Consider the following 144,179-nt stretch of genomic DNA (forward strand, 5'->3'; position numbering starts at 1 on the left):
TCTTCCAATAATCTTCCTGCTCCTTTCTCTCTCTTCTCTTTTTGTTTGACTCCTGTAATCCATGTGTTGGTTCACTTGATGGTGTCTTATAGGTCTCTTAGGCCTATTCCTTTTCTTCATTCTTTTTTTTTTTTTTTTCTGTTCCCCATACTGGATTTTGAGGGCATTGTGTATCACATTTGACTATACTGCTTAGACCCATTTACTGTACGGTATCCCATCAGTCTGCTAGTTCTGAGTGGATACAAGAGTAAGAGAAGGATCTGCAACAAGTCCAGGATGCGGTGCAGGCTGCATTGCCCTTTACGGATATAGTGATATTTGAGGTGCGTATAGCACATAGGAATGCTGTATGGAGCCTCTGTCAAGTTCCGGTAGGAGAGCACAATCCAGAACCCTAGTATTCTGGAGCAAAGCAAGGCTCTCTTCTCCAGACTACCATTCTCCCTTTGAGAAACAGCTTCGGGCTTGCTATTAAACCCTGGTCAAGATGGACCATAGATATCAAGAATTCATGCAAGCCAAGGCACCCGTATTGAACTGGGAGTTATCTGACTTACCAAGCTGTCAGGTTGGGCGTGTCCAGCACAATTCATCTTCAAGTGGAATGGTGTTGGGATGGGGCTTGAGCACTAGAAGGGTTCCTAAGGCTCTAGAAAGATGCATGAGCAGGTGTTTCAGATCCCTTTGACACCCATTTCTGCTGCATTGCCTTAGCTCTCCTTTAGCCTGCTGAGGAATTCCTTATAACAGGTTAACAGAGGAGGACAAATATTGGCCTATGAGGAGAAATATTCCCAAGTATCAAGAGATATTTGCCCACTTTTCTGGTATAGAGGTGGCCAGAAGTACAGATCTACATGTATTCATGGTCAGTGTCTAATGGTTTGGCTGGTTCACCAGGGGGATTGTAAAGAACAAGATTGAAAAATCAGTGTCAAGGAAATCTGGGGAACAAGTATTTAACTAGACCTCTGAGAATAGGCACAGAATAGGAGGATATTATTGTCCCATGTGAATGTTCACCAAAGGGCATCCACTGCAGAGGATGTTTCAATAATCAGGTGGGCAAATTGACACATTCTGTGGATCATAGAACTTATGGATTGGTTGGCCTTTTTCTTCAGGCATCCTTGTTCTTAATGGAAATAGATATAAAGCAGCCATGGTGTCGGAGGGAGGCTTCGCATAGACTCAGCAACATGGACTTACTCTGATCAGTTGGGCACCACCACTCTGACTTCCTAACATATCAAGAACAAAATCTTATGCAGACCTCTTGGTATGACACCCTTCTCTGGGCAGCCCAGCCTGCCACCTGGTAACAGGTCGATTACATTGTACCTCTTTTATAAGGAAGGGGAAACAATTTGTCATCACTCAAATAGACATATATTCTGTATATAGATTTGCCTTCCTTGCCTGTAAATGTTTCTGGCTATCTCTGGATATAATGTGTTATTTACTCTCATGGTGTTGGTTATGTGTTGAACTGTGTTCCCCTCAAAATTCTCTTGAAGTCCTAACCCCCAAAATATGATCTTATTTGGTAATAGGGTTATTGCAGATGTAATTAGGTAAGCTAAGATGAGGTCATTAGGGTGGGACCTGACCCAGTATGACTGGTGTCCTTATAAAAGGGGAAATTTGGACTCAGGCGTGCATACACATGCTTCTCATCCCCAAAACTTTGAGATCTGCTCGTTAGAGATCTTATTTACCAAAGGAGGAGTATGCCCCCAAAGGACATAGCAATAGTTTCACTGATTTGGAAATTAAGGCTTCCACCTGCCCATCCTGGGCTTCTCATGCCACTAAACAGGCAAAGTGTTTTGCTCTTTGGTTGAAATGACTGGTCTTGATTACCAAGGTAAAATTGGATTGTTATTATACAGTGAGAGCAGAAAGGATTATGCCTGCAGACCAGGGAATTCTCTGGGCTATCTCTTATTCTGACCACATTCACTATTAAAACTTATTGAAAATTAGGGACTTCCCTGGCACCCTAGTGGTTAAGACTCTGTGCTTCCAATGCAGGGGGCGCAGGTTCTATCCCTGGTCAGGGAAGTGAGATCCCACATGCTGCACACGGCCAAAAAAAAAAAAAAAATTAAAAATTAACAACAACAACAAAAAGGCAACAGATCTTCAGCTAAAGAACCCAATAGGTTGATGTTTGGATTGAAGGTTAAGGTAACATGAAATTGGTTGTGGAAGAAGGAATTATAAATACCAACTGCAAACTCATGATCAGTTACAAAAGTAACAACTATAGCAAGTATGCATATTTTCTTCATTGATGTCTGTGTGTTCTCTCTCTTTCTGTCTTCTCCTTTCACCTTATTAGTCTAAACTGTTTATAGTAGTTAAAGTTTCAATTTCAGGTTTCAGGTCAGACTGTACTTAATTTTAAGGATAATTAATATTTCCTAGTAATGAATATCATGAGTGTTGCCCAGAGAGGGATACAATGAATATACAGTGATTTTCTGTCTCACCATTTTAGGTAGAAGCTAACAGCATCTTTGCTTGTTTGAAGAATAGCTATATATTGTTAGATGAAAGCATAAAGTTGTTATTGCTGAATGGAAGGTCGACTACGTCTAGAAGGATGGACACAGATGCAGAATAGCCAAGGGTGGGCTGTGCTAGTTTATAAGATACTTCAGCTTCTAACCCCCTTGTGTTAGTCAGGTTTATCTGGAGAAACAAAAACAATATTTGTAAAGCGATTTATCATAAGAACTTGGTTCACATGATTATAGAAGCTGAGAAGTCCTATGCTCTGTTGTCTGTAAGCTGGAGGCCCAAGAAGGCTGGGGGGTAGTTCCAGTCTCAGTCTGAAGGCCTGAGAATGAAGAGAGCTGATGGTGTAAGTCTCAGCCTGAGGCCAGGAGAAGACACATGTCTAAGCTCAAGAGGTCAGGCAGAGAGAGTGAATTCTCCCTTTCTTCACCTTTTTGTTCCAGTTAGGCCCTCAACAGATTGGATGATGTCCACCCATATTAGGGAGGGCCATCTGCTTTCCTCAGTCTGTCGACTCAAATACAGTCTCATCTGGAAACACCCTCACAGGCACACCCAGAAATAATGTTTAACCAAGCATCTGAGCACCCCGTGGCCTTGTCAAGGTGACTTTTGAAAGTAACTATCAGTCACGCACACCCTTATATATTCTGCTTTGTGATATTGGAGATGAAACTCTTCAAGCCATGTTTCTGTTGATGGACAGTTGAGTTGTTTCCATCTTTTGGCTATTGTGAATAATACTGCAGTGAACATTGGTGTGGAAGTATCTCAGTCCCGGCTTTCAGTTCTCTTGGATATATACCTAGGAGTTATCAACCAGGCCATGTGATACCCTTTATTAAACTTTTGAGCAACCCCCAAACCATTTTCCACAGCACCATCTTACGTTCCAACTACAAGTGCACTGGGGTTTCAGTTTCTTCACACCTGTGCTAACACTTATCTTCCTTTTCTGTTTGTTTCTGTTTTTTACTATAGCCATCCTAACTGGATGTGAAGTGGTATTTCATTGTGGTCATAATTTGCATTTCTTTAATAACTAATGATTTTGAAAGTCTTTTCATGTACTTATTGACAATCTGTATATCTTCTTTGCAAAATTGTCTATTCAAGCCCTTTGTCCATATTTGAATTGGGTTGTTTTCTGTTGTTGAGTTGTAGGAGTTCTTTATATATTCTGAATTTTGAACACTTATCAGATATATGATTTCAAACATTTTTCCCATTCTGTGGATTGTCTTTTCATTCTCTTGATAGTGTCTTTTTTTTTTTTTTTGGCTGTGTTGGGTCTTCGTTTCTGTGCGAGGACTTTCTCCAGTTGCGGCGAGCGGGAGCCACTCTTCATCGCGGTGCACGGGCCTCTCACTGTCGCTGCCTCTACCGTTGCAGAGAACAGGCTCCAGATGCACAGGCTCAGTAGTTGTGGCTCACGAGCCTAGTTGCTTCGCGGCATGTGGGATCTTCCCAGACCAGGGCTCGAACCCATGTCCCCTGCATTGGCAGGTAGATTCTTAACCACTGTGCCACCACAGAAGCCCTGATAGTGTCTTTTGATACACAAAGGTTTTTAATTTTGATGAAGTCAAATTTATCGAGTTTTTCTTTTGTTGCCTGTTCTTTTGGTGTGATATCCAAGAAATTATTGCCAAGTTGAATGTTATTAAGATTTTGCAGAGTTATCTTCTATGAGTTTTAAAGTTTTAGCTCTTAACTCTGGATTTGATTTATCAAAGATTGAACTTTTGGGCTTCCCTGGTGGTGCAGTGGTTGAGAGTCTGCCTGCTAATGCAGGGGACACGGGTTCGAGCCCTGGTCCGTGAAAGATCCCACATGCCGCGGAGCAAGTAAGCCCGTGCGCCACAACTACTGAGCCTGTGCATCTGGAGCTTGTGCTCCGCAACAAGAGAGGCCGCGATAGTGAGAGGCCCGCGCATTGCGATGAAGAGTGGCCCCTGCTTGCCGCAACTGGAGAAAGCCCTCGCACAGAAACGAAGACCCAACACAGCCAAAAATAAATAAATAAATAAATTTATAAACAAAAAAAAAAGATTGAACTTTTGTGTGTTGTGTAAGAGAATGGTCAGATTTATTCTTTTGCATGTGGATATTCAGGTTTTGTTCCACCATTTTTTGAAAAGAATATCCTTTCCTCCCACTGAATGGTCTTGGTATCATTGTAAAAAATCATTTGCCCATACATACAAGAATTTATTTCTGGGCTCTGTATTTGATTCAGTTTGTCTGTATTTTTGTCTTTAAGCCACAAAAATACTCTGGCGATTACTATAGCTTTGGGATAATTTTTAAAATGTGGAAGTGTGCGTCCTCCAACTTTGTTCTTCTTTTTCAAGATTGTTTTGACTATTTCAGGTCCCTTGACATTCCGTATGATTTTTAGGATGGAGTTTTCTATTTCTGCAAAAAGTTGCCATTTGGATTTTGATAGGATTATCTTGAATCTGTTGATAGATTTTCATCTTAACAGTATTAAGTCTTCCAGCAAGTGGGATATCTTTCTATTTATTTATATCTTCTTTAATTTCTTTCATCAGTGTTGTATAGTTATCAGTGTAAAAATCTTTAGCCTCCTTGGTTAAATTTATTTCTAAGTATTTTTTCATTTTTATGCCATCGTAAATGGAATTGTTTTATTAAATTCCTTTCCAATTGTTCATTGCCAATGTATAGAAATGCAACTAATTTTTGTGTGTTGAATTTGTATCCTGTAACTTTGCTGAATTCTTTTATTAGCTCTAACAGTCTTTTTGTTTAACCTTTAGAATTTCTACATATAAGATCATGTCATCTGCAAACAGAGATCATTTTACTTCTTCCCTTCCAATCTGGATGCCTCTTATTTATTTGCTTACCTAATTGCAATGCTAGAATTTCCAGTAAAATGTTGAATACCAGTGGTTAAAGTGAGCATCCTTGTCTTGTTCCTGATATTAGAGAGAAATCTTTCAGTCTTTCAATCTTAAGTATGAAATTAGGTATTGATTTTTCATTAAGAGGGCATTGAGGAACTGCTGTCTATTCCTAATTTGTTGAATGTTTTTTATCATGAAATTGTGTTGGATTTTGTCAGATGTCTTTGCTGTGTCAATTGAGATGATCGTGTGGTGTTTTCCCTTTTTTCTCTTGGTGTGATGTACTACACTGATTTTTTTATGCTGAGCCACCCTTGCATTCCTGGGATAAATCCCACTTAGTCATGATGTATAATCCTTTTAATATGCCATTGGATTCAGTTTTTTAGTATTTTTGCATCTATATACATAGGGAATCTGTAATTTTACTTTCTCATTATAACTTTGTCTGGCTTGGTTTTCAGGGTAATGCTGACCTCATAAAATGTGTTAGGAAGTGGCCCTTTCTCTTCTACTTTTTGGAAGAGTTTGGAAGGGATTGGTATTAATTCTTTAAATGTTTGGAAGAATCCAACAGTGAAGCCATCTGCTTTAATGTGCAGATCCCTATTGACATATGATTTTGTGCATCTTTTCATATTCTTATTTTGCATCCGTATATTGTCTTTAGTGTAGTGTCTGTACAGATGTTTTCCTCATTTTTATTTGTGTTATTTTCTCATTTCTGAGTTTTAAGAGTTCTTTGTATACTTTGGATAAATTCCTTTTTCAGATATATCTTTAAAAAAATTTTTATTGGAGTATAGTTGATTTACAATGTTGTGTTAGTTTCAGGTGTACAGCAAAGTGAATCAGTTATACGTATATCCACCTTTTTTCTGATTCTTTTCCTATATAGGCCATAACAGACTACTGAGTAGAGTTCCCTGTGCTATACAGCAGGTTCTTATTAGTTATCTATTTTATATATAGTAGTGTGTATATGTCAATCCCAATATCCCAATTTTATCCCTCTCTTCCTTTATCCCCTGGTAACCATAAGTTTGTTTTCTACATCTGTGACTCTGCCTCTATTTTGTAAATAAGTTCATTTGTACTATCAGATATATCTTTTGAAAATAATTCCTCCCCATCTGTGGCTTGTATTCTCATTTTCCTGACAATATATTTTGCACAGCAGAAGTTTTTGATTTTAATGAATTCCAGCTTATCAATCGTTTCTCTCATAGATCATGCCTTTGGTGTTGTAACTAAATTGTCACCCCCATATTCAAGTTTATCTAGGGTTTCTCCAGTGTATAGGTCTTTTACATCCTTGGTTAAGTTTTTTCCTAGTATTTTAGTTCTTTTTTTTTAATGTGATTTTATTTTATTAAAAAAATTTTTTAAATACATCTTTATTGGAGTATAATTGCCTCACAATACTGTGTTAGTTTCTGTTGTACAACAAAGTGAATCAGCCATGTGCATACATATATCCCCATATCCCCTCCCTCTTGTGGGATTGGTTTTTACTTTCTGTTTCTGATATGTTATTGTTAGTGTAAGAAAATGCAACAGATTACTGTATATTAATCTTGTATCTTGCTACATTTCTGGATTCATTTCCTAGTTCTAATAGTTTTTGTGAGATGTTAGGGTTCTCCATATAGAGTATCATGTCATCTGCAGATAGTTACAGTTTTACCTCTTCCCTTCCAATTTGGATACATTTTATTTCTTTTTCTTGACTGATTTCTGTGATTAGGACTTCCAATACTATGTTGAATAAACATGGTGAGAGTGGGCATCCTTGTCCTGTTCCTGATTTAGTGGGATTTTCAGATTTTCACCACTGAGTATTCATTTGGCTGGAGGTTTGCAGTAAATAACTTGTATTATGTTGAGATATTTCCCCCCTATACCCACTTTGGTGAGAGTTTTTATCATGAATGGATGTTAAATTTTGTCAAATGCTTTTTGTGCATCTGTTGAGAGGATCATGTGTTTTTATATCTTTCCTTTTGTTAATGTGGTGTATCACATTGATTGATTTGCATATGTTGAATCATCCTTGTGCCCCTGGAATGAATCCACCTTGATCATGGTGTATGATCCTTTTTATGTATTGTTAGATTAAGTTAGCTAATAGTTTGTTGAGGATTTTGCATCTATATTCATCAAAGATATTGGCCTGTAATTTTCTTTTTTGGTAGTGTCTTTGTCTGATTTTGGTATCAGGCTGATGGTGGCTTCACAGAATGAATTTGGGAGTGTTCCCTCCTCTTCAATTTTTGTAATAATTTGAGAAGGATAGGTTTAAGTTCTGCTTTGTATCTTTGGTAGAATTCCCTAGTGAAACCTTTCAGTCCTGGACTTCTGTTTGGAGGGAGTTTTTTAAAATTACAGATTGTATTTCACTTCCAGTGATCTGTCTATTCATATTATATGTTTCATCTTGACTCAGTTTTGGCAGGCTGTATATTTCTAGAAACTTCTCCATTTCTTCCAAGTTGTCCAATTTGTTGGCATATAACTGTTCATAGTATTCTCTTTTGATTTTATGTACTTCTGTGGTACTCATTGTTGTTTCTCCTCTTTCATTTCTTATTTTATTTGAGTCCTCCCTCTTTTCTTCTGGGTGAGCCTGGCTAGAGGTTTGTCAATTTTGTTTACCTTTTCAAAAAGCCAGCTCTTTGTTTTACTGATCTTTTCTATTGTTTTTCTGGAACTGTATTTAATTTAATTCCTCTCTGATCTTTATTATTTCCTCCCTTCTGCTGACTTTGGGTTTTGTTTTTCTTTTTCTATTCTTTCAGGTGGTAAATTAGGTTGCTTATTTCGGGTTTTTCTTGCTTAGCGAGGAAGGCCGGTATTGCTGTGAACTTCCCTCATTGAACTTCTTTTGCTGCATCCCATAGATTTTGTAAGGTTATATTTCCTTTTTTTTTTGTCTTGAGGTATTTTCTGATTTATTCTTTGATTTCATCATTGACCCATAGGTTTTTTAGTAGCATGTTTTTTGCTCTCCATGTTCCTTCTTTTCTCATTTTTCTTTCTGTGATCGATTTCTAGTTTCATACTGTTGTAGTCAAAAAAGATAATAATCTTGAAATAATCTTGAAATAATTTCTATCCTCTTAAATTTGTTGAGGTTTGTTTTGTGGCCTAGTATGTGGTCTATGCTAAAGAACATTCCATGCAGACTTGAAAAACATGCATATTCTGTTTTTTCTCTGTGGTTTTTTTTTTAATTGGATGTAGTGTCCTGTAGATATCAATTAAGTCCAACTGTATTGTATCATTTAGGACCTCTGTTGCCTTTTTGATTTTCTATCTAGATGATCTATACATTGATGTCAGTGGGGTGCTAATTGGTCTCCTAATATTACTATATTCCTGACAATATCTCCCTTTCTCTGATAATATTTGTTTTATATATTTAAGTCCTCCCATGTTGGGTGCATGTATGTTAACAAGTATAATAATATTCTCTTCTTGTATTGATCCCATATCATTACATAATATTCTTCTTTTTTCTTTTTTTGTTTTGTTTTTTTAATTGATTTTTATTGGAATGTAGTTCTTTTTTTCTTTATGACCTTTTCTTAAAGTCTGTCTTGTCTGATATGAGTATTGCTACCACTGCTTTCTTGTTTCCATTTGCATGAAATAAGTTTTTCCATTCCTCACTTTCCATCTGTGTGTGTCTTTTGCCCTGAAGTTAGTCTCTTGTAGGCAGCCTATTGTAGGCTCTTGTTTTGTTATCCAACCTGCCACTTTAAGTCTTTTGATCAGAGCATTTAGCCTTTTGACATTTAAAGTAATTATTGGTAGGTATGTATTTATTGCCATTTTAATCTTTGTTATCCAGTTGTTTTTGTAGTTCTTTTTTGTTCATTCCTTCCTCTTTTTGTTTTTCCTTTTGTGGTTTAATGATTTTCTTTTGTACTATGCTTGAGTTCTTTTCTTTTTGGTTTTTATGAATCTTTTGTATCTTTTTGATTTGAGGTTATGATGGAGTTCAAGTATGTTGACCCATAATTATATCTACTTGCTTTAAACTGATAGTCATATATGTTCAAACACATTCTAGAAGATCTACATTATTATACTTCCCTCCCCCATATTTTGTGATTTTGATGTCCTATTTTATATCTTCACACTTATCCTTTTGCTGTTAATTGTGGTTATAATCACATTTACAAAATATTTTTGATCTTCATTCCTTTTATATATTTACCTTTCCTGTTGTGTTTTTCTCTTTCCTATAGATTGTTCTTTTCAATTTAGAGAAAACCCTTCAATATTTCTTTTAGGGTAGATATAGTATTGCTGAATTATTTTATTTTTTGCTTGTCTGAGAAATTCTTTATCTCTACTTCTATTCTAAATGATAAATCTTGCTGGGTAGAGTATCCTAGGCTTCAGATTTTTTCCCTTTCAGGACTTTGAATATATCATGCCACTCCCTTCTGGCCTGCAGACTTTCTGCAGAGAAACAGCTGATAGCCATATGAAGGTTCCCTTGTAATTGACTCTTTATCTCTTGCTGACTTTAGAATTCTCTCTTTATCTTAAACTTTTGCCATTTTAATTATGACATGTCTTGATGTGGGTGTGTTTAGGTTCATCTTTTGGGACCCTCTCTGCTTCCTGTATTTGGACATGTTTCCTTCTTTTGGTTTGGGAAGTTTTAAGCCATAATTTCTTCAAATATATTTTCAATCCCCTTCTCTCTGTCCTACTTCTGGAACTCCTATTATGCTTTGTATTATTCCATAGATCTTATATGTTACTTTTTTTTTTTATTGGTCTTTCTGTCTGCTCTTCTGATTGGGTGTTTTCCATTATTCTATCTTCCAGATTACTTATTTGTTCTTCTGTGTCATTTAGTTTGCTTTTTATTGCTTCTAGGTTGGTTTTTATCTCGGAAATTGAACTAATTTTGCTTGGTTCATCTTTGTAGTTTTTAGTTTCTTGTCACTGTGATCCGCATTTCTATCAATAATCTTTCTTAAATCCTTTAGCATTTTTACTACCTCCTTTTTAATTTGGGATCTAGTAGACTGATGAGGTCTTTTTCATTATTCTTTCAGGGATTTCTCTTGTTCTTTCAATTGCAAGTAGTTCCTCTGCTTTTTCATTTAACTTAAATTTCCCTTTCTCTATGAATTTAGGAGAAATAGTTATGTCCTGTGGACTCAAAAGGGTGTTTTTATGTTGGAGCATTCACGTGTAGAATGTGTGTGTCCAGTATCATTGGTGCGAGGGCTGGTTTTGATTTGGATGCCAGCTGCATCTTTCCTCAGAGTGTGCTAGCCATTATACCCTTGATGGGGGTGTGATTGCTGTTGTGGTGTGTAGAGCCTGTGTTGGATGTGATACAGGGCTTCCTCTTTGCTCTTTCATTGTCACTGCTCTGCCCTGGTTCTGCCTGGATCACACCTCAGGTGCCCCAGTCTGTCTCTGCATAGCTAGATCAAATCTTTGCACTGATCTCGTTTGAAGCTGTGGTGTGGATTGAATGGAGATGGGGTGTTCACCCCTTCAGATTGGGAATTGTGGTGAGGCAGCAGCTGCCAATGCAGGGCTCTCTCTGCCCTGATTGTTAGCAAACCAGTGTGCGTGCACTCCTTGTGAGTAGAGCCTAGGCTTCTCCAGCCCTTCTGTCTGTCTTAGCAGATTTCCCAGAAGGCTAGGGGGCTTTTCTCTTCTGTGCAGGACTCTAGGTCTGGGATGCCCAGGTTGTGAGTCCAACTGCTCCCTCCCCATGGCAAGTGTCCACTGTGTAGACCTTCTCTTCCTTACAGATTTCTCCCAGGGGCACCAGTCCCAAACTGATGCCCGTTTTTTTTTCCCTTCCAACTAGGTTATGTGGAGATCTTTCTTGCAGCTTTAGTTGTATAGGAGATCTTCTGCCAGTTACCAGTTACTTTTTTTTTTTTTTAATTTATTTATTTTATTTACTTATTTTTGGCTGCATTGGGTCTTCATTGCTGCGCGCGGGCTTTCTCTAGTTGTGGCGAGCGGGGGCCACTCTTCTTTGCGGTGCGTGGCCTTCTCATTGCTGTGGCTTCTCCCGTTGCAGAGCATGGGATCCAGGGTGCACGGGCTTCAGTAGTTGCAGCACGCAGGCTCAGTAGTTGTGGCTCGCAGACTCCAGAGCGCAGACTCAGTAGTTGTGGCACACGAGCCCAGTTGCTCCGCGGCATGTGGGATCCTCCCGGACCAGGGCTCGAACCCGTGTCCCCTGCACTGGCACGCAGATTCCCAACCACTGTGCCACCAGGGAAGCCCGCCAGTTACTTTTTTGTGAAAATTGTTCCACATGTAGATGTTTCTTTGATGTGTTTGTGGGAGGAGGTGAGCTTCATGTCCTCTTTCTCTGCCATTGTGATCCCCCTCTTAATGGTATTATGATTTTTTTTTCTTATAGGAAATGTATTTAGTAGAGGTTTTTTTCTGTATAATATAAAAGGATTTTGATTAACTTAGTGCTTTAATTATATTAGAATGCATTTTGAAATTTTTATCTCTGAAAGGCCATAACAGATACAACTTTATGGAATTCATGTATAATTTTTAATATTCATGATAACACTATATATTCTGGTTGCAACTAGTACCACTATTCCTTTTTTTTTTTTCACACACACACACACACACACACTGTATTTTATTTTTACAAGAGATAAATAAACTGACACCAAGCATTGTAAATGGATGACCACAACAAAAGCAACAATGATTGCAATTACCAAGCACGAAACACACTCATACTATGTCATAATATTGACATTCAGTCCAGTAATCCTCCACTGTAACAGCTCCCTTTACTTTGCAATGAAAATTGATTTGTATATTTTTTTGCCTCTGAGTCCTTCTGGGATTTTTTTTTTTTATTCAAACAGAAAGTTACAAAAATTATAATCATATTCATCAGTTCACTCAGTCCCATGTAATTAATTTTTTTTTCATCTTGATCTTTTGTTAGCACTTTTATGAATTCATTATTCATTCATTCATGCACGTTCTTATTAGTCATCAATTTTATACACATCAGTGTATACATGTCAATCCCAATCGCCCAATTCAGCACACCACCATCCCCACCCCACCGCGGTTTTCCCCCCTTGCTGTCCCTACGTTTTTTCTCTACATCTGTGTCTCAACTTCTGCCCTGCAAACCGGCTCATCTGTACCATTTTTCTAGGTACCACATGCATGCGTTAATATACGATATTTGTTTTTCTCTTTCTGACTTACTTCACTCTGTATGACAGTCTCTAGATCCATCCACGTCTCAACAAATGACTCAATTTCGTTCCTTTTTATGGCTGAGTAATATTCCATTGTATATATGTACCACAACTTCTTTATCCATTCATCTGTCGATGGGCATTTAGGTTGCTTCCATGACCTGGCTATTGTAAATAGTGCTGCAATGAACATTCGGGTGCATGTGTCTTTTTGAATTATGGTTTTCTCTGCATATATGCCTAATAGTGGGATTGCTAGATCATATGGTAATTCTATTTTTAGTTTTTTAAGGAACCTCCATACTGTTCTCCATAGTGGCTGTATCAGTTTACATTCCCACCACCACCGCAAGAGGGTTCCCTTTTCTCCACACCCTCTCCAGCATTTGTTGTTTGCAGATTTTCTGATGATGCCCATTCTAACTGGTGTGAGGTGATACCTCATTGTAGTTTTGATTTGCATTTCTCTAATAGAGATGTTGAGCAGCTTTTCATGTGCTTCTTGGCCATCTGTATGTCTTCTTTGGAGAAATGTCTATTTAGGTCTTCTGCCCACTTTTGGATTGGGTTGTTTGTTTCTTTAATATTGAGCTGCATGAGCTGTTTATATATTTGGGAGATTAATCCTTTGTCCGTTGGTTCGTTTGCAAATATTTTCTCCCATTCTGAGGGTTGTCTTTTCGTCTTGTTTATGGTTTCCTTTGCTGTGCAAAAGCTTTGAAGTTTCATTAGGTCCCATTTGTTTATTTTTGTTTTTATTTCCATTACTCTAGAAGGTGGATCAAAAAAGATCTTGCTGTGATTTATGTCAAAGAGTGTTCTTCCTGTGTTTTCCTCTAAGAGTTTTATAGTGTCCGGTCTTACATTTAGTTCGCGAATCCATTTTGAGTTTATTTTTGTGTATGGTGTTAGGGAGTGCTCTAATTTCATTCTTTTACATGTAGCTGTCCAGTTTTCCCAGCACCACTCATTGAAGAGACTGTCTTTTCTCCATTGTATATCTTTGCCTCCTTTGTTATAGGTTAGTTGACCATAGGTGCATGGGTTTATCTCTGGGCTTTCTATCTTGTTCCATTGATCTGTGTTTCTGTTTTTGTGCCAGTACCATATTGTCTTGATTACTGTAGCTTTGTAGTATAGTCTGAAGTCAGGGAGTCTGATTCCTCCAGCTCCTTTTTTTTTCCCTCAAGACTGCTTTGGCTATTCGGGGTCTTTTGTGTCTCCATACAAATTTTAAGATGATTTGTTCTAGCTCCGTAAAAAATGCCATTGGTAATTTGATAGGGATTGCATTGAATCTGTAGATTGCTTTGGGGAGTATACTCATTTTCACAATATCGATTCTTCCAATCCAAGAACATGGTATATCTCTCCATTTGTTGGTATCATCTTTAATTTCTTTCATCAGTGTCTTATAGTTTTCTGCATACAGGGAGGGCTTTTGGCAGCCTAGGTAGGTTTATTCCTAGGTATTTTATTCTTTTTGTTGCAGTGGTAAATGGGAGTGTTTCCTTAATTTCTCTTTCAGATTTGTCATCATTAGTGTATAGGAATGCAAGAGATTTCTGTGCATTAATTTTGTATCCTGCAATTTTACCAAATTCATTGATTAGGTCTAGTAGTTTTCTGGTGGCATTTTTAAGATTCTCTATGTATAGTATCATGTCATCTGCAAACAGTGACAGTTTTACTTCCTCTTTTCCAATTTGTATTCCTTTTATTTCTTTTTCTTCTCTGATTGCCGTGGCTCGGACTTCCAAAACTATGTTGAATTATAGTGGTGACAGTGGACATCCTTGTCTCGTTACTCATCTTAGAGGAAATGCTTTCAGTTTTTCACACTTGAGAATGATGTTTGCTCTGGGTTTGTCGTATATAGCCTTTATTATGTTGAGGTAGGTTCCCTCTATGCCCACTTTCTGGAGAGTTTTTATCATAAATGGGTGTTGAATTTTGTCAAAAGCTTTTTCTGCATCTATTGAGATGATCATATGGTTTTTCTCCTTCAGTTTGTTAAAATGGTGTATCACATTGATTGATTTGCGTATGTTGAAGAATCCTTGCATTCCTGGAACAAACCCCACTTGATCGTGGTGTATGATCCTTTCAGTGTGTTGTTGGATTCTGTTTGCTAGTATTTTGTTGAGGTTTTTTGCATCTATATTCATCAGTGATATTGGTCTGTAATTTTCTTTTTTTGTAGTATCTTTGTCTGGTTTTGGTATCAGGGTGATGGTGGCCTCATAGAAAGAATTTGGGAGTTTCCTTCTTCTGCAACTTTTTGGAAGAGTTTGAGAAGGATGGATGTTAGCTCTTCTCTAAATGTTTGATAGAATTCCCCTGTGAAGCCATCTGGTCCTGGACTTTTGTTTGTTGGAAGATTTTTAATCACAGTTTCAATTTCATTACTTGTGATTGGTCTGTTCATATTTTCTATTTCTTCCTGGTTCAGTCTTGGAAGGTTATACCTTTCTAAGAATTTGTCCATTTCTTCCAGGTTGTCCATTTTATTGGCATAGAGTTGCTTGTAGTAGTAGTCTCTTAGGATGCTTTGTATTTCTGCAGTGTCTGTTGTAACTTCTCCTTTTTCATTTCTCATTTTATTGATTTGAGTCCTCTCCCTCTTTTTCTTGATGCGTCTGATTAATGGTTTATCAATTTTGTTTATCTTGTAAAAGAACCAGCTTTTAGTTTTATTGATCTTTGCTATTGTTTTCTTTGTTTCTATTTCATTTATTTCCGCTCTGATCTTTATGATTTCTTTCCTTCTGCTAACTTTGGGTTTTGTTTGTTCTTCTTTCTCTAGTTACTTTAGGTGTAAGGTTAGATTGTTCACTTGAGATTTTTCTTGTTTCTTGAGGTAGGCTTGTATAGCTATAAACGTCCCTCTTAGAACTGCTTTTGCTGCATCCCATAGGTTTTGGATCGTCGTGTTTTCATTGTCTTTTGTCTCTAGGTATTTTTTGATTTCCTCTTTGATTTCTCCAGTGATCTCTTGGTTATTTAGTAACATATTGTTTAGCCTCCCTGTGTTTGTGTTTTTTACGTTTTTTCCCCTGTAATTCATTTCTAATCTCATAGTGTTGTAGTCAGAAAAGATGCTTGATATGATTTCAATTTTCTTAAATTTACCGAGGCTTGATTTGTGACCCAAGATGTGATCTATCCTGGAGAATGTTCTGTGCGCACTTGAGAAGAAAGTGTGATCTGCTGTTTTTGGGTGGAATGTCCTATAAATATCAATTAAATCCATCTGGTCCATTGTGTCATTTAAAACTTCTGTTTCCTTATTTATTTTCATTTTGGATGATCTGTCCATTGGTGTAAGTGAGGTGTTAAAGTCCCCCACTATTATTGTGTTACTGTCGATTTCGTCTTTTATAGCTGTTAGCAGTTGCCTTATGTATTGAGGTGCTCCTGTGTTGGGTGCATATAGATTTATAATTGTTATATCTTCTTCTTGGATTGATCCTTTGATCATTATGTAGTGTCCTTCCTTGTCTCTTGTAACATTCTTTATTTTACAGTCTATTTTTTCTGATATGAGTATAGCTATTCCAGCTTTCTTTTGATTTCCATTTGCATGGAATATCTTTTTCCATCCCCTCACTTTCAGTCTGTATGTGTCCCTAGGTCTGAAGTGGGTCTCTTGTAGACAGCATATATATGGGTCTTGTTTTTATATCCATTCAGCAAGCCTGTGTCTTTTGGTTGGAGCATTTAATCCATTCATGTTTAAGGTAATTATCGATATGTATGTTCCTATGACCATTTTCTTAATTGTTTTGGGTTCGTTTTTGTAGATCCTTTTCTTCTCTTGTGTTTCCCACTTAGAGAAGTTCCTTTAGCATTTGTTGTAGAGCTGGTTTGGTGGTGCTGAATTCTCTTAGCTTTTGCTTGTCTGTAAAGCTTTTGATTTCTCCATCGAATCTGAATGAGATCCTTGCTGGGTAGAGTAATCTTGGTTGTAGGTTCTTCCCTTTCATTTCTTTAAGTGTATCATGCCACTCCCTTCTGGCTTGTAGAGTTTCTGCTGAGAAACCAGCTGTTAACCTTATGGGAGTTCCCTTGTAGGTTATTTTTCGTTTTTCCCTTGCTGCTTTCAGTAATTTTTCTTTGTCTTTAATTTTTGCCACTTTGATTACTATGTGTCTCGGCGTGTTTCTCCTTGGGTTTATCCTGTATGGAACTCGCTGCGCTTCCTGGACTTGGGTGGCTATTTCCTTTCCCATATTAGGGAAGTTATCAACTATAATCTCTTCAAATATTTTCTCAGGTCCTTTCTCTCTCTCTTCTCCTTCTGGGACCCCTATAATGAGAATGTTGTTGCATTTAATGTTGTCCCAGAGGTCTCTTAGGCTGTCTTCATTTCTTTTCATTCTTTTTTCTTTATTCTGTTCTGCAGCAGTGAATTCCACCATTCTGTCTTCCAGGTCACTTATCCGTTCTTCTTCCTCAGTTATTCTGCTATTGATTCCTTCTAGTGTAGTTTTCAGTTACTGTATTGTTCATCTCTGTTTGTTCTTTAATTCTTCTAGGTCTTTGTTAAACATTTCTTACATCTTCTCGATCTTTGCCTCCATTGTTTTTCCGAGGTCCTGGATCATCTACACTATCATTATTCTGAATTCTTTTTCTGGAAGGTTGCCTATCTCCACTTCATTTAGTTGTTTTTCTGAGGTTTTATCTTGTTCCTTCATCTGGTATATAGCCCTCTGCCTTTTCATCTTTTCTGTCTTTCTGTGAATGTGGTTTTTGTTCCACATGCTGCAGGATTGTAGTTCTTCTTGCTTCTGCTCTCTGCCCTCTGGAGCACTATTCCTTCTTTAACAATGTTTCTTAAACTATGTTGACATATATATTTATTTATATGTGTGTGTGCACACATATTTCAAAGGCTCTGAAATATCATAATTGAGCTCTCCAGGACGAGCAGAGCTGTGTTGAGCAAGTCCAAAATGGCATGAGAGAACCGGTATTATGATTTTTAATTTCAAATTCCACTTGTACATTGGTGGTATGTAGGAAAATGATTGACTTTTGTATATCAACCTTGTCTCTTGCAACCTTGCTATAATAATCATAAGTTCCAGATTTTTTGTTGCTGTCAGTTCTTATGTTCTGCATGGATTATCATGTCAGCTGCAAACTAAGACAGTTTTATTTCTTTCTTCTTAGTCTGTATGCCTCTTATTTCATTTTCTTACCTTACTGCATTAGCTAGGACTCCTAATATGATGTTGAAAAGTAGTGGTTTGTGGGGACATCCGTGTCTTGTTCCTGATCTTTGTGGGAAACCTTCCAGTGTTTCACCAACAAGTGTGATGTTAGCTGTAGGCTTTTAGTAGATGTTCGTTCTTGTCTAAGTTTGTTGAGAGTTTTTATCATGAATCAGAGTTCATTTTTGTCAAATACTTTTTCTGAATCTACTAATATAATTATGTGATTTTTCTTCTTCAGCCTGTTGATGTCATGAATTACGTTAACTTTCAAATGTTGAACCAATCTTGTGTACCCAAGGCATCATGGGTTTTTAAATTTCTTTTCTTTGAAATTTTAGAATTAAAAATATGTTTCTTTTTTCTGCCATTACCTGCCTTTCATTGGAAATTTTAATCTCTTTGTATATAAAGTAATTACTGATAGGACTTCTGCCATTTTCCAATTTGTTTTCTGTATATCTTGTAGGTTTTTGTCCCTCATTTCCTCCATTACTGCTTTCTATTGTGTTTAGTTCATAATTTGGAGTGACACCTTTTGATTTCCTTTGCATATCCTCATTTCCTTTTCTACAGATATTTTCTTTGTGGTTACTGTGTGCATTACATAGAGCAACCCAACGTTATAACATTCTAATTTGAATTGATATTAACTTAAATAGCATACAAAAACTCTACTCCTATGCAGTTCTATCCCCCATCCTTTACTGATGTCACAAATTATATCTTTATACACTGTATTCCCAATAATATAGCTTTATAATTATTTTTATACCTTTGTTTTTTAAATCCTGTAGAAAATAAAAAGTGGAGATACAAACCAAAATTACAATAATATTGATTTTTGTATTTGCCCATTTTTTACACTTAACAAAGATATTTATTTCTTCATATGGATTTAAGTTATTGTCTAACGTTCTTTCATTTCACCATGAATGTCTTCCTTCACTATTTCTTGTAGACCAGGTCTAGTGGTAACAAGCTCCCTGAGTTTTTTTTTAAATCTGGGTATATCATAATTTTTGGATCACAGTTTTTCTGAATATACAAATCTCAGTTGACAAGTTTTTTTCTTTCAGCATTACAAATGTATCATCCCACTGCCTTCTAGCCTCCCTGGATTCTGATGAGAGATCAGTTGATAATCTCATTGAGGGTTCCTTGCATGTGTTGATTTTCTCACTGCTTTTAAGATTCCCTCATTGTGACTTTCAGTAGTTTGAATATAGTGTCTTTCAGTGAAGATCTCTCTGAATTTAAAGTACTTGGATGTTTTTAAGTTTTTTGGATTTGTAGATACATTGTCTTTCTTCAAATTTGGGAAGTTTTCAGCCCTTAATTTTTCCTATAATCTTTCTTCTCCTTTCTGTTTGACTCCCATAATCTATATGTTGGTCCACTTGATGGTGTCTCAGGTCTCTTGGGCCTATTCACTTTTCTTCATTCTTTTTCTTTCTGTTCCTCAGACTGGATAATTTAAATTTTCTTGTCTTCATCTTTGCAGATTCTTTCCTCTGCCTGATCAGATAATTTGTTGAACACTTCTAGTTAATTTTTCGTTTCACTTGTTGTGCTTTTCAGCTCCAAAATTTCTGTTTGGTTCCTTTTTATAATTTCTTTTTGTTGGTATTTGCATTTTGATCATACATTTTCATGATTTCCATTATTTCTTTGTCCATGTTTTTCTTCAGCTCTTTAAGCCTATTAAAAACAGTTATTTTAGTCTTTTTCTAGTATATCCAATGTCTGGAATTTCTCAGGGATAGTTACTTTCAATTAATGTTGTTCCTTTCAGTGGGTCATACTTCCTGTTTCTTTGTATGTCCTGTGATTTTTTTGTTGTTATCAAAAACTTGATACTTGAATATTATAGTGTGGTATCACTGGAGATTAGATTCTTGCCTTTCTCCAGGGTTTGCTAGGGGCTTTATGTTTGTTTTATTATAATTATTGAAGGCTGTAGTAGTCCATTTGTTTAGTTACTTTTCCAATCTGTTTTTGAGAAGATGTATTCCTTGTCACGTGTTGTCACTGAGGTCTGTGTTCCTTTAGCTCACGTTCACCTAATGTTTTGACAGAGATTTCTTTGAATGCCAGAAGCTTTAAAAAATAACTAAAAACAAGCAAACCAAAAAGAAAAAAAACCTCTTCCAATCTTTGCAGATCCAGTTCTATGTTGGGGCCCTCCTTCAATACCATTCTTGCCCTGAACCTAGGGATAACTGTGAAGTGAAAATTTGGGGTCTCCTCAGCACTTTTCTAAATACGTGTCTTAATCTAGGCATGCACATAGCCTAGATTACCTAAATTACCCCGTATATATGTTTTTGTTTTTGTTTTTGTTTTGGCTGCTTTGGGTCTTTGTTGCTGTGTGCAGGCTTTCTTTAGTTGCAGCGAGCGGGGGCTACTCTTCTTTTGCGGTGTGCGTGCTTCTCATTGTGGTGGCTTCTCTTGTTGTGGAGCGCGGGCTCTAGGCACATGGGCTTCAGTAGTTGTGGCTTGTGGGCTCTAGAGCGCAGGCTCAGTAGTTGTGGTGCACGGGCTTAGTTGCTCCATGGCATGTGGGACCTTCCCGGAACAGGGCTCAAACCCGTGTCCCCTGCATTGGCAGGCAGATACTTAACCACTGCGCCACCAGGGAAGGCCTACATGAGTTTTTTGAATGTCTTAATCTCCCAAAGAATGTCCCCCAGCTTTTCCTCCCATGCTTTAGGTATCCTGACTGTTATATATTTTGACTGTAACATTTTCCCCCAGGTGTTTGTGGGTTGTTAGTTCTCCTTGCAGTATTTTCAGTCAAAGCCAACTACTTTTCCAGCCTGAGTTCTGAGTTAGGTAAAACAGAGATGAATGCCTTCTGTAAGTCCTTCAGGTATCCCTTAGACAGGTTACAACAGACATAAGCAATACTTTGTGACTAGAGTCTGCTCTCCTCCCTCAGAACCAGACAGGAGGTGCCCATAACACAGGCTAGCACTGTTTCAAGACTGCCCTATGCTGGAAAGGGGGTGGGACAACAGCAAGTAAAAATGCCACAAATATTTCCTAAAGTTTTCAACTTGCCTTTTTTTTTTTTTTTTTAATTCAGCATGTTCTTGGTTGCTGTAAATCTTTGACTGTTTTCCAGAGTTCTGACAAACTTGGTTTTGCAGTTTGTTTCTTGATGTTTCTGTGTGGGCATAAGAAGTTGGATCTGCCTACTCTTATCAATTTGCTGATGTCACCCTATATGCTTTTTCAATGGTTTACTTTTTCCTGAACATTACAGTAGTTTAAAAATATTTAAAAATCATAAATTGGTTTATTAAATTCACAGTATTACTTTATTATAAAAATTTATTATCTTAATCATTTTTAACTGTACTGTTCAGTATTGTTAAGTATATTCACAACAATATATTTCCCCCTCCCCCAGCCTCTGGCAACCACCATTCTACTTTCTATTGCTACAAATGTGACTACTTTAGATACCTTATGTAAGTGAAATCGTACAGTATTTGTCTTTTTGTGACTGGTTTATTTCATTTAGCCTAATGTCAAAGTTCATTCGTGTTGTAGCAAGTGACAGGATTTCCTTCTTTTTAAAGACTAAATAATATTCCATTGTATGGATAGAGCACATTTTCTTTATTCATTCATCTACTGCTGGATATTCGTGTTGTTTCCACCTCTTGGTTATTACGAATATTGCTGCAATGAACATGGGTGTGCAAATATGTCTTAGAGATCTTGTTTTCAATTTGTGTATATACCCAGAAGTAGGATTGCTCAATCATAAGGTAATTTTATTTGTAATTTTTTTTTAAATTTTTATTTATTATTTATTTTTGGCTGTGTTGGGTCTTCGTTTCTGTGCGAGGGCTTTCTCCAGTTGTGGCAAGCGGGGGCCACTCTTCATCGCGATGCGCGGGCCTCTCACTATCGCGGCCTCTCTTGTTGTGGCGCACAGGCTCCAGATGCGTAGGCTCAGTAGTTGTGACTCACGGACTTAGTTGCTCCACGGCATGTGGGATCTTCCCAGACCAGGGCTCGAACCTGTGTCCCCCTGCATTGGCAGGCAGATTCTCAACCACTGCGCCACCAGGGAAGCCCTATTTGTAATTTTTTTTTTTAATTTTAAATTCTTGAGGAACTGTCATACTGTTTTCCATAGTGGCCCCACCATTTTACTTCCCCAGCAGTTGGACATAAGGGTTCCAGTTTCTCCACATCCTCAAACTTGTTATTTTTTGTTTTTCCTACAATGGCCATCATAATGGGTATGAGATGATACCTCATTGTGGTTTTGATTTGTATTTCTCTAATGACTAGTGATGTTGAGTATCATTTCAGCCTTGTTAGCAGCCAAAACAAAAACAAATGTTGAGTATCGTAACAGCCTTGTTAGCCATTTGTACATCTTCTTTGGAGAAATATCTATTCAGGTCCCTTGCCCATATTTTAATCTCATGATTGGTTTTTTGTTCGTTTTTGAATTGTAGGCGTTCTTTATATATTCTGGCTCTTAATCCCTTTTTAAATATATGATTTGCAAATATTTTCTCCCATGTATATTGTCAATTAACTCTTTTGATTATTTCCTTTGATGTGTAGAAGTTTCTAGTCCAATTTGTGTATTTTTGCTTTTGTTGCCTGTGCTTTTGGTGTCATATTCAAGAAATCATTGCCAAATCTAACGTCATCAAGCTTTTCGCATGTTTTCTTCTAGGAGTTTTATTGTTTTAGGTCTTATGTTAAAATCTTTAATCCTTTCTGAATTGATTTTTTTGTATATGATATAAGGTAATTGTCCAACTTCATTCTTTGTCATGTGGGTATCTAGTTTCCTAGGACGACTTTTTGAAGAGACTGTCCTTTCCCCATTATGTGTTCATGGCACCCTTCTTGAAGATCATTTGAAAACATACACAAGGGTTTATTTTTGGACTCTCTCTTCTGTTCCATTGTTCTCTCTCTTCTGTTCTCTCTCTTCTGTTTCATCTGTTCTTTATGTCTGTGTTTATGCAAGCACTACACTGTTTTGATTACTGTGGCTTTGTAATATATTGAATCCTGACTGGTACACCATTCCTGTTTCTTAACATTTCTGAGTCACTTTGTTTTAAATCTGTCTGTTGTATGCAGCCAAGTTGGGTTTTGCTTTATAAGTCAACTTGAATATCTTTTCTTTAAATATTAATAGATGAATCAAGCCCACTCATTTATTGATATGTCTAATGTTTGATTTTAATTGTCATTGTTTTCTTATATTTACTGTGTGCATTGTTATATTTACTGTATTTATTTATCTTGTTCCTTTGGAGTTCGTATTTCCTTGGGTATGAAAAGATTGGAATTTTTTCCGAGAGATAGCACCATAATACTGTTTATACAGGTGGCCATAGATACCTTTATCCTAACTTTTTACAATTTGATTTGTTAGGTTTAAATATCTTTGACTACTATTATTTAAATGACAATCAATGAGCTTATTCTTTCTCCGTTTTTTTTCTCTTATTTAAAAAAATTGCAGTTTCTACCTTGTCAAAGTACATAAATTCTACATATTCTGCCATCACTGTCTCTACCTTTGTCATAGTCTTGGATCTACAGTTACAATATATTTACAGCTGTAGTCTATAGTTTTCCATCATCTCTTACTTGGATAAAACTCATTCTTCCACGGATTTCTCAGGAAGCACTCTTAACTGCCATATTCCCTGAGTTCTCGCATGCTTAAAAACTTTTTCAATAGCTTTGCTTCTAAAAGTACAGGTTAGCTGAATATAAAATCCTTGGGGTTATGCTTTTTCTTTCCATTTCTTGAAAATGCTGTTCTCCTTGTCTTACTTTGTATGTTGCTGTTGAGAATTCTAATGGCAACCCGATGGTTTTTAACATCTTTATTTGAGTATAATTGCTTTACAATATTGTGTTAGTTTCTGCTGTATAACAAAGTGAATCAGCTATGTGTATACATATATCCCTATATGCCCTCCCTCTTGTGTCTCCTTCCCACCCTCCCTATCCCACCCCTCTAGGTGGTCACAAAGCACTGAGCTGATCTCCCCATGTGATGCAGCTGCTTCCCACTAGCTCTTTTACATTTGGTAGTGTATGTATGTCAGTTCTACTCTCACTTCATCCTAGCTTACCCTTCCCCTTCCCCATGTCCACAAGTCCATTCTCTATGTCTGCATCTTTATTCCTGTCCTGCCCCTAGGTTCATCAGAACCTTTTTTTTTTTAGATTCCATATATATGCATTAGCATATGGTGTTTTTCTCTTTCTGACTTACTTCACTCTGTATGACAGACTCTGTGTCCATCCACCTCACTACAAATAACTCCATTTCGTTTCTTTTTATGGCAAAGTAATATTCCACTGTATATATGTGCCACATCTTCTTTATCCATTCACCTGTCAATGGACACTTAGGTTGCTTCCATGTCCTAGCTATTTAAAGAGTGCTGCAGTGAACATTGTGGTACATGACTCTTTTTGAATTATGGTTTTCTTAGGGTATATGCCCAGTAGTGGGATTGCTGGGTCATATGATAGTTCTATTTTTAGTTTTTTTTGTTTTTTGTTTTTTAAATTATTTATTTATTTATTTATGGCTGTGTTGGGTCTTCATTTCTGTGTGAGGGCTTTCTCTAGTTGTGGCAGGCGGGGGCCACTCTTCATCACGGTGTGCGGGCCTCTCACTATCGCAGCCTCTCTTGTTGCGGAGCACAGGCTCCAGACACGCAGGCTCAGTAATTGTGGCTCATGGGCCTAGCTGCTCTGCGGCATGTGGGATCTTCCCAGACCAGGGCTCAAACCCATTTCCCCTGCATTAGCAGGCAGATTCTCAACCACTGCGCCACCAGGGAAGCCCTATTTTTAGTTTTTTAAGGAACCTCCATAGTGACTATATCAATTTACATTCCCACCAACAGTGCAAGAGGGTTCCCTTTTCTCCAAACCCTCTCCAGCATTTATTGTTTGTAGAGTTTTTGATGATGGCCATTCTGACCAGTGTGAGGTGAAACCTCGTTGTAGTTTTGATTTGCGTTTCTCTAATGATGAGTGATGTTGAGCATCCTTTCATGTGTTTGTTGGCAATCTGTACATCTCCTTTGGAGAAATGTCTATTTAGATCTTCTGCCCATTTTTGGATTGGGTTGTTTGTTTATTGATATTGAGCTGCACGAGCTGCTTGTATATTTTGGAGATTAATCCTTTGTCAGTTGCTTCGTTTGCAAATATTTTCTCCCATCCTGAGGGTTGTCTTTTTATCTTGTTTATGGTTTCCTTTGCTGTGCAAAAGCTTTTTAAGTTTCATTAGGTTCCATTTGTTTATTTTTGTTTTTATTTCCCTTTCTCTAGGAGGTGGGTCAGAAAGGATCTTGCTGTCGTTTATGTCAAAGAGTGTTCTTCCTATGTTTCCACTAAGAGTTTTTTTTTTTTTTTTTTTTTTTTTTTATTTACTTTTGGGTGTGTTGGGTCTTCGTTTCTGTGCGAGGGCTTTCTCCAGTTGTGGCAAGCGGGGGCCACTCTTCATCGCGGTGCGCGGGTCTCTCACTATCGCGGCCTCTCCTGTTGTGGAGCACAGGCTCCAGACGCGCAGGCTCAGCAATTGTGGCTCACGGGCCCAGTTGCTCTGCGGTATGTGGGATCTTCCCAGACCAGGGCTCGAACCCGTGTCCCCTGCATTGGCAGGCAGATTCTCAACCACTGCGCCACCAGGGAAGCCCCCACTAAGAGTTTTATAGTGTCTGGGCTTACATTTAGGTCTTTAATCCAATTTGAGTTTATTTTTGTGTATGGTGTTAGTTAGTGTTCTAATTTCATTCTTTTACATGTAGCTGTCTAGTTTTCCCAGCACCACTTACTGAAGAGGCTGTCTTTTCTCCGCTGTATATTTTTGCCTCCTTTATCAAAGATAAGGTGACCATATGTACGTGAGTTTACCTCTGGGCTTTCTATCCTGTTCCATTGACCTATGTTTCTGTTTTTGTGCCAGTAGCATACTGTCTTGATTACTGTAGCTTTGTAGTATAGTCTGAAGTCAGGGAGCCTGATTCCTCCAGCTCTGTTTTTCTTTCTCAGGATTGCTTTGGCTATTTGGGGTTTTTTGTGTGTCCATACAAATTGTGAAATTTTTTGCTCTAGTCTGTGAAAAATGCCATTGGTAGTTTCATAGGGATTGCATTGAATATGTAGATTTCTTTGGGTAGTATAGTCCTTTTCACAATGTTGATTCTTCCAATCCAAGAACATGGTATATCTTTCCATCTGTTGGTATCATCTTTAATTTCTTTCATCAGTGTCTTATAGTTTTCTGCATACAGGTCTTTTGTCTCCCTTGGTAGGTTTATTCCTAGGTATTTTACTCTTTGTGTTGCAGTGGTAAATGGGACTGTTTCCTTAATTTCTCTTTCAGATTTTTCCTCATTAGTGTATAGGAATGCAAGAGATTTCTGTACATTAATTTTGTATCCCACTACTTTACCAGATTCATTGATTAGCTCTAGTAGTTTTCTGGTAGCTTCTTTAGGATTCTCTATGTATAGTATCATGTCATCTGCAAACAGTGACAGTTTTACTTCTTTTCTGATTTGGATTCCTTTTATTTCTTTTTCTTCTCTGATTGCTGTGGCTAAAACTTCCAAAACTGTGTTGAATAATTGTGGTGAGAGTAGGCATCCTTGTCTTGTTCCTGATTTTAGAGGAAATGGTTTCAGTTTTTCACCATTGAGAATGAGGTTGGCTGTGGGTTTGTCATATATGGCCTTTATTATGTTGAGGTAGGTTCCCTCTATGCTTACTTTCTGGAGAGTTTTTATCGTACATGGGTGTTGAATTTTATCAAAAGCTTTATCTGCATCTATTGAGATTATCATGTGTTTTTTTTCCTTCACTTTGTTAATATGGCGTTTCTCATTGATTGATTTGCATATATTGAGGAATCCTTGCAATCCTGGGATAAAGCCTACTTGATCATGTTGTATGATCCTTTTAATGTGCTGTTGGATTCTGTTTGCTAATATTTTGTTGAGGATTTTTGCATCTATGTTCATCAGTGAAATTGGCCTGTAGTTTTTTTGTGTGACATCTTTGTCTGGTTTTGGTATCAGGGTGATGGTGGCCTTGTAGAATGAATTTGGGAGTGTTCCTCTGCTATATTTTGGAAAAGTTTGAGAAGGATAGGTGTTAGCTATTCTCTAAATGTTTGATAGAATTTGCCTGTGAAGCCATCCGGTCCTGGGCTTTTGTTTGTTGGAAGATTTTTAATCAGTTTCCATTTCAGTGCTTGTGATTGGTCAGTTAATATTTTCTATTTCTTCCTGTTTCAGTCTCGGAAGGTTGTGCTTTTCTAAGAATTTGTCCATTTCTTCCAGGTTGTCCATTTTATAGGCATATAGTTGCTCGTAGTAATCCCTCATGATTCTTTGTATTTCTCCATTGTCAGTTGTTACTTCTCCTTTTTCATTGCTAATTCTGTTGATTTTAGTCGTCTCCCTTTTTTTCTTGATGAGTCTGGCTAGTGGTTTATCAATTTTGTTTATCTTCTAAAAGAACCAGCTTTTAGTTTTATTGATCTTTGCTATTGTTTCCTTCTTTCTCATTTATTTCTGCTCTGATCTTTATGATTTCTTTCCTTCTGCTAACTTTGGGGTTTTATTGTTCTTCTTTCTCTAATTGCTTTAGGTGTAAGGTTAGGTTGTTTGAGATTTTTCTTGTTCCTTGAGGTAGGATTATATTGCTATAAACTTCCCTCTTAGAACTGCTTTTGCTGCATCCCATAGGTTTTGGGTCATCGTGTTTTCCTTGTCATTTGTTTCTAGGTATTTTTGATTTCCCTTTGATTTCTTCAGTGATCTCTTGGTTATTTAGTAGTGTATTGTTTAGCCTCCATGTGTTTGTATTTTTTACACTTTTTTCCCTGTAATTGATAGTCTCAGAGCGTTGTGGTCAGAAAAGATACATGATACGATTTCAATTTTCTTAAATTTACCAAGGCTTGATTTGTAACCCAAGATACAATCTGTCCTGGAGAATGTTCCATGAGCACTTGAGAAGAAAGTGCTTTCTGTTGTTTTTGAATGGAATGTCCTATAAATATCAATTAAGTCCATCTTGTTTAATGTGTCATTTAAAGCTTGGGTTTCCTTATTTATTTTCAGTTTCGATGATCTGTCCATTGGTGAAAGTGGGGTGTTAAAGTCCCCTACTATGATTGTGTTACTGTCGATTTCCCCTTTTATGGCTGTTACTATTTGCCTTATGTATTGAGGTGCTCCTATGTTGGGTGCATAAATATTTATAATTGTTATATCTTCTTCGTGGATTGACCCCTTGATCATTATGTAGTGTCCTTCTTTGTCTCTTGTAATAGTCTTTATTTTAAAGTCTATTTTGTCTGATATGAGAATTGCTACTCCAGCTTTCTTTTGATTTCCATTGCATGGAATCTTTTTCCATCCCCTCACTTTCAGTCTGTATGTGTCCCTAGGTCTGTAGTGGGTCTCTTGTAGACAGCATATATACAGGTCTTATTTTTGTATTCATTCAGGCAGTCTATGTCTTTTGGTTGGAGCATTTAACCCATTTACATTTAAGGTAATTATTGATATGTATGTTCCTATTACCGTTTTCTTAATTGTTTTGGGTTTTTGTAGGTCTTTTCCTTCTCTTGTGTTTCCTGCCTAGAGAACTTCCTTTAGCGTTTGTTGTAAAGCTAGCTTGGTGTTGCTGAATTCTCTTAACTTTTGCTTGTCTGTAAAGGTTTTTATTTCTCTGTCAAGTCTGAATGAGATCCTTGCTGGGCAGAGTAATCTTGGTTGTAGGTTTTTCCCTTTCATCACTTTAAATTATGTCCTGCCATTCCCTTCTGGCTTGCAGAGTTTCTGCTGAAAGATCAGCTGTTAAGCTTATGGGGATTCCCTTGTATGTTATTTGTTGCTTTTCTCTTGCTGCTTTTAATATTCTTTCTTTATATTTAATTTTTGATAGTTTGATTAATATGTGTCTTGTTTTGTTTCTCCTTGGATTTATCCTCTATGGGACTCTCTATGCTTCCTGGATTTGATTGACTGTTTCCTTTCCCATGTTAGGGAAGTTTTCAACTATAATCTCTTCAAATATTTTCTCAGACCCTTTCTTTTTCTTTTCTTCTTCTGGGATCCCTATAATTGGAATGAGGGTGCGTTTCATGTTGTCCCAGAGGCCTCTGAGACTGTCCTCAATTCTTTTCATTCTTTTTTATCCTGCTCTGTGGTAGTTATTTCCACTATTTTATCTTCCAGGTCACTTATCCATTCTTCTGCCTCAGTTATTCTGCTATTGATTCCTTCTAGAGAATTTTTAATTTCATTTATTGTGTTGTCATCATTGTTTGTTTGCTCTTTAGTTCTTCTAGGTCCTTGTTAAACATTTCTTGTATTTTCTCCATTCTATTTCCAAGATTTTGGATCATCTTTACTGTCATTACTCTGAATTCTTTTTCACGTTGACTGCCTATTTCCTCTTCATTTGTTTGGTCTGGTGGGTTTTTACCTTGCTCCTTCATCTGCTGCAACCCGATTTTAAATGACTCTCTTTGCCTAGAGGCCCTGGGGATTTTTACCCCCTCTTCATATTTAAAGTCTAATGGTTTTGCTAGGATATGTCTTGAAACTGACCAATCTGGATCCAAGTCTACTCAGACTTTATTTCTGGAAACAGTTCTTGGATTATAGGTTTAAATATTTGTCCTGTTCCATTATTTTGTTTTTCTTCTTCAGGGACTACAGTTATTCATATATTGGCTCTTCTCTGAGTGTCCTCTATGTCCATCGCTTTCTCTCTCATCCTTTTTGCTTACTATTTTTATTTTCACTCTTGGCCTTTCATGCTTTTCTTCAACGTTTTTAAATAAATCTTCAGTTGAACCTATTCTCCCTTGAGTAATTTCACCTTCAAGATGACTCTGTCTTTATTCCTCAAATTCTTTCCTGAGTTCATTTAACTCTTGTTTTCTACCTTCCTGTTTCATTTTTGGTTATTTCTGTTGTGAGTTTCCTGCTTTCTCATTTGAGGTTTTTTTCCATATCATATACAGAAATTTTGTTTAAAGGTATTTATTCCTTTTGGAATGTGTGTTAGTTTTATTTTGCTTAATGTTTCATTTATTGGGGGATAATTTTCATCAGCTGAAATATTTTTATCCTCATTTTAATTTTATAGCTTTGCATAAATACTGTCTATTTTCTGTTCACTTTGTGCTTTTAAATTTTTTAAAAATAATTTTAAACTTACAAATACGTTTTCAGTCTTTCCTTTTCCTCTATAAGCTCCATAATTTACAAGAATACAGACTTGTTTGGTAGAATGTCCCTTAATTTAAAGGTTGCCTGATGCTTCCTCATAATTAGATTCAGGTTGTGCTTTTTGTTTTTTGCAAAAAATGCCATAAAAGTGATGCTGTGTTCTCAGTGGATCCTATCAGAAGGCACATGATGTTGATTTATTCCATTACTAGTGACGTTAATTATGTTTGGATTAGGTGGTATCTACCAGGTTCCTTCACTGTAAAGTTACTGTTTTCCTCTTTATAACTGGTAAGTATTTTATGGAAAGATACTTTGAGACTATATGCTTTTGCTCACAAACTTTCACCTGCTAGTTTTAGCATCCACTGACAATGATTCCCTAGATCAGTTATTACTAGTGACTAAACAGTGATTTTCTAATGTCATCATTCTTTCTACATTTCATAGTTGGCATTCTACCCGAAGGAAGAGCTTTGCCTTTTCCTTCATTGATTTATTCATATCAATACATACTGAATAAATAGTATGTGTAATATATACTCCTAATTCTTGGGAGATATAGGTGGAAAGTGTTTAGGTGGAAAGGTCATGATGTCTACAGCTTACCCTCAAATGTTTCAGCAAAATAATAGCAATCATACATACACTCAAGGGTGTTAAAGCAAATGTGAAAAAATGTTATACTGTTCACCTAGATTGAATATTTAAGGAATATCACTGTACTATTTTGCAACTTTTTTGCAGATCTGAATTTTTTCAAAATATAAGGTCCAAATATATATATAGCAATTTTAATCAAGACACTGCCAAAGCCTTCACAAATATTTGAAAAAGTCAGCCTGTAGATTTAATTTACTGCATTTGAATGTATTCAAAGTTTATTACCATTGTCTATAGATATTTAACACTAGCATCTGTGCAACAGTCCTCTGAGGCAGAGGGAGAACATGACACATAAATCTTATACACTAAGAGAACAGTACCATGTTCGACACGTTTGTTTCTTGATTCAGTAAACCAAGCTTGACAGAGCAGCCAACTCAAGATAAATGATTCCAGTCTTAGGACATAAGTGAACTTACCACTTAAGGGAACATTACAAATAATATTAAAATGTTATGCAGACTTAACAGAAGTTCAGGATTTCCCCTATATGCTGACAGGTTCATCATACAGAAACCTGTACATTACAGCACTGAGGTTTTAGCAAAGCATACATTACAGACACATTTGCTATACAGTGCAGTTTTATTGTGTAAGACATGAATAATAGTGCACTTAAATCCAAGAGTCACATTCAAATATATCAAGAGTCACAATTCAAATACATGGCTACTGAAGAAATACATACTTTTTTTTTAATTTATTTTTTAAAATAACTAAGTTGTGCAAGTACAGCACTTTCAGTGTAGATGATAATAGATCTATAAGGATTCTAAAAAGCAAAACTCAGGGTGTATTTGTGTAGAATAATCCACCTCTCCAAAAATACATGCATTTGAAAAAGTGAAGCAAATGTCTTGGGCAGACAGACACAGGCAGTGTTGCACAACTTGTTTTTATTACAAATCACAAATATATTTAATCTGTATACTCACAGATAAACAGAATGGCCCAGAAGACAGTAAGCTCTCATCGTGAAGTATCTTGCACGACAATGCAGCGTCTGCAGTGAGCCCCGTTATTTTTCATTAATTAAGCAGAAACTACAGTTCTGCACTGTAGTCCAAAAATAGGACATTAGTTTATTTTAAAGGGAATTCAGATTAGAAGTTCAGACTTTCTAAAACCTAGCCCTAAAGTTTCAGAAGGTCTCTTCTGGGCTTTTGGTTTAAAGGAAGAAAATGCTGTGGACACTAGATGATAAGGACTGAGTGAAGGCAGAAGTCGTTTTATTCAAGAAAACAAAAATTAGCATTTCATACCATCTGAGAATAAATATTAATGTAGAAACCAGTCTTTTACTGTTTTTTGTTAAGATGGTGAATTACACAAAAATACTACCTATAATAACTTATTGTACCAGCTCTGGAGAGGGAAGATCTGAGCCATGTTAAAGAATAAGAAATAATTAATCTGTGTTGTCCTGAGGTATAGGATAAACCTGTATCAGAGGTACTGAATGAATGACTTCATTCTCTCATAAATTTCAAAGCTTCCAGAACCAGGGGACTAACTGTTCTAAATACTGCCCAGTTTTTGTCCAGGAAATACCTCTCTGATAAAGAGTGCTCCTAATAGGCTCATGTCGTTTTAATTCATTATATCTGGATATGGGTAAATACCAAAACTGTGTCTCAGGTTAAGGTCTGATAGTAAGTGAACCTGATGACTTAGTTAAGACTGACAATTAAAACAGCTAATCTTGAAACCAGATAACTTTAAGCGTTACATCTTTAAGCAGATTATTTTTAAATGCAGCAAAATGTTCCTATTTTTCACTTCAAGAGACAATTACTGGTCAAATCTTTTCCATGATATTGACTTTTTTATTTAACATAAATACTGACTGAATCAAAGAATAAAATCTCACTAAATTTTCATCCTTTAAAATGAAAAGCAGTGACATATCACCTCTACAAAATCAGGCTTTAGAATTCAAAGAAAAGTTTTAAAATTCTCCATACGGATCTTAAATGACTATCTATCGTCTTCCAAATTTAAAAACTTGCTTCAAAGGCCTAATTTTTCTTAGAAATAAAACAAATTTATAGGTGTCTTAAACCTATAAGGTTTTATAATTTCTGCTTGTTTTCTTCCCATTTAATAAAATCAAAATGGAAAATTTCAGCTACTGAAAAGTCTTAGACCACCCAAAACGTTTCAGCATTTTTATATAACCAACAAACTATGTTCTTCTGATTTTTAAAAAATTATTAATTTAAATCTAAGGATCCCTGTACTATAGCAATATTTTTAAAATATTCTTTGTGGAGCTTATTTTTAAAATAATTAATTATTTATTTATTTATTTATTTTATTTATGGCTGTGTTGGGTCTTTGTGCGAGGGCTTTCTCTAGTTGCGGCAAGTGGGGGCCACTCTTCATCGCGGTGCGCGGACCTCTCACTATCGCAGCCTCTCTTGTTGCGGAGCACAGGCTCCAGACACGCAGGCTCAGCAATTGTGGCTCACGGGCCTAGTCGCTCTGCGGCATGTGGAATCTTCCCAGACCAGGGCTCGAACCCGTGTCCCCTGCATTGGCAGGCAGATTCTCAACCACTGTGCCACCAGGGAAGCCCCGGGGCTTACTTTTTTCATTCCAAAAATGTAAACCAGCCTTCACAATAATGTACACGAACTTGATTATATCTCACTTTATTTTTGGCTTGTAATGGCGCAATCTGCATGCTCACTAATTCGGCCATCATTCTCTTCATTAAAGTTTTTAAAGCCACATTTATCAAAGACAATTCTCCAAACTTAACCTTTAATAAGTAGCTTCTCATAAGTATATCCACTGTAATTCTTTTTATCCAAGGGATGAGTAACTTTAATAGTATTACTAAAAACCCTCTGCAAATTATATTGAGAAAGCACTTGTCTTTGACAGAGTTCTCAGGTTTGGGGAAACCTTAGTATTTGCCTTATTAGATGACCCCTTTGAAAGTGCATTGATACCAAAGTTTGTTTTTACACCCTGTAAACAGAACTGAGGTTTGGACAGTCCCTAATTATAAATTAACACTAAAACACACACTTGTCCAAACAGCTTATGAATGCTGTCTCAATAAAAGAAAGAAAAATTGAAACACTATGCTATTATTGTACTCTGGCTCACATGTAAAATGTTCATCAGGAAGACAGGTATAAGTTGATGGCATACAATTTCTCCATGACCAAGCCTAATAAAAAATCCCTCCGAAGTTTCCACCCACAGAAGCCTTATGGCCAATTAATATTACCAGTGAGAGTCACTTCTAAAGAATCACTAAAAAAAAAAATCTCTATATGGTTTTCCTTATGGGTCCATTAACTGAGGAGAAAAAGGCTCCTTCTTCAATTTTGAGGATCCATAAAATGCTAGGGTGTTTCCTCTTTTAAAAAATTAATAGACATTTCACACAACACACAGATATCTACAGCAAGAAAGTACATCTTCTTTGCTCCTTGCCTTATTAGCCTTTAGGTGAGGCCTTTAATGCCCCAAGATTCATAACTATAGCCAAGAAAACAGGTCACGAATAAAACTGGGCTTGGCTTAGAGGAGAAAGCAGACAAATTTACCAAAAGAGAGCTCCAGCTGTGGATTGCTGTCTAGCCTTTTGCTACAAGTCTGAGGGAACAGAAAAAAAAAAGCTTGGGCAACTGGAGATAGAAAGTATTTGCCACTTTCTAAGGCTTCTGAACGTGGCCATTAGATTTTGCTACAGTCGATTTTGAAGAATTAAAATTTTAACTCAATACATAGCCCTAAAGCAGGGTTCAGTTTTGTTGTGTTTTACAATGAAATGGTTATATACAGATGGGATGGAAACAGTATTGATTGCCCTTCAACTATCCTTTTAAAGGAAAACTAGAATTGACAGTATCTGTTAAAACGACCTGTGCCACAAAACAAAAATGTACGAGGAAAGCACCAAACCACAAACTTTTAGAATTGCAGGCATAAACCAGCATAGCATATAAATATAGTCATCATTGTTTCTGTAACATTGAAACATTTCAAATTGGCTTCTGAAGTTTAAAACATAGCTGTATCATGTTCATAAACTTTCACCTCCACTTAAATTATTATTTGCCTAACATATAATGGACAAATCAGCAGAGTCAAGATAAATTTTCAAAAGGCTCAAGACAATAAGAAAATTTTAACCTTAGTATTAGTAAACTCTTAGAATATTTAAAAATAAAACAAAACACAAACACATATCTGTACATAAACCAGTGCAATAAGAACTTCAGACAAAGGCAGTGCATCTCTGGTTTAAGGAAACCGTATTTGTAGCTTAATCATAACAAATTAACATCTATTCTAAATGACGGTTTAAGGTTACATCCAGCATTTGACACACATTTAACATGTGTGTCAAAACCCTGAAAAACCAATTCAACACTAATAATACCTTATCAGTAACAAATTCCTACTTTATTTCTATATTGTACATACTTTAGTGTCTACTGTTACAATAAATTTACTTCTTCTTAATGTAAATATCAGGACTATATCTGTTGCCCTTGTAAAAATAATTGACCTTGAATAAATATTCAGCTTTTGCTTTCTTGACAAATCAGAATGAGGATGAATTCAGCTCTGTCAGTCCAAAACTATTTTAAAGAGAATGGCTTATTTATGTGGCAAAGATATTGGAAACGGCATGTTAAACACAAAATTCTTGGTTTACCAACCATTTCAGGTTTGAAAAATATTTCTATATTTGGAGTGCTTCAAAGTCTAAGCCTTTTTTTAAACTAACAGATATTCCCTAAGAGATTAATCATATCCTTGACTGGTCTGGAGCACTGTTTGGAAAGTGGATGCAGAGAAAAGCTTAGGGTGAAATGGCGTGTAACACAAATGGCATTAAATAGGTCACTTGTTTCATGTAAAATAAAATGACTAGCACCTCCTTCCTGCTCCCAAAGTGAAGAGGCCTAACAGGCCACATGAAACGTGAATAATTATAGTAAGTTCCATTCATAAAGTTTTGAAGAGTCCATTATATTAGAAGGTTCTCACACCTAAAGCCTTAAGTTTAAGGCTACTGTGTGAAAGTGAACTGAAGGGCAAGGGAGAGAGAGATGGGATACCAGTCTGGACGGTCCTCCAAGGGCTGCAGGGGATCTGGAATTCAGGGGCTCTCCTGCATCCCATCCTCAGTCTCCAGTTCTGCCAACTGCCGCCTAAGGATATTTACTTTTGCTTGTAATTCCTTGTTATATTCAATGATGTTAACCATTTCTTCATATGCTTCATCCAAATACTTGGAGGATCTGTTCCAACGTAGAAAAATACCTATTGAATGCACGAAAGAAAAACAGAAGGGTAAAGATACACACAATAGATTAGCATTATAATCCCATGCACTATAATCCTTCTCATTTTTTCACAATTCACATCTGTGTTTTATTATACTCTAAAATATACAGCAATCTTGAGGTATTGAAAGAGTACAATTGAATACAGTATTCAAGAAGTCACTATGAGGGAACCCCCATAAGGTTAACAGCTGATTTCTCAGCAGAAGCTCTACAAGCCAGAAGGGAGTGGCATGATATATTGAAAGTGATGAAAGGGAAGAACCTACAACCAAGATTACTCTATCCAGCAAGGATCTCATTCAGATTCAATGGAGAAATCAAAAGCTTCACAGACAAAAGCTAAGAGAATTCAGCACCAAACCACCTCTACAACAAATGCTAAAGGAACTTCTCTAAGAGGGAAACACAGGAGAAGAAAAGGACCTACAAAAACAAACCCATAACAATTAAGAAAATGGTAATAGGAACATACATATCAATAATTATCGATAATTACCCTAAACGTGAATGGATTAAATGCTCCAACCAAAAGACACGGGCTTGCTGAATGGATACAAGAACAAGACCCATATATATGCTGTCTACAAGAGACCCACTTCAGACCTAGGGACACACAAAGACTGAAAGTGAGGGGATGGAAAAAGATATTCCATGCAAATGGAAATCAAAAGAAAGCTGGAGTAGCAATACTCATATCAGACAAAACAGACTTTAAAATAAAGGATATTACAAGAGACAAGGAAGGACACTACATAACAATCAAGGGATCTATCCAAGAGGAAGATATAACAATTATAAATCTATATACACCCAACATAGGAGCACCTCAATACATAAGGCAACTGCTAACAGCTATAAAAGAGGAAATTGACAGTAACACAATAATAGTGGGGGACTTTAACACCTCACACCAATGGACAGATCATCCAAACAGAAAATTAATAAGGAAACACAAGCTTTAAATGACACAATAGACCAGATAGATTTAATGGATATTTATAGGACATTCCATACAAAAACAGCAGATTACACTTTCTTCTCAAGTGCACATGGAACATTCTCCAGGACAGATCACATCTTGGGTCACAAATCAAGCCTAAGTAAATTTAAGAAAACTGAAATCATATCAAGCATCTTTTCTGACCACAATGCTATGAGATTAGAAATCAATTACAGGGAAAAAAACATAAAAAACACAAACACGTGGAGGATAAACAATACGTTACTAAATAGCCAAGAGATCACTGAAGAAATCAAAACATACCTAGAGACAAATTACAACGAAAAAACTACAATCCAAAACCTCTGTGAGGCAGCAAAAGCAGTTCTAAGAGGGAAGTTTATAGCAATACAAGCCTACCTCAAAAAACAAGAAAAATCTCAAATAAACAATCTAACCTTACACCTAAAGAAACTAGAGAAAGAAGAACAAACAAAACCCAAAGTTAGCAGAAGGAAAGGAATCATAAAGATCAGAGCAGAAATAAATGAAATAGAAACAAAGAAAACAATAGCAAAGATCAATAAAACTAAAAGCTAGTTCTTTGAGAAGATACACAAAATTGATAAACCATTAGCCAGACTCATCAAGAAAAAGAGGGAGAGGACAAATCAATAAAATTAGAAATGAAAAAGAAGTTACAACAGACACTGCAGAAATACAAAGCATCCTAAGAGACTACTACAAGCGATTCTATGCCAATAAAATGGACAACTGGAAGAAATGGACAAATTCTTAGAAAGGTATAACCTTCCAAGACTGAACCAGGAAGAAAGAGAAAATATGAACAGACCAATCACAAGTAATGAAATTGAAACTGTGATTAAAAATCTTCCAACAAACAGAAGTCCAGGACCAGATGGCTTCACAGGTGAATTCTATCAAACATTTAGAGAAGAGCTAACACCCATCCTTCTCAAACTCTTCCAAAAAATTGCAGAGGAAGGAACACTCCCAAACTCATTTTCTATGAGGCCACCATCACCCTGATACCAAAACCAGACAAAGATACTACAAAAAAAGAAAATTACAGACCAACATCACTGATGAATAAAGATGCGAAAATCCTCAACAAAATACTAGCAAACAGAATCCAGCAACACATTAAAAGGATCATACACCCTGATCAAGTGGGATTTATCCCAGGGACGCAAGGATTCTTCAATATACGCAAATCAATCAATGTGATACACCATATTAACAAATTGAAGAATAAACACCATATGATCATCTCAATAGATGCAGGAAAAGCTTTTGACAAAATTCAACACCCATTTATGATAAAAACTCTCCAGAAAGCGGGCATAGAGGGAACCTACCTCAACATAATAAAGGCCATATATGACAAACCCACAGCAAACATCATTCTCAATGGTGAAAAACTGAAAGCATTTCCTCTAAGATCAGGAACAAGGCAAGGATGTCCACTCTCACCACTATTACTCAACTTAGTTTTGGAAGTCCTAGCCACAGCAATCAGAGAAGAAAAAGAAATAAAAGGAATACAAACTGGAAAAGAAGAAACTGTCACTGTTTGCAGATGACATGATACTAAACATAGAGAATCCTAAAGATGCTACCAGAAAACAACTAGAGCTAATCAATGAATTTGGTAAAGTTACAGGATAACAAAATTAATGCACAGAAATCTCTTGCATTCCTATACACTAATGATGAAAAACCTGAAAGAGAAATTAAGGAAACACTCCCAAGGAAACACTCCCATTTACCACTGCAACAAAAAGAATAAAATACCTAGGAATAAACCTACCAAGGGCGACAAAAGACCTGTTTGCTGAAAACTATAAGACACTGATGAAAGAAATTAAAGATGATACCAACAGATGGAGAGATATACCATGTTCTTGGATTGGAAGAATCAATATTGTGAACATGACTCTACTACCCAAAGCACTCTACAGATTCAATGCAATCCCTATCAAATTACCAATGGCATTTTTTACAGAACTAGAACAAAAAATCTTAAAATATGTATGGAGACACAAAAGACCCCGAATAGCCAAAGCAGTCTTGAGGGAAAAACATGGAGCTGGAGGAATCAGACTCCCTGACTTCAGACTATACTCCAAAGCTACAGTAATCAAGACAATATGGTACTGGCACAAAAACAGAAATATAGATCAATGGAACAGGATAGAAAGCCCAGAGATAAACCCACGCACCTATGGTCAACTAATCTATGACAGAGGAGGCAAGGATATACAATGGAGAAAAGACAGTCTCTTCAATACGTGGTGCTGGGAAAACTGGACACCTACATGTAAAAGAATGAAGTTAGAACAATCCCTAACACCATACACAAAAATAAACTCAAAATGGATTAGAGACCTAAATGTAAGACTGGACACTATAAAACTCTTAGAGGAAAACACAGGAAGAACACTCTCTGACATAAATCACAGCAAGACCTTTTTTGATCCACCTCCTAGAGTAATGGAAATAAAAATAAAAATAAACAAATGGGACTAATGAAACTTCAAAGCTTTTGCACAGCAAAGGAAACTACAAACAAGACGAAAAGACAACCCTCTGAATGGGAGAAAATATTTGCAAACAAATCAGTGGACATAGGATTTATCTCCAAAATATACAAACAGCTCATGCAGCTCAATATTAAAAAAACAAACAACCCACTCAAAAAATGGGCAGAAGACCTAAATAGACATTTCTCTAAAGAAGATGTACAGATAGCCAAGAAGCCCATGAAAAGCTGCTCAACATCACTAATTATTAGAGAAATGCAAATCAAAACTACAATGAGACATCACCTCACACCAGTCAGAATGGGTATCATCAGAAAATCTACGAACAACAAATGCTGGAGAGGGTGTGGAGAAAAGGGAACCCTCTTGCAGTGTTGGTGAGAATGTAAATTGATACAGCCACTATGGAGAACAGTATGGAGGTTCCTTATAAAACTAAAAATAGAATTACCATATGACCCAGTAATCCCACTACTGGGCATATACCCTGAGAAAACCATAATTCAAAAAGACACATGCACCCCAATGTTCACTGCAACACTATTTACAATAGCCAGGACATGGAAGCAACCTAAATGCCCATCAACAGATGAACGGATAAAGAAGATGTGGCACATATATACAATGGAATGTTACTCAGCCATAAAAAGGAACGAAACTGGGTCATTTGTAACAACGTGGATGGATCTAGAGACTGTCATACAGAGTGAAGTAAGTCAGAAAGAGAAAAAACAAATATCATATATTAACGCATATATGTGGAACCTAGAAAAATGGTACAGATGAACCAGTTTGCAGGGCAGAAATAGAGACACAGATGTAGAGAACAAACGTATGGACACCAAGGGGGGAAAGCTGCCTGGGGGTGGGGGTGGGATGAATTGGGAGATTGGGATTGACATGTATACACTAATATGTATAAAATGGATAACTAATAACCTGCTGTATAAAAAAATAAAATTCAAAAATTCAAAAAAAAAGTCACTATGTACATGCTCATTAATTCTTCAAAAACCCCTCAAAATTATGAAATAGATCAAAATCCCGTTCTCTGATATATTCAGGAATACAAACTGATCATTTACAATGCGATAAACTTTATAGTTTCACAATACAAATCTTTCTTTCTTTCTTTAAACAATTACAGAACTTTATCCAGACCTGTAAGACCTACATGTGTGAAATCACTTTCACTGGAAAAGTGGCAGTTACAGCAAAAGCAGAACTACACAAACTGTTATTTAAAAGCCTAAACTTCAGCACTCTCTCTCCCTCTGTGTTACTTACGAGACAGTCTTCCAATTCTGTAGGCAACTGCTTCTTTCCCCAAATAACAATAATTATCCTTTTATTATGGAGTAAAAGACATTTTCTCCTGTACACAGATGTACGTTAACATATCAGCCCAAAGTAACGGCTTAAAGATACTCAAGTCAGGAGGCACAAACACCTTCCAGGCTGCAACAAGTCAGCAGCTGGCAAGTTCACAAAGGTTTTATGATTAGAATACTTTGTATTAGAATACTTTCCATAAACCAAACTGCCATGCACCCTAGAGAGTCCTTCTGTAATGTGTCCAAATGTTAGATAGAAGAAGAAGATAGAAACAAAGACTAAAGACTGACCTGTGTTGATTTTTCTATTAAATGAGCTTATTTTTAAAATCCTGTTCTTCAATACAGGGATCACTTAATGGTTGACTACGATGACTACAATGTAATTATAAACAGCAGAGAGACATTTTAAGGCCAGAGTAGTGTCATTATACAATCCATATACTTACCAGGAGAATATTATACCTAACATAGGATTTCTTCCAGTTCTAAGTTGAGGAGGTACTAAACATACAGAGAAACCCCTTTCTTAATGGAGTAGCAGGAACTCATTCATATAACAACAAAATTTTCTTCTATCAGTCACATAATCCCTAAACTGTCAATGAGGTTTGGTAAAAACAAGTTAAATTGTCCTTTAGGCCATCGGACTCCCAATTTTGGCTTTCCTCCCAACTAACTAGATTCTCGTTTCAGTTATTAAACATGACAGTAGCTTTTAGGTAAATTGTCCCAGAAGTCTTAAACAAGTAGTGCAGCTGTAATCTCTCATTTAAGAGATCACCTGTCCTGCATATGTGACTATCTAAACACTCAATAAGCAAGGAGAAGTTCTGAGCAGCCCCAGATCCCCAAAGCACTAAAGCTCAGACTCAGAGACCCTGGAGACTGAGGCCACCTTCCCACAATTCTAACTAGGGGACACCTCAACTGATAAGATTAGAAGCATGAACTGAGGGGGAGGAAGCAGCTAATGACAGATATGCCAAGTGGAACAAGCCGTGAGAACTGACAGCCGGAGAAGTGACAGAAACAGGCTCGGGCTCAAAACAAGGAAGCAAAGCAACCTGAGACCCTTTTACACACAATGGGCAGTTTCCACAAAAGAACTGCCCTTGAGAGCATAACATATTAGAACACAGTATACTAACTGACATTTATAGTACTTCAGTTTACCAAACAACTATCATTCCTGTGTGTATGCCTTATATTGTCTAATATAAAGATGAATAAAAATGTACTTACTACCTTCAAATTGGTTAAAAAGAAATTAAATGGTATTTTATAGTCTTTTGTTTAATGAACGGATAATATGTTTTAGATAGGTTTTGGTTATTTTTTAAAAAACAAGCTTTAGTATTTAAGGAGATAAGCTTCAGGAATCTGAAAAATTAATGCAGGTAAAACACGTTCTGGAGAATAGACGTGAAAATTAAGCCTGGATTACTGTTCCACACAAACAGGACATCTGTCTTACTGCATTGATGGACGGCATTTATGTACGTTTCATGGAATCTGACTAGAATGACTAGCTCGTTACCCCTTCAACAGCCTTCAACAGAAGAATCTACCTAAGGACTACTTAATAAAGCAAACAGAAACCATCTCCTAGGAGCTTCCAGTTTATTCCTGTCCCAACCACCTATCACTTTTCTACACAAAAAGTAATATACTTTTCCTCACACCCATTAGGATGGCCTATCAAAGGGGGGAAAAAGCAGAAAATAACAAGCATTGATGAAGATGTGGAGAAACTGGAACCCTTGTTCGTTGCTGGTGGGGTGTAAAATGATGCAGTCGTTACGGAAAACAGAATTTCTGTTCCTCAAAATACTGAACGTAGAATTACCATATGATCCAGCAATTCCACTTCTGGGTACATACCCCAAAGAATGGAAAGCAGGGCCTCACAGAGATGTTTGCATGCCTATGTGCCAAAACGTGGAGGCAACTCAAGTGCCCACTGACGGATGGATAAATAAAACGTCACGCACACACACACAATGGAAAATTACTCAGCCTTAAAGAGGAAGGAGATCCTGTCCCATGGTACCACATGGATGAGCCTTGAGCACATTAATTATGCTAAGTGAAATAAGCCAGTCACAAAAGGACAAATACTGTATGGTTCCACTTATATGAGGTACCTGGAGTAGTCAGATCCAGAGACAGAAAGAAGAATGGTGGTTGCCTGGGGCTGGAGAGGGGCCCTGAGAAGTTGTTTATGGGTACAGAGTTTTAGATTTACAAGATGAAGAGTTCTGGAGACCTGTTTCACAGCAACATGATATACTTAACCATACTGAATTGCACACTCAAAGATGGTTAAGTTGGTAAATTTTGTGTTTTTGTCACAATAAAAAAAAAAGTAATGTACCTTCTTATCTTGAGAAAATATCCAATATAAACAGCAGTATCCATGTACTCATGTACCCACAGGCAGTCAAGAGAACATCCTAGACTATATTAATGAAAGGTTTGCAAAGGATGCATGGCTTACCCTCCCACAGCTGAAGACTCTGTGGAGCAACCGAAGGCCAGATGACAAGATTGTTGGCTTCAAAGAGAGGGTTGGCGAACTTACTCAGTTCACTGGGCCGGTTCACCCAGGACCATAGAGACATCGTTTTCTGCTGTAGCTTCAACTTACATCTGATCAAGAAAGAAAACTGCCATTAAAGCAATTAATTTATGACAACCACTATTAAATGCTCCTTCTAATAGGACAATTTCTTTTCTCTGTATGTTAGAAAGCAGAACACAAGACTTGTAGCAGAGGAACAAAATGTTGTAAAATTAAAATATTTGTCAGCATTTTTACGTGTTAACAACATCAAAACAAAGACTGTTTTGCAGGCTTCCAAAGCTGGCAACAAAGAGTTAATCCACCAAGAAAATATAATAATTATAAATATATATGTATGTTGCACCCGAGCCACAAAACATATGAAGCAAAAACTGACGTAATGGAACAGAGAAACAGACAATTCTCTAATATAGTTGAGGATTTCACCATCCCAACAACTAGACAGAAGATAAATAAGGAAATGTAGGACTTGAACAAAATGTAAGACAAATATAGAAAACTCTACCCAACAGCAGAACACACATTCTTCTCAAGTGGACATGAAGCATTCTCAGACCACGTGGTAGGCCACAAAACAAAGCTCAGTAAATTTTAAAAGACTGAGATCATACAAAGCATCTTCTTCAACCACAAGGGAATGAAGTTAGAAACTGATAACAGAAGAAAAACTGGAAAATTCATAAATATGTGGAATTATATAACACAATTTCAAACAACCAATGGTTTAAAGAAGACATCACAAGAGAAGTTAGAAAATACTTACAGATGAATGAGAACAAAAACACAACATGCTAACACAACTCCAGTGAAAGTAATGCTCAGAGGGAAATTTATAGCAAGAACCTATGTTAAAAAAGAAAGATCTCAAATCAATAATCTAACTTTACACCTTAAGGAACTAGACAAAGGAGAGCAAACTAAGCCAATGCTTGCAGAAGGAAGGAAAAAATAAGATTACAGAGGAGACAGGCAAAAAAACTTTTTTAAAGAATAACATCAATGAGGCCAAAAGTTGGTTCTCTGAAAAGATCAACAAAATTGTTCCTCTGGATAGAATGACAAAGAAAAAGGAAGATGCAAATAACTAAAATCAAAAATGAAAATGGGACATTACTACTGACCTTACAGAAATAAAAAAGATTTTAAGAAAATACTATTAACAACTGCACACCAACAACTTAGATAATCTGGATGAAATGGACAAATTCCTATAAACACAAAAATTACCTAAACTGACTGAAGAAATAAAAAATCTCAACAGACCTATAACAAATAAGGAAATTGACTCAGTAACAAATACTCTCTCCACAAAGAAAAGTCTAGGACCAGATGGTTTCACTGGTAAATTCTATCAAATATAAAAGAAAAATGAACACCAATCCTTCTCAAACTCCCCAACAAATAGAAAAGGAAAGAATATTTCCTAACTCATTTTATGAAGCTGTTATCACCCTGATGCCAAAGCCAGACAATGATACAAGAAAACTGTAATAGGCCAATGTCCCTTACCAATATAGATGCAAAAATTCTCAGCAAACTACTAGCAAACCAAATACAACAGCATATTAAAAGGATTATATACCATGACCAAGCAAGATTTATCCTAAGTATACGAGAATGGTTCAACATAAGAAAATCAATGTAATAAACCACATTAATAGAACAAAGGGAAAAAAACCACATGATCATTGCAATTAATGCAGAAAAAGCAGATGACAAAACCGAACATCTTTTCATGATAAAAACACTCAATAAATTAGGAATAGAAGGGAACTTCCTCAACATGGTAAAGGGTACTTACGAAAAAAAACACAGCTAACATCATACTCAACATCACACTCATGTGAAAGACTGAAAGCTTTCTCTCTAAGATCAGGAATAAAACAAGAGTGCCTGCTTTCACCACTGCCATTCAACACTGTACTGGAAATTCATTAGACATGAAAAAGAAAGAAAACACATCCAAAGTAGAAAGGAAGAAGTACAATGATCTCTACTTGCAAATAACATGATCCTATGCATAGAAAATCCCAAAGAATTCACACACACACACAAACTACTAGAGCTAATACATAAATTTGGCAAAACTGCAGGGTACAAGATAGACACACAAAAACAGTCACGTTTCTATATGCCAGCAGTGAATACTCCAAAAAAAAAAAAAATTCCATTTACAACAGCATTCAAAATATTAACATACCAAGAATAAATTTAACCGAAGAGGTAAAATATTTGTATACTGAAAACTATAAAATATTGCTGAAAGGAATTAAAGACCTAAATAAATGGAAAGACATCCCACGTTCATAGACTGGAAGACAACATTGTTAAGGCAGTAATAACTACCCAAAGTGATCCACAGATTCCAATGCAATCTCTATCAAAATTTTCTTACAACTCAACAATAAAAAGACAAATAACCGAATGAAAAAATTGGCAAAAAATATCCAAATAGATATTTTTCCAAAGAAGTGATACACAAATGCCCAACAAACACATGCAAGTTGATCAACACCACTGGTCCATTAAGGAAATGCAAATCACTATAATGAGATTTACACCACTTTACACCCACTAGGATGACTAAATCAAAAGGGCAGACAATAAAAAATGGTGGAGATGTGGAGAAACTGGAGCCCTCATACATTGCTGGTGGGAATGTAAAATGGTGCTGCCACTTTCTTTCACAGCTCCTCAAAATGTCAGTTACCATATGACCCACAATTCCACTCCTAGGTTTATATCTAAGATAAATGGATATATGTCCACACAAAAACTTGTATACAAATGTTTAATGCAGCATTATTTATGGTAGCCAAATGATGGAAACAACCCATTCTACAACATGGATGAACCTTGGAAATATACTTAGTGAAAGAAGCCAATCATAAAAGACCACATACTGTATGATTCCATTTATATGAAATATTCAAACAGGTAAATTTATAGACTAAGAGCAGATTTGTGGTTACCAGGGGCTAGGGGGTGGAGGGAGGGAAAATGGATAGTGACTGGCAATGGATATGGGGTTTGTTTTGGGGGCGATGAAAATGTTCTAAAATTAGGTGCAGTGCTGGCTGCACAACTCTGAATATACCATTAAAAAAATCACAATAGGGCTTCCCTGGTGGCACAGTGGTTGAGAATCTGCCTGCCAATGCAGGGGACACAGGTTCGAGCCCTGGTCTGGGAAGATCCCACATGCCGCGGAGCAACTAGGCCCGTGAGCCACAATTGCTGAGCCTGCGCGTCTGGAGCCTGTGCTCCACAACAAGAGAGGCCGCGACAGTGAGAGGCCCACGCACCGCGATGAAGAGTGGCCCCCACTTGCCGCAACTAGAGAAAGCCCTCACACAGAAACGAAGACCCAACACGGCCATAAATAAATAAATAAATAAAAATCACAATAAGTACACTTTAAATGGCTGAATATTATGGTAAATGCATTATATCTCAATAAAGCTGTTTTTAAAAAATGTTACATCTTCCCTTTTAACTGAAGTCATCTTTTACCAAGAAGTTTCAGTGGTTTTTAAAGATTTTTAAAAAATCTTATTAGGCTAGTTAATACTCCAATCTCCCAAAGTCACAGGGTTCAAGTAATCTCAGACTTTGTATTCATAACAAATCTTAAAAGTTCTTGTATTCATAACAAATCTTAAAAGTTCTTATTCTTTAGTATGTAATATTTAAAAGGGAAAAAAGGGCTTCCCTGGTGGCGCAGTGGTTGAGAATCTGCCTGCCAAGGCAGGGGACACGGGTTCGAGCCCTGGTCTGGGAAGATCCCACATGCCGCGGAGCAACTAGGCCCGTGAGCCACAACTACTGAGCCTGCGCGTCTGGAGCCTGTGCTCCGCAACAAGAGAGGCCGCGACAGTGAGAGGCCCGCGCATCGCGATGAAGAGTGGCCCCCGCTTGCCACAACTGGAGAAAGCCCTCGCACAGCAACGAAGACCCAACACAGCCAAAAATAAATAAATAAATTTATTTTAAAAAAAAAAAAAAAAGGGAAAAAAAAGGATGGTCATTGCTTTCTCTTAGGTCATCTCTTCTAATTAAACTCTATTCTGACTAGCAGAATTCTAGAACAGAGATGAATAGAACCCTGAAGTCAGGAAGCATTAAACTTTTCATCTATTGTTAATAAGGAAAAAAAATAGGAAAAAATTAATAATTTATGTTCTATTTGGGTTAACTACAGTGTTACAGAATAGTTTCTGGGGTGGGAAGGGAAATATTAATGGCATCTCCATCACAAATCAATCCTAATCCTACTTTTTGGAAGTAGGCCTGTTCTTTTGGCATAAGTAATGAATTCAAGTATAATAATATAAGTATAATCATTTCTAGAAAGTCAACTTAAAATGATACTAAAATACCCAAAGTAAATTTCATTAATTGAAAAAACTGAGGTATGATGTTGAAAGATTCATTTTGCAATGCCAACATAATGTAATAGGGAAGAACAAATCTGGCCCTATACTGGATCTGTTTCTTTTACTTTAACCTTTGTATTCTACTGCTTTTGCTACAAGTTAATCACTAAAAGGAATGTTGCTTTTAGCTTAAAGAATACATAATGGCCCATCTGGGGAACCCTGTCTCCCATCCTGAGCACTAAGCTAAAACACCTGTGTTTAGCTCCCAGGAAACATCCTGACCAGGCCCACCTGTGAAGGACTGCAGGGAGAAAGAAATGAATGCATCCCCTCCAGAGTCTGGCAGGAACCAGGAAGCATTTGCAACAACTTATCACCTTGTTTCTTTTCTTTTTCTTTTTTAATTTTACCTCCTTACCTCCCCCTCTTTGTTTTATAAAAGAAACTAGCACCCAAACCCAGGCAAGATGGTTCTTTGAGACACTAGTCCACCATCTTCCCAGTCTGCTGGCTTTCTGAATAAAGTTGCTATTCCTTGCCCCAACATCTCGTTTCTTGATTTACTGGCTTGTCGTGCAGCAAGCAGTACAAGCTTGAACTTGGTACCAATAAGACATTTTATCTTGAGCAAGTTAGTCCTGTCCCAACTCCATATATTATCAGAGAAAACACTTAGAGCAAATACCCTTGGGATACAGAAGAAACAGTGCAAATTATAAACACACCCATTAAATCACTCAAACTGATCATATGAATCACGTGTGGCTGCAGTAACTATAGCCAAAGCACAGTGAGAAAACTGTGGTGACACAGAACTTTCTAGAGCAAATAGTTTTTTCCCTACTTCTGAAGACAAGAATCTGTAAGAAACTCTAAAGTTGAAATACTTGCCAATTCAGCTTTAAGTAAAAAAACATGTATTGCTCTATGTGCTTGAATTTCAAACAGGTAAAGATGCAATAATTCTATTTTTATGAAAACTGTTAATTGTTTAAGTTTATTATTCAACTAGATGATGCCAGGTACCAGCCAAGGGACAAACCCTGCCTCCCACCCAGAGGAAGCCTTTAGATTGTACCCAAATGAGAAGATTACCAGTTAAGCATCTTTAATGATCATTCTGATATGAATCTTCTAATTAAACCTATAAACGTGATGGTGTCTGGGTTATGAAGTAAGATTGTCACTCTGGGCCTGAGGACAGTTTCTCGGTGTAAGAGAGAAAAATCTAGAGCAAGAGTAGGAAGACCTATACTACAGCCATACTTTTGGTGACCAACAGGCTGTGTGTCCCTGGACAAGTCATTCACTTCTCTGGATATTACCTTCCTAATATATAAAATTGGATGGAGGGGAGAATTGAATTATATGTTAAAGCTTCTTCCAGATGTAAGATACTATGCTCCTATATAAGGAAAGTAACATTTTAATGGCTGCTCAATTATTCAAAGCTTTTTAATCAGTGTATGGACTAATTTTAATCAAATAGAACAAAATCCAGGATGTGCTCTCACCTAGCATGTGATAGGCTCACAATAAATTACGTAATTTAATTTATACTAACTGTAACCTCTACCATCTTATAAATAACATTAATGTAGAACCAAATCCTGGTCTCTTTTAGGAAATGACCAAAACAGCTAAAAATAAAATGGCCCCCACGTGAGCAGTGTACCCACCTTTCACTTTCATTGTTGCCCAGAAATGTTCCAAACTGTGAGGCATATGCATGCTCAAAGAGCATGATGAGGAGATTCTCATTAAATTCAAACGAACAAGGGAACTGACGAAGTATCTGCCACACACAGTCCAAGAAGAGAAGAAATACAGGCGACTCCCACTTCTGCTTACTATTACAATAGGCCGACTGTGCACAGCGCTGTTGGAATGGGTGACCAGCCTAAGAGAAAAGATGGAAATGCAGCAATCATATCCTAGTGAGATCACACTGTAGCGCATTATTAACAAATTTCACACAGTTGCAACAAAACTATTAAATGGAACATCATATAATTTGGGTGGCTGCTCTTTAATGATTTCTTGGTTTAAGACAATCTTCAGCAACTAAGGAAAAAGACAAGATTTCCAAATACTTAACAAGGGTATATATACAGTTAGCCATAACGTCTGCAGTTGGTCTTGGAATACCAAATAGAAGAATAATGAACTTCAGTAATAATAAGCATAAAATAAATCTTTCTAGGCCTGTAAAATCTGGAGCAAAGTCAAAGAACATAAGCTCTTCAGGTATAAAACAAAGGACAGCTATCCCCTTCTATCCATCCAAAGCACTGTAGACTACTGTAAGCTACAGAAGCCTCACCACTAAATGCAGATAGATATGGGCTTCTCATAGACAAATTTTATCAGGTTACTCCTGATAGTAAGTCTTTAATAACATACAAAAAAAAGTTACTGTCTTGAAAACATCTGTATGAATACTTTTCTATTAGAGACAAAGCTGTCTTTAGTCTCCCCCTCCCCCAAAAAGAACTAGAAGAGTCTGTCATCTACTGACCAAAGGAAATTTAAGAATCATCTGGCTCTCTGGCCCACCCAGAACCTGAGTACTGACCTTATCCCCCAAAATCACACCCTTCTAGGTATTTCATAGACATGCTTTATCTTTGGGTCCTCGTGCTACTTTATCTGACAAAGATAATGCCAGGAACATGAATGGGATTTTGATGCCCATGAAAATGGTAATATATAAATAAATCAGTCATACTCATTTGTTTGTTTGCTATGCATCACAAGGAATGTCATTGAATAAGATCTGCACCAAATATTTAGGATGGTCTGACTTAAACAGAGATAAAGGTCAGCTGTCAGGGTGGGTAGACATGGTCAACATAACAGCGTTAACACCTAAATAAATCTGAATTGTAACTAGAAGGGCCAGAAGTGATTTTTCTCCGGAGATACTTCCTTTCAAGATATATCTAAACATTTGTTTTCAATCACAATTATCTACTAAGTTACACAGTGTATATATATTTAAATTAACCTCTGGCCTGAAGGATTTCCATCTATTTTATGAGACCTTTATTTTAGCTGTCCTTCAGCATTATATAGGACAGCACTGTGTTGTGTCCTAGGGATGAACAGCTGAATTGGGCAAGGTTCCCTGAACTCAAAGAAGTCACGGTATCTGAGTCTAGTTCAGGAAACAAGGTGTGAGGAAAATGGATCAATTTTATCTGTGAAGGAAGTTAAGGTCCCAGAGTCTTCATGAAAGTAGAGATGTTTAGCTGGATCTTACAGGATGAGAAGGATTTCACCTGGCTGGGGAAGACGACAGGACAGAGCCAGAGGAGCAGAAGGTAGAAAGCACTAAAGCACATGCCTTGTACTTACAAGTCCCCACTCCTCCTGCCCCCCTTGTTTATGTCTTTTTTCTCTAGCAAGACTAAGTTCTGTGAGACAAGACCACGTTTTACACATTCTGTGTCTCCCCTATAGGTAACAAGGTACAACTAATAACGTTTATTAGGGGAATGAAGTGCCAATGAGCAATATAAGCAAAGAGGGAGACAGAAATTGAGAGGCAGTGAAGATTACAGGCATTTATTAAGAGGAAGAGAGATTAACTGTCCCCCAGAAAATTAAACATCTGAATCAATCAAAATTTCATATATTATATCCATTCCCACAAACCAGGATCAAACATCAATTAGGAGCAGTTCCTCTGTGGACAAAATAGCTTTTCTCACCTGAAGCCATTCTCTCTCTATCAAGGCCTCAAAGCCCTGGATGGTCCTGCTTCTTGGTTCCAAGATGATCTGGGCCAGGGAGGTAACCTGGAGTGTGGAATCAGTTCCTTCTGTTCCATGAATCAGTATGGATGCTCCTTCCCTGGTAGGAAAATTCAGAGGACAAATGGGACACTCCTGACATGGTCAACCAACTCTGTTAATAATAAACATTTCTTGAGTATAACAGTTTAAAGTCTTTTGCATTCTGCTCTGTCCAGTAGGTTTTGAGTCTAAATGAGGTACATGAAGACAGCTTCCCTTGGGGAAAATATAAAACTATAAGTCCCAAATTTCATAGGGCAAGAACCCATTTACATTATAACAAATTTCATAAAACCGTTTCCTGAATGTTTTCTTCCTTTACAAAACTAGAAAGCAGACCTCATCAAATTGACTAGATGCTGACCTTTTCTGCTTTAATAGTTAACTAAAGCCTTTTCTCATCAAGCCGAGAAACACACACTTAAAGTTATTTTTCTGTATCTCTCTAACCTTGATTCTACCTTTCCACCATCAGTTTACTGTAAGGATGCCTTCATAAACCATAATGAATCTGGGAAACAAGTCCTAAACCACACTTTGAGAAACATGAAAACAGGAAGAAAATTTTTTAAAAATATATATATAAAAGTGTCAATCTAGGGACTGTCCTGGTGGCACAGTGGTTAAGACTCCATGCTCCCAATGCAGGGGGCCCAGGTTCGATCCCTGGTCAGGGAACTAGATCCCACATGCATGCCACAACTAAGAGTTTGCATGCCACAACTAAGAGTTCACATGCCACAACTAAGGAGCCCACGTGCTGCAACTAAGGAGCCAGCAACCCGCAATTAAGGAGCCCACGTGCTGCAACTAAGGAGCCGGCAAGCCATAACTAAGGAGCCCACAAGCCACAACTAAGGAGTCCGCCTGCCACAAATAAGACCTGACGCAACCAAACAGACCCAGTGCAACCAAATAAAATAAATAAATTCCTTAGGGGGAAAAAAAAGTGTCAATCTAGAAAGTCAGTGGCAATGATACCACTATACACTCTGTAGGTGGTGCCTAGGACCCCATTATTCTAAAGAGTGGGAGGAAACACCAGAAACTAAACTACATTTTCTCCCCTCCCATTCTTCTACCTCTTTTTATTGAAATGACAGTGAAGGAAATTGTGGAAAAAAGGAAAATGAGCTCACCACTTTCCCATAAAAGTTTTATGTTTGGCTACTGTTAATTCTTTCCTCATGTACAGATATACTTTACATAGCTGTAACAAAAGGTAACATTATTTCTACTTTTATTATAAACATTTTCCCATGTTTCTATGTCATCTGTAGAAGTATTATATTAATGGTTACATAATATTCTATTAAGTGATGAACTACAATTTACTTAATCCTATAGTTGGACATTCAGGTCACTGCCAATTTTTGTTACACTTTAGATGGTGTACTTAGCTTTTTGTCTTTTGCTGAATTATTCTAGAGTTCTTAATTTGAAAATAAGACTCCCTGATGTTCACCTATGATTAGGTTAACAACCCCATTCTCAGGATGAAATCTAATGACTAGACTGAGGTATGAGCAAATGTTTTCAGGCTTTTGATATATATTAGATATATATCCTAGTTATCTGTGGTATACTCTAAATTTAATTCAATTAACTTAAGGTCTATTTTTATATTTTGAGTGTTGTAAGGGCAGATTTTTATGGAGGTATAACTAATGAGCCAATATACATCAAAAAAGGGAACTCAAACATGGCAAAATAAACCAAAACCTTCAATTCTCCTAGGAGTGTGGAAGTTCCTGTTTGTTTAAGGTAGCCCAAAATAAACAAAGGTGGAGATAGCAAACACTGTTCTGCCCCTAGGATTACTTTCACCTGCATCACCTCTTATTATGGCTGAAAACTTAGACAACATGGTTGTAAGGGTTTATGATAATTCATGTTTCATAAGCAAACAAAGCCTCTGTACTCATCATGTAAGGGGAAATATTTTTAACGTAGGTTAAAAAAACCCAAACCCTTAATATATACATCTCATCATTCTGTATTATTTATTTCTCTACCACAGAACCTTGGTCTTTAACTCCCATATTTTATAATATAAATGGGCTTCCCGGTTTTTTTTTTATTTATTTTTTTGGCTGCATCGGGTCTTGGTTGCGGCATGCAGGATCTTTTCGTTGCGCTGCGGGCTTCTCTCTAGTTGTGGCATGTTGGTTTTCTCTCTCTAGTTGTGGCGCGCGGGCTCCAGAGTGTGTGGACTCTGTAGTTCGCGGCACATGGGCTCTCTCATTGAGGTGCGCGAGTTCAGTAGTTGTGGCGTGTGGGCTTAGTTGCCCCGCAGCAAGTGGGATCTTAGTTCCTCGACCAGGGATCAAAACCGTATCCCCTGCGTAGGAAGGTGGATTCTTTACCACTGGACCACCAGGAAAGTCCCTACACCAGGAATCCCGGGGAATCCTGATTCATGGCACTTGGTGACCCTGTGGTAAGTTGCTAACTCACCACATTATCTTAAGCAACCTGTTCTATTATCAATTTCTCATTAATTTTGAAAATTACATATATATTTCCATAATTTGGAAGCATCAATAAAACAAAGTCTCAAAGAAAAGTGCCATCCAACTATGTGGTGAGAACACTTCTACCTACCTACTGTTTCAGTGGGAATCCCCTTCTTAAAAAGGGTATTCTAACAGAGGGCAGACAGCAGAAGCAAGAAAAACTACAATCCTGCAGCCTGTGGAACAAAAACCACATTCACAGAAAGATAGACTAGATGAAAAGGCAGAGGGCTATGTACCAGATGAAGGAACAAGAAAAAACCCCAGAAAAACAACTAAATGAAGTGGAGATAGGCAACCTTCCAGAAAAAGAATTCAGAATAATGATAGTGAAGATGATCCAGGACCTCGGAATAAGAATGGAGGCAAAGACTGAGAAGATGCAAGAAATGATTAACAAAGAACTAGAAGAATTAAAGAACAAACAAACAGAGATGACCAATACAATAACTGAAATGAAAACTACACTAGAAGGAATCAATAGCAGAATAACTGAGGCAGAAGAACGGATAAGTGACCTGAAGACAGAATGGTGGAATTCACTGCTGCGGAACAGACTAAAGAAAAAAGAATGAAAAGAAATGAAGACAGCCTAAGAGACCTCTGGGACAACATTAAACGCAACAACATTCGCATTATAGGGGTCCCAGAAGGAGAAAAGAGAGAGAAAGGACCTGAGAAAATATTTGAAGAGATTATGGTCGAAAACTTCCCTAACATGGGAAAGGAAATAGCCACCCAAGTCCAGGAAGTGCAGCGAGTCCCATACAGGATAAAGCCAAGGAGAAACACGCCGAGACACATAGTAATCAAAGTGGCAAAAATTAAAGACAAAGAAAAATTATTAAAAGCAGCAAGGGAAAAACGACAAATAACATACAAGGGAACTCCCATAAGGTTAACAGCTGATTTCTCAGCAGAAACTCTACAAGCCAGAAGGGAGTGGCATGATATACTTAAAGTGATGAAAGGGAAGAACCTACAACCAAGATTACTCTACCCAGCAAGGATCTCATTTAGATTTGATGGAGAAATCAAAAGCTTTACAGAGAAGCAAAAGCTACGAGAATTCAGCACCACCAAACCAGCTCTACAACAAATGCTAAAGGAACTTCTCTAAGTGGGAAACACAAGAAAAGAAAAGGACCTACAAAAAGAACCCAAAACAATTAGGAAAATGGTCATAGGAACATACATATCGATAATTACCTTAAACGTGAATGGATTAAATGCTCCAACCAAAAGACACAGGCTTGCTGAATGGATACAAAAACAAGACCCATATATATGCTGTCTACAAGAGACCCACTTCAGACCTAGGGACACATACAGACTGAAAGTGAGGGGATGAAAAAAGATATTCCATGCAAACGGAAATCAAAAGAAAGCTGGAGTAGCTATACTCATATCAGATAAAATAGACTTTAAAATAAAGAATGTTACAAGAGACAAGGAAGGACACTACATAATGATCAAGGGGTCAATCCAAGAAGAAGATATAACAATTATAAATCTATATGCACCCAAGATAGGAGCACCTCAATACATAAGGCAACTGCTAACAGCTATAAAAGAGGAAATCGACAGTAACACAATAATAGTGGGGGACTTTAACACCTCACTTACACCAATGGACAGATCATCCAAAATGAAAATAAATAAGGAAACAGAAGCTTTAAATGACACAATGGACCAGATAGATTTAATTGATATTTATAGGACATTCCATCCAAAAACAGCAGATCACACTTTCTTCTGAAGTGCGCACGAAACATTCTCCAGGATAGATCACATCTTGGGTCACAAATCAAGCCTCAGTAAATTTAAGAAAACTGCAATCATATCAAGCATCTTTTCTGACCACAACGCTATGAGATTAGAAATGAATTACAGGGAAAAAAACGTAAAAAACACAAACACATGGAGGCTAAACAATACGTTACTAAATAACCAAGAGATCACTGAAGAAATCAAAGAGGAAATCAAAAAAAATACCTAGAGACAAATGACAATGAAAACACGACCATCCAAAACCTACGAGATGCAACAAAAGCAGTTCTAAGAACTGCAAAACTTCCATGAGGCCACCATCACCCTGATACCAAAACCAGACAAAGACACTACAAAAAAAGAAAATTACAGACCAATATCACTGATGAATATAGATGCAAAAATCCTCAACAAAATACTAACAAACAGAATCCAACAACACATGAAAAGGATCATACACCATGATCAAGTGGGATTTATCCCAGGGATGCAAGGATTCTTCAATATACGCAATCAATCAATGTGATACACCATATTAACAAATTGAAGAATAAAAACCATATGATCATCTCAATAGATGCAGAAAAAGCTTTTGACAAAATTCAACACCCATTTATGATAAAAACTCTACAGAAAGTGGGCACAGAGGGAACCTACCTCAACATAATAAAGGCCATATATGACAAACCCACAGCAAACATCATTCTCAATGGTGAAAAACTGAAAGCATTTCCTCTAAGATCAGGAACGAGACAAGGATGTCCACTCTCACCACTATTATTCAACATAGTTCTGGAAGTCCTAGCCATGGCAATCAGAGAAGAAAAAGAAATAAAAGGAATACAAATTGGAAAAGAAGAAGTGAAACTGTCACTGTTTGCAGATGACATGATACAATACATAGAGAATCCTAAAGATGCTACCAGAAAACTACTAGAGCTAATCAATGAATTTGGTAAAGTTACAGGATACAAAATGCACAGAAATCTCTTGCATTCCTATACACTAATGATGAAAAATCTGAAAGAGAAATTAAGGAAACACTCCCAAGGAAACACTCCCATTTACCACTGCAACAAACAGAATAAAATACCTAGGAATAAACCTACCAAGGGAGACAAAAGACCTGTATGCTGAAAACTATAAGACACTGATGAAAGAAATTAAAGATGATACCAAAGATGCAGAGATATACCATGTTCTTGGATTGGAAGAATCAATATTGTGAACATGACTATACTACCCAAAGCAATCTACAGATTCAATGCAATCCCTATCAAATTACCAATGGCATTTTTTACAGAACTAGAACAAATAATTTTAAAATTTGTATGGAGACACAAAAGGCCCCAAATAGCCAAAGCAGTCTTGAGGGAAAAAAACGGAGCTGGAGGAATCAGAATCCCTGACTTCAGACTGTACTACAAAGCTACAGTAATCAAGACAATATGGTACTGGCACAAAAACAGAAACATAGATCATTGGAACAAGATAGAAAGCCCAGAGATAAACCCACGCACCTATGGTCAACTAATCTATGACAAAGGAGGCAAAGATATACAGTGGAGAAAAGACAGCCTCTTCAATGAGTGGTGCTGGGAAAACTGGACAGCTACATGTAAAATAATGAAATTAGAACACTCCCTAACACCATACACAAAAATAAACTCAAAATAGATTTGAGACCTAAATGTAAGACTGGACACTATAAAACTCTTAGAGGAAAACACAGGAAGAACACTCTCTGACATAAATCACAGCAAGACCTTTTTTGATCCACCTCCTAGAGTAATGGAAATAAAAACAAAAATAAACAAATGGGACCTAATGAAACTTCAAAGCTTTTGCACAGCAAAGGAAACCATAAACAAGACGAAAAGACAACCCTCAGAATAGGAGAAAATATTTGCAAACAAATCATCGGACAAAGGATTAATCTCCAAAATACATAAACAGCTCATGCAGCTCAATATTAAAGAAACAAACAACTGAATCCAAAAATGGGCAGAAGACCTAAATAGACATTTCTCCAAAGAAGACATACAGATGGACAGGAAGCACATGAAAAGCTGCTCAACATCACTAATTATTAGAGAAATGCAAATCAAAACTACAATGAGGTATCACCTCACAGCGGTCAGAATGGGTATCATCAGAAAATCTATGAACAACAAATGCTGGAGAGGGTGTGGAGAAAAGGGAACCCTCCTGCACTGTTGGTGGGAATGTAAACTGATATAGCCACTATGAAGAACAGTATGGAGGTTCCTTAAAAAACTAAAAATAGAATTACCATATGATCCAGCAATCCCACTACTGGGCATATACGCAGAGAAAACCATAATTCAAAAAGACACATGCACCCCAATATTCATTGCAGCACTATTTACAATAGCCAGGTCATGGAAGCAACCTAAATGCCCATCGACAGACAAATGGATAAAGAAGTTGTGGTACATATATACAATGGAATATTACTCGGCCATAAAAAGGAATGAAATTGAGTCATTTGTTGAGATCTGGATTTATCTAGAGACTGTCATACAGAGTGAAGTAAGTCAGAAAGGGAAAAACAAATATCGTGATTAACCAAGATGGCGGAGTAGACGGACGTGCTCTCACTCCCTCTTGCGAGAGCACCAGAATCACAACTGGCTGCTGGACAATCATTGACAGGAAGACCCTGGACTTCACCAAGGAGGATACCCCACGTCCAAGGACAGAGGAGAAGCCACAGTGAGACGGTAGGAGGGGCGCAATCAGAGCAAAATCAAATCCCATAACTGCTGGGTGGGTGACTCACAGACTAGCGAACACTTATACCACAGAAGTCCACCCACTGGAGTGAAGGTTCTGAGCCCCACGTCAGGCTTCCCAACCTGGGGGTCCTGCAACGGGAGGAGGAATTCCTAGAGAATCAGACTTTGAAGCCTAGTGGGAATTGATTGCAGGACTTCTACAGGACTAGGGGAAACAGAGACCCCACTCTTGGAGGGCACACACAAAGTAGTGTGCGCATCGGGACCCAGGGGAAGGAGCAGTGACCCTGGGGGAGACTGAACCAGACATACCTGCTGGTGTTGGGGGGTCTCCTGCAGAGGCAGGGGGTGGCTCTGTTTCACCGTGGGGACAAGGACACTGGCAGCGGAGGTTCTGGGAAGTGCTCCTTGGCGTGAGCCCTCCCAGAGTCTGCCATTAACCCCACCAAAGAGCCCAGGTAGGCTCCAGTGTTGGGTTGCCTCAGGCAAAACAACCAACAGGGAGGGAACCCAGCCCCACCCATCAACAGTCAAGTGGATTGAAGTTTTACTGAGCTCTGACTGCCACAGCAACAGTCAGCTTTACCCACCACCAGAGCCTCCCATCAAGCCTCTTAGATAGCCTCAACCACCAGAGGGCAGACAGCAGAAGCAAGAAAAACTACAATCCTGCAGCCTGGGGACCAAAAACCACAGTTACAGAAAGATAGACAAGATGAAAAGGCAGAGGGCTATGTACCAGATGAAGGAACAAGAAAAAACCCCAGAAAAACAACTAAATGAAGTGGAGATAGGCAACCTTCCAGAAAAAGAATTCAGAATAATGATAGTGAAGATGATCCAGGACCTCGGAATAAGAATGGAGGCAAAGACTGAGAAGATGCAAGAAATGATTAACAAAGACCTAGAAGAATTAAAGAACAAACAAACAGAGATGACCAATACAATAACTGAAATGAAAACTACACTAGAAGGAATCAATAGCAGAATAACTGAGGCAGAAGAACGGATAAGTGACCTGGAAGACAGAATGGTGGAATTCACTGCTGCGGAACAGACTAAAGAAAAAAGAATGAAAAGAAATGAAGACAGCCTAAGAGACCTCTGGGACAACATTAAACGCAACAACATTCGCATTATAGGGGTCCCAGAAGGAGAAGAGAGAGAGAAAGGACCAGAGAAAATATTTGAAGAGATTATAGTCGAAAACTTCCCTAACATGGGAAAGGAAATAGCCACCCAAGTCCAGGAAGCGCAGAGAGTCCCATACAGGATAAACCCAAGGAGAAACACGCCGAGACACATAGTAATCAAAGTGGCAAAAATTAAAGACAAAGAAAAATTATTGAAAGCAGCGAGGGGAAAACGACACATAACATACAAGGGAACTCCCATAAGGTTAACAGCTGATTTCTCAGCAGAAACTCTACAAGCCAGAAGGGAGTGGCATGATATACTTAAAGTGATGAAAGGGAAGAACCTACAACCAAGATTACTCTACCCAGCAAGGATCTCATTTAGATTTGATGGAGAAATCAAAAGCTTTACAGAGAAGCAAAAGCTACGAGAATTCAGCACCACCAAACCAGCTCTACAACAAATGCTAAAGGAACTTCTCTAAGTGGGAAACACAAGAAAAGAAAAGGACCTACAAAAAGAACCCAAAACAATTAGGAAAATGGTCATAGGAACATACATATCGATAATTACCTTAAACGTGAATGGATTAAATGCCCCAACCAAAAGACATAGACTGGCTGAATGGATACAAAAACAAGACCCATATATATGCTGTCTACAAGAGACCCACTTTAGACCTAGGGACACATACAGACGGAAAGTGAGGGGATGGAAAAAGATATTCCATGCAAATGGAAATCAAAAGAAAGCTGGAGTAGCTATACTCATATCAGATAAAATAGACTTTAAAATAAAGAATGTTACAAGAGACAAGGAAGGACACTACATAATGATCAAGGGATCAATCCAAGAAGAAGATATAACAATTATAAATATATATGCACCCAACATAGGAGCACCTCAATACATAAGGCAACTGCTAACAGCTATAAAAGAGGAAATCGACAGTAACACAATAATAGTGGGGGACTTTAACACCCCACTTACACCAATGGACAGATCATCGAAAATGAAAATGAATAAGGAAACAGAAGCTTTAAATGACACAATAGACCAGTCAGATTTAATTGATATATATAGGACATTCCACCCCAAAACAGCAGATTACACGTTCTTCTCAAGTGCGCACGGAACATTCTCCAGGATAGATTACATCTTGGGTCACAAATCAAGCCTCAGTAAATTTAAGAAAATTGAAATATCAAGCATCTTTTCTGACCACAACGTTATGAGATTAGAAATGAATTACAGGGAAAAAAAACGTAAAAAAGACAAACACATGGAGGCTACACAATACGTTACTAAATAACCAAGAGATCACTGAAGAAATCAGAGAGGGAATCAAAAAATACCTAGAGACAAAAGACAATGAAAACACGACGACCCAAAACCTATGGGATGCAGCGAAAGCAGTTCTCAGAGGGAAGTTTATAGCTATACAAGCCTATCTCAAGAAACAAGAAAAATCTCAAGTAAACAATCTAAACTTACACCTAAAGAAACTAGAGAAAGAAGAACAAACAAAACCCAAAGTTAGCAGAAGGAAAGAAATCATAAAGATCAGAGCAGAAATAAATGAAATAGAAACAATGAAAACAATAGCATAGATCAATAAAACTAAAAGTTGGTTCTTTGAGAAGATAAAGAAAATTGATAAGCCGTTAGCCAGACTCATCAAGAAAAAGAGGGAGAGGACTCAAATCAATAAAATCAGAAATGAAAAAGGAGAAGTTACAACAGACACTGCAGAAATACAAAGCATCCTAAGAGACTACTACAAGCAACTTTATGCCAATAAAATGGACAACCTGGAAGAAATGGACAAATTTTTAGAAAGGTATAACCTTCCAAGACTGAACCAGGAAGAAAGAGAAAATATGAACAGACCAATCACAAGTAATGAAATTGAAACTGTGATTAAAAATCTTCCAACAAACAAAAGTCCAGGACCAGATGGCTTCACAGGTGAATTCTATCAAACATTTAGAGAAGAGCTAACACCTCTCCTTCTCAAACTCTTCCAAAAAATTGCAGAGGAAGGAACACTCCCAAACTCATTCAAAGCCCAGAGATTAACCCACGCACCTATGGTCAACTAATCTATGACAAAGGAGGCAAAGATATACAGTGGAGAAAAGACAGTCTCTTCAATAAGTGGTGCTGGGAAAACTGGACAGCTACATGTAAAAGAATGAAATTAGAATACTCCCTAACACCATACACAAAAATAAACTCAAAATGGATTAGAGACCTAAATATAAGACTGGACACTATAAAACTCTTAGAGGAAAACATAGGAAGAACACTCTTTGACATAAATCACAGCAAGATCTTTTTTGATCCACCTCCTAGAGTAATGGAAATAAAAACAAAAATAAACAAATGGGACCTAATGAAACTTCAAAGCTTTTGCACAGCAAAGGAAACCATAACAAGACGAAAAGACAATCCTCAGAATGGGAGAAAATATTTGCAAACGAATCAACGGACAAAGGATTAATCTCCAAAATATATAAACAGCTCATTCAGCTCAATATTAAAGAAACAAACACCCCAATCCAAAAATTGGCAGAAGACCTAAATAGACATTTCTCCAAAGAAGACATACAGACGGCCACGAAGCACATGAAAAGATGCTCAACATCACTAATTATTAGAGAAATGCAAATCAAAACTACAATGAGGTATCACCTCACTCCTGTTAGAATGGGCATCATCAGAAAATCTACGAACAACAAATGCTGGAGAGGGTGTGGAGAAAAGGGAACCCTCTTGCACTGTTGGTGGGAATGTAAATTGATACAGCCACTATGGAGAACAATATGGAGGTTCCTTAAAAAACTAAAAATAGAATTACCATATGACCCAGCAATCCCACTACTGAGCATATACCCAGAGAAAACCGTAATTCAAAAAGACACATGCACCCGAATGTTCATTGCAGCACTATTTACAATAGCCAGGTCATGGAAGCAACCTAAATGCCCATCAACAGACGAACGGATAAAGAAGTTGTGGTACATATATACAATGGAATATTACTCAGCCATAAAAAGGAACGAAATTGAGTCATTTGTTGAGACGTGGATGGATCTAGAGACTGTCATACAGAGTGAAGTAAGTCAGAAAGAGAAAAACAAATATCGTATATTAATGCATGTATGTGGAACCTAGAAAAATGGTACAGATGAGCCGGTTTGCAGGGCAGAAGTTGAGACACAGATGTAGAGAACGGACATATGGACACCAAGGGGGGAAAACTGCGGTGGAGTGGGGATGGTGGTGTGCTAAATTGGGCGATTGGGATTGACATGTATACACTGATGTGTATAAAATTGATGCCTAATAAGAACCTGCAGTATAAAAAAACAAACAAACAAAACAACTAATACTAAACTTTCATTGGGTTATTTGTATGGAAATATGTTAAATGTTTCAGACATTACATGAAATTTCTAAAAATCTTATATTTGTGTTTGTATGGAAATATGTTAATATAAATGTTTCAGACATTAAAAAAAAAAAACAAATATCGTATATTAACGCATGTAAGTGGAACCTAGAAAAATGGTACAGATGAGCCGGTTTGCAGGGCAGAAGTTGAGACACCGATGTAGAGAACAAACGTATGGACACCAAGGGGGGGAAACCGCGGGGGGTTGGGGATGGTGGTGTGCTGAATTGGGCGATTGGGATTGACATGTATACACTAATGTGTATAAAACTGATGACTAATAAGAACGTGCTGTATAAAAAAAACAAAACAAAACAAAATACTAATACTAAACTTCCTCTGGGTTATTTGTATGGAAATATGTTAATATAAATGCTTCAGACATTACATGAAATTCCTAAAAATCTTATATGTTCTGGTATAATGTTATAAGTCATAATTCTAGTTATTACTTTAAAATGTATATCTCAGAAATAACTAAATTTCCTTGTCAATTGCATTGTTATGAACTTTCATCAAATCTTTAACCGTGGTCATTTTTATGTCTTTTGTCATTTACAGGCAGTTCTGGGTGTACTCTGATGCTCTTGCAAAAATGTTCCTATAAAAGGGTTTCATCTTCAAGGAATTCATGGAAAAGACTCTGACAAGTACAGGTTTCTGGTAACTGACTATACTGCTGAATTGAATGAATAAGCATTTTCAGAACTCTAATGGAAAACTGATGAATCCACAAAAGTGCTAACAAAAGATCAAGATAAAAAAAATTAATTACACGGGACTGAGTGAACTGATGAGGATGATTATAATTTTTGTGACTTTGTTTGAATAAAAAAAATGTTAATAAAAAAACAGGTAAATGATCTGTAATGTGCTTGGAAGCATCAAAAAGTAAGACGAATTAATGGACAGATCGGATGAATAAATGGAAAGAGACGTCATAAAAAAAAAAACAAAGAACAATGCATGTATGAAAACGGAATCCTAACATCATCGATTAAATTGTTCCATCATATCTAAGAATGCATGCTACTGTCTATGTAAATTTTTTGTAGTCAATATCCTTTTTTCAAAGCTGAGAGCAACTGAATCTTCTTAATGACTTAGGAAAAAACAAAAGTAGGCATTTTCTTTTCAGGTTTGATAATTTAGCCAATTCTCTCACCAGTATCTGTGTATGTGTGGCTGACACATTAACAATTGCTGTCCTGATTATACTGTCTGATTATACTGTCTAATTAATGTTGAATCTAAAATTTTTACTTAATCACAGAGCTTCATATAGTACTAAAACGTCTACCTCAAGCCCAAGTCACAGCTTCTGGCTTGTCACTTATGACCTGTCTTTGTGGAAATATTAGAATTAACCCCTCAGTGTGCTGGGAAAACTGGACAGCTACATGTAAAAGAATGAAATTAGAACATTCTCTAACACCATACACAAAAATAAATTCAAAGTGGATTAAAGAACTAAATGTAAGACCAGATACTATAAAACTCTTGGAGGAAAACATAGGCAGAACACTCTTTGACATAAATCACAGCAATATCTTTTTCAATCCACCTCCTAGAGTAATGAAGATAAAAACAAACTGACACAGCAGTGTAAAGCAACTATATTCCAATAAAAAAAAAAGAAAAACAAAAATAAACAAATGGGACCAAATAAACTTAAAAGTGGGACTTCCCTGGTGGCACAGTTGTTAGGGATCTGCCTGCCAATGCAGGGGACACGGGTTCGATCCCTGGTCCGGGAAGAGCCCACATGCCGCGGAGCAACAAAGCCCATGTGCAACAACTACTGAGCCTGCACTCTAGAGCCTGCGAGCCACAACTACTGAAGCCCGTGCACCTAGAGCCCGTGCTCCACAACAAGAGAAGCCACCGCAATGAGAAGCCTGCACACTGCAATGAAGAGTAGCCCGTGCTCGCCACAACTAGAGAAAGCCTGTGTGCAGCAACAAAGACCCAACGCAGCCAGAAAAAAAAAAACTTAAAAGCTTTTGCACAGCAAAGGAAGCCATAAACAAAATGAAAAGAAAACCCACAGAATGGAGAAAATATTGGCAAACGAAGCAACTGACAAGGGATTAATCTCCAAAATATACAAACAGATGATGCAGAAAACAAATAACCCAATCAAAAAATGGGCAGAAGATATAAATAGACATTTCTCCAAAGAAGACATACAGATGGCCAAAAAGCACATGAAAAGATGCTCAACATCACTAATTATTAGAGAAATGCAAATCAAAACTACTGAGGTATCCCCTCACACCGGTCAGAATGGCCATCATCAAAAAGTCTACAAACAATAAATGCTGGAGAGGGTGTGGAGAAAAGGGAACCTTCCTACACTATTGGTGGGAATGTAAATTGATATAGCCACTATGGAAAACAGTACGGAGGTTCCTCAAAAAACTAAAAATAGAGCTACCATATGATCCAGCAATCCCACTCCTGGGCATATATCTGGAGAAAACCATACTTCGAAAAGATACATGCACCTCAGTGTTCATTGCAGCACTGTTTACAATAGCCAAGACATGGAAGCAACCTAAAGGTCCATCGATAGATGAATGGATAAAGATGTGGCACATATGCACAATGGAATACTACTTGGCCATGAAAAGGAACAAAACTGGGTCATTTGTAGAGACGTGGATGGATCTAGAGACTGTCATACAGAGTGAAGTAAGGCAGAAAGAGAAAAACAAATATAGTATATTAACGCATATATGTGGATCCTAGAAAAATGGTACAGATGAACTGGTTTGCAGGGTAGAAACTGAGACACAGATGTAGAGAACAAATGTATGGACGCCAAGGGGGGAAAGTGGCGGGGGTGGGGGTGTGATGAGAGTTGGGAAATTGGGATTGACATGTATACACTGATGTGTATAAAATGAATGAAAAAAGAATGAAATAATGCCTTTTGAAGCAACATGGATGGACCTAGAGATGATCATACTAAGTGAAGTCAGACAGAGAAAGACAAATATCAAATCATATCACTTATATGTGGAATCTAAAAAAATGATACAAATGAACTTATTTACAAAACAGAAACTGACTCACAGACTTAGAAAACAGACTTATGGTTACCAAAGGGAAAGGAGGGGAAGGGATAAATTAGGAGGTTGGGATTAACATATACACACTACTATATATAAAATAGATAATCAGCAAGCACCTACTGTGGAGCACAGGGAACTCTACTCAATACTCTGTAATAATCTATATGGGAAAAGAATCTGAAAAAGAATAGATACATGTATATGTATAACTAAATCACTTTGCTGTACACCTGAAACTAATACAACACTGTAAATCAAATATACTTCAATTAATTAAAAAAAGGAATTAACCACTTAGGAGTATAAAATAATTTTATGACTCTAGGAAGTTTTATTTTGTAATTATTTTCATATTTCTTTTTTAAGTTGTTTAGAAATGAATAACAAAATATGTTTTCCCCCTCCAAAGGTCTAGCTTTAATATGATATCAATATGTTTTTTCTGGCAGACAAATAGATTATTTTAAATAACTCAGTTGATAGGAAGATATCTTTGGAAGCTTTCCTTGTGTACATATACTAGCCCCTGGGAATTAAATACTGGTGTCAGGGCTAGGTTTAGAATTTGACCCAAAATAAGCATGCAAGATGCTTGTACAAAAAGAAAAATCCCTCTGATAAACTGAAAAACATTATAAAATCAGTAACTACCAGTGAAATTATCTGTTGTTCTTCTTGGTTATAAGTATTTCTCATTTTATTCAGAGATGTATGTTTTTGTTGATGAAATTGCTGGTGTGCAAACATTTAAAAATTAACCCCCCAAAAGGCAACTGGGGTCACATCTGCCCTATTTTAAAACAGCAGCCTTGATTTTTCTTTTAATATAGAAGGATAATGTATCAAAATATTTCGTGTTCCATCTTGCACAAGAGTGGGGCAAGTTTTCACGCTTTCCTATAGAAAAAGTTGTTAGCGTATATTAATGTGCTCCCAGACTCTTCCTTCAGCTTTCTGAAGCAAACGAGGAGTCCCTTCTGAAACAACCAAGGACTGGGCATTTTTCCCTCACATCCTTACTGGGTACTCTGAAATAGATTTGCTCTCCCAGCTAGAAGTTTGTATGTTAACCATCCCTGATGTTACTTAAACCAAAAAGAACAACAACCACAAACAAACAAAATAGCATAGAAAATACCAGAGCAGAACAACAGCCATTTAAAGATCCAGGAAAAGATCCAGAGACATACACTCAGGGGTCTATCTGTGTTATTCCTTAATTATTTCTTACAAAAAGGTTGGAATCTCAGCACTGCCACTTGGGCTGTAATCAGTACAACTCAGGCACCTTCCTCTGATTTTATTTTTCCTTATCTATAGAGGTAGGGTAATAATACATAACAAGGTTGTTTGGAAGCTTAAATGAAATTATATATGTATAGGAATTTGAGACATGACTGAGGCAAATCAACAAAGAATAATGCAGGTAGACTTAGAAGTTCAATCCAGGAAAGAAAGAAAAAAGGTGACTGAGGTGGACATGTGGTTTATGAAAAGCAACGTGCCTGTTGACGTTTGAACTGTTCTTTGAAGACAAGGCTTTTGTTCTACTTGAGATACAGAAGGACAAAATCAAGGAGAAACAGCTCAGTGCTCCTTGGACTGCTCTGGCCATTACTCCTGGCAGGACTTCAATATCAATTGAATGTGACGGTAACAGTCATTTAGAAAACAGGAAGGAATAAAAGAGACAATGGAAAGAAGATGGGAAAGAAATTAAATTTAAGGCATTCTTTTAAAAATCTGGTTTGCAGAAAACCTCCTTTCAGTCTTTGTCCTGTCTGCTTTCAAGTGGAGTAACTGATGCCTTATCGAGGAGACATCTATTCTCTGTGGAAGCTAATGAAGACATTAGAGTAGAGATGGACCAAGACAAGGACTTAGCCAGCTCTTCTAGGGCCTGTTGCAGCATCCTGTGTGAATGCAGATCGGGGTTCTAATTGAAATTCATGTTTATGTGGGTTCATTTTTAAGCAAAGTGTTCTCTGTCTTTGAATTGGCTGCTAGGAAGCTCAGCAGCCTCCTCCACCCCATCTTTGCAAGTGTATAAGATTTTAAAACGACTTCCCCAGGTGGTGCAGTCGTTAAGAATCTGCCTGCCAATGCAGGGGACACAGGTTTGAGCCCTGGTCCTGGAAGATCCCACGTGCTGCGGAGCAACTAAGCCCGTGCACCACAACTACTGAGCCTGCGTGCCACAACTACTGAAGCCCACACGCCTAGGGCCTGTACTCCGCAACAAGAGAAGCCACCACAATGAGAAGCCCGCACACCGCAATGAAGAGAAGCCCCTGCTTGCGGCAATTAGAGAAAGCCCGCATGCAGCAACGAAGACCCAATGCGGCCCTAAATAAATAAATACATTTATTTAAAAAAAAAAAAACAGGTTTAAAATGAAAAATAAAATAAAAGGGCATTCTAAGCTTCTGCAACAACTTATACCAATCCTTCTGCCCCTCTTCAAGTCTTCTGCCTCAAGTCTCAAGGATTAGCAACTTTCAACTGAGTGAATAAACTAAAATCACTTCATATACTTCACATCACTACCATCCGGTTTTCTCAACTTGAGATCCAGATATAACTGCACATATCAAGTAGTTTGTAACAAGATAGCTGAGACATTAGAAAGGATCATTTACTGTGTAACAAAATTACATGTTTCCTTCCATTGCTATTTCAAAAGTTCCTTGAAGGCCAAGTTTGGCCCTCTGAGGAGAAATAAGAAAACTTCTTTTCATTATTTTGCAGTCTAAGAAAAGGAAAATTGGTAGATTCACATTTTAAGGATTTTTATAGAAAAAAATAGATCCTTTAGTACTTAAAAAATTTTTGTCATGGAAGACATGTATATGTACATGGTTCACATTCATTCAACAAACATTTTCAATTAAATGCCAGACTCTACACACACACTTCACTGACACTGAATGGCACTGACTATCTTCTATAGTTATTTATAAAATGATGTGAACATAAGATACAGACAGGCATGAACAGTAACATAATACACACCACAGGTCTGGATGGAAGCGAAGTCTAGTTGGTGTGAGTGCCCCGCTCCAGAACCCTGAGATGCACTTTACCTGTCGAGACACTGAGCTGCCAGACAGGCAGTTGTCAGAATCTCTTTGATGTGAGTCAGCCAGTTGGAGGCCTCCAATCTACTGAGCCATCGGTCCATGTTATGTGTTTGGTCATTACAAGCTTCCACGAGTTTGATTAAGCTCTCCTGAAGAATGTGATACCTTTCAAAAACAAGAAAAAGTTAAAAAGAAGAAAGAAAGAAAACAGAACATAGAACAATGAAGGAAGAAACCAAATCAAAAACTCAGCCTCCAATATATATCCAAGGGCAAAAGCAGCTCAAAATACTATAAAGATATTTACCTTGCTATATAATAACTTATAGGGTTAAAGACTGAAAAACTAATATTTAAACATGATTGTGAAATGCTTAAAATGCCTGCGATGGTAAACTCTTCCTCATCTGAACAGATTAAACCCAGTTTGCATAACTGAATTATCTGACTGAGGAGAGGGCCACAGCACTGCTTTTGTGACAGGTCACAAGACAGCACCACTAACATCTGCGTCCCGTTCCCACAGACTCAACTCTGGACACCTGTACTGCCAGCAGGGATGCCCAAGGCCAGCTCAGATCCCATTGTTTTATTAGCTCCAACTCCCACCCACTCACCCACCCAGAAGCAATTATAAACCACTAATTGCAAGCATAAAGGAGATGATATAGGTAGAGGAAACAAGGTGTGAAAATAAGTGGGTATCAGGGAAATTAAATGTCTAAGTCTTTTTGACTTAGGAAAATATAATTATGCGTAGCATATCTTTTCAGTAAGTTTGGTCACCGCTGATCTACAAGTAGAGGAGCAGACCTCATGGTGATGAAATTACAGAACTAACAAAGAATAAATGCTATCTGATCAAAACTCACTTCTGAGCATCCACCATAAGTTTTCTGCTTATCTTATAAAACACAAGGACAGGATATCCAGCCAATTTTTGACTCAAGTTAATATGAAGGTTCGTTTGAAAATCTGTGATTTTTGAACAGCTAAGGGCTCACCCACTCTAAATATCTGCAAATAAGAGTCCAGTACTGTCTCCCGAATCTTTTACCTCTCAATGGACTTATGAATCCGCCTCCACTGGGGATAATGAGCTTCTTGCTCAAAGCCACCTCCTTTGGCTCTAGCTTGCTGAGCTACGTTTAGAGGTCGGGTGTCAATGATGTAGCCACGCTTTCCTGCCCTGAGGGTAGCATTTATCAGCTTCTCATCTTCTTTGCACCGTCTCCCATTTGTGCCAGTGAGTGGCTGACCACTTCGCATAATAACCTACAAGGACAATAGAGTCTGAAATTTAACAGTAGCTGCTTTTTAAAGTTTCTGAAAACAGAAATGAATTCGCTAGATTAAGAGTACCTCAAAAAACAATTCTGTGAAGAGTCATGTACCACAATGTTCATTGCAGCTCTATTTACAATAGCCAGGACATGGAAGCAACCTAAGTGTCCATCAACAGATGAATGGATAAAGAAGATGTGGCACATATATACAATGGAATATTACTCAGCCATAGAAAGAAACGAAACTGAGTTATTTGTAGTGAGATGGATGGACCTAGAGTCTGTCATAGAGAGTGAAGTAAGTCAGAAAGAGAAAAACAAATACTGTATACTAACACATATATATGGAATCTAAAGAAAATGGTCATGAAGAACCTAGGGGCACAACGGGAATAAAGACGCAGACCTACTAGAAAATGGACTTGAGGACGCAGGGAGGGGGAAGGGTAAGCTGGGACAAAGTGAGAGAGTGGCATGGACATATATACACTACCAAATGTAAAACCAATAGCTAGTGGGAAGCAGCCGCATAGCACAGGAAGATCAGCTCGGTGCTTTGTGACCACCTAGAGGGGTGGGATAGGGAGAGGTGGGAGGGAGACGCAAGAGGGAGGAGATATGGGGATATATGTATATGTATAGCTGATTCACTTTGTTATATAGCAGAAACTAACACACCATTGTAAAGCAATTATACTCCAATAAAGATGTTTAAAAAAAAAAAAATTGTGTGTCACTTTGGAGATGAATTTGATCCTAAAACAAAGAAATGTTTCTATGTATTGACAACAGTTAATCATTGTAAAACAAAAACAAGACTTGCACTTTTACACGATTTTTCTTCCTACTATCTCAAAATACTTTCACATAATAAATTATAGTTCCTCTTTAAGATCAAATATTACAATTCATTTAGTCAGTGAATTAATTATCCAGCAGATCTGGGCCTGTAATTAAGATAATGATAACAGCCTACACACCAGGAAACTTTGGCTTCAACTACATAAACTTAGGGTTGGCAGGTTTTATCAAGAATTATAAAGAGAAAAGGCACCAATGGTAAAATAAAAAAAATTTATGCACTATTATTCTTGTTTTGGGAATCACTTTCAATATCTTGAAAGCTACTTATTTATTCTTTATTCTCCAGTGGCCTTCTTCCAGTATTCCAGGACTTAACCACTTGTCTCCAAAGACCAAAAACTACATACTTTGAAGTCTGCTTTTGAAACTTTTCTCAAGAAATCAGTATCCGTTATACTGATCTATTCCCTGGCGAATGGTTTAGAATTATTTCAAGCTTGTCCCATAATACAGGGGTCCCCAATTCCCAGGCCGCAGACCGGTACCAGCCCACAGCCTGTTAGGAACCGGGCCGCAGAGCAGGAGGTGAGCGGGGGGGCGAGCGAGCGAAGCTTCATCTGCCACTACCCATCGCCCACATTACCGCCTGAACCATCCCCCCACCCTTTCCGTGGAAAAACTGTCTTCCATGAAGAGTCCCTGGTGCCAAAAAGGTTGGGGACCAGTGCCATAATACATGCTGTTATTTTAACTACCTTGAAATTTAACATAAGGAAGGTCATCCACAGGATGACAATGGCTAACTCTCAGACTGCACTTACCATGTAACTGGACACAATAATATATTTTATGAGTTGTTAAAATGCTTTATGGTGAACCCTAGTGAAGAGAAATACTGCTGAGCAGGCAAGATAGGTGACCTGATTTCTAGAAATCCCTTTATCCTAAATATCTACATTTGACTTACTACCAGGGGAAAAAGGAAAATGGAAGATAGCTGTAACTTACCCACTCATTTACTATTGGATTCAAAATGAGAAGCAGAGTTTACTGACAAAGAGAAAATAAGAGGAGAGAAATAAACTTCGAAAATATTTAGGAAACGAACACACAGTGAGCACTTGCCTATTCAATTCCTGACTCCTGTGTTTACTTAAGTTGTGACTAATGACATGTGTCACTCTTTTCCCTTTTGAAAATAAAAACGTCTGTTCAATTTACCTTTCACAGGAAAATCTGGTGAGAATAATTAAAATAAAGTATCATACCATTATTCTGGTCAGAGAAATTTATTTTTCTACCTAAGAGTGTTAATTTTAAGTATCAACTAAACATTAGCTCCCTTTGTACTGAGTCCTAAAGATAAACTTCTCTTGGCTTTTCTAAGGTTAAGCAGCATCATGGAAAGAATTCAAAGTCATATCCTGATCACAGAAAACACTCTACTCCTGATTCCCTAAAGCTTAAATAACAGGAAGTCCCAGCAGGAGAGACTAATCACTTCAATGAACAGGCACACAGAAAAGGGGAACATTTCTAAGCACCTCAAACCAAGTCTTCCAGTCGATTAAGCAGCAGTGTTTATTGTTCACTTACCATTCCATTTTTCTTATGATAATAGCTGAGCACTGGGAAGCGTCCTCCATGCCGAAACGTAGCTACCTTCCGAAGAGCTTCATCATCGATGGCTTTGGGCACTATGACGATTGGTGGGTAAGAGGGGCAAACAGCAAATTCCTTATTGACATAGCTTAACCTCCATTCACTGGTCTGAAAAACACAAAATACTTCAAAGCTAAGCAAGTATCTCAATGTCACAAAATAATCTGAAAACTTTTAAAGGAGCTTAGAGATCAATTTTCATACAGTGAAGAAGCCATCTCACAGGAATGTACTAGAAGGATACCTAGCCCATACTCAAATACTTCCACAGAAAAGGAGCTCCTCTCTTCAGAGCCAGCTTCCTACAGTGCTAGGTATCCCTAGTTCCTAGAAAGTTCTTCCTCCTATTGAGCAAAACTTATTGCTCTGTAACTTCCTCTATTGTTTTTTTACTGTGATTTCAGTACAAGTTCCCCATTTCACATGACATCTTATGGAATATATGAAAGACAGTTGTTTCTCCCTTAGTCTTCTATTCTCCAAGTTAAATATATTAAATATATTCATGAATATCAGGGCCAACATCATCTCATTCATTCTTGTCTTGGTACCATTTACTTTGTTAACGGTACTCTTAAAGTACAGCAACAGGAAGACTAAAACTCCAGATGATGCTTAACCAGAACAGAAGAGAACATTGCTACTACCTACATCAAACCCCTTGCTCATTTCTGTTATTTAAGAAAGGAGAAAAATGAGGAAAGACAGTTAACATCTTTCTTAAAGCAATAACAACTTAATACTAAGAAAGATTATACTTATAAGTCAATGAAATAATTTCAAACTCAGTATGCTAAGAACCAAAAGTACACAATATAAAACTATCAAATGACAACTTATTTCTAACATCAAAAATGAAAATCACTTAAAGACTGTAAAAAGCTTTGCACAGCAAAAAACAAACAAAATTATGTGTATGTAAATTTCAATATGTTCCTATAAATCAGAGTTGCCCTAACATGCTGGCCATGGCTTGTAGTATCAGGAGGATAAACCAAAGCATGTTTGATAAGTGTATTTAAAAAAAAAAAAGTCCTTTGACAAGATACAATATCATATTTTTTAATTAAATTTTTTCACTGTTCAAAGTTATTCACATTACTAATTTAAAAGACAGTTTCTAAAAAATTATTTTTAAAAAAGGAAGTTACCTGTTTCCTGTTCACCCATCATCTAATTCCCTTTCCCCATTTTCAACTCTTTCAGCTTTTTTTTGTTTTTTTTAAATTTTTGGCTGTTTTTCACAATTAGGTATTACTTACTGATTTCCTACTCCAGATAATGCTATGATTCTTCATTGACCTGCAATGCCACTTCTGTCAAATATTAACTTTCCACACGTTAGCCTCTCTATTCTGTCCCATTTGTCTAGCTGCAGCAAGTCCATGGCTTTTAGAATAAGCTTTGTATTTAGCAGGCTAAGTCTCCTAGAATCCTCTTCCCTCCTTCTTGTTCTTCAGAAGAACCTTGGTTCCCCTTGATCCTTTGCTCTTTCATGTAACTTTTATCAACTTCCACTTAAAAACACACTGGTGTTTTAATAATATGGCACTGACTTTATAGATTGATTTGGAGACATCTTTATAATATTTAATATCCTTATCTATGAGCACAGTGTCCCTCCACTTTTCAAAGTTTTCTTAATTTTTCAATAAAGTTTTAAAATTCTCTCAATAAACATCTTTCATATCTTTTCTTAGATATACTCCTAGGAACCTTATATTTTTATGGCATTTTAGTTGTATGTCTTCAAAATTGTGTTTGGTGTAGAGAAATGCCTATAATTTCAAGATTCTTTCAGTTTCCTATGGTAGAGAAGCATATAATCAACAACTAAGAGCAGGGACTTCCCTGGTGGTCCAATGGTTAAGACTTTGCGCTCCCAATGCAGGGGGGCAGGTTCAACCCCTGATCAGGGAACTAAGATCCCACGTACTGCATGGCCAAACACACAACAAAAAAACCCAACTAATAGCAATTTTGCTTCTTTCATTTCAATCCTAATACCTTTTATTTTTCCTTCTTGTCTTCCTGAGCCAGCTAGGAGTAGTGATGGCGGGCGTCTTTGTCTCACTCTTGAACTTAAAGGGAATAATGAAAGATTTGCTTTTTGTATATTTTTGTTTTTGTAGCTACCCTGTATCAGATTAAATAAATTCCTTTCAAATCCAACTCTGCTAAGAGCTTTTATCATAAATAGATGTTTAATTTTATCAAATTGTTTTTTTTTTCCTCTTCTAATTTTGTTTCACCATGTATGTAATTTGTCTTTTCTCTTTGGTTAATTTTGTGATATTCTCTTTGCCTTACTGTTCGATAGCTGAACTCAATACATCTAAGTAAAAACTTCCTTTTGATTATCCTACATGGTGTTTGCTGGGATACCCTTGTGCATCTTTGCAGTCCATACCTTCCCCTCCACACCCAATACTAGGAAATCACTAATCTGCTTTCGGTCACTTTTAGTGTCTTATCTAAGAAATCTTTGCCTAATCGATGGTCATGAAGATTTTCTCCTGTGTTTTCTTCAAGAAATTGTATAACTTTAGCTCTTATGTTTTGGTCTATAATATATTTTGAGTTAATTTTTGTGGATGGAAGTAAAGGTCTAGATCTATCTTTTCTCAGTCCAATTGTTCCAATGCCATTAGTTGAAAAAAACTCTCCTTTACCTATAGAATTGTCTAGGCACCTTTGGCAAAAATTGACCACAAATGGGAGAGTTTATTTCTAGACCCTCTATCCTGTTCCATGGATTTATATATCTATCCTTAAGCCAATATACCACATTCTCTTGATTACTGTAACCTGATAGTAAATTTTGAAATCAAGTAATGTAAATAATTTAGCTATTTTTTTTTCAAAGTTGTTTTGGCTATCCTAGTAACTCTGCAGTTCCATATAAATTACAGGATAATCTTGGCAATTTCCACAAAGACATCTATTGGAATTTTGATAGGAGTTGCATTGAATCAATAAATCAATTTGGAGAGAATTAGCATCTTAATGAGAGGTCAGCAAACTATAGTCCACAAGCCAAATCCAGTCCCCTGCTTGTTTTTGTAAATGCAGGCATACCTCAGAGACATTGCAGGTTTGGTTCCAGACCACTGCAATGAAGTGAATATTGCAACAAAGCGAGTCACAAATTTTTTGCTTTCCCAATGCATGTATAAGTTATGTTTACACTATACTGTAGTCTATTAAGTGTGCAACATCAATATGTCTTAAAAAAATAAAATGTACATACCTTAATTTTAAAATATTTTGTTGCTAAAAAATGCTAACCATCATCTGAGCCTTTAGTAAGTCATAATCTTTCTGCTGGTGGAGGATTTGAAATATTTTCAGAATTACCAAAATGCAACAGAGACATGAAGTAAGCAAACGCTGTTGGAAAAATGGCACTGAAAGACTTGCTTGACCTAGGATTGCCAAAAACCTTCAATTTGTAAAAAACGCAATATCTGAAAAGCACAATAAGATGAAAATGCAATAAAATGAGGTATGCCTGTAAGATATTATTGGAACACAGCACCACCCATTCGTTGATATATTATCTGTTGCTGTTTTCATGCTGTAACAGCAGAGTGGAGCAGCTGCAACAAAGATTTCATGACCCACAAAGCCTAAAATATTTACTATTGGGTCCTTTACATAACTCAGCCCATTACTGATCTTGACAATATTGTCTTCCAATCCATGAACATGTGTTTCTCCTTTTATTTAGATGTCCTTTAACTTCTCTCAGCAATGTTTTGTGTTTTTCAGTGTATAGATCCTGCCCTTTTGTTAAACTTATTACTAAGTATTTTATTCATTTTAAGATTGTTTATTGCCAGTTAGTTTTTGTACACTTGTATAGAGCAACCTTGCTAAACTTATTAGTTCTAGTTATTTTATTCATTTCTGCTCTTATTTTTATCATTTCATTCTTTCAAGTTACTTTGCTCATTTTTTTCCCCAGTTTCTTAAGTTGGAGCTTACGTTGGTGATTTTAGACCTTCCTTCTTGTTTTATATTAGCACTTTAACATTATAAGTTTCTCTCTGAACACTGCTTTAGCTATATTCTACAAATTTTGATATTAACATTCAGTTCAAAATATTTCCTAATTTCCTTTCTGATTTCATCTTTGAGTTACAGATTATTTACAAGCATTTTGTTTAATTTAGAAATACTCTGGGTATTCCTTGATACCTTAGTGTTAACTGATTTCTAATATAATTACTTTGCGATCAGGGATTATATTCTGTATGGTTTCAATCCTTTTAAATTTATTGATATTTATTTAATAGCCCAGCGTGTGTTCTGTCTTAGAAAACATACCATGTGCTCTTGCATGTTGTTCATTCTGCAGAAGTTGGGAAGTAGTATTCAATGAATATCAGAGAGTGCTGTTCAGATTCTCTGTCTCTACTTGTTTTGTTGTTGTTTTGTTTTAGTTTAGTTGTTCTATTACTTGCTGAGAGGGCAGTTTAAACAATCTACAATCATCACAGAGTGGCTTATTTCTTCATTTCCATCAATTTTGGCTATCAGGCATAAATATTTATTTTTATATATAAATCATTATGTTGTCCTGATGAATTTTATTATTATGGAATGACCCTCTTTATTTGATAATATTCTGTGTCTTGAAGTGTTTTTTTTAAATCTGGAATTAATAAAGCTACTTCTTTTTTATACTTATTATTTTCATGGCACATTTTCCCCACGCATTTATTTTCAATCTGTTTCTTTATATTCAAAATGCATCTCTTGTACACAGCAGTATTTGGATCTTGCTTTTTCTTCTTCTTCTTCTTTTTTTGGCCACACCACGCAGCTTGAGGGATCTCAGTTCCCCGACCAGGGACTGAACCCGAGCCCTCAGCAGTGAAAACCTTGGAATCCTAACCACTAGGTCACCAGGGAACTCCCTTGCTTTTTTTCTTTAATTCATTCTGACAATCTCTGCCTTTTAATTGGAGCATTTAGCTCATCAATATTAAATATCGATACAGCTGGATTTTAGTCTAGCATTTATTTTCTGTTTGCCCCTTCAGTTTTTATTGCTGTTTCTTCTTTCCCACTTTTTTTTGAATTATTTAAATACTTTTTAGAATTGTACTTTAATGTATTAATCTTTTAATTATACCTCTTAACATTTTTAAGAAGTGACTGCTGAGGACAATGGTTCTCAGCTAGGGGTGATTTTGCCCCAAGAGAACATCTGTCAATGACTGAAGACTACTGGGGTTGGAGGAGAAGAATGCTACTGGCATCTAGTGGCAGGCCAGGGATACTGCCAAACATCCTACAATGCACAGGACAGCTTCTCACAACAGAGAATTATCTAGCCCAAATGTCAACAGTGCCAAGTTTGAGAAACTCTGCTCTAGGGATTATAATATATGTTGTTAATTTAAATATTAGCCCACATTACATAATATGTAAAAACCTTTAAGCTGTATTGGTCTATATCCATTCAGCCACACCACACCCAGTCATTTTTAATGACATAGTTTCCATATATAATATGTCTACATACACTATAAACACCACAAAGGCAATGCCATACTTTTTGTTTTTTTAATAAATTTATTTATTTATTTATTTTTGGCTGCATTGGGTCTTCGTTGCTGTGTGTGGGCTCCTCATTGTGGTGGCTTCTCTTGTTGCCAAGCACAGGCTTCCGTAGTTGTGGCACGCGGGCTCAGTAGTTGTGGCTCGCAGGCTCTAGAGCGCAGGTTCAGTAGTTGTGGCGCACAGGCTTAGTTGCTCTGCGGCATGTGGGATCTTCCCAGACCAGGGCTCGAACCCGTGTCCCCTGCATTGGCAGGCAGATTCTTAACCACTGTGCCACCAGGGAAGCCCCCATTGCCATAGTTTTTGCTTTAAGTAGTCATACATATTTTAAAGATACTAAAAAGAAAAAAAAATAGCTTGTTATATTTACCTAGAATTTACCATTTCCAATATTCTTCAATCATTTTGAATATTCAGGATTCCCTCTGGTATTATTTCCCCTCAGTCTGAAGAACTACCTTTAACATTTCTTATAGTGAAGGTCTCTTGGTGACAAATTCTTAGTTTCTTTTTATTTGAAAATGTTGTCTCACCTTCCTCCTTGAAAGATACTTTCACCAGACACAGAATTCAGGGTTGGTAGGTTTTACTCCTTTCAACACTTTAAAAGTTTTGTCTTCTAGTCACCATGATTTCTGATGAATAGTCCACGGTCATTTGAATTGTCTCTGTGTTTGTAATGTGTTGTTTTTATCTGGCAGCTTTCAAGATCTTCATGTTATCATGGTTCATTGACAGTTTGACTATGATGTGCCTAGCATGATTTTCTTCATACTTATCCTGTTTGGGGCTTGCTGAGTTTTTTGAATTCAGAAAATTCACCAAATTTTTACTGAACATTACTTCTTTAAATATTTTTTCTACCTATTCTGTCTATTCTCTCCTGGATCTGTAATTACACATATACAAGACATTTTGATATTGTTCCACATGTTCCTGAGGCTCTGTTTATTTTTCCATAATTTCTCTTCTCTATTTCTCCAAATAATTTCTATTGCTCTAATTTCAATTTTACTGTTTCTGTCCTCTATCATTTAGCCTAGTGAATATTTTATTTCAGATACAAATTTTTCAAAAAATTCTGAGTTCCATTTGACTCTTCTTAATGTTTTCTATTTCTCTGCTGAGGTTTCTTTTCTCTCATTTTAAGCATAGTTTCCTTGATGGAAAATTGGGCAGTTTAAACAGCTGCTCGGAAGACCTTGTATGATCATTTGAACATCTGAGTCATCTTGGGGTTGGCAATTGCTGATTGTCTTTTTTTTTTTTTTTGCAAAGAGCCCAGCTTTTTGTGTTACTAAAGAGGTTTAGTCTAGTCAAAAAAAACCAAAGCCCATGTCATCATCAGACTCTTCAGATTCTTCTTTCTTTGCTTCCACTTTCTTCTCCTCAGCTGGGACAGCACTGGTGGAGGGGGCAGGACCTCCTGCTGGGGCAGCACCAGCTGCTGGGGCAGGTCTACCGGCCCCCACGTTGCAGATGAGGCTCCCGATGTTGACAGTGGCCAAAGCCTTTGCAAACAAGCCTGGCCAGAAAGGTTCAACATTTACACCTGCTGCTTTAATGAGGGCATTGATCTTATCCTCCGTGACCATCACCTCATCATCATGCAGGATAAGGGCCAAGTAGATGCAGGCGAGCTCCGAGATGGAGGCCATGGTGCGGGTGAGTGCTGGGCAGGTGCTGCCAGGAGCAATGCTAGTCACCGGATGAAGTGAGGGCCGCACCCCAACGCAGCCTTAGCTTCCTCGGAAGGACCAAGCACCTTAGCGGCAGCTGAGGAAAGGAAGCTGATTGTCTTTTTTCTTGAGAACGGGTCATAATATCCTGGCTCATCTGTGGACTGTATCCTGGACATGGTGAATGTTATGTTGCGGAAACTGCATTCTATTACACACCTTTGAAGAGTGTTATGGTTCTGTTTTACAAGGAACTAACTTGTTCAGACTTAAACTGCAAACTCTGTAACGTTTGAGGTGCACGGCAGCTCACACCTTAGTTCTGACGGCTCCCAGTCTGTCCCATGCAATCACGGTTCAAGCCAGAGAGTGCAAGGTTTTTAGCATAAGCCACCTGTTCTCCTTGCTTGGCCCTGCAATAAACCTTTCTCTGCTCCAAATTCCAACGTTTCAGTTTGTTTGGCCTCACTGTGTGGTGGTCACACAAACCTGCATTTGGTAACAGTTTTGGTGAGCCAGTCCAGGAGTTCATGCCTATGGCAAGTCGACCCTGGCCAGGAGCAGCCCTTTCCCCAAATCCCCAGGAGCTGCCAGAGCTCATTTTGCTCTGGGGAACTCAGAGGGACTCTCCGTGGCAGGCGCTGGCCACCCCAGCCCAAGTCTGTTTGGAGCCAACGGACGACCTAAGCTACAGTTCACTTTCGGTGTCGCTTGGGGTTTGATTCAAATGACCCAGGTATTGAACTGAAGAGGGTAGAGAGAAGGGTTTTTTAACTTCCCCTGCACCCCAAGACAGCCTTTTGCAGAGTGTGCAGTGAGACCTCCTGGTGGCCCAAGAGCCGTGTGGATGAAAGGCTCTTGGTGCTCCACCCAGGCGTCAGGGCTGTGCCTCTGAGGTGGGAGAGCCAACTTCAGGACACTGGTCCACAAGAGACCTCCCAGCTCCACGTAATATCAAATGGTGAAAATCTCCCAGAGATCTCCATCTCAACGCCAAGACCCAGCTTCACTCAACGACCAGCAAGCTACAGTGCTGGACACCCTATGCCAAACAACTAGCAAGACAGGAACACAACCCCATCCATTAGCAGAGAGGCTGCCTAAAATCATAATAAGGCCACTGACACCCCAAAACACACCACCAGACGTGGACCTGCCCACCAGAAAGACAAGATCCAGCCTCATCCACCAGAACACAGGCACTAGTCCCCTCCACCAGGAAGCCTACACAACCCACTGAATCAACCTTAGCCACTGGGGGCAGACACCAAAAACAATGGGAACTACAAACCTGCAGCCTGCGAAAAGGAGACCCCAAACACAGTAAGTTAAGCAAAATGAGAAGACAAAAAAACACACAGCAGATGAAGGAGCAAGGTAAAAACCCACCAGACCGAACAAATGAAGAGGAAATAGGCAGTCTACCTGAAAAAGAATTCAGAATAATGATAGTAAAGATGATCCAAAATCTTGGAAATAGAATAGAGAAAATACAAGAAACATTTAACAAGGACCTAGAAGAACTAAAGAGCAAACAAACAATGATGAACAACACAATAAATGAAATTTAAAATTCTCTAGGAGGGATCAAAAGCAGAATAACTGAGGCAGAAGAATGGATAAGTGACCTGGAAGATAAAATAGTGGAAATAACTACTGCAGAGCAGAATAAAGAAAAAAGAATGAAAAGAATTGAGGACAGTCTCAGAGATCTCTGGGACAACATTAAACACACCAACGTTCGAATTATAGGGGTCCCAGAAGAAGAAGAGAAAAAGAAAGGGACTGAGAAAATATTTGAAGAGATTATAGTGAAAACTTCCCTAATATGGGAAAGGAAAGAGTTAATCAAGTCCTGGAAGCACAGAGAGTCCCATAGAGGATAAATCCAAGGAGAAACACGCCAAGACACATATTAATCAAACTATCAAAAACTAAATACAAAGAAAAAATATTAAAAGCAGCAAGGGAAAAACAACAAATAACACACAAGGGAATCCCCATAAGGTTAAGAGCTGACCTTTCAGCAGAAACTGTGCAAGCCAGAAGGGAGTGGCAGGACATATTTAAAGTGATGAAGGAGAAAAACCTACAATGAAGATTACTCTACCCAGCAAGGATCTCATTCAGATTTGATGGAGAAATTAAAACCTTTACAGACAAGCAAAAGCTAAGAGAATTCAGCACCACCAAACCAGCTTTACAACAAATGCTAAAGGAACTTCTCTAGGCAGGAAACACAAGAGAAGGAAAAGACCTACAATAACAAACCCAAAACAATTAAGAAAATGGGAATAGGAACAAACATATCGATAATTACCTTAAACGTGAATGGATTAAATGCTCCAACCAAAAGACATAGACTGGCTGAATGGATACAAAAACAAGACCCGTATATATGCTGTCAACAAGAGACCCACTACAGACCTAGGGACACATACAGACTGAAAGTGAGGGGATGGAAAAAGATATTCCATGCAAATGGAAATCAAAAGAAAGCTGGAGTAGCAATTCTCATATCAGACAAAACAGACTTTAAAATAAAGACTATTACAAGAGACAAAGAAGGACACTACATAATGATCAAGAGATCGATCCAAGAAGAAGATATAACAATTGTAAATACTTATGCATCCAACATAGGAGCATCTCAATACATAAGGCAAATAGTAGCAGCCATAAAAGGGGAAATCAACAGTAACACAATCATAGTAGGGGACTTTTAACACCCCACTTTCACCAATGGACAGATCATCCAAAATGAAAATAAATAAGGAAACACAAGCTTTAAATGATACATTAAACAAGATGGACTTAATTGATATTTATAGGACATTCCATCCAAAAACAACAGAATGCACTTTCTTCTCAAGTGCTTATGGAACATTCTCCAGGATAGATCATATCTTGGGTCACAAATCAAGCCTTGGTAAATTTAAGAAAATTGATATCCTATCAAGTATCTTTTCCGACCACAACACTATGAGACTAGATATCAATTACAGGAAAAAATCTGTAAAAAAATACAAGCACATGGAGGCTAAACAATACACTACTTAATAAACAAGAGATCACTGAAGAAATCAAAGAGGAAATCAAAAAATACCTAGACACAAATGACAATGAAAACACGACGACCCAAAACCTATGGGATGCAGCAAAAGCAGTTCTAAGAGGGAAGTTTATAGCAATACAATCCTACCTTAAGAAACAAGAAACATCTCAAATAAACAACCTAACCTTACACCTAAAGCAATTAGAGAAAGAAAAAGAAAGAAACCCCAAAGTTAGCAGAAGGAAAGAAATCAAAAAGATCAGATCAGAAATAAATGAAAAAGAAATGAAGGAAACAATAGCAAAGATCAATAAAACTAAAAGCTGGTTCTTTGAGAAGATAAACAAAATTGATAAACCATTAGCCAGACTCATCAAGAAAAAAAGGGAGAAGACTCAAATCAGTAGAATTAGAAATGAAAAAGGAGAAGTAACCACTGACACTGCAGAAATACAAACGATCATGAGAGATTACTACAAGCAACTCTATGCCAATAAAATGGACAACCTGGAAGAAATGGACAGATTCTTAGAAATGCACAAACTGCCGAGGCTGAACCAGGAAGAAAGAGAAAATATGAACAGACCAATCACAAGTAATGAAATTGAAACTGTGATTAAAAATCTTCCAACAAACAAAAGCCCAGGACCAGATGGCTTCACAGGCAAATTCTATCAAACATTTAGAGAAGAGCTAACACCTATCCTTCTCAAACGCTTCCAAAATATAGCAGAGGGAGGAACACTCCCAAACTGATTCCATGAGGCCACCATCACCCTGATACCAAAACCAGACAAAGATGTCACAAAGAAAGAAAACTACAGGCCAATATCACTGATGAACATAGATGCAAAAATCCTCAACAAAATACTAGCAAACAGAATCCAACAGCACATTAAAAGGATCATACACCATGATCAAGTGGGGTTTATCCCAGGAATGCAAGGATTCTTCAATATACACAAATCAATCAATGTGATACACCATATTAACAAATTGAAGGAGAAAAACCACATGATCATCTCAATCAATGCAGAGAAAGCTTTCAACAAAATTCAACACCCATTTATGATAAAAGCCCTGCAGAAAGTAGGCATAGAGGGAACTTTCCTCAACATAATAAAGGCCATATATGACAAACCCACAGCCAACATCGTCTTCAATGGTGAAAAACTGAAACCACTTCCACTAAGATCAGGAACAAGACAAGGTTGCCCACTCTCACCACTATTATTCAACATAGTTTTGGAAGTTTTAGCCATGGCAATCAGAGAAGAAAAAGAAATAAAAGGAATACAAATTGGAAAAGAAGAAGTAAAGCTGTCACTGTTTGCAGATGACATGATACTATACATAGAGAATCCTAAAGATGCTACCAGAAAACTACTAGAGCTAATCAATGAATTTGGTAAAGTAGCAGGATACAAAATTGATACACAGAAATCTCTAGCATTCTTATACACTAATGATGAAAAATCTGAAAGTGAAATGAAGAAAACACTCCCATTTACCATTGCAACAAAAAGAATAAAATTTCTAGGAATAAACATACCTAAGGAGACAAAAGACCTGTATGCAGAAAATTTTAAGACACTGATGAAAGAAATTAAAGATGATACAAATAGATGGAGAGATATACCATGCTCTTGGATTGGAAGAATCAACATTGTGAAAATGACTCTACTACCCAAAGCAATCTACAGATTCAATGCAATTCCTATCAAACTACCACTGGCATTTTTCACAGAACTAGAACAAAAAATTTCACAATTTGTATGGAAACACAAAAGACCCCAAATAGCCAAAGCAATCTTGAGAAAGAAAAACGGAGCTGGAGCAATCAGGCTCCCTGACTTCAGACTATACTACAAAGCTACAGTAATCAAGACAGTATGGTACTGGCACAAAAACAGAAATATAGATCAATGGAACAGGATGGAAAGCCCAGAGATAAACTCACGTACATATGGTCACCTTATCTTTGATAAAGGAGGCAAGAATATACAGTGGAGAAAAGACAGCCTCTTCAGTAAGTGGTGCTGGGAAAACTGGACAGGTACATGTAAAAGTATGAAATTAGAACACAAGGTCCCTAACACCACACACAAAAATAAACTCAAAATGGATTAAAGACCTAAATGTAAGGCCAGACACTACCAAACTCTTAGAGGAAAACATAGGCAGAACACTCTATGACATAAATCACAGCAAGATCCTTTTTGAACCAGCCCCTAGAGAAATGGAAATAAAAACAAAAATAAACAAATGGGACCTAATGAAACTTAAAAGCTTTTGCTCAGCAAAGGAAACCGTAAACAAGACAAAAAGACAACCCTCAGAATGGGAGAAAATATTTGCAAATGAAGCAACTGACAAAGGATTACTCTCCAAAATTTACAAGCAGCTCATGCAGCTCAATATCAAAAAAACAAACAACCCAATCCAAAAATGGGCAGAAGACCTAAACAGACATTTCTCCAAAGAAGATATACAGATTGCCAACAAACACATGAGAGAATGCTCAACATCATTAATCATTAGAGAAATGCAAATCAGAACTACAATGAGATATCATCTCACACCAGTCTGAATGGCCATCATCAAAAATCTACAAATAATAAATGCTGGAGAGGGTGTGGAGAAAAGGGAACCCTCTCGCACTGCTGGAGGGAATGTAAATTGATACAGCGACTATGGAGAACAGTATGGAGGTTCCTTAAAAAACTAAAAATAGAACTACCATATGACCCAGCAATCCTACTACTGGGCATATACCCTGAGAAAACCATAATTCAAAAAGAGTCATGTACCAAAATGTTCATTGCAGCTCTACTTACAATAGCCAGGACATGGAAGCAACCTAAGTGTCCATCAACAGATGAATGGATAAAGAAGATGTGGCACATATATACAATGGAATATTACTCAGCCATAAAAAGAAACGAAATTGAGTTATTTGTAGTGAGGTGGATGGACTTAGAGTCTGTCATACAGAGTGAAGTAAGTCAGAAAGAGAAAAACAAATACTGTGTGCTAACACATATATATGGAATCTAAAAAAAAAAATGGTTCTGAGGAACCTAGGGGCAGGACAGGAATAAAGACTCAGACGTAGAGAATGGACTTGAGGACACAGGGAGGGGGAAGGGTAAGCTGGGCCGAAGTAAGAGAGTGGCATGGACTTACATATACTACCAAATGTAAACTAGATAGCTAGTGGGAAGCAGCCGCATAGCACAGGGAGATGAGCTCAGTGCTTTGTGACCACCTAGAGGGGTGGGATAGGGAGGGTGAGAGGGAGACACAAGAGGGAGGAGATATGGAGATACACGTATATGTACAGTTGATTCACTTTGTTATAAAGCAGAAACTAACACACCATTGTAAAGCAATTATACTCCAATAAAGATGTTAAAAAAAAGAATACAGTAGAGAATAAGAATGACAGGTATGTTTCCCACCATCCTAAAGTTTATATTCTAGCAGCTTGTATCCTAGACCAGAAGAGAGAGAATAAACAAACAATGAATAAGAAGCTTTCACATTAGTGACCCCCTCCTGCTTGAAGCTCGCTCTTCCCTTGGCTTTTTCCTCCACTTATCCCTTACATGGTTCATCCTTGGCCCCCTACTTACTTCAGATGCTTTCCCTCAGTAATATCAACTTCTCCCCATGGTTCCCACAATGTATACATTGATTACGCTCAGTATTTCATTTTTAACACAGATCTCTCATATAAGCTCTAAACTATCTCTTGTACATATTCAATGACATGTGCCACACAGGCCCTTTGAATTTGCCATCCCCAAAACTGAACTCAGCTCATTCCCTGTCAAACACATTTCTCTTTCTGTCTTTCCCATGTCAATGGTAAAACCTAGATGCCATTGCCTGTTTTACCTCTCACATCCAGGGAGTGGGTCACCAACTCCTTTTAATTCCACTTGCTGACTCCTTCTGCACTATAACCTCTCTGCTACTGGTCCAACCATCTTCTTTACATGATTACAGCATCCTCTTAAGCAGTTTCTCAGCATTTTGCAACAGAAATGACTTTCTATAACACAGATCTAATAATTTCATTTCCCCTGGGCCTTGTGGAAATTTTGTCAGCACTTATTTTATTGTATTCAATTACTTAGATAATTATTAGACTTTGAACAATTAGAAGGAAGAGACCATGCTTTGCTTATCTAAAATTTCCATAATCTAGCAATAGTAAGTAAATACCTCAAATCAAGGCATTAAAGATGTTCTCATTAAATTTGTGGATTACAAAATTTGCAGGAATATAAAACAGAAATTCAGATATACAAATTGCTTAAATAATTAGCTAACCCCAAAAGGAAATGCCTACGAGGAAAACAGTGTTGAATATAAGAAAGAATGAATGGACAAACAAATAAAAAGGCAAGGAGGATCCCTTAATAACGCATGTATAAGGATGAAGGAATTTTAGTTTATTTCGTTAGTAATTTAATTCTGAAAAAGGCCAATGCAACTTTGGGCTACAGTAAAGTATCAGTAATAGTTCCAATCTACGCTAAATGTTATGGGTACCATATTTTAAGAGAATCAATGACAAACTGAAGGCCTTGCTGAGGAAAGCAGCCAAGACAGGGTGGGGCCCTGAGTTCAGTATTATGGGAAAAGGCTGAAATAAATACTGATATTTAATCTGTAGAAGAGAAAACTTAATGGGGACATAAAAGTTATTAATTTGAAGAACAATTCATAGTAGAGGAATAAGACAACCTGAAAAACACAAGGCAACATCAGAAACATGGGGTCTAAGTACAGGGGAACTTCAGCTTGATATTAGGACTGTTCCCATCTGGGACGTTACTGTGTGATTTTGCAAATTCTCTTGCACTAGAGATTTCAAGCAGAAGCTGAACAACCACATCATGGATGTGTTAGCACAGAGGATTTCTGCACAGAATAGGAGACTGATCTGAATGTTGGCTTGTTGAATGTAGACTTAGACTGGTTCACTTATGGCACCTAACTACAAGATAAATCATGAGCAAGTCATTTATACAGACGTTTTTGGATAACCAAAGAAAATCATCCAGACATCTCCCTTCCAGATCAAATTCTGAGTGCCATTTTCCACCTAGGAAGTAACTAAGGATTCCTCTAAGGTAGCTGTTAGCTAGTAGTTAATGGATACGAAAGAAAAGCATCATGCATTTGAGAATGTTTACTATGCAGTTTTTAATGCTATAAAGACCCTGAATATAAATATAAATACAGGTAGTTATCCACAAACTATATAAAAATGCTCCATACACAAGAATGTAAAATTCCCCTTCCTTTCTCACTTTGCTGCTATGGACATCTTTGTTCTTTAAATTACATGGCACCCTGGTCCCTACTTCTTGATCTTCCTAGGACCCATTTACAGAGGTATGTTGGAAAAAGAAAAGTAGTAAAAAAAAAAAAATTTTTTTTTGAAGACCAACAGCATCTATTTATTGGACAATTGCAGCTTCTTTCCTAATGAGATACAGCCCATTCCTTTTTTTGGGTATTTGTACATTTCAGCCAGTTAGGGGAGAAGGGAACAGAACACTCAATGACAGACACAGATGTTTCTTTTTTGGTGAAAGCAAAAAACCTTTATAAACAACATCCCACTCATAAGTAAAAGTGGGATAGAAAAAACTTCATTGTTTTTAATCTGGCATTTATGTATATCTTCTCATTTCATATGTACAGTTTATTTGGGTACTATTACCATCCACTGGCAGAATACTTAACAGTAAAAGCAAGTATCAGGATGGAAAAAGTATTAACAAAAGCTAAGAAAAAAATGGCTTCAGGAGGGTGGGCAGCAGTAGAAGCAGAAAGTGTGCAGGAAGGTCCTGCCAATCTTCCAATCTTCCAGAAAGAACACGTGGATCTAGTACACTGGTCTTAGTAACCCAAATTATAAAATCACAAAAATCTTCCCACAAAAACAAATCGATACATGGTTCTCTAGTGCTCTCCTAGATACACAGTGGGTTCAACAGACTTTTGGGAGATGGCTCAGAACCTAACTACTGTATATAAAGCTGTTTCTAGGAAGACACTTTTAAAACACCCCCAAATTAAAACATGTCAGGACTATCTTTATGAAGATCTTAATGTTTTATCAGTAAATCCACTAGAAGAAAAATTACTTAAGCTGCAGCACTGGGAACAAATTATACAAATCTCTGAATGGCAAAGGCTGCAGCACTAATAGCTAATAGATACTTCTTTTAGGCATGGATAAGTCAACTGCACCTTATCACTCGTCAAAAGGAAGTGATCATTTTCACAAGTAAAGTGCTGGGTTATTTCTCATTACCCATAGCTCTCTCAAAAGTTACTCACAGCTGAAGAGTAGAGTTCAAACTCTTGCTCAGGAAGGAAAGAATGCCAGCCATCTTCTATCACTTCAAACATGGGCCGGTAAAAGAAAGGGTACATCAGAGTGATGGAGTCCAGGGTAGATAATGCCTAGAGGAAAAAAGAAATAAAGAAAGAAATTGGAACATATCACAATTTTAAACACTTCCTAATTGCCAAATTGGTATTAAATACGGCCTAATAATGATGGACACCCAATATATTTCTCTAACATGGTATTTATCACTAGACACAATTATACCTTACTGAGGCTAATTACCATGCTTTCAGCCTCTAACAAAGTTTCTGGCACATAACATACACTCAATTAGCATTTGCTGAATGAACAAAAGAACAAAACAATGTGCACACCTACTCAGGAGAAAAATGAAAAAACTCCTTCTTGAGACCATTTAATAAGCCCTAATAAAAAGGTCCAAATATTTCTGGGGACCAGAGAACAGGTTTTGGTTAGTCAGTAAGGCCTTGGCTCAAAATCCAGCTATGAACTATATATAAACATATGTAAATTATTTAAAATCAGTGTGTGTTAGCAATTGTAAAAAAGCTTAGTAGCCAAAGAGTCCAAAGGGAGTCAGACTGCTGGACTCAAATTCCAGATGCCAATGCAAGAGTGTTTAAGTAATGTAACCACTCTACACCTCACTTTCCTTAGCTGTAAAATAGAAGAAATAACCTCATAGGTCTACCTCACAGTACCTACCTCTTAGGGCTGATGGGAGCATTAAGAGAGAAAATGTATGTAACAAGGCTAGAACAGTGCCTGGCACATAATAAACTCTAAAATAATTTTACCTGTTACATGCTCCACATAGCTTCCATCGATGTGAAATTTCCTCCCTTCCTAGAGTGATATGGTCAGGTATCCTCATACCTTTATGCTACACTGACCCAAAACCGGGGCAATAACTCTGTGGTCCCAAAATGAGCCTATTGCCATCTGAAGCACTTGAATTCTGGTGACAACACCAGGAAAACCTGACTAGGTGGAGGAACTGAGAAACGGATCACCTGGCAGTTTCATCCTTCTGACAGGGGAGTTTTAGAAGCATTTCTATGAGTGGAAAAAAAAGGCACCAAAATCAATTAGCATAATTCAAACTGCAGTAATTTTGGAGACACTCAGCTGGAGGGGGGAAGAGGGCCCAACATCATGCTAACATCCCCTAGCTCTCAGAATAAAGCTACCTCCTTTTAGGTCACAGAAAGATCAGGTCAGTAGAACCTTTATTTTATTTTATTTATTTAATTTTTAAATTTTATTATTTAAAAGATATTCTTCGCAATATTAAAAAAATTTTTTTCCAGCTTTACTGCGGTATAAATTGGCAGTTTTATTAAACTGTAAGATATTTCAAATGTACAAAGTGATGATGTGATACACATGCACATCGCGAAAGGGTTTTCCCCCATCGAGTTAATTAACACATCCATCACCTCACATATTTACCTTCTGTTGTTGTTTATGAAAACATCTAAGTTCTACTCTCTTAGCAAACTTCACTTACATAATACAGTGTTATCAACTATAGTCCATGTTATGCATTAGATTCTCAAACCTTATCTCATAAATAAACATCTGTAACTTTTACCAACCTCTCCCTATTTCACCTACCTCCAGCCCCTGGAAACCACTTTTCTACTCCCTGTTTCTGTGTTTGCTTTTTTTTATTTTTTAGATTCCACATATAAGTGATACCATGCAGTATTTGTCTTCCTCTGTCTGGCTTATTTCACTTAACACAATGCCCTCCAGTTTCATCCATGTTGTTGCAAATGGCAGGACTGCTTTCTTTTTTAAGGCTGAATAATATTCCATTGTGTGTGTGTGTGTGTGTGTGTGTGTGTGTGTGTGTGTGTGATTTTCCTTATTCATTCATCCATCAACAGACACTTGGGTTGTTTCTATACCTTGGCTATTATGAATAATGCTGCAGTGAACATGGGAGTATGGATATCTCTTTAAGACAATGATTTTATTTCCTTTGGATATATACCGAGAAGTGGGATTGCTGGATCATATGGTAGTTCTATTTTTAATTTCTTGAGGAACCTCCATACTGTATTCCATAGTGATTGGTACAACCATTATTTTAAATGCACGTCAGCAACCATTCTGGCAGGCAATAAGCACTCAGGCTCAGACTTGTCGTGATTACGTTTCATGTCACTAGAGACAGAACTTTTCCTTTAAACACATTAATGCTCAAAGAACTGAAGTCGTTTCAACCCTAAAAGGCCACTGAAACTATACAGAAAATAAGATTCATCTGACTTCCTGCTATAATTTAGAAAACCAAGCACTTGCCAGTTATTCTTCCAATGGGATTCTATTTATGGCAACAGAATATATTTGGGTATATGGATTTTGATAACAAAGAATAGTTCAACTGTGCTTTATAAGAAATGCACTTATTACTATCAAATTATGTCAAGAAGTATAGAATAAGGGAGCGAAATTGGATGCCAGGAAAAGGCTAGAGGCCAAGTACACTATGTGTATTTACTATGCTGTTAAAACAATCAACAGAGCATTCATTTTCTAAGGTCAAATTACTTACCGCTTCTTTTCAGCCTTAAGGGCTTCTACATAATCAGTCAGTTTCTACATAATCAGTCAGTTTCTACAGAGCTTTAGGTAATATGTGTAGCTAAATAAACAACTGATTAGTGTCAGATGCCAAGAAGTTAAGTAAATGCAATCAGCAAGTGGGGTAATAGGCTTTTTGCCCTGTTTCTTCACCGCAGGCAACTTCACTAACACCCACCAGCTATCTTACAAGTTATAAAAGGGATAAGAAAAAAAAATGTGGACGGGACAGTGAAAATCCAACCCCACAACTGAAAAAAAAACACATGCTCAACTGAAGTGGGTGAGTGGCATTCCCCAGCCCAAATAGCAGGATAGCATTTCCCTTTAACAGCCTAGAAGCCACAGTGCGTTTCTCACTCATGTCAGCAAATTCAGCCAAATCAACATTACTGTGTTATTTCCAAATGATGAAAATGTAAGACAAACAGTTCAGCTCATCTTCTCATTTCCTTAAGTAAAATTTAGCAAAAGCAGAAAGAAAAATGCTACATGCCATTTTCTCAGTACCACAACGGTGGTTCCTCTATTTCTCTATTTTTGTTTAAAAGCCAAATGAGATCCTACAGATTTAAGCCTTTCTGCTCCCTTTAACAGTTAAGCCAATAGCATTTATTTTGCATACAAAGCCCAGATCAGTCACTCAAAGACAGAAGGAAAAAAAAATCAGTGTGTCTCTATAATTACCTAGAAAATACTGTAAACATAAAGTTAATTGCTATAATTTAGTGGCAATGATTTAAAATAAAGCAACTTAAAATCTGAGGGTATACCAAAATAGTTGGTTAAAATGGGAAAGAAAACACTGTGAGCTCTTCAATTTAAAGATTAAATTATTTGGGCTTCCCTGGTGGCGCAGTGGTTGAGAGTCTGCCTGCCAATGCAGGAGACACGGGTTCGAGCCCTGGTCTGGGAAGATCCCACATGCCGCGGAGCAACTAGGCCCGTGAGCCACAACTACTGAGCCTGCGCGTCTGGAGCCTGTGCTCCGCAAAAAGAGAGGCCGCGATAGTGAGAGGCCCACGTACCGCGATGAAGAGCAGCCCCCACTTGCCGCAACTAGAGAAAGCCCTCGCACAGAAACGAAGACCCAACACAGCCATAAATAAATAAATAAATAAATAAAAATTTTTTTAAAAAAGATTAAATTATCCAAGTAAAATTTCTATTATTTGTAATCTGAACAGATATTCAATATCATTTCTGTAAATATAAAACAAATACATCCTGTCTTAAGCAAACATAATATATGGAAATTCAGATTTACTAAAAACAAACAAAAGACTACAATCATTGTTGATAATTACTTGCTTTACAAAAGAAATAACGTTTGTAAGAAGTCTCAGCATTTATATACACACAATGGAATATTATTCAGCCTTAAAGGGGAAGGAATTCCTGTCACATGCTATAACATCGATAAACCCAGAAGAATAAGCAGCATTAAAAACTGCTGTTAAGTCAATGAAATCTTTTTACATTCCTATAACAATGACTCAGGGTGAGGCTCTTCCATTCAGTCTTCAATATTTGAGTCACACAACATGACTAAGTATCTAAAAGAAACATATAGGGGCAGGACAGGAATAAAGACTCAGACGTAGAGAATGGACTTGAGGACACGGGCAGGGGGAAGAGTAAGCCGGGACGAAGTGAGAGAGTGGCATGGACTTATATATACCACCAAATGTAAAATAGATAGCTAGTGGGAAGCAGCCGCATTGCACAGGGAGATCAGCTCGGTGCTATGTGACCGACCACCTGAGGGGTGGGATAGGGAGGGTGGGAGGGAGACGCAAGAGGGAGGAGATATGGGGATATATGTATATGTATAGCTGATTCACTTTGTTATAAAGCAGAAACTAAGACACCATTGTAAAGCAATTATACTGCAGTAAAGATGTTAAAAAAAAAAACATAAGAGCTACAGTGAAGCAGAAAATAAGGTTCCTTTTAATGATTATTTATTTTCATCACATTTTGCTTCCAAAATACTTACCTCAATGGAACTGGCTATATTCAAACATTCCTCCATTCCAGGAATATCCAACTGAATAATTCGAAAATCCTTACATTTTATGATGATGGTACCCAGTGGTCCCACAAACCTATAAAAAAATTATAAATTATGCTTAGGGACCTATATACTCCCAACTCAAAGTATATGATTATTTCTTTAAAAAGAGGAGGTTAGTTATAATCACCATCTATACAGGCAGACCTTCTTTTATTGCACTTCACTTTATTGAGCATCGCAGATATTGCGTTTTTTAAAGATTGAATGTTTGTGGCAACCCTGTGTCCAGCAAGTCTATCGGCGCCATTTTTCCAACAGCATTTGCTCACTTCATCTCTCTGCATCACATTTTGGTAATTCTTACAATATTTCAAACTTTATTATTATTATTGTTGTTACTGTTATTATATTTGTTATGGTGATCTGTGATCAATGATCTTTGATGTTACTATTTTAATTGTTTTGGGGCACCAGTAACCATGCCCATATACTACAGTGAACTTAATTGATAAATGTGTGTCCTCTGACTGCCCCACCAACTGCCGTTTCCCCATCTCTCTCCCTCTCCTCAGGCCTCCCTATTCCCTTAGACACAAAAATATTTAAATTAAGCCAATTAATAACTCTATAATGCCCTCTAAGAGCTCAAGTAAAAGGAAGAGTCACACATCTTACTTTAACATCAAAAGCTAGAAAGGATTAAGCTTAGTGAGGAAGGCATGTCAGAAGTCGAGACAGGCCAAAAGTTATACCTCTTATGACAAATAGGTAGCAAGGTGTGAATGCAAAGGAAAAGTCCTTGAAGGAAATTAAAAGTGCTACTCCAGTGAACACATGAATGATAAGAAAGCAAAACTGCCTAATTGCTGATATGAAGAAAGTTTTAGTGGGCTGGATAGAAGATCAACCAGCCACAACATTCCTGTAAATCAAACCCTAATCCAGAGCAAGGCCCTAACTCTAATTCTCTGAAGGCAGAGAGAGGCAAGGAAGCTATAAAAGAAAAGTCTGAAGCTAGCAGAAGTTGGTTCATGAGATTTAAGGAAAGAAGCCATCTCCATAACATAAAAGTAAAAGCAAAGCAGCAAGTGCTGATGTAGAAGAAGCAGCAAGTTATCCAGGAGATCTAGCTAAGATAATTCATGAAGGTAGCTGCACTAAACAACAGATTTTCAAGGTAGACAAAGCCTTCTACTGGAAGGAGAGGCCATCTGAGGACTTCCGTAGCTAGAGAGGAGAAGTCAGTGCCTGGCTTCAAAGATTCTAAGGACAGACGGACCCTCTTGTTAGGGGATAGTGTGGCTGGTGACTTTAGGTTGAAACCAGTGCTCATATACCATTCCCAAACTCCTAGGGCCCTTAAGAATTATGTTAAATCTACTCTACCTGTGCTCTGTAAATGGAACGACAAAGCCTGGACGACAGCACATCTGTTTACAACGTGGTTTACTAAGTATTTTAAGCTCACTGTTGAGACCTATTGTTCAGAAAGATTCCTTTCAAAATATTACTGCTCATTGACAATGCACCTGGTCACCCATTATCTGATGGAGACGTACAATGACATTAATATTTGTTTTCATGCCTGTTAACACAATGCCCATTCTGCAGACCATGGATCAAGGAGTAATTTTGACTTTCAAATCTTATTATTTAATAAATATATTTCAGGGACTTCCCTGGTGGCACGGTGGTTAAGAATCCGCCTGCCAATGCAGGGGACATGGGTTCAAGCCCTGGTCTGGGAAGATCCCACATGCTGCGGAGCAACTAAGCTCATGCGCCACAACTACTGAGCCTGCGCTCTAGAGCCCACGAGCCACAACTACTGAAGCCCACATGCCTAGAGCCCGTGCTCCGCAACGAGAAGCCACTGCAATGAGAAGCCCACGCACCACAACAAAGAGTAGCCCCCACTCGCCACAACTAGAGAAAGCCCGCGAGCAGCAACAAAGACCCAACGCAGCCAAAAATTAATTAATTAATTAATTTTTTAAAAAAAGAAATAGATTTCATAAGGCTATAGCTGCAATACATAGTGATTCTTCTGATAGAACGGGGCAAAGTAAATTGAAAACTTTCTGCAAAGGATTCACCATTCTAGATGCCATTAAGAATATCTCTGATTCATGGGAAGAGGTCAAAATATTAACATTAACAGGAGTTTGGAAGAAGTTGATTCCAACCCTCAAGGATAATGTTGAGGGGTTCAAGACTTCAGTGGAGGAAGTCACTGCAGATGTGGTGGAAATAGCAAGAGAACTAGAATTAGAAGTGGAGCCTGAAGGTGTGAATGAACTGCTGTAGTCTCATGATAAAACTTTAATGGATAAGGAGTTGAACAAAGTGTTTTCTTGAAATGGAATCTACACCTGATGAAGACTGTTGAAATGACATCAAAGGATTTAGAATATTACATAAACTTAGTTGATAAAGCAACAAGAGGGTCTGAAAGGATTCACTCTGATTTTGAAAAAAGTCCTACTGTGGGAAAAATGCTACCAACAGCATTGCATGCTACAGAGAAACTGTTCTTGAAAGGAAAGAATCAATGTGGCAAACTTCACTGCTGTCTTATTTTAAGAAATTTTCACAGCCACCTCAACCTTCAGCACCCATCACCCTGATCAGTCAGCATTCATCAGCACTGAGGCAAGACCCTCCACCAGCAAAAAGATTACAACTCACTGAAGGCTCAGATGATGATTAGCATTTTTTAGCAATAAAGTATTTTTAAATTAAGGTATGTACACTGCTTTTTTAGATATAATGCTATTGCACATTTAATAAACTACAGTATAGTGTATAATAACTTTTACATGCATTGGGAAACCAAAAAATTCATGTGACTTGCTTTATTGTCATATCGGCTTTACTGAGGCAGTCTGGAACTAAACCTGCAATACCTCCGCCGTGTGCCTGTATTCAACTTTCTTCTCCCCTAGTAATCTAATTAAGGAAGAATCAAGCCTGCATCATTAAAATGTGAGCCACAAATAATTTTAAATATACGTATTTAAAAATTTTTTCAAATATATAAAGTAATTCATGCTGGCCAATTCATTTAATGGAGATTATTAGGGGCCTTACTTCAAATAATAGGAAAAACAGATCTGTAATTAATGTATTAAGTGTTTGTGTAGAGATATTTCCAAAGCATAGAAAAACAGTTCATTTCAGATTTTACTTACTTCCAAACTTACAGCAGTTGATTTGAAAAATAAGTATCTTTTTTTCAGTCTTTAAAACTTATTAACTTGCAATATCTATTCTAAGTCAAGGAAAACTTCAGAGTAAATGCCACGTGTAATCATAAATTTTGTATCAGTAAGTTTTGAACAAATTTAATTTTACCTTAGTTGGGATTTTTGTCTTCCTTTTCTTGTTTTTTTTTTTTGTCTGCACTTGTTGACAGTTCTGATTTTTCTTTTGCTTTGCCACTGACTGCCCCAATTCTTTCCCATTAATACTTCTGAGTATTCCCTAAATTAAGAATTCTTATATTGATCTAAAGCGGATAATTTTATTTATACTGTGCCTAGCTTAGGAAAACAACTCCTACAGCTACTCTTCCCAAATTCTACTTCAACTGTAAATACCCCCATGCCCAACATCACTGCACTGTGAATTTGGATAAGCAAAAATTATCAACATGGGTCAAATCCTAGCAAAGAAAATTCCACCAGATATCCACTACTAAACAACACAGTGGAATGCCTCTTATGAAATGTATTTTGAAAACTCATACTCTTGGCACTTCCACTTCTGGCAAAGGTGGAATAACAGGGACCAGATTTACCCTCCTACCTGAAACAACCAAAATAACTGGGCAAAATATAAGGAAAGACTGTTTTCAAGACACTGAACATCAGACAACAAAGAACAGGGCTCTCTGGGAGATGGGTGAGTCCAGTGACTGCCCCAATTTACTGTTTTGAGATTTTCCAAGTTATAGTGAAGGGAGAGGAAAACTGGGTGGGGTTGATAGTCTGAGGAGACCACCTATATTAGGAAAGAAGGAAATTAATGAAGAAAATTTGGGTCTCAAACTAGTGACCTCAGATTCTACTATACTAGAAATAGAACAGCAAGTTAAATCCAAAGCAGAGAAAATTAAATAATAAAGATAAAAAGAAAAAAAAATAATGAAATAAGAGAAGATTCTAGGGAAAAATGAAAGCAAAAATGATTGTTTCAAAAGATCAATAAAAGTGATAAAATTCTAGCCAGACTGATCAGGAATAAAGAAAGTCACAATTTACCAATGTCAGAAATGAGAGAGGTTACAATCACTACAGACTCCACAGACATTAAAAAATAATAAGGGAATATTAGAAACAATTTTATCCCAATAAATTCAACAAGGTAAATGATATGGACAAATTCCTCAGAAGACAAAAACTAGTAAAGATCATTCAAGAATAAATAACCTGGTTAGATCTATATTTACTAAATAAACTGAAATTTTCAATAAAATCTTCCCCACAAAGAAAACTCCAGTCCTGGGTGGCTTCACTGATGAATTCTATAAAACATTTAAGGAAAAAATACTATCAAGTCAAGACACACTCTTCCAAAAAACTGAGAAGAGGCAATTACTTCTCAATTCACACCTAAAGTCCAGCATTTCCCAAATACAAAACCCAAAAATATCACCAGAAAACTACAGACGAATATCCCTCATAGACACAGATGTAAAATTTCTAAACAAAACGTTAGCATATTAAATCCAACAATATATAAAAAGGATAATGTACCACGAGCAAATGGGGTTTATCCCAAAAATGCAAGGGTGGTTTAACAAAGTAATTTACCATATTAACAAGCTGAAAAAGAAAAACAATATGCTCATCTCAATAGATATAGAAAAAGCATTTGACAAAATCCAACAGCTATTCATGATTTTAAAATGAAACAAAGCAACCCAACTCTCAGCAAACTAGGAACAGAAGTGAACTTCTTCCACCTGATAAGAGCATTTACAAAAACAAAAAAACCAAAAAACTCTACCACTAATAGCATACTTAATGAGAAAGACTGAATGCTTTCTCACTAAGATCAGGAATAATACAAGGATGTTCCCTCTCACCACTTCTGTTCAACATTGTACTGGACTTCCCTGGTGGCGCAGTGGTTAAGAATCTGCCTGCCAATGCAGGGGAAATGGGTTCGAGCCCTGGTTCAGGAAGATCCCACATGCTGCAGAGCAACTAAGCCCATGCGCCACAACTACTGAGCCTGCGCTCTAGAGCCCGTGAGCCACAACAACTAAGCCCGTGCACCACAACTACCGAAGCCCACGTGCCTAGAACCCATGCTCCGCAACGAGAGAAGCCACCACAATGAGAAGCCCGTGCACCGCAACGAAGAGTAGCCCACTTGCCGCAACTAGAGAAAACCCATGCACAGCAACGAAGACAGAATGCGGCCAAAAATAAAATAAATAAAAAATTTTTTAAAATGATTAATACAAACAGGTAATTGGAAACTGAAATTTGAAAAATATCACTTGAAATAGCATAAAAAAATATGAAATACACAGAGGAAATTCTGACAAAAGATGTGAAAGACCTGTGAGTGAAAACTGTAACACACTGCTGAAAGAAATTTGAGACCTAAATAAGATAAATGGAGAGAGAGATTTGTTCATAAGTCAGAAGACTCAATATTATGATATCCTATGTTAATTCTCATCAAGTTCATTTATAAACAGGTTCACCACAATTCTCACAACAGGCCTTTCTTAAAAAGAAATTGACAAACTGATTCTAAAATTCATATGGAGGAATTCCCTGGCGGTCCAGTAGTTAGGACGCTGTACTTTCACGGACGAGGGTGCGGGTTCAATCCCTGGTCGGGGAAGATCTTGCAAGCTGCATGGTATGGCCAAAAATGAATTTTTAAAATTCATATGGAAATGCAAATGACCTCAAATAACCAAAACAACTTGGAATAATAACAAAATCAGACGGCTAACACTATATAATTTAAAGACTTAATATAAAAATAAAGACTGTGGCAGCAATGGCATCAAATAGATCAATAGAATAGAGAAGAAAGTCTAGAAATACATTCACTTACATATGGACAAAGGTGTGCAAAGACAATTCATTGAAGAAAGGGCAGACTTTTCAAGAAATGGTGCTACAATGATCAGATGTCTATATGAAAAAAAGAATTTGGATCTATACATGAACCATATACAAAACCAACTAAAAATGGATCATATATCTAAACCTAAAACTATAAAACTTCTAGAAGAAAACATGGGAGAAAATCTTTGTGACCTTTGGTTAGGCAAAGATTTCTTAGATATAAACCCAGTCTATAAAAGAGCTAATAAACTGTATGTCTTCAGAATTTTAAATGTTTGCTCTCTGAAAGACACAGTTAAAGAGAATAAAAAGACAAGCCACAGACTGAGAGAAAACATTCGCAAATCTTATATTTGATAAAAGACTTGTATCAGAATATACTTAGAAAAAAAAAACCCTCAAAACTCAATAAGGGAAAGGATTCTGGAAGATAGTGGAATCAGAAGCATTAGGAATCTGTCTTCCCACCTAGATAACAATTGCACTGGCAGAATCTCTTTGCTGTACCTATTTTGGAACTCTGATGTCTATTAAAGGCTTGCAACTTCTAGGGAAAGACTTGGATAATAAATTGCAGTTAATTTTGGATAAATTCAGCTCTTAGCAAAACAGCAGCTACCCATTCCCCACCCCCACCCAAGTGGCAGGCAGCTGTGTATATGTTCTTAGAGCAGCTTGCACACAGCTTATAGGAGCCAGGGTGGGCAGAAGGGACCCTGTCCTCCAAATATCAGGGATCTGTGCCGTGATTGTTGATTGCTGATTCTGATCACAGAGGTGCAAAGAGGCAGGCAGCCATTGCTGCAATTCCTCCCACTGTTGCAAGATGCCCCCAGCCCCCAATCAGTGACTTTCAGTGGATTTAGAGGGTCAGCTCTCTTCCCACTCCTCTTCATTTTTCACTTTTCCCCTTTCAGGAACCAGACATTAAAGATCAGGACATCTGAAAACAACTGTATATATAGGAAAATTAGGAGGTGACTGTGACTGCACATACCCAGGCTCAGAAAAGACCTGAGAAAGCCTTAAGTTTACACCTCAGGCTGATCCTTGGCATAGACATCCTACAGCAGTCAAAAAAACAAAAATAATAAACAAAAGAAACACCCCAAAACAGCAAACCCTGGGGAGGAGGGAGAATCTGTTTTCCAGAGTTACCACATTATTAGATCTAAACATCCAGTGTTGAGCAAAGGAAAAAAAAAAAAATCACAAGGCAGAGAAATTATCAGGAAAGCATGGCCCATTCAAAAGGTAAAAAATAAATAAACAGAAACTGTCCCTGAAAAAGATTTGATGGAAGATGATATCTTAGACAAAGTCTTTAACAGTCTTAAAGATGCTCAAAGAACTAAAGGAAGATATGGAGAAAGTCAAGAATATAATGTGTGAACAAAACAGAAATATCAATAAAGAGATAGAAAACCTAAAAAAAAAAAAAAAAAGAAATTCTGGAGCTGAAAAGTATAAGAACTGGAATCAAAAATTCACAAGAGGGATTCAAAAGCAGATTCTCAGCAAGCAGAAGAAAGAATCAGCAAACTTGAAGACAGGACAATGGAAATTATCAAGTCTGAGAAACAGAAAGAAAAAAAGATTAAAGAAAAGTGACCTGTGAGGCACCAACAAGCAGACCAACACACACACAGTGGGAGTCCCAGAACCAGAAGAGAGAAAGAAAAGGGCAGAGAGGATATTTGAGAAAATAATGGCTGAAAATTTCCCAAATTTGATGAAAGACGTGACTATAAACATCCAAAAACCTCAATGAACTCCGAGTAAGATTAACTCAAAGAGACCCACACCAGGAACTCAAAAACTTTGGAGCTAGAAGACAGTGGGCTGATACATTCAAAGTGCTAAAAGGAAAAACTGTCAACTAAAAATCTGGTATCAAGGGCTTCCCTGGTGGCGCAGTGGTTAAGAGTCTGCCTGCCAGTGCGGGGGACACAGGTTCAAGCCCTGGTCTGGGAAGATCCCACATGCCGCGGAGCAACTAAGCCCGTGTGCCACAATTACTGAGCCTGCGTGTCTGGAGCCTGTGCTCTGCAACGGGAGAGGCCGTGACAGTGAGAGGCCCACGTGCCGTGATGAAGAGTGGCCCCCACTCACCACAACTGGAGAAAGCCCTCGCACAGAAACGAAGACCCAACCCAGCCAAAAATAATAAATAAATAAATAAATAAATAAATTTATTTAAAAATCTGATATCAAGCAAAACTGTCCTTCAAAAGTGAGGGAGAAAGTAGGACATTCCCAGATAAACAAAAGCTGTGGGAGCTTGTGAGCACTAGATGTGCTCTGCAAGAAACACTCATGGGAATCCTGCAAGGTGAAATGAAAGGACACTAGACAGTAATTTGAAGCTGAATGAAGAAATAAAGATCTCAAAAAGGTAAAAAAAAGCTATAAAAGCTAGTATTGGGACTTCCCTGGTGGTGCAGTGGTAAGAATCCACCTGCCAATGCAGGGGACATGGGTTCGAACCCTGGTCTGGGAAGATCCCACATGCCACGGAGCAACTAGGCCCGTGTGCCACAACTACTGAGCCTGTGCTCTAGAGCCTGCGAGCCACAACTACTGAGCCCGCGTGCCACAACTACTGAAGCCCACACACCTAGAGCCCATGCTCTGCAACAAAGAGAAACCACCGCAATGAAAAGCCCACACAACGCAATGAAGAGTAGCCCCCACTCGCCACAACTAGAAAAAGCCCACATGCAGCAACGAAGACCCAACACAGCCAAAAATAAATAAATAAATAGTTTTTAAAAAAAGCTAGTATTATTGTAACAATGGTTTGTAAACGCACATTTTATTTTCTACATGATTTAAGAGACTAACACATTTAAAAGAATTATTAGATTATGTTTTCAGGCCCAAATACATAAAAATGTAATTTTATGACATCAATGGAAAGCAGTGGGGACAAAGCTATAAAGGAGTAGAGTTTTTGTATGTTTTTGAAGTTAAGCTGGTATAAATTCAAATTAGAGTATTATAACTTTAGGATGTTAAATTTAATCCCCATGGTAACCACAAAGAAAACAGCTACAGAATATACACAACAGTAAATGAGAAAAAATTTTAAACATTTCATTATAATAAAATCAACTATGTACAAAAGAAGACAATAATGAAGGAAATGAGGGACAGAAAAGCTTTAAGGCATATAGAGAACAAACAGCACAATGACAGAAGTAAGTCCCTCCTTACCAATAATTACTTTAAATGTAAACGGATTAAACTGTCAAAGGATAGACATTGGCAGAATGGATAAAAACATATGATCCAACTATAGTCTGTCTCACAAGAGACTCACTTGAGATCCAAAGACACAAACAAGTTGAAATTGAAGGGATGGAGGAAAAAGATATTCCAAGCAAATAGTAACCAAAAGATAGCAAGGAAGTCTTTACTAGTATTAGACAAAATAGTCTATAAATAAAAAATGGTTATGAGAGACAAAGGACATTATCTATTAATAAAAGGTTCAACACAGCAAGAAGGTATAACAATTATAAACATTTACACATCTAATGACAATCAAAATATTTGAAGCAAAATCTGACAGAAGTGAAAGGAGAAATAGACAGTTCTACAATAATAGTCGGAGACTTTAATACCCCACCAGATAGATATACATATGGAAACAGAGGACTTAATACAATAAACTAGACCTAACAGACATAAACACGCTACCCAACAACAATAGGATACACATTCTTCTCAAGTGCACATGGAACAATTTTCAGGATAAACCATATGTTAGGCCACAAATCAAGTCTCAACAGATTTTAAAAGACAGATATAGAGACCTCCCTGGCCGTCCAGTGGTTAAGACTCTGAGCTTCCACTGCAGGGGGTATGGGTTCGATCCCTGGTGTGGGAACTAAGATCCCGCATACCGCTAGATGCAGCCAAAAAAAAAAAAAGATACCGTACAAAGTATCTTCTCTGACCACATGGGATGAAGTTAGAAATCAGTAACAAAAGTAAAATTGAGAAATTCACCAAATTATGGAAATTAATACACTTTTAAACAACCAATGGATCAAAGAAGAAATCACAAGGGAAATTATAAAACACAGACAAAAAAATGAAAACAAAAACTTGACATTACAAAACTTATAGGGCACAGCAAAAGCTGTATATATTACATATACATATATATAAAATCACCTGATATATGATAAATCAGTCAAGGATGGGTTGTTAGATGATGGTTTTAGGAAAACTGGCTTGCTACATGAAGAAAAACAAGGTTGGATTCTTATCACACTTGAAACAAAGGTAGAATCCAAATGAATTAAAGACCTAAAAATGAAGGGTAAAACTATAAAGCTAATACAGAAGAAAATGTAGAATATCCTAGTAATTTTGGGATAAGGAAGGACTTCTTAAGACTTAAAAAGCACAAACCATAAAGTATCTATGAATTTTGTACTAAAATTAGGACTTCTGTTCCACAAAGGGCACCACACAAGAGTTAACAAATGGGTGAGAGATATGGAGAAGATATCTGCAATGTCTAAGCGAAGAATTAAGACCTAGAGTATATAAGGAACTGGTGCCAAAAAAAAAAAAAAACCCCAGAAAAAGAAACACCAAGGAAATTCACAGGCAATCCACAGAAAGGGAAAAAAATTTTAATGATTTGCTAACAAATCATTGCCCTTCTACAATCCATTTTCTGCCAGCCACCAGAATCAACTTCTAGAAGTCTACCGATTGCTACTTCCACGCTTTCAACTCTCCAAGGCTTCCCATGAAAACCATCCCCATGGCGTAACAGGCTCTACACCATCTGGCCCCTGCTTATCCCTCCAACCACGTTTCTGCCGTCTCCTTAGTCCACCTAGCTTCTACCCCGTGCTCACTGCCCTCCTGCCACACCTGCCTCTTTGTTCTTCCTCCTACATGCCAGGCATGGTCTTGTCTCAAGTCTCTGCCTTTGCATTCCCTTTGGCTGGAACGCTCCTTCCTCCAATAGTCACACTGCAGGCTTCCTCCCTTCATTAATTCAAATGTCACTTGTCTTCTCGAACATTCTTTCTAAATACACTGACTCCAGGCATTCTCTATCCTAACATCTTCCTTTATTTTCCTTTCTGGCATTTATTACCTGATGTTGTTATATATTTATTTGTTGATTTATGTGAATGTCCATCTCCTCCCCTAGTACATAAGCTCCTCATCTGTCTTAGTCACCATTGCATCTGCACAGCCCAGACAGAGCTCAGCATATAGAAGACACATGAAAGTAACTCTTTTTTGAAAGCAACAATTCAACAAACTCTGATCTGACCACCGAGCTCTTTCCATTACATCATGCTGCTTCCCAGGAAAAAGATAAATGTGTACAGTTTGTCATTTCTCCCCCAACAGATTAAAAAGTCCTTATCTTAAATACTTGGTTTAGCCCAACCAGGCCCAGCGTGTAGTAACTGCTAGGTAAATACGATGAAATGAGAGAGTGAAAAGCAACCACAGAAAGAGGTAAGGAAGAAAGAAAAGAGTTGGTGGCATGGAGAAACTCTAATTTGTATTCTATGGCACCACTGACCATTCAGCGGTTAATCCTTTTATTTCCTATGTGCCTATCTGCCCATGCCACAGTTTTGAAGGAGATAAAAATTAACCAAATTCGAGTCCTGGCTTCAAGGAGCTAACATATATGTAACTATCAAAATACAGATTGTAAAATATACTTACGAAAGAGGTATAATTAAAGAGCTATAGGATTTCAAGGTGAGGGGAATTATTTCTCCTTGTGGGATTAACAGAAGAACCTTTGAAAGGGGTGGCAGATTGAAATCGTTAAACTGAATATTGATAGATGAGTAACAGCTGAAAACTTTTACACAGGAGAAGGTGATCTCAGGAATCTAACAAGAGCCCTCTGGTTGAAAAAAATTTATCACCACTTCACCCGTATTAACTTCTACTATTAGAAAGTATTTTCTTTTAAGGCATAACCTCTCTAGGAATCTTCTTAATACTGTATCCAAATTCTCCTGAGAGGTAATAGAAAAAGCTGTTGTCATTCATTTATACTTTAGTGTTCACTGGATAACCAATTTACCTTCTTCTGGCTAGAGTAAGTACAAAGCCATTGGGGAAATGATAATTTTGACTGCAAAGGAAGTGTAACTTTTCAACTCTGAGGCACTACCCTGGAAAGAAAGAGTCTGGGGTGCAAAATAAGAGGTTAATTAATTAATACCTTTGTTTAAGAGCCTACTCTGTTCTTTCCAAAAGCCAGAGTAAAAATAAATAAAAGACATTATAATCTCCCATAGTGGGAAATCTTAAATTGATGACCCAGAAGGTAAGAAATAAGGAGAAATATGATAAACTGAACATTTTTGAGAGGAGGGGAAAAGGTTTTGTGGAATTTAGACACTACAACACTGAAGTCTACATACTCGAAAGTGGCAAGTAAACACTTTACCTAAATCACATTCAATCACAACTTCATGAACTATGATGGACAATTAACATTCAAGGAATATGACGGTGCAAGGAAAAGAAATTTTAAAAGAAAACGTTGCATATCCCCCCACATGGTGTTATGTACCAAAAATGATAATCACGATAACAACCACGTGATAACCCAGCCAGACTGAATGGAAACCTGGTATCTCATTTGGATGGTTTTCTGCTTTCTAAAACTCAAATCCTCAATCTAGGCCAGAGGGGGCTCGATCTGCTGGCTGGTTGGGCGATGGGACGCGTTTCCGCAGACCTGCACCTGAGGACCCCAGGTTCCCCGCGGAACAGGGGGTGGGATGGGCACTCACCGCTTGTCGATGGCGTCGATGTTTGAATGGAGGAGCCATAGCTCCTCCGTGTTGTCCTGCCGGGAAGACAGGATCAGGTGGTGGCCAGTAAGACACAAGGTCCCCTCGACGGCCGGGTAGAAAGGCCGGTGCAGCACCACATTGTCCACCCGTGGCGTCTTAATCAGCTCCGCAAACTCCATGTTCCCCAGCGGCCGGAGCCAGGGAACTGCCGAGTCCCGGAGGGGCGAGACGGTTACGCCGCCGCTGGGCTGACGGGAATGACCAGGCGCTGGGCAGGCAGGAGGGGCGGGGACCCGGGCGGGGAGGTCGCGCCCCGCCCCAGGCTGGGATGGGCGCGGCGAGGCCTGTGGCCACCGTCACAGGCCCCGGGAAAGCCGGGGCTGGACCGGGGCTGGGCCAGGCCGGGCGCCGCTCCCTCACCGCTCGGTTCCCCCAGGCCCAGGACTCGGGCAAAGAGAACGCTCCGCGACAGGCCCAGCCGCCGCCGCCGGCACCTGGGGACCCGGCCTCGGGTGGGCAAGCTGAGGGGACAAGAAGGAGGCCGCCCCAGTGCCACTTTCCACATCCGAGACGCTACAGACTCCTGGCGAAAGTAGCTACTCGCAGCGGAGCCTAAAGCAACTCCGGGCGGAAGCGGCGGACTCGAAACTCGGAAGTCTGGGAAGTCCGATCCGGAAGTCAGTCCCCGCCTAGGTCCGATGAGAATGCTTCCGGAAACACAGCGGGAATCGAAGATTTGTGTTCCTAGCAGGAAAAAGCTCTGCCTGCAAGCCAACCGTCGCACCCGCCATCCCTACAAACATTCCGTTTGAGAAAAGGCTGGGGAAAAAGGGACGACGAGAAGAGGTCCCTGACCTGCCTCCCTCCACTTGAGCAGTAATCCCTCTTCAGAGCATGGGGCTGCCGTAAATTTTGGCGATTTTCATCCATTGGCCGTGAAGAGATGACACGTGGGATTGAGTAGGTTATCGTGACCCCACAGAAGCGCCAGGTGTAAGGGAGGGACACGGCCGGACACCGCCGACGCCCAGAGGGCGAGCGCCAAGGTGCTGTGACCTTGAACAAGAAAGAGGAAAAGCATACAATCACCTATGAGAGGGACCTAGGTAGAAATACGTACAGTACACTGAAGAGGAAGTGACCAATCCTATACTTTGCGGAAACTCAAGTGACGCGCTAAAACACAGTTAATCTGTAGCAGAACTGGCTTCAGTCTAGGTCTATGAAATTCAAGGAATTGGGCCTTGGTCACCACCGCACGGCCTCCCCATTAAATACAATCCAACTGAACTACTTCCAGACACCTAAACTACGCCAGAAATTTACCTGGTGTCTCCCTCCCCTTTTAAACTAACATTTTCATACTAAAATAGGGCATTAGAGGGGAAATATGCAAGGGTTTAAGTCCCGGTCTACTGTCACTTCATTAACCTTTGAAATCTTCACCATCTAGTACCTAAGAACAGCGAGTTGCCTTAAGTCTCAGAGCAAAGACAAAATAAATTGCCTGAATTCTCATCAGATCACCCAACACGTGTCTCTGCTTCTGTCCTTGTCCTTCCTAAAACGTTCTCTTTCTTAAAACAAAGCCCTTTATGAGATTGTTACAGCTGAGAGTCCAGTTTTATGTTGATTGTCTACAACAGAAAAACAAGAACCATCAGAAAGAATGAGAGGAAACGATTTATAAAGTTTTGTTTTTAATTTTGGAATTCTTGTTGTCCTTCCACCATGTGGTTCATTATAACAATTACCAATTGTGGAGGGGAGAATTGACTCCTAGAATGAAGAATTAGAGAAGGTTTTATGGAGAAGTTATCATTTGAGAGGAGGACCTTGAAGGATGAGTTAAGATTTACACCCTGAATGAAGTGTAGCCTAGATAGCTGTCCAGTTTAATGATGTCTTCTAAAGGTAGAGAAAAATTCTTCAGAAATGTCATGACCTTTTTCTTTTAATTTTCCTGGAAAAAAAAAAAGCCTATGAAAAGACCATTGTGTCATTACATTTTTAAATGGTTAATATTCCATAAAGGCATAAACTCTTTTTTGCCAATGAGAGAAAAATTGTCAATATCATGTTGGGTTGTTGTAATGAAATGCCAGAATCTATTAGAAAATTGCATCTTCTCTGGATTGAAACTCCAAGCATAGAAAGCCCTTGAGATCTGAAGAAAACATACATTCAATAGTAAAGAAGAAAGGAGGTGGGCAGCACAATAGCTTAACTTACCACATGAACAGTAGGTGGCAGTAGAGTTCAACAGTAATGGGATAGGCTTTCATTCTATTAAAATAATTAAGTGAAGCTGTAGTCAAACAAGTTATTACCCAAGCTGCCCGAATATAAGGGTCTCAGAGGATTCTGATAAACCAAATAAGATGATGTCATTTATAATGTATATAAAACACTCAACACCTGACAGATATTGTCATCATTTCATGCGTAATAAATGGCACTGACATGTAAACATCTAGATGTTATTCTATCAACTAGTCAGCTAGCATGTATTAACTGCCTACCTGATCATCGCCACTGTGGGGAATGGGAACAATAGATCCATGGCCCTTGCCCACAAAGAGTAACAGCTAATTTGGGGAGGCCAACACACCCCACATAACGAATGAACAAAATAAGAGAGTAAGTGCTAAATTATGAAGTACAAATTTACATTCCTGGTTTTGTGTTTCTCCATTAGGCCTTGAGGAGTTAGTAGAAATGAAGGTATTTTGAAAACAGTAGGTCAACAATTGCCAAAAGTAGCAGGAGCATCTCAGGTGGAGAAGATAGTGCCTCTGTATGCCATTGACGAGCAGCTATTCTCCATGTGCTTTGTAATTATGTGTTGACCGTAGGCAGCTGAGATGAACTGATAACCTTGTGCTGTGCCTTTCTTGTGTTCTCCATCCCCTTCATCCGCCACGCAAATCAATCACTAAATTGTTGATCATATCTTCTAACAGCTCTTGAATTCCTCCACTTCTCTCCATCACCAGGGCCACTGCCATAGCTTGTACCATCATTTCTCACCTACTGTTACTTGATAGGAGAAGCCTCTCAGTTGGTCACCTTTCTTCTGGAGAGGTTCTCCTCCAACCCACTTTCCACTTGGCAGTTAAAGCCCTCTTTGCTGTTCCAAATTGCTTTTTTCTCCTCTTAACTTGTAAGTCCCTTTGTGATCAGCATCCTAGACCTCATCTCTCCTACTTCTCTCTACTCAACACAACAGTCCCCAACCCCCATTTTCATGCCAGACATCCTTAAATAGCTCGCTGTATCCTTTTGAGATTTTGCACCCATTTAGAACCTTGCTACCAAGTGGAAGTGTAGAACAGGGATTCATCATCAGCATTCCCTGGGAACTTCACTGGAAATGTTCTGTTCCAGAGCTACTGAATCAGAATCTGCACTTCAACAAGACTCCTAGATGATTTTTGTGCACATGAGAGTTTGAGAAAGCACTCAAATCTGACTGTTCTTTCTGCCTCATATATACTCATCTCACTCCCAGTACCTTGTCCCCTGACCTGCTAATGCCTATCATCCTTCAGATTTCATTTCAGATGTCACTACTTCTGGGAAGCCTTCTCTGACTTCCCCTCCAAAACTATGGGCTCCATGTTATAAAGGTTCCACAGCACTATGTAATAATAATAGTAATAACAGTTCACATTCTTGAGTGTTTACTCTATGTTCCAGACATTGTGATAAATGCTTTACAAGCATTGGCTCATGTAGTCCTTCCACAATTCTTTGAGGTTGGTTAGTATTCTCCTTTTACTGATGAGGAAACTGGGGCCCAGAGACCTTAATAATGTTTCCGAGGTCAGACAGCAATAAGTGGTGGAAGCAGGATTCGGAACCAAGTAGTCAAGTGCAGACTCTGTGCTCTTCATCACCATGCTACATGGCCACCCAGGAGATCTGAGCCCACCTTGGTTACTCTCTCTGATTTCACCTCTTCAACTGTCTTGAAATAGACTCCTTATGTGTCCATAACAGCATTCCACTAGACAGTAAGCTCCTTGAGAGGAAGGACCATTTCTTTTTTTTTTTTAATAAATTTAATTATTTTATTTATTTTTATTTTTGGCTGTATTGGGTCTTCGTTGCTGCTCGCAGGCTTTCTCTAGTTGCGGCGAGCGGGAGCTACTCTTCGTTGCGGTGCGCAGGCTTCTCATTGCGGTGGCTGGCTTCTCTTGTTGTGCAGCACGGGCTCTGGGCGCGCAGGCTTCAGTAGTTGTGGCTCGTAGGCTCAGTAGTTGTGGCTCGCGAGCTCTAGAGCACAGGCTCAGTAGTTGTGGCGCACGGGCTTAGTTGCTCTGTGGCATGTGGGATCTTCCTGGACCAGGGCTCAAACCCATGTCTCCTGCATTGGCAGGCGGATTCTTAACCACTGCGCCACCAGGGAAGTCCCGGGACGATTTCTTGATTGCAATATGCCCAGCATCTAGCTTAGTGCCAATACATAGTAGCCACTCAAAGTATACTCTGTATTTTACTTAACATATTCCACCCTGACCTCTCCTCCACCCCCCAATCTGAATGACTTTAGATATTATTGTGGATGCTTAAAGCAGTATTTTGATGAGAGCAGGAGGAAGGTGGTGTTATATTGTTCCCACCTTGCAGATGAGGAAATTAAAGCAGATGAATAACTTCCCAGTGATGATGATATCTATCATCTCTTATGTTTAGTCACTGTTTTACAATTTACATGTTTTCTAATATTCTGTCACATATAGCTCTCAGTACCCTGGCGAAGCAGATAGGAGAGGTATTGGTCCCAGCTCAGAGAAGAATGGAAGCTCAAAGGATGCCGATGTCCTTTCAATGACAAACTAAGCGGAGAAGCAGAAACCCAAGGGCAACAATTCTGAGTCCCAAACCCAGGCCTTTGCTAAATTAAATTAGACTCACTTGGCATTGCTTTTATCTGTTAAGATTCTGAAATGTGGGTGTTGGGAGAAGATAGCCATTCTTAAGTAAGAAAAGGAGGGCTGAGGTTTCACTGCACACAGCAACAAAAGGAAGCCTCTGGTGACAGTGATATGGTCCATAGGTCTGTGTTCAGATACTACATTCTAATAGCCACATTCCTGTGTCTCAGTCACTGAGCTGCTTCATTTTTTTAGACCAGTCAGAAGCACAGGAACCCAGCGCTTTAGAAAAAAGTGGCAAACTGGAGGGAAGAGGAGCTGATTTATTTTATTGCACATAAAATAAATCAGTCCAAACAGAATTGCTTGAAACAACATCCAGTAGTTGATAGCTAGAGCTGGAGTAGTGGGAAGGGGAATGGGAAGGGGAGTGAGAGCTCCCAGTCATCTGTTTCTATGGTCTCAGTTTCTCTTCCCTGTGGTCTCCTTGGGAGTTAATTCTGTATTCCTGCTAGTACAGTTATAATAGGGAAGAATAAATCTGACTCCATATTAGCTCTGTTTCTTTTACTTTAATCTTTGTATTCTGTTGCTTTTGCCACAAGTTAAGAATGTTGCCTATACCCTGAAATATACAGGATAGCCCGTTCTCAAGGCTCTGATCTTTAAAGGTGTACACTTTTCTATTCGTATAGAGATAAAACGTTGTAGAACAGAGAGTAACGGTTGTCTTGTCGAGGTTCACAGGAACGTGGTGATCAGACCTACAGGGACAGCTCCAAGAACAGAGGATTCCCACACCAAGAAGTTTGCAGCAATCAACCATACCCCCTCCCCTTTGAGTATAAGAGAAGCCCGAATTTTAACTGGGGAAAGATGGTTCTTTGGGACACTAGTCCACCATCATCTTGGTCTGCTGGCTTTTCTAATAAAGTTGATATTCCTTGCCCCAACACCTCATCTCTCGATTTATTGGCCTGTCATGAGGCCATCAATATGAGCTTGGACTCGGTGACACAGCGGCCTTAGCACAGGCGGGCTGCATACATGGCAGCTGAAGGTCAAGAGTGAATATTCCCAAGAGGAAATCAGAGCTGCATCAACTTTTATGACCCAGACTCGGATGTCACATAATGTCATTTCCACTGCACTCTGTGGATCTTAAACAGTCACAAAACCCACTCAGTTTCAAAGGGAGAGGACACGGATCCCATCTCTCAATAGGAGCGGTGTCAGAAAACGTCTGCCACAGGGGTGCAGTTGATAGTGGGAAACATATATGTATGAACTCAACTTCCCCTGTGCACACGGGCAGCTGGAAGGAGGAATAAAGAGAATATTTGGAAAGAGAGAACACTCCGGTAAAGTGCTTTTCTGCTCATAGCCATAATGAAGTGAACTAAGAATCTGCAATTACATATAATTGGATATAATTAAAAGAAAGAGACATGTCTAAAATAAAGGCATAATTAAGAAGTAGAAAAATTTACTAGGTGGGAATGTCAACAATGCAAATTCAGTGAATACTGTTGGGGTTTATTTTATTGTCACTGAACCTAAATCAGGATCAATGTCCAATAAAGTAGGGAAGCAAGTCTGCTCTCAGCTCTTTAAGTCACACTTCCCTAGCCTCCCATTCCTTCTTTCCCCACACGATTTAGGGGAAGCTTTGTATACAAGTTTAAGTGCGACATATAGTTTTGTTTTCAACCCTTTAATTTGTTTAATAGACTATGATACCTGTTCCAATATCCCTTCCTGTCGTCCCTAACTTTCCTTCCTTTGCCTTTACTCCACTGTCCTTTCCTTTCTCATCTTATTCTGCTTTTCTCTCCCCAATCTTTCTTCTCAGAGATGACCACCTTAAGAAGACCTGCAAGTATCACCCCAAAGATGACTCAGTAATTACAAAAAGAACAGCATGTCTTTATACTGGAGAGATCTAGTGATCATCACCATGACCAAGCGTCAACAGTGCGACACCCAGACATTCTGTGCCTCCTGATGAGAGGCAAGGTCAGGTTCACAGCATCACCTGGGACATGTTCTTGCCAGACACACTTAACTCAAATCTAAAGGAAAACATCAGACACATCCCCAGGGTGGAATATTCTACAAGGCAATTGCCCTGGATTCTCCTAAAAATTCAGTGCCACGGAAAACAAAAGCAAAAGGCAAGAGAACCATCCCAGATTCAGAGGTGAAAGGGATATAACAACCAAATGCAAGGCAGGAAACTTGATTAAATTCCCGATCCAAAGAAAAAATTATTGCAAAAGGCATTCTGGGGGGAGTGTGAATATGGAATTTATACTAGATGATATTATTGAGTTAATGTTAGTTTTCTTAGGTGGGATAATTATCATGTGGTTGTGCAGGAAAATGTCCTTTTTCTCAAGAAATGCATGCTGAAATATTTAAAGACGAAGTGTACATATACATACATGTATATAGATACATATGTACATACACATGAAGTATGTACACACACACAGAGGATGAAAATGTCCCTTTTCTCAAGAAACGCATGCTGAAATATTTAAAGATGAAGTGTACATATACATACATGTATATATATACATATAGATACATATATACATACACATGAAGTATGTACACACACACAGTATGAAAATGTGGCATTTATTTATTATTGATAATTGGTTAATGGGGGTGAAGGGTTTAAGGATGTGTAGTATACCATTTTTCCAACTTTTCTATACCTGGAAATTTTTTCAAAGTTAAGATTGAAAAAAAAATCAAAATAAAAAAAAACAAACCACCAATTATGACACGCTGAAATAGAATGTGTGGTAAGGCAAGTTCTGGCATTTGACAGCTAAACACAAGAACGCACTTGGAACTGTGGTTTAGCATCGTGTGTGGTCTGGAGTGGCCTGGATTGGTGATTCAATTTTAATGTGCCCTGACCCACGGAAGCATAATTGCTGATCTTTCTGAGGAGGTCTAGATTCCTAAAGCTCACCAAAGACCAAAAGACTTGGCAATAGTTAACTACTGCTGTGAGCTTTATTGTTTCATTGTAAGGGGTTACTTGTAGGAATTCAAATATGAGTTGTTAAATCATACATTCATAATTTAAAGCCCACACAATGTAATCTCTTCATCAGTCAGAACTTCTCTACATCTGACAATTTCAAATCCCCAAATCCAACTTCTGACCACAGTTTCCTTTACATGACTTTCACTCACATTAAATCTGCCCTGCTCAGGTTGACTTCAAGTCTCTACTAGCCTTACTTAGTGTCACTTCCTTCCCTGCCCAGGCCCCACCCACTGGTCAATAATTTCCACCACACTCTCCAGCAGCCTTAGCTCCACCTGCGTGAAGGAAAGGATTGCGTTTCCTTTATCCTTGTAGCTCCAGCAATGGGCATGCAATAAATATTTGACAAATACATCTGAATGAAATTGAATTTTCTAATCCAACCCTCTCATTTCACAGATGAGGAAATTAGGCTCAGAGATTTGAAATCACTGATCTAAGATCACATGGCTAGTTAGTGGCAGATTGGGGACTAAAATCCATTTTCATTTTTTCTTCCAGTTTTATTGAGATGTAATTGATTTACAGCACTATAGAAGTTTAGTTGTGCAGAATGATTTGACTTATATACATCATGAAATAAGTACCACAATAAGTTTAGTGAACATCCATCATGTCATATAGATACAAAATAAAAGAAATAAAGAAATATTTCCCCTTGTGATGAGAACTCTTAGGATTTATTCTCTTAACAACTTTCATATGTCACATATAGCAGTGTTAATTATATTTATCATGATATACATTATATTCCTAGTACTTACTTATCTTATAACTGGGAGTTTGTACCTTCTGACCACCTTCATCCAATTCCTCCTCCCCCCACCCTCACCTCTGATAACCACAAATCGGATTTCTTTTTCTGTGAGTTTGTTTCTTTTGTTTTGAAGTATAATTGGTCTACAGCACTACATCAGTTCCAGTTACACAACATAGTGATTCGATATTTCTATACATTTCAAGATGATCACCTTGATAAGTCCTGTTACTCTATGTCACCATACAAAGATATTGCATGGTTATTGACTATATTCCCCACCCTGTATGTTTCATATCCATGACTCATCTATTTTGCAACTGGAAGTTTGTACTTCCTAACCTCCCTCACTTATTTCTTTCCTCCCCTACTCCCCTCCCCTCTGGCAGCCACCTGTTTGTTCTCTGTATCTATAACTCTGTTTCTGTTTTGTTATGTTTGTTCATTTGCTTTGTTTTTTAGATTCCACATATAAGTGAAATCATACAGTATTTGTCTTTCTCTGTCTGACTTATTTCACTTAGCATAATACACTTTAGGTCCATCCATGTTATTGCAAATGGCAGAATTTCATTCTTTTTTACAGCTGAGTAATATTCCATTGTATAGATATACCACATCTTCTTTATCCATTCATCTGTTGATGGACACTTAGGTTGCCTCTGTGTCTTGGCAATTGTAAATAATGCTGCAAAATCCATTTTCTTTTAACTTTCTGGTCAATGTTCTTTCTACTGCCAATGTTTTCTTTGCCATCACTTATTTAGTCTAGTTTAGTTGCTATTTTTTGAGATAAGATAAATGAGGAACAGGGAAAGAATGAAGAACCGATTTATCTAAAAATACCAAATAATGGCCCAGGATATGTCTCCCACAGTCTGGCCTCTGGGTCTGTGTTTCCTCCAATTCCTCATCCCCAGGGGAGTAGAGGTATATGTGACTACACACAGGAAAGAAGTTCTCTCCTCTTCTGGTTTTCTGCTGCATTTTTAATCAGTTCCTCCCTGACAAAAAGACTCTTGTCCCTTGATTCACTTTGACTTTTTCTCCTTGGTTTCAGTGTGTGTGTGTGTGTGTGTGTGTGTGTCCCTCAGGTTTTTGCTTTTAAGGAACAATGAACATCTATTTTTCTCAACTCTCAATTTGAGAACATCTCCTGTCCTAAGACTTAAGAGGACATTCTGGGGCTTCCCTGGTGGCGCAGTGGTTGAGAATCTGCCTGCCAATGCAGGGGACACAGGTTCGAGCCCTGGTCTAGGAAGATCCTACATGCTGCAGAGCAACTAAGCCTGTGAGCCACAATTACTGAGCCTGCGTGTCTGGAGCCTGTGCTCCACAACAAGAGAGGCGCAATAGTGGGAGGCCCACGCACCGCGATGAAGAGTGGCCCCCACTTGACGCAACTAGAGAAAGCCCTCGCACAGAAACGAAGACCCAACACAGCCAAAAATAAAATTAATTAATTAATTAATTTTTTAAAAAAAAGAGGACATTCTGTCATCATCAGTATCAAAGATAAACAAAACCAGATACTAGTTAAAGTGGTAAGGGCAGATTTTAATCAGGAATATAGTATTGCAATAGGGAAGAGGGTCCAGAGTGAATTGAACTTCGATTTGTTCAAAGGTGACTGGGTGTTTTAAAGGGAAAATGAGATTATTTCTTTAATTTCTCTTTCTAATATTTCATTGTTAGTGTACAGAAATGCAACAGATTTCTGTATACTAATTTTGTATTCTGCAACTTTACCAAATTCATTGATGAGCTCTAGTAGTTTTCTGGTAGCATCTTTAGGATTTTCTATGTGTAGTATCAAGTCATCTGCAAACAGTGACAGCGTTACTTCTTCCTTTCCAATTCTAATCAGGCCCTCTGACCTGCGTTCTTCACTAGGCCTCAGCCTTGGCCTCTAAAAACTGCAAACCTTTAGCATAAGTGACTTCATCCACTCGCCTCTCCTTACCCCACACAGATTAAAAGCCTTGAATAACACTAACATGATCTCTAACAGCTCAAGGCCACAGCCCTAGGATGAACCTAGCCACCTTGAAGCACTTGCCTGAAAAACCTCAAACCTACCAAAAGAATTTACTATTTGTACCACCCAACACCTGACGATAGGCCCTGACCTGACTTTACAGAACATTTACTAAAAAGGGCCTACAACTGTGAGCCCTTCCTCTGTCCCTTTGAGATATATATGTATCTCCTACAACTCAGGAGTGTCTTTGTCAAGGACCTGAAAGCCATTCCTTTGAAATGCAATCCTCAGGAAGGATAGGGCCCCTGTCTGCCAGTCTGTGGGAGGATACAATCCTAACTTGATAGTAATTGCCATCTAACAGACACAGTGGCCTGATGGCTGAACTGTGTCCCCCAAAATTCATATTTTGAAGTTCTAACCCCCAGGACCTCAGAATGTGACTGTCTGTAGAGACAGGGTCTTTTAAGAGATGATTAAAGTTATATGAGGTCCTTAGGGTGGCCCTAATCCAATATGTCTAAAGCCTTTATAAGAAGAGAATATTAGGGACTTCCCTGGCCATCCAGTGGTTCAGACTCCACGCTTCCAATGCAAGGGGCACGGGTTCGATCCCCGGTCGGGGAGGTAAGATCCCACATGCTGTGCAGCAAAGCTGAAAAATTTTTAAAATAAAGAGAGAGAGAATATTAGGACACAGACACACAGAGGGGAGGCCATGTGAAGACATGGGGAGAAGACAGCCGTCTACAAGCCCCAGAGAGAGGTCTCAGGAGAAACCAACCCTCTGACACCTTGATCTTGGACTTCCAGCCTCCAGAGCTGTGAGAAAATAAGTTTCTGTTGTTTAAGTCTCTCTGTCTGTGGTACCTTGTTATGGCAGCCCTAGCAAATTAATGTAGATGGTCTTCTATTTATTTTTTTTAAAAACCTGTATGAAACCAAAGATTAAGAAATAATTGACACGGGGGCTTCCCTGGTGGCACAGTGGTTGAGAGTCCGCTTGCCAATGCAGGGGACACGGGTTCGAGCCCTGGTCCGGGAAGATCCCGCATGCCACGGAGCAACTAAGCCTGTGCACCACAACTACTGAGCCTGCACTCTAGAGCCCGCGAGCCACAACTACTGAGCCTACGCGCCTAGAGCCCATGCTCCGCAACAAGAGAAGCCACCACAATGAGAAACCCACGCACTGCAGCAAAGAGTAGCCCCGCTTGCCGCAACTACAGAAAAGCCTGCGCTCAGCAACGAAGACCCAACGCAGCCATAAATAAATAAATAAATAAATAAATTTATTTTAAAAAAAAGAGGAAGAAAGAAATAATTGACACGGTCAACCCAGACAACTCTGGTCTCCCTCACTCCTCCATCGTGGTTCTTTAGGTGAAGCTATAGCAGAAACTAGTTGAGGCACCCCCATTATGTTAATCCTCATTCAGCCCTTATTCTTTCTGCTCATTCAACCGGTCTCCTACAGATGTTTTTAACCCCCCTCTCTTTCTTGCTTAATTGCACTCTGAAAATGATTGCCCTGTAGCTAAAGTTGTATTATGCACCTAATGTTTGCTTCTCTAAGACAACACTCCCTAACACTCCTTTCCTTCGTGAGCATCCTTCATTCCAGAAAGAAGGTCACGGAACGATAACCTCGAGGACCACCAGAACCTGTTAAGTGGTGCAGTGGAAGCATGCTGGGCCCGTAACCCAGAGGTTGATGGATTAAAACCATCCTCTGCTATGAGGTTTTACGCTTGCTTCCTTTTTCTAAACTTTTGTCCAACTAGGGTATGAGCACAAAAACCAAATCAATTTCTAGATCTTCCAATGCAGTATATATATACAATGGAATATTACTCAGCCTTAAAAAAGAATGAAATAATGCCATTTGCAGCAACATGGATGGACCTAGAGATTACCATACTAAGTGAAGTAAATCAGACATAGAAAGACAAATATACAATATCACTTACATGTGGAATCAAAAAAAAATGACACAAATGAACTTATTTACAAAACAGAGACAGACTCACAGACATAGAAAACAAATTTATGGTTACCAAAGGGGAGGGGGGGAGGAATAAATTAGGAGTTTGGGATTAACATATACACACTACTATATATAAAATAGATAATCAACAAGGACCTACTGTATAGCACAGGGAACTCTATTCAATATTCTGTAATATCCTAAATGGGAAAAGAATCTGGAAAACAATAGGTGTATGTATATGTATAACTGAATCACTCTGCTATATACCTGAAACTAACACAACATTGTAAATCAACTATACTCCAATATAAATTTAAAATGTTTCAAAAAGACAAATGCTCTATGATAAGAGCATTTATAAGCAAGGTGGAGATAAATGTTTTAAAAGGACAAATGCTTTACAATATCAGCAAGGTGGAGAAAAATAAACACAGGAATCTTCTGAGTAGAGAGGCAGAAAATAAGAAAAGGGATACCCAGGCTTCACTGCAGGAAAAAAGAGAAAATAGAACATTGGAACTTCCATCACAAAGATGTAACTTAATTATAATATTTACATTGTAATAAATAGTGTCCTAAAAAAGGAGAGAAAGCAAACTTTTCTGTTCCAATCAAAGGTAAGGAAGGTCTTCCAAAGTTGGATGTTTTAATTGTTAAATGGAATGTAGTCTTCATTTAGTGTTTTCTCATTTCTAAAAAGGCTGTGCATTGTAATTTAAATCTTTCTATAACAAAACAATCTTTAAGTTCTAGAAAATGGCTTATTTATTTATATATTTACATATATTATAGTTTATACATTTGATATTTCAAAGAGTTGGAACAGTTCCTCACAGTTGGTAGGAATGGGATTCATCCTGGGTTCTGAGTTTCTGTATTTAGATGGGGTTGCATTTACAAATCAATTATTAACACTTTGTCTCTTACTAGCAGTCTCAGATTACTTTTATCTGGACCCAAATCCTAAAATCCACCCACCATCCTAATCACCCATCTTTATTTAGGTCCCACCATCCTGGAAGAGTCCGGTATGAAAGAGTGAACAGTAAATAGTAGATCCTCAGTGATGAAGCTCACTGGGGAAAAGCTGGTGTATGAGAGCAGAGGAAATGCAGTGAATAAAGCACTATAAAAAAGAATAAAGGTCATTTTGAACCTTTTGTATCAAAAGGAGTCAGGGCTGGGGTGGGTAGCAGACATTAACCTAAGGTATGAAAGCAATCTGTTAATTACTTGATATTTGCTTTGCCCCTAAAGTTGAACTCCACCAGAGTTCCTAACACACTCATTTAGTGCCCATTTTCCATTGTACCTTCCTTTTATGCTGTTTGAATCTACAGAAAAAAAATTTAACCCTATCTCAAACTAACCACAAAAATAAGTTCTAGCTGAAATAAAGCTCTAAGCGTAAAAAAAAAAAAAAAAAAACCCACAAAATTATTGCCTTCCATTTTTAGCAATATGGCAGACTACAAATCCTAATAACACTTCGTGTAAAACACTATAATAGTCTGACTGTGTTTAAAAAAACAAGTATTTAAAATATTTTTTAAAAAACCCAACATATTATTAAATGTATAGCTGGCCTAGCAAAAAAGTAGAAGAAAATTCTCAAAGGCCAAAAATAATGGAAATCATGAATTCAGCGATGTGAGCAAGGATCAGAAGCAGTTACTGTTCAAGGAACATCTGGGGGCCTGGAGTTTCCATTTAATAATTTGGTTGAGGGGGAAGGAGACAAAGTCTAGTGCCTACGCAGGTGGTAAGTCTACCATCTGGAGACCTTCATTATTTGGGACCCTGAAAGCCACATTTCATTGAGAAATCCAGGAAAAAAATCCTTCTTCTCTTAAGGAGATAGTAAGGAAACTTGTCTCTCTCTTTTTTAAAAAAATTTATTTATTTATTTGTTTGTTTGTTTGTTTATTTATTTTTGTCTGTGTTGGGTCTTTGTTGCTGCGCCCGGTCTTTCTCTAGTTGCGGGAGCAGGGACTACTCTTCATTGCGGTGCGCGGGCTTCTCATTGCGGTGGCCTCTCTTGTTGCGGAGCACGGGCTCTAGGCACACGGGCTTCAGTAGTGTGGCTCGCAGGCTCTCGAGCGCAGGCTCAGTAGTTGTGGCACACGGGCTTAGTTGCTCCGCGGCATGTGGGATCTTCCCGGAGCATGGCTCGAACCCGTGTCCCCTGCATTGGCAGGCAGATTCTTAACCACTGCACCACTAGGGAAGCCCGGAAACTTGTCTCTCTTGACCTTACCTCTGAGTGATGGGGAGACAAATATATTTAAGAGTTTGCACTTCACCCTCACACAGGTTTAGGGCCAGAAGGTATACTGTCTGAGAATCCTGGGAACACCAAACTGATAATTTAGTTTTAAGACATCCTGGATTGCTCATATATCAGGTGCCTGAAAAAGCAAATGTAAATATTTGCTCAAAGAATACACCTCAGACTCAAGTCAAAGAAATGTCACAGATGGGTTCCATGGGACACAATCTCACAATGACAATTTATAAGACACAAGAGGAAACAAGTCACAATAGCAGGAGTTAGGAGAAAGAGGAAACAGTAGAAACATTCACAAATGACTGAAGATATTGGAAAAGAAAGTAAAGTAAATATTTTAATATGTTTATAGAAATAAAAGGCGGTGTTAGAAGTATGACCTTAGAATATCAAATAAGAATGAATTTTGCAAGCTTTACAAGCAATAACTTAGATCTGTTGTAATCTGTACTTAACAATTAGTGCCCAGATAACTACAGAGTATCTACTCAATTGGCTACAAAGACATGCTAAGATCTGGCCACAAAGTCTTATTTAATGCTTAGACCAATATAACATTTTATATGCACTCACCTTAGCAAAGAATCTCATGTAAACAACCAAATTCTGCATTAAAAATCCTTCCCCCAAGATCCTCATGGAATCTGTTATTTGACTGTCTGCTATACATACCATAAAATTTTGACAAGGCTCAATTCTGTTGCCCCTTTGTTTTAAACATTTTTGGAGGTCCAACAGAGATCACCCAGAGCTTGCCCCTCAATTCTGGACCAGTGGACATTTTGGCAGCATGAGAAAAGGTCTCTGTGCCTCTTAACCTTCTCACCTGAGAGACCATTACTAACTGGAGAGTCCAAGTTGTTGCAGTGACTGGGAACCACTGAGTTATATCACTTGTCAAAACTCTTACAAGTGGCCGTGAGATTGTTGAAGCTGAATGGTGAGTAGATGACTGTTCATCATATGCTGTTTCTACTTTTGTATGCATTTGAAAGCTTCCATAAAGACTGAAAAAATAGATTCTGCTGCATCTATAGAACACTTCTCTCAACAACAACAAACTGTACATTCTTCACCAATGCACATGGAATATTCTCAGAATATACTGTATGTTATAACATAAAACAGGCTTTAATAAATTTAAAATGATTAAAATAAACAAGTATGTTCTCTGACCATAATGGAATTAAATTAGAAATCAATAACAGAAAGTAATTTGGGAAACTCACAATATGTGAAAATTAAATAACATAATCCTAAATAATCAATAGATCAAAGTATAAATAAAAATGAAAATTTTAAAATATCTTGATATGAATGAAAATGGAGATACAGCTAAGGCAGTGTCTGTAGGAAAATATATAGCTATAAATGTCTATATGAAAAAAGAACAGATCTCAAATCAATAACCTAACCTTCCATCCTAAGACACTGGAGGAAAAAAGCAAACTAAAACTGAAGCAGGAAGCAGGAAGGAAATAATAAATATTAGAGCAGAAATTAAAGAAATCAAGAAGACGGAAACAATAGAGAAAAATCAATAAAACCGAAAGTTGGTTATTTGAAAAGATCAACAAAATTAACAAAGATTGACAAAGAAAAATAGAGAGAATATTCAAACTGCTAAAATCAGAATGAAAGAGTGGATATTACTACCAACCTTACGTAAATAAAAAGGATTATAAAGAAAAACTATGAACAATTGTATGCCGATATATTAGATAACTTATATGAAATGGGCAAGTTCTTAGAAAGACACAGACTGCTGAAAATGACTCAAGAGAAAATTTTAAAATTTGAATAGACCCATATCAAATAAAGAGATTAAATTAGTAATCAAAAAACTACCCACAAAGAAAAGCTAAAGCCCAGATAGTTTCACTGGTCAATTCTACCAAACATTTAAGAAAGAATTTATACCAATTCTTCACAAACTCTTCCAAAAAATACAACAGAATACTTTCCAACTCATTCTGTGAGGCCAGCATTGCCCTGATACCAAAATCAAACAAAGACATCGCAAGAACAGAAAACTACAGACCAAATTCCTTTGTGAATATCAATGCAAAAATGCACCCTCAACAAAATGCTAGCAAACCAAATCTAGCAACATATGAAAAGAATTACACACCATGACCAGGTAGGATTTATCTGAGGAATGCAAGGTTGGTTTAACACCTGGAAGTCAATTAATGTAATACACAATGTCAATAGAATAAAAAACAAAACCCACATGATTATCTCAATAGATGCAGAAAAAGTTTTTGACAAGATCCAACACCCTTTCTTTTCTTTCTTATTTTTTAATAAATTTATTTATTTTATTTTATTTATTTTATTTTATTTATTTTATTTTTGGCTGTGTTGGGTCTTTGTTGCTGCACACAGGCTTTTCTCTGGTTGCAGCGAGCAGGGGCTACTCTTTGTTGCAGTGCACAGGCTTCTCATTGTGGTGGCTTCTCTTGTGGAGCACAGGCTATATGCATGTGGGCTTCAGTAGTTGTGACACATGGGCTCAGTAGTTGTAGCTCACGGGCTCTAGAGTGCAGGTTCAGTAGTTGTGGCGCACAGGCTTAGTTGCTCTGCAGCATGTGGGGTCTTCCTGGACCAGGGCTCAAACCCGTGTCCCCTGCATTGGCAGGTGGATTCTTAACCACTGTGCCATCAGGGAAGCCCCAACACCCTTTCTTGATTAAAAAAAAACCACGACAAAAAACAAACAAACAAAACCACTCAACAAACTACACAAAGAAACTTCCTCAACCTGATAAAGGGCATCTGTGAAAAACCCACAGCTAACATCATACTCAATGGCTCCAACAGATCAGGAATAATATAAAGTGCTCTTGCCACTTCTATTCAACATTGTTCAACAAAAGGTTCTAGTAAGGCAATTAGGCAATAAAACAAAATAAAATCATCCAGATTAGAAAGGAAGAAATAAAATTACATCTATTTATACTTGACATAATCTCGTATATAGAAAATCCTAGAGAATTCACACACACCCACACACACAAAAAAACCTCACAACTATTAGAACTAATAAACGAGTTCACCAGGATTGTAGGATACAAGATCAAACACACAAAAATCTTTTGTATTTCTATATGCTTGCCATGAACAATCTGAAAATAAAATAAACAATTCCATTTACAATAGCATCAAAAAAAAATACTTAGGAATAAATTGAACAAAAGAAGTATAAAATTTATATTCTGAAAGCTATAAAACATTGTTGAAAGAAATTTTTAAAGATCTAAACAAATAGAAAGAATCTCATGTTCATGGATTGAGAGCTTTAATATTATTAAAAAGGCAACATTCCCCAAAGTGATCAGGTTCAACGTAATCCCTATTGAAATCCTAGCTAGCTTCTTTGTAGAAATTGCCAATCTGGTTATAAAATTTATATGGAAATGCAAGGGACTCAGAATAATGAAAACAATCTTGAAAAAGAAGAACAAAGTTGGAGGTTCACACTTCCTAAATTCAAATGTTACTGCAAAGCAATGGTTATCAAGATAGTGTGATATTGGCACAAGGATAGATATACAGATCAATGGAGTAGAATTGAGATTCCAAAACTAAACTTATGTGTCTATGGTGAATTGATTTTCAGCAAGGGTGCCAAGACCATTCAGTAGGGAAAAATATACATTTATTTATTTATTTATTTATGGCCATGCACGGCATGTGGAATCTTCATTCCCTGACCAGGGATCGAACCTGCACCCCCTGCATTGGAAGCATGGAGTTTTAACCACTGGACCACCAGGGAAGTGCCCAAGAATATTCTTTTAAACAAACAGTGCTAGAACAACTGGATAGACAAATGCAAAAGAATGAAGTTGGACCCTGACCTCACACCACATACAAAAATTAACTCAAAATGAATCTCAGACCTGAATGGAAAAAACTAAAATTATAAAACGTTTAGAAGAAAATATAGAAGCAGAACTTCATGATGTTGGATCTGGAAATGGATTCTTAGATATGACATGAAGAACATGAGCAACAACAATGAAATATAGGTAAATTACGAGGCAGGAGATAGATGGGCCCCAGGCCGAACAGCTGGAGTTTGTCCCCTGTGGACAGAAACTCCATAACAACAGGATAATTGAGAGAGGAGGCTGGGCCTTGCCCAGATAAAAGATAAGAGACCACATATTTCTCATTCTCAAAGTCAAGGAGACCTTTCCGTCTGTAAAGGTCCTTGGAGGTCAAAAGGGGAGTGAGGTCAAGCTACCCATAGGCCTCTTCACTGGAATCCATCTTGGGTGAGAGATGCACGTGCACACATGGGAAGATCCTGAAATATACCAAATACGGACTCAGAACCTGTCAAATCAAAATGATTGGCCAAAGGAAACCTGGAAGAAATGCCCATATAAGTGATTTAAACTACCACAAGGGTGCAACTCCCTGAGTCCGCCTGTGTGTCTATCCATACATACTGTACTCTTTTTCCTCCTAATAAACACTTTACTTGTTTCACTACTTTCCGTCTTTGTGGGAATTCTTTTCTGCAAAGCCGAAGGGCCAGGGCCTTGTCACTGGCCAGTGGTCTAGTGGCTAGGATTCAGTGCTTTCACCGCCGTGGCCCGACCTCAATCTCTGGCCGGGAACCAAAACCCTGCTTCAAGCCACTGCAGGCTGAGGCCACCCGAGATCAATTGGACCTCATCAGAATTAAATACTTTTGTGCTATAAGAGACACTATCAAGAAATTTAACAGACAAGCCACAGAATGGAAGAAAATATTAGCAAACCATGTATTTGATAAGGGATTATATGTAGAATATATTTTTTAAAACCTTTTACAAATAAAGAATAAAAAGACAATCCAGGGCTTCCCTGGTGGTGCAGTGGTTGAGAATCTGCCTGCCAATGCAGGGGACACGGGTTCGAGCCCTGGTCTGGGAAGATCCCACATGCCATGGAGCAGCTAGGCCCGTGAGCCACAATTACTGAGCCTGCGCGTCTGGAGCCTGTGCTCCGCAACAAGAGAGGCCGCGACAGTGAGAGGTCCACGCACCGCGATGAAGAGTGGCCCCCGCTTGCCATAACTAGAGAAAGCCCTCGCACAGAAACGAAGACCCAACACAGCCATAAATAAATAAATAAATAAATAAATAAAAAATAAAAATAAAGGAATTCCTTTAAAAAAAAAAAAAAAGACAATCCAATTTTAAATGATCAAGGATCTGAAAAATATCACTTCTCCGAAGAAGATACAGAAATGGCCAAGAAGTACATAAAAATATGCTTGAAATCAGATAAATGTAAATCAAAACCACAATGAGATAATACTTAAGATGGCTAGAGTCAAAAAGTCGATAATAAGTGTGAGGATATAGAGAAATTAGAATCTTCATACATTTCTGGTTGGAACGTAAAATGGTACAACCACTTTGGAAAACATCCTGGCAGTTCCTCAGAAAGCTAAACACAGAGTTACCATTTGACCCTACAATCCACTCCTACAGAAATGAAAACATATATCCACACAAAGACTTGTATAAGAGTGTTTATAGCAGCAATATTCATACTAGCCAAAAAGGTGGAAACCCAAATGTCCATCAACTAATGAATGGATAAACAAAATGTGGTACATCCATATGTCGACTGAAAAAAAATGCACAACATAAAAGTTGAGAATTATGTTTTATTTGGCAGACTTTCTGAGGACTCAAGCCCAGGAGGCAGCCTTTCATACGGCTCTGAGGGACTGTTCCAAAGAGGTAAGGGGGGAGCCAGGACATATAGGGGTTTTTGCAACAAAAACCAGGTGGTGGGAACATCAAAAGATTACAGTTAATTAAAGAAAACCAGACATCCCAAGTTAATGAATTGTATGGGAAGATGCAAGAGTCTGGGCTCACTGAAATCATTCCTTTGATATGCACCTTAACTATCTAGGGCAAATCTCCTGTTCTTTCCCACCCTGAGTCCCCTCAGGGCTCGCCATAGCAGGCAGCTTTAGTGGCTGATGGCTTGATGGCTGCAACATCTTTTGTTTGCTGATATGGCAGGCGCATTCTTAGTCCACGCGTAGGGTAGGATAGGATATTGTTTAGCCATAAAAAGGAATGAAGTACTGATACATGCTACAACATGGATAAACCTTCAAAACACCATACTAAGTGAAAGAAGCCAGTCACAAAAGACCACATATTATGTGATTCCATTTGTAATTTGCAAGCAGCTTTTGGCAGGAAAAAGCTTTTGGCAGGAAAGAGGTCTCCGCAGGAGGCACCCCTTTGTCTTGTCACTAATCTTAAACCAGGCACCCCCATGCCCTACTCATCTCTGGCCCTAGCACAGCTTTCAAATCTGTTGATTACACAATACTTGTTGGTTATCTCCGTAGATCAAAGAAGTAGAAATGAAGAATAAGTATGTAACAGATAACCAGATCTCTTCTCTAGCTTCCCAATCAGTAATCTCGCAAAGAAACTGTGTGAACAAGACAGCATCTAAAGAAAGATCATGAGGAGTTGACAAGCCTGCACTGAAGCCTGCACACAGTGGGGGATGGCGACGACTCTGACCCCCACCTCAGTGATTAAGTGAGATTACGTCCCTATTTCCCTTTAAAAGCTTTCATGGCTGAGCAGAATCCTGAGAGGTGGTTTGGGGGGGATGTTGAGTCCACCATCTCCCCAGATTGCCAGCATTCTCATTAAAAGCACCTTTCCTTTCTACCAACATCTGTGAGTATTGATTTTGTAAGCGGCAAGCAGCGGGACCCAATTCGGTAACAAAATGTCCAGAATAGAGAAATCTATAGAGACAGAAAATAATTTTGGTGATTGCTTAGAGCCGGGGGTATAGGAGGACTTGGAGGCGATAGCTAAAGGATGTGGAATTTCTTTTTTGAGGTGGTAAAAATGTTCTAAAATCGATCATGGTGATGGTTGCTCAGCTCTGTGAATATACTAAAATCCAGTGAACTGTACAGTTTAAATGAGTGATTTGTGTGGCATGTGAATTATATCTCAACAAAACTGTTATGAGGAGAAGGAGAGAGGGAAAAGCTTCTGGTAAGGGCAGAGAAGCAAATTAATGTAAGGTTAATGCTTAATCTGCATTAAGCCATGTTTCAGAGAATATGGTCTAAACGTGCATGTCCGGTAGAAATTTCAGAGATGATGGAAATATTCTGTGCTCTCCACTAACCACACATGACTACTGAGCAACTGAAATGTGCCTAGAGAGACTAAGGAACCGAATTTTCAAATCTGTGTATGTTGGCACGATGGGTTGTTCTGTTCTAAGGAAACAAATCTCTCACCAAAGAAACTCCTGATTTTTACATGCTCGTACATTATGGGAGGGATTCTTACAACTAACCAGAAAAATGGAACCAGTGTACCAGTTAGCCCACACAGAAGGCCATGGCCTTCATAGGGATAACTTCATAAGACCAAAGTAATTGAATTCCAAGAGGAATTTAAATTGAAAGGTGTGAAAATGCCCAAAGTCCAGAAGTTGCCTTAAGTCACATCAGGAACTACTGTTCCAAATACAGCTACTCCCGTCCCCGTTTCCATGCCTCCTGCTATGGACTGAATGTGTTGCCCAAATTCCCATGTTGTGTTCTAATGCCCAGTGTGATGGTATTAGAAGGTGGGCCTTTGGAAGGTGATTAGGTCGTGAGGGTGAAGCCTTCAAGAATGGGATTAGTGCTCTTATAACAGAGACCCCAGAGAGCCCCCAAGTTTCTTCCACCACATCAGGTCACAGCAAAAAGGCACTGGCCGTGAACCAGAAGGAGGGCCCTCACCTGACCAGGTTGCCACCCTGATCTTGGACTTCCAGCTTCCAGAAATGTGTGCAATAAGTGTCTGTTGTTTATAAGCCACCCAGTCTGTGGGACCTTGTTATAGCAGCCCGAACGGACTAAGATACCCCACAAAGGAAATTCCCCTCAACAACCTCTATAACTATGACAGGAAATCAGGCTCTGATCCAACAACACCCTTTCTCAAAAATCTCTTACACAGATGGGTCTCTGCTGTCAACCAACACATACCCGTTGGAAGCCCACCTTCAGTGAAAGAACAAGTTGTAATATATAAGCCTTGGTCATGAGCAGAGATTGGAGCTATTTTTAAATCTAATTAAGAGCCCTTAAAGTAAAAAAAGAAGTTTGTATTAAATTTATCAAACCTACAATACTAGCCAATCCATGCTGTACCAGATGTGTGAACAAATTCCAAATTACACCCCTAATACAGCTCCCAGAATGGTTCAGAAATGCACGTGGGAATCAGCTGGATAGCCTGTCTCCCCAGAGCGTTAGCAAGTGCAGTTGGAAAGTCTTTCAAATTCAATACAGCTCCTATTTTGATGGTTTCTGGGAGTTACAAAGAACATGAATAAACAAGATAAAGACTCTCAAAGACTCCCCAAACAGCAAAAAAGTTTAAGAAATTATGTCAAAACACCTAATGCTTTAAACATGCTGGCCCTTTAAGAAAGACTCTTCCGCCATGAGAAATAAAATGTGCAATTTCCGGGAGAGAGTCAAGCTGCAAATTATGTACTGTAACCACCTATATGTGTATTTCAAATAGTTTAAAGAAATCGGTCTTCTAGAAACTGAAGCATCCAATAGTTTCCTTTTTGGAAAGGGAAATCTCCAATAAGAAGACTTAAAAAGTTAACATAGTTATTAAAACATGGATCAAAAGGTATATTTTTTCAAAGCAATGTGAATATACTTAACATCTATAGCTGTACACTTAAAAATCGTTAACATGGTTTTTAAAAAGGTATATATTACCCTAACTAGTAAAAATTTAAAAAAATTTTAAAATAATGTCTAAGTAAGTCATTAATAAAAGTGTAAAAAATATTCCTTTTTTCTAATACTAAAACATTTCTCTCTAAAAAGTGTTTGGATCAGAAAAGGAAAAATGCCAGATTAGTTTAATAACATAGCAGTTCCTGTTGATAAATTACAAGGAATAAATAAATGCAAATCAGCATTTGGTCAACAATTACTCATCAGATAATGATTCCACAAACTCCTTTCTGTGTTCACATTTTAAGTAAAATAAGAGTTTTAACATTTCTTAGTAAAAGTAAGTACAAGAAAATTATATAAAAATCTACATTTCGAGTTCACTTAGTACTCCTAATCAATTATGAATTTTCATTTTAAAAAGTTATACATCTTCTCTCTGATTTTATCACAGTGTGCAATATAATTTAAAGATAACAGTTTATGCAAGACTTTGAAATTATTATCCTACCACAAGCTTAACTAAATAGAATATCCTAAATTCCTTATAGTTATCAGGTTATCATTACTTACAGGAAATATTTAAGACTGTAAATATAAGCATGAGTATTTAATGAGAGTTACAACAACTAATGGCTTCATGTAAAACCCTGCAAATTATGTGAACCTATGGAATCACTCCATTTCTGCCTGGATAAGTTTTCAAGTGTTGTATTTCTCTGACAAATGTTTAATAATAACAGTGATTATATTTGTTAAATGTCAACTAAAATACATTTCCTAAGATCCCTAATTGACTTGAGACCTTTAAGTGCCAACTGAGGAAACTGGGGAGTAATCTCTGCGTATCTGGAAATTTTCCAAAGAAAGAATTTTAAGTTTATAAGTAAAGAGAAAGTAAAGTACATGCTCATGTGGTTTTGGCTTATGTATTCTTGTCATATAAACACATATATCTTTGTGACACTCGTGAAGATAGTAAAAATCGATTATAAATATTGCCTAATAATATGCTAGATAAAATGGATTATGTGTATAGAATTAGAGTTTCAACGGGTTAAATAATGTTGGCCTTTAAACATTGTTTGGGTACAAGGCCATTAGGAGCAAGGCATGGAGAAACCCTGGGGGGTAAGATGTGATGGCCCCTCAGAGCCTGCAGGGAGGGGTCCCCGCCGCTGCAGTGGCAGTGGCGCAGCACCTGTACTGGTCTAGCCCTGGGGCCTCTCAGGGGAGCGCGGTGCCCACCTGGAGCACGGTACCCACTTCGTCGCAATGAATGAGTTAGCGGCTCGCGGCTGATCCAGCCGAGGACTGCGCGGCGCTGGCTCCTGTGCCCCGCGGTGACACGTGATGCGCTGTGCGCTGTGCCTACTGCATACCCTGGGGTGTGCTCGGGCATCTCGAAAGGTCTGCTAACGTTTGTACACACTCGAATTCAGCTCTTGGATACTCCCCACTTTATGCAGATTCCTAATGGTGGTGGTAATATTACCTTCAGACATCTATTAGGCTAGGGCTTCCCCTGGTGGTGCAGTGGTTAAGAATCTGCCTGACAATGCAGGGGACACGGGTCCGGGAAGATCCTACATGCCGCAGAGCAACTAACCCCGTGTGCCACAACTACTGAGCCCACGTGCCACAACTACTGAAGCCTGTGCGCCTAGAGCCCGTGCTCCGCAACAAGAGAAGCCCGCACTCTGCAACAAAGAGTAGCCCCCCGCTCGCTGCAACTAGAGAAAGACCGCGCGCAGCGACGAAGACCAAGTGCAGCCAAAAATAATAAATAAATAAAAATAAATAAATTTATTTAAAAAATAAAAAATAAAGTCCACAGTTTACATTAGAGGTCACTCTTTGTGTTGGACCGTCTATGGGTACAACACAACATACGACATATGTCCATCATTATTGTATAATACAGAATAGTTTTGTTGCCCTAAAAACTCCCTTCCTCTACTTTTTAGTTTAGTTTTAATTGCCCTTTCCAAGATTTAGCCCCAAATTGAGAACCTGAGTTTTTTTGGAATTCCCACCATCTTTTATTTTTCCCAAAATGGTCACTAGGTGGCGCCTAGACTATTAGTACACATATCCCTGACTCTGGGCACATACACAGGCTAGAAAGGCAAGAATTAACACCTGGGTACAAACAAACTGGTGTGGAAATTGTATTAAATCTTCATTTATATAAATAGTTGTCTCACCTGCAACCAGCATAACCCTAGAATATCTATAAAGGTGTGGCAAAGACATCAAGCAGCACTGCTTAGGGTCATGTGAATCGGATCCCCTGTACTTATGGACTATGTCCTTCCAAGAGGGTGTTATTTTCACTGGGTGAAGGCACTTCCTTGTCGCAGAGCACCCCTTTACCCTGTTTCAAAGACATTAGTACAGTATGTCGTTCATTCCAGCCTGGAGAATACCTTCAGTGCATCCCACAGACACGGCTCTCTTTATGGAACAAGTTCTTTTCAGCTGTCAGGCAAGCTACTGGGGCCACTGAACAATTTTACTATCCACATCTATATCCACATTTCCAAACTTGGAAAAAGTGATCCGGATTGATAGAACTGTCAAAACCAAATAGGCTAATCTAGTTTGTGAAGCTGACATGTCTCGGGTCTTTCGTCTTTCGTGATCAGGAGAATTCATTCCTCTGCATGAGAAAAATACTGAATCCTTATGAAATTGCTCCTGCACGGCCTCTGCATTTTAGGATTATATCCTCTTTAGAGGACTCTACTCGGGGTAACCATACATCCTTGTTTTCCTAGGACAGCCCCAGTTTATGCTTGTTGTCTGTAATGGTTAATTTTATATGTCAGCTTGACTGGGCCACAAGATGCCCAGATATTCAGTTAAATATTATTTTGGTGTGTCTATGAGGGTGTTTCTGGACGAGATTAGCATTTGAGTCTATAGACTGAGTAAAGCAGACTGCCCTTTCTAAAGTGGGTGGGTCTCATCCAATCAGTTGAAGGCCTCAACACAACAAAAAGGTGAATAAGGCACAGTTCTCCCCCACTCTCTCTCTCTATCTCTATCACCCCACACCAGTCAGAATAGCCCATGACCTCGGTTTCCTCATCTGTAAAGTGGAGCTGGTGGTAATAACTATATCTGCTTTATAAGATTTGGGGCAGGAGGAGAGGAAAGGAGGGGGAGTTAGTTAATGGGTACGGAGTTTCAGTTTTGCAAGATGACAAGAGTTAAAATGGCTCACTTGGCAAATTCTATGTTATGTGTATTTTACCACAATTGAAAATAACTTATAAAAACTAAAAACAAACAAACAAAAAATTTGGGAGGAGGAATAAGGAGCTCATTTCTACCTGGCACCCCTGTGCCCTTTGCCCTCTGCCGCGGCTCGTGTTCACATCATTACCTGGTGAGGGTCAGCAACTCTGCTTGCCCTCTGGGCTTCAGTTTCCTCACCCATAAACTGAAGTCACTGTGAGAATTAGAAATAAAGCAGAGACAACGGTTAGACTGTAGTCCCAGCCTTAATAAACGGTAAGAGTCGTGACTAGCCTGGAATCTATCTGGGAACGGGGTTGACTCAGGCGCCAGCGACCCGCACCGCAGACCTGCAGGGGTGCTATCCAGGCAGCCCCTCATTCGGGGGCGGGAACACGGCTTCCAGAGCAAACCAGGGGGGCAGAAACGTTGCAGCAATGCCAACAAGAAGACAGAACTGTGGTCAGTTTCTCTCAACGGGTAAAACCTGACCAAGTTCCACGGAGCGCGGGGCATGAAATTATAACTTATTTTTGAAGCGCGTGTGCAGATTTACCAAGACGCGTGTATCACGCGTGGTCGCGGCCAGAACACACTCACGGCCGGGCTTTCAACCGGTCTTCCCTCCGAGCCTGCCCCTCCGGCTCCAGGCCTGAGCTGCTATTTGTCTGGTGCTCTGAGATCTTCCCAAATACGGCCTCCTTAAATGAAAGGAAGGCTAAGGAGAGGGATGGTCTTGACCTCGGACGTGGTTAGGAAACTGGACCGTGGTCTCCTCTGGCCTGAGGGTGCGAGGGGGGGCGGGAAGGAGCGCGCTGCCTTGGCTGGAGCTGCCCACCCTTCTCTCCTTCTCTGAGATGCTCCTCCCAGCCCAGCACTGCTCTCCCAGCTTCCCTAAAGCAGGATCCAGTTTCCTGATAGAAAAGCCTTCCTTCCTTTTTTGAATGGCTGTCAGCAGCTAGACACCTCCCAGAAAGGGAGGTGGGAAGGAAATTATTTGAGATTTAAGACCAAGGCAGACCTAGCATAATTAACACCTGGAGTGGATGGTTTTTAACACTTCCCCTTCCATATACAACAAAATTACTTTTAGTAACAATATAATAATATTCAGTAGCAATTCAAGTTTAGAACGTATGTCACATATGAACAAAATTCGCACTTGCCAATGGAAAATATTAGATATCACAGTTCTCACTCTATTTTACTGTTTAAAAAAAATTTTATTGAGATATAATTGAATGTAACATTGTATTAGCTTTAGGTGTACAACATAACAATTTGATATATGTGTATATTAAGAAATGATCACCACAATAAGGCTAGTTAACAACCATCACCACCCACAGTTACAATTTTTTTTTTCTTGTGATGAGAACTTTTAAGATCTACTCTCTTAGCATCTTTCAAATATACAAAACAGTATTGTGAACTCTAGTCACCATGCTGTCATGCCCAGGACATTTTTATTCTATAGCTGGAACTTTTTTTAATTTGAAACACAAACAAAACCTCCAAGTTTGTATCAAGTAGAATGACAAAAGTGAAGTAACTCAAGGACTGTTCCTTTGTCTTTGCAATCACTGCGTTATCATGGTTCATTTTGAACCTGCTATTTAAACAGGTGTTGGAGACAGTTGCTGCTCAAGAATTAAACCCCAAACTCTCAGTGTCTGAATCAAATGGAACTTACCCTGGAAGGAAAATGCATGAAGCGGAGTCCACAGAGCAGGAACTTCGGCACAACGGGGAGTTCTCTGGATTAACTTCCAGATAGAATACAACTATTAACGGATAAATAAGGAAATGTACCAAGTTGAAGCTTACATATGTATTAATAAAACACAAGCATACCTGCCAGAAGTTGTTTAGAACTTCAAACAATGAGAGATTTATTATTTATTTTGTGTGTGTGTGTGGAGTATTTTACCACTGACATTATTCAGAATTGCTGGCACGTGGTGATCTAAAAATATAAAATGACTTCTGGTCGGTATTATTGTGTTGAATTACAAACGATGTGTCCCTTACTGCCTGCACCAGGACAGGCAGCTTCCCCAGCTCTGCCTTTTGTTTGCAGCTGATTTAGAGAGGCAGCCTCAGTGCTGCAAGGTTACGCATCTGACTTCATTGAAACGAACAGTCTCGAAGTTGAGCGCTTTTATTTTAGGTATAGGACCTCTCAGCGGGGAAGGGGAAAACGAATGGAAAGTCGCTGAATCCCTTTTCTCAGATACCAGTGCTTAGGATTTTTAGAGCATGTTTTATAAATTGAGAATTTGGGCGCAACACTGGACAACAGCTATTTCAAGTTCCAGGACGGTGTTTGGCGCGCCCTCTGGTGGACAGTTTGAAAATAGAAAGCTCAGATACTATATAAATTAATAACAGCTTACGTTTACATTGTTTATTAAGTGCTCTGCTTCTGGCTAGGCCTTTTGCGGGCATTATCTCATCCTTACAAATGACTATAATTAGGCATCTGATTCCAATTTTACCAATTATAGAACTAAGAGTGGCCAAGTAAATTAACTACAGCTACCCAGCTAACAAGTGGCAAAGCTGGGATTGAATCCAGTTTTGTCTCATTCCAGAGCCCGAGCTGTTAACCACAATGGACTGACTTGCTACCAGCTCCACATCTCAGAGCCTGGGGGCTTGAGGAGTGCCTACCCCAAACTGTGCTTCCAGAACTATAGCTACTTGCACAATTGTGGGAGTTTTTGATGTTCACTTAAAGGTTGTGATTTGCTCTCAAAAAATCACTGTGGCTTGGTTTGTCACTCCTTTCTTCATATATTCTTGTTGCCTTTGTGTCTTAACATGTTCTGGCAAGTTCATGGCAATGGACTTTGGTTTCCAGCAATAGTAACTCTCAGACTTCAAAGAACATTAGCAATATACCTCATCTGTGAAGCCTCGGCAATCTCAGAACCATAGAATTGAAGCAAGCTGGTCCTGGGAGCAGATTGGGGTTATCCAGTTTAGTGGTTTCACAAGGTGGGCATCTTGAAAACCTGTGGAGGAAGTTTTGGTTGTCACATGTTTGCAGGGGGCTGCTGATGTTTAGTGGGAGAGACACTGGATGTCCTGCAATGCCCAGAACAGGTCACACAAGGAGTTTGTCCAGGTCCCTTAAGACTTTCCAACATCCTGCCAGACATTCTGAGCTAGAACATCTGCTTCAACTGTGATGGGAGTTCAAGATCTGGGGTATCTTTTCTGTGACATTTAAAAATTTTTTTATTGGAGTCTAGTTGATTTAAAATGTTGTGCTGGTTTCTGCTGTACAGCAAAGTGAATCTGTTATACATATACATATATCCACTCTTTTTTAGATTCTTTTCCCATATAGGTCATTACAGAGTATTGAGTAGAGTTCCCTGTACTACACAGTAGATCTTATTAGTTATCTATTTTATATATAGTAGTGTGTACATGTCAGTCCCAATCTCCCAGTTTATCCCTCCCCCCCCTTTTCCCCCTGGGTAACCACAAGTTTGTTTTCTACATCAGTGACTCTATTTCTGTTTTATAAATAAGTTCATTTATACCATTTTTTTTAGATACCACATGTAAGCAATATCATATGATATTTGTCTTTCCCTGTCTGACTTACTTCACTCAGTATGACAATCTCTAGGTCCATCCATGTTGCAGCAAATGGCATTATTTCATCCTTTTTATGGCTGAGTAATATTCCACTGCATATATGTACCACATCTTCTTTATCCATTCCTCTGTTGATGGACATTTAGGTTTCTTCCATGTCCTGGCTATTGTAAATAGTGCTGCAATGTTTTCTGTGATATTTCATCCCTCCCACATCCCAGGTCATCACAAGGAATTATTTTGACACTGCACTTACACATAAGGCCTGGATGATTTGCAAAGAAGTCATCCTTTCTTATTTTGCTCTGCAATCTATAACTTAGCTCGGCATCTTATCTCTATTTAACTTCAGGTATTTTCCTCTTTCTCCTGCCATGTACAAATCAGTCAGCTCTGTTAATACTTAGCACTAACTTCTATCCCTTTGTCTAGCTGTTCTTTGACTTTCTCATTTGCTGTCCTTCTAGGAAATGACTCCTGATCTTTGACTTTTTTTTTTTTTTTTTGGCTGTGCGGTGAAGCTTGTGGGATCTTAGTTCCCTGACCACGGATGGAACCCAGACCCCGACAGTGAGAGTGCCAAGTCCTAAACACTGGACTGCCAGGGAATTCCCATCTTTGACTTTTCTTTTCTTTTTGGCCGTGCCGCGCAGCATGCAGGATCTTAGTTCCCAGACCAGGGATCGAACCCACGCCCCCTGCAGTGGAAGTGCGGGGTCTTAACCCCTGGACCGCCAGGGAAGTCCCTGACTTTTCTTAAATCTAAACTTATTCATTATAAGTAGGGGCAATAACCATTTCCTAATGTCTTGCAGTCTAGTTCTGTTAAAAATATAGTGTATTAATATAAAATTTGAAGTATAGTAAGGCCAACAGGCCGAGAGATGACTGCCATTGAAATGATAGTTTGTTACCCACAGTTCCCAAGAGGGGGTACACCACGCCATGGGGGTGGGACACACAGGGAAGCACCAGGGTGGGTCAGGAGGCAGAGGGAGCTAGGGGGGAAATGTGGGCAAGAGTCTTCACTGTGGTTTCTATGGGAACGAACAAGTGAGGCAGGGGAAGCAGGCTTAGGACTGGCTAGTCTGGATAATTTCAGTGGGCTCTAGGGTATCGGGGCTGTCCCTAGTGGTCTGGTACCTGGCTCTGGGATGATTAGGACAGGGGGATAGTGGCCTACTGGGAACGTGAGAGCCTGAGAAAGGAGGTGGCTGGGTGTGGGCTCTGAACTGGTTGGTTTGAATTTTCAAGTCCTGCTCTTGGGAATTCCCTGGCGGTCCAGTGGTTAGGACTCCTGCTCTGGGGCAAGTTGCTTACTGTCTCTAGGGACAGGCTAGCAGCCCTGGGAGGTGCAGTCTCTCCAGGAGCAGCAAGGCCCCAGATGTCAAAGCCTCAGAATACAGACAATAAGAGACAGGTTTGGTACACTGCCCAAGCTTTACAGATTAAAATACGTATTATTGGTTACAACCTATTCACTTGAATTTTCCACTTAAATTACAGTTAGGGCATCAGAGTGGTTTTTAAAAATTATGTCTATAGGTGGTTATAGCTACAATTTTCATTTTAGAACAGCAAAGAAGATGTTACAAATGTTTATTTCAAAGCAGGACATAGGGGACTTCCCTGGGGGCCCAGGTTCAATCCCTGGTCAGGGAACTAGATCCCACACGCATGCCGCAACTAAGAAGTCCGCAGTCCACAACGAAGATCCTGCATGTCTCAACGAAGACCCAGCGCAGCCTAAATAAATAAATATTATAAAAAACAAAACCAAAAAACAAAACAGGACATAGGATCGATGAGGCTGGGAGCCACAGCTGTTTTACAGATGAGGACGCTGAGGCCCGGGGATCCCAAGTGGCTCTGCTAGGGTGCACAGTGGGTTACAGGAAGGGCTGGTTCCAGGCACAATCTCTTGGTTCCCCAGGGCTTTCTTTGGCAGTAGTAAGCAGCCTCAGTTGAGAAAAAGCTCTAAAAAGACAGTATTAACGTGCTCTGCAAATACCCTCAGTAAATACCTAAGATAACACTCTAGTGTGAAGGCCAAGTGTAAATGATGAATTACAGCGAAAACGTGCCAAGAAAATCGAGTCTGCGTTTCGTCTTTTGGTAATACTGGGGAGACAGAGCACCTGTGTTCCACTTGCTGCATCCTCTCTGCTTTCTCTTGCTTCCTCTGCTTCTGTGTTGGTCAAATAGAAGCAGTGGTTCACTCTGCCTTTTTGACCCTCTTAACAGCCCAACTTCTCCATAAAGTCTTTCCTGACCAGCTAACAGTGAGACCATCATGGTCTCCCAAAGACTTCCCAGGCCTGCGGACACCCTACACCAGTGCTTCCCACGTTTTCCTGCCAATCGTCTGGGGAGCCTGTGAAAATGCAGAGTGGGTGTTTCTAACAAGCTCCCTGGTGAGGGACCTGGCAAGGAGAGCACACCCCGGCCAGCAGGACTCTCAGGTGAGGTCTGTGGTTTATCATCTCAGGCATCTGAGCAACTTTTGAAAAATACAGCTTCCCAGCCCCACTGCAAAGCTGTATCGTCGTAATCTCTAAGGGCAGAGCCTAGAATATGAATTTTTAGAAACTCTCCAGATCACTCTGATAACTAACCAAGTTCAGAAAAACCGTCTCCCTATAACAACCACCATAAAATGTTGACCTAATGTTTATGGGTACTACACAGACCTTATAACTTAATCTGAAATTGGCTTTGGAAGTAAGCACCTTGCAGGCTGCTGAGAACCTAGAGTGATAGTGATGTTTTTTTCAGGCCAGATTCCAAGAACTGTACCTTCCCACACAATTACAGGACCAACCCAGATGGGGAAATGGTCTAAAACAGTCTTGTGATGTTCATACCTTATTTACCTGTATTTATACATCTCTTAAGATGATCACAGTGGTCACAGAACCCAAATTGAAACATTTTACTGCATTAGAATTTAAAAACTAGGGCACTGATGTATATTTCACCAGAAGCTCATATTTGCATAATTATGAGTGGCCTGCAATTTCTTTTTTTTTTTAATATATTTTATTTTATTTATTTTTTATTTATTTATTTTTGGCTGTGTTGGGTCTTCGCTGCTGCGCACAGGCTTTCTCTAGTTGCGGCGAGCGGGGGCTACTCTTCGTTGTGATGCGCAGGCTTCTCACTGTGGTGGCAGCGCACGGGCTCTAGGCGCGTGGGCCCCAGTAGTTGTAGCACACGGGCTCAGTAGTTGTGGCTCACGGGCTCTAGAGCGCAGGCTCAGTAGCTGTGGCGCATGGGCTTAGTTGCTCCGCAGCATGTGGGATCTTCCCAGACCAGGGCTCGAACCCGTGTCCCCTGCATTGGCAGGCGGATTCTTAACCACTGCGTCACCAGGGAAGCCCGGCCTGCAATTTCTTAAGTCCATCTCTATGTCTTAGTTAAAGGCTTGAAGTAGCCCTGGCATCGGGCCCAATCTTACAGAGGGAAATGCTTTTTTTTTTTTCATTCAGCAAACATTTATTAGGTTCTTACTTATTTGACCACTATTATACTAGGTCCTGGAAGTTAATGATAAACGAGGCACAGCCCTGACTACGTGACTCTTACAGTCTAGCACAGGGCTCAGCAAACTACAGCCCAGGGGCCACATCCACCCTCATTTTGTAAATAAAATTTCATCGGAACAAAGCCACACCCACTTATCTACCTGTTGTCTATGGCTGTTTTAAAAAACTAGCTTTGTTGAAATATAGTTCACATACCATAAGAGTCACCCTTTTACAGTGTACAATTCGGTGGTTTTTAGTGCATTCAGATCTGAGTATGCTTGCTGATACATTCTCCCCTCCCACCAGCCCCTGGAAGCCGCTCATCTGTTTTCTGTCTCTATTGATTTGCTTATTCTGGACATTTCACATAAATGTAACCATACAATATACAGACTTTTGTGCCTGGCTTTTTTCCACTTAGCATCGTGTTTTCAAGGCTCATCCTTGTAGCTCATGTCAGTGGCTTTTTATATGGCTCTCTGGCAGCTTCCGCACTGTACTGGCAGAGCTATGTAGCTGGGACAGACTCCACAGCCAGCAAAGCCTAAAATATTTGCAAACATTTATTAAATATTATCAAAGGAGTTTGTGACCCATGGGCTAATGTGGGGAAAAAAAGACATTTTAGAATCAGAGTTGGAGAAAAGTTTATGTCAGCAAGTGCCATCCCTCACTTAGTTCTGGAATCTCTTCATGGGCCCCCGTGCTGGATGTCTTAGTCGGCTAAAAGGAGATCTGATAGATTCTTTTTTTTTTTAATTTCTTTTTTATTGAGGACACACTGGTTTATAACATTCTATAAGTTTCGTGTGTAAAACATTATACTTCTACTTCCGTATACACTACAGCGTGCGCACCACCAAAAATTTAGTTTTCATCCATCACAGAGGGAAATTCCTCAAACTGTCTCTTCCCCACCTCCAGAGAAGGTGGAAGAGGGTGGGAGGGAGAAGAACAGTGGAGAAAACCCCCCAAATAAGAATGCTGCTATACTCTACTCAATGCTCTGTGGTGACCTAAATGGGAAGGAAATGTAAAAAAAGACTGGGTATATATATATGTATAACTGATTCACTTTGTTGTACAGCAGAAACTAACACAACATTGTAAATCAACTATACTCTAATTAAAAAAAAAAAAAAGAATGCTGCTGTAGACTGAATGTTTGTGTTCCCCTAAAATTCATATGTTGAAAGCCTAACTCCCAATGTATTTGGAGATGGGCCCTCTGGGGAGGTGATTAGATCAGGAGGGTGGAGCCCTTTTCCCTCCCGATGTGGGGACACAGAGAAGTTGACCATCCATGAACCAGGAAGCGGGCTCTCACCAGACACCGAATCTGCTGGCACCTTGATCTTGGACTTCCCAGACTCCAGAACTGTGAGAAATAAATTTCTGTTGTTTATAAGTCACCCCGACTGTGGTACTTTATTACAGCAGCCCGAATGGACTAAGACAAATGCCCCTCTGAGCTACAGAAACACTTAAATTTCTTTTCCAAAAGAGCACAGTAGAGAACCGCAGTGATGGACTGTGCCTGCTGCAGACAGAGCTTACACAGTCTGACAAAGACATAACGCTGAGGCCCGGATGGGAGGATCCAGGCAGGTCCTCGGGCAGCTGAGAAAACTTTGGAAATGCCTCCGGTGGAGACTAGGAGCTCCAAAAGGCAGGGTCTTTCTTCCCGCCCAACACGCTGTATAGTGAGAGGTGCACGATGTCTTCGGGCCCAAATGTGCCCCAGAGAGATGCACCTCCAATTTCATTTGACAAATTGTAACAGGGAAGAGCTAAATTGGACTCCACGTTGGATCTGTTTCTTTGACTTTAACCTTTGCTTTTCGTTGCTTTTGTTATTATAATCATACAGAATGGCCTGCCTCGGGGAACCCTGCCCCTCTGCCTGACTGTAAAAGTGCCTTTGTTCCGCTCACAGGGAGACAACCTGACCCTGCCCACCTGTAAATGGCTGAAATTAACACATCCCCGCCCTGAGGCTGGCCATTCCAGGAGATGTTTTGCAAGACTGAGGGCCCTTTTTACTTTACTTCCTCACCCCCTCTCCCTCTGTGATTCTATAAAACTGGCATCCAGGCCCCGATAAGATGATTATTTGGAGACTTTAGTCTGCCATCTTCTTGGTATGCTGGCTTTCCGAATAAAGTCGTCTTCCTTGCCTTGACACCCCGTCTCCGATTTATTGGCCTGTTGTGCGGGGAGCAGAGCGAGCTTGGGCTCGGTAACAAATTGAGTGTTCTCGGCGGGTGGGGTGGGGGGGTTGGGGGGGTGGTCATTATGCTCCCCAGGGAGCTGCTGAGGACTTCATGCAGCCGGTCCCTGCGAGGGCTTGACCCCAGGCTTCACGAGGCAGGGCCTGTTTGGTTCACCCCGTCTGCCCAGCACCCAGCACGGTGCCTGGTTCGTGGCAGCTACTCAGAGAATACTTATGACTGATGGACCAACTTGAGGGTGAAATGCTTTTTAGTTCTAGAAGTGCCTTAGCTGATACGCCTCCTCATTTCCACATTCTTCTGGAGTCGCCTTCAGAGCCACGTATTGCTTTTATGGGACTTTGAATTAAGTATGTCTTTTTATTCCGAT

The 144,179-nt window shown here is 38.5% G+C and overlaps 2 protein-coding genes across 2 annotated transcripts; both read right to left on the bottom strand.

The window, feature by feature from the left end:
* Positions 1-31,011: 31,011 nt before the first annotated feature.
* Positions 31,012-108,102, bottom strand: MTMR9 (myotubularin related protein 9). The gene is made up of 10 exons (XM_059926791.1): positions 107,477-108,102; positions 94,561-94,669; positions 89,936-90,061; positions 73,202-73,375; positions 70,573-70,790; positions 69,519-69,680; positions 51,636-51,777; positions 49,602-49,822; positions 43,457-43,608; positions 31,012-36,092 (listed from the first exon to the last, which is right to left on the bottom strand). The coding sequence occupies exons 1-10, from the start codon at positions 107,656-107,658 to the stop codon at positions 35,929-35,931; spliced, it is 1,650 nt and encodes a 549-aa protein (XP_059782774.1). The 5' UTR covers positions 107,659-108,102; the 3' UTR covers positions 31,012-35,928.
* On the bottom strand, positions 80,155-80,523 carry LOC132367624 (large ribosomal subunit protein P1-like). Its single transcript, XM_059926209.1, has one exon. The coding sequence runs from the start codon at positions 80,494-80,496 to the stop codon at positions 80,155-80,157; it is 342 nt and encodes a 113-aa protein (XP_059782192.1). The 5' UTR covers positions 80,497-80,523.
* Positions 108,103-144,179: the final 36,077 nt, after the last annotated feature.

The sequence above is a fragment of the Balaenoptera ricei genome, chromosome 6, assembly GCF_028023285.1.
Source record: "Balaenoptera ricei isolate mBalRic1 chromosome 6, mBalRic1.hap2, whole genome shotgun sequence".
In the NCBI taxonomy this organism is placed as follows: domain Eukaryota; kingdom Metazoa; phylum Chordata; class Mammalia; order Artiodactyla; family Balaenopteridae; genus Balaenoptera; species Balaenoptera ricei.

What these genes read in the sequence shown, in the direction of transcription:
- LOC132367624 (XM_059926209.1), bottom strand. Translation starts at nt 80,496, where the DNA reads ATGGCCTCCATCTCGGAGCTCGCCTGCATCTACTTGGCCCTTATCCTG.
- MTMR9 (XM_059926791.1), bottom strand. Translation starts at nt 107,658, where the DNA reads ATGGAGTTTGCGGAGCTGATTAAGACGCCACGGGTGGACAATGTGGTG. An exon ending in GCAGCTCAGTGTCTCGACAG is followed by an intron (nt 51,778 to 69,518) that starts GTAAAGTGCATC and finishes TTTTCCTACCAG; the next exon opens with GGAAGGAGCATCCATACTGA. An exon ending in GGCAACAATGAAAGTGAAAG is followed by an intron (nt 43,609 to 49,601) that starts GTGGGTACACTG and finishes TTTCTTGATCAG; the next exon opens with ATGTAAGTTGAAGCTACAGC.